This window comes from Martes martes, assembly GCF_963455335.1.
Source record: "Martes martes genome assembly, chromosome: 9".
Lineage (NCBI taxonomy): Eukaryota > Metazoa > Chordata > Mammalia > Carnivora > Mustelidae > Martes > Martes martes.
Genome location: NC_137896.1, coordinates 104,315,380 through 104,457,605, shown reverse-complemented (window position 1 = coordinate 104,457,605; position 142,226 = coordinate 104,315,380). Strand labels below are relative to the sequence as shown.

The window sequence follows — 142,226 nt, the reverse complement described above, 5'->3', positions numbered from 1 at the left end:
GCCGGGGATCCCGGTCCCTTCCTGACCTCAGTGAAGACCTGCAGGGAGGCTGAGACCCGGCCCACAACCCCAACGTACCTGGCCGCCGCGGCCGGTCTTGCCGGGTGCCCTGTGCTGTCGAGCTCGGGCTCACCGAGTTGGGGGCCAAGGTCAACAGGCGTCTAGACACCTGCACCGCGTTCTAGAAGCCACGCCTCGCCCGGGGATCAGCAGGAGTAGCGCGCCCAGCTGCTCCACTAGGACTTTCGCTCAGCTGGGCGCTCCTTGCTGACGCCAGAGAGCAGCAGCCAATAGAAGGGCGCCTCATTCTGTCCCGGAAGCAGGTCACGGAGGGGGCGGGCCTAGTGCCGGAGGGCAGGTGGCTTCTCTAGGGTTCCTTCAGGCGTCTTCTTGGCGGACGCAGGTGAGGCCAACCGTCGCCCGAGGCCAAATTCCCCGACACTCATAGTCCGGATTCCCTGCACCTGCAGGAATCTGACAGCAAGTGCTTCCTGCAAATCTGTGCCCTGGGTGCCTTGCTAGCCTCACCTACTTGGGGCCCTACTTAGGGCCAGGTGCCGTTTTGATTGTTGGGAAAAGGTGGTGGAGGAGGCCAAGTTATGGCGTCCTGGTTCGCAACGACGAGTACTTTTATCTTCTGATTCTGATATATCACTGAGAAGGGAAGGAATGATTGCACCCATTTTATATATGGGAACCCGAGGCAGAAGTGTTTTGCTCAAGGTGACACAATGTGAATAGTGGAACCAGCATTCTTGACCCCCAAGTGCAGCCCTTTACTCCCATTCTCAAGCAGCCTTGTCTTCACATGCACTGTTTTGGGCCTAGGGCAGGATAGTGGGAAGCAAAACCTCCAGCATCAAAGAACAGGCATTCTCATGCATAGGTGGTTTAATTAAGCAGGCAGTGACAATCCAGTAGGACTGTAGGCCTCCGGGACATGGAGACATGTAAAGGGCTCTGGGCAAGATGCCCAAGACTTAACCATAGACCAGATCATCCAGGGCTTTACTTGTCCCAAGAAAGAGTCTGGCCTTTTCTAAGCACACGGGAGACTTCACAAGGGGTGTGCCATGGTTAGACTTGCATTTGAGAACTTCTGCCCTAGCCACTCCTACAAGGCAAAGTGTCTAGATAAGAGTGGTGCAGGTGAGAGCAATGGTGTAGGTGGCTTGGTGTGTGGCAAATATGGGGAGAATCCAGAGATGTTTAGAAGGTAGAACTGACAGCCCTCAATGATGATGACAGGAGGTGGGAGTGAAAGGAGGTCCAAGGCCAACTCCTACATCTCTGGCCAATAAAGGGCACTGCCATTCATGAAGACGAGGGTTCTAGAGGAACATCAGGTCTGGGGAGAGGATGGTAAGCTCAGTTTTGGATGGGTTGTATTTAATGTCGCTGTGATACATTCAAGGAGGCACTGCAGGGTGAGCAGTTGGAGACACAGGTCTTGGAACTTAGGGAATTAGCTTGCAGGTAGAGGTCAGCATACAGATAGAAATGGAACTTGTGAGGGTAAGTATGATCAGGAGTGATGTGGCAAAGAGAGCTTAGCACAAACCCTAGTCAGGAGACCCATCATGTAAGGATCAGCCAGAAAGACTGAAGGGAAACAGGGAGACAGGGGAACACATAATTTAGGCAGAGATTTGGGAACTGCACTTTCCAAATTCCAAGGAGAGGACTTCTGCTCTTGGACAAGAATAAAACAGGTGATATCTTTAAAGGCCATGATCAAAAAAATAATAAGATACTACAAACAAATCTATACACATAAATTTGACAACTTCAATGAAATGGACCAATTCCTTAAAATAGAGCCTAAAACATTTCACCCAAAATGAAATAGATAATTTGGATAGCACTGTATCTATTAAGGAAATTGAATTTGTAAGTTAAAAACTCCTGAAAACCAGTCCCAGATGTTTTCACTGGAACAATCCTACCAAATGTTTAAAGAATGAACACCAATTCTACCTAATCTATTTCAGAAAATAGAATAGGAAGGAACATGTCTCAATTCATTTTATGAAGCTAGTATTACCCTGGTATCAGAAAACAAAAGACAGTACAAAAAAAAAGGAAACTATAAACCAGTAATTCCCATAAATACAGATGTAAAAGTCCTTAACAAAATATTAGCAAATATAATTCAGAAATACACAAAGAGAATTCTCTTCCATAACCAAACAGGGTTTCTTCCAGGAGTGCAAGGCATGTTCAATATCCAAAAATTACTCACTATAATCCACCATATTAATAAGCTAAAGAAAAAAAATCACAAAGTCATATTAATTTATTAAAAATGTGACAAAATTCAACACCCATTCATGACAAATACTCTCAGAGAACTCAGAAGGGAACTTCTTCAACTTGATAAAGAACATCTAACAGAAAGCCTACAGTTAACATCACAGTTAATGGTGAAAAGCTGAATGACTTCCCCCTGGAATTGGGAACAAAGAATGCTTGTTCTTAACTTTTTTTTTAAAGAATTGATTAATTGATTGCACAAGTGGGGAAAGGGGCAGAGGGAGAGAGAGAAACTCAAGCAGACTCCCTGCTGAGTACAGAGGCGGATTCCGGTCTTGATTTCAAGAGCCTGAGATCCTGACCTGAGCCGAAATCAAAAGTAAGACACTTGGGGCACCTGGGTGGCTCAGTGGGTTAAAGTCTCTGCCTTCGGCTCAGGTCATGATCTCAGGGTCCTGGGATTGAGCCCCACATCCAGCTCTTTGCTTGGCAGGGAGCCTGCTTCCTCCTCTCTCTGCCTGCCTCTCTGCCTACTGTGATCTCCATCTGTCAAATAAATAAATAAAATCTTTATAAAAAAAAAAAGTAAGACATTTAACCGACTGAGCCACCCAGGCACTCCGCTACCACTCTTAATCATCATAGTACTGGAAATTCTAACTAGTGCAATGAGATAATGAAAGGAAATAAAAGCATATAGATTGGAAAGGAAGAAATAAAACTATACCTTACTTGCAGATGAAATGGGTTTCTTCATAGAAAATCCATAGGTGGGAGCCTGGTGGTGGGTATTATGGAGGGCACGTATTGCATGGAGCACTGAGTGTGGTGCATAAACAATGAATTCTGGAACACTGGAAACACTGGAAAAGAAATAAAGTGAAAAAAAAAAGAAAATGATGTTAAAAAAGGAAAAAAAGAAATACAGATCTTTGCATCACAATATTTTAAAAAAGATTTTATTTATTTATTTGACAGAGAGAGATCACAAGTAGGCAGAGAGGCAGGCAGAGAGAGGGGGAAGCAAGCTTCCTGCTGAGCAGAGAGCCTGATGTGGGGCTCAATCCCAGGACCCTGAGATCATGACCTGTTAAGGCAGAGGCTTTAACCCACTGAGCCGCCCAGGTCCCCCTTTGCATCACAATATTAAAAAAAAAAAAAAGAAAATCCATAAGAGGGAAAACCTCTTGGGAATAATAAGTGAATTCAGCAAGGTCACAGAGTACAAGATCAATATAGAAAAATCAACTGTATTTCTATATACTAGCAATGAAAATGTGTATCCTGAAATTTAAAATATAATACTATTTCCTCAAATAAAAAGAAATACTTAGGCGCACATCTAACAAAACATGTGCAGGACCTGTATGCTAAAAATATAAAACACTGATAAAAGAAATCAGACATCAAAATAAATAATGAGACATACCATGTTCATAGATTGGAAGACATAGTGAAGATGTTAATTCTCCACAAACTAATATACAGGTTTAACACAATTCCTAGCAATATCCCATCAAGAATTTTTATACATACAGACAAGACTATTCTAAAATTTGCATTGAAAGGCAAAGGGACGAGAATAGCTAAAACAATTTTTTAAAAGAATAAAGTGATAATAATCAGCCAACCTGATTTCAAGACTTATTATGTAGTTACCATAATTAAGATCATGTGGTATTGGCAGAGGAATGGACAGATCAATGGAACAGAAAAGAGAACCCAGAAGTGAACCCACAGAAATATGCTCAGCTGGCATTTGAGAAAGATACAAAAGCAGTTCAGTGGAGGAAGGATAGTCCTTTCAACAAATGGTACTGGAGCAATTGGATAGCCATCTCTTTAAAAATGAACCTTGACCTAAACTTGATAGCCTATACAAAATTTAACTCAAAATGGATCATAGATTAAGATTTAAATGTAAAATGTAAAATTACCAAGTTTTTAGGAGAAAATCTTTGAGACATATGGCTTAGTGACTTAGTGAAATGTTCTTAGACATTACCCCAAAAAGCATGACACAGAGAGTAAAAACAAAACAAGTAGAGGACTTCATCATAAGTAAAAACTTTTGCTCTGCAAAAGAATGTTATAAGGATGAAAGAACAAACTACAGACAGGGAGAAAATATTTGCAAATTACATAGCTGACAAATAACTCATATCTAGGATATACAAAAAATCCACAGCATACAGACTTGTTGCATCACTACGTTGTATACCTGAAACTAATGTAAAATAGTGCCAACAACACTTCAGTTAAAAAAAAAAGACACAGACTTGTATCCCTGGAACAAATAATACATTATATATGTTAATTTTAAAAAATAAGAAAGAAAAACCCTGAAAAATCAACAGAGGAAAAAACCAATCTAATTAGAAAATGGATAAATGACATGAAGAGACACTTTACTGAAGAAACTATACAGATGGCAGATGGATATGATCACATGAAAAGATGTTCAACATCTCTATAGAGATTAGAGGGATGCAGATTAAGACCACAATGAGATATTACTGCATTATTAGAACAGTTAAAAAAACAAACAAACAAGCAGCGGCAATACCAAATGCTGGAGAGGATGCAGGTAACTGGATCTCACACGTTACTGATGGGAATGTCAAATGCATTAGCCACTCTAGAAAACAGTTTGGTTGTTTCTTAAAAAACTAAACATGCATTTACCATATGGCCCAGAAACTGTAATCCTGGGCATTTATCCCAGAGGAATGAAAACCTCCATACGATTGTTCAAAGCAGTTTTATTTTAATAGCTAAAGCCATGGAAACAACCAAAGTGTTTTACAATAGGTGACTGGTTAAACAAAATGTGGTACATCCATACCACAAAATACTACTTGTCAATAAAAAGGAACCAATTTTGAATATTCATAAAAACTTGGATGGATCTCAAGGGCATTATGCTGAGTGAAAAAGGCCAATCTCAAAAGGTCACATTCTGTATGATACCATTTATAGAACATCTCAAAATTACAGAGATGGAGAACAGATTAATGGTTGTTAGGGGTTACAGCTGGACGTTTTTGGTCTTTCACACAAACAAATGAAAAAATCTTTTTTTAAGCCACTGTTCTTTTGGATTACTGGTACTTGCAGCCAGACATGATCTGAACTGCTAAGTCTTCTCCCACACCACACTTTAATTTCCTTCTCCATCTCAGTCTCTTTTAAATTCACCTTCTTCAGTTGAGAGGCAACGTGAGGGGTTTGGGGGGTAGGAAATGAATAAATCAAACAAGATGGGATTGGGAGAGAGACAAACCATAAGGGACTCTTAATCTCACAAAACAAACTGAGGGTTGCCGGGGGTACGGGGGTAGGGAGAGGGTGGTGGGGTTATGGACATTGGGGAAGGTATATGCTATGGTGAGTGCTGTGAAGTGTGTAAACCTGGTGATTCACAGACCTGTACCCCTGGGGCTAATAATACATTATATGTTAATAAAGAAATAAAAATAAATAAACTCACCTTCCATCCAACCTACAGATGTTGCATCTCTCAAGGCATGCTCCTTACTGCTCTTCTCCCCACTCAGTAGGATCCCTAAGCAATCTTTTTCATGTGTGATGGTTTAATTATCACCATAGAATGAAGTCTCACATGAACCCAACTGACTATTGGACATCTCCACTTTGATGTCTCGAAAGGACCATAAACAACATGTCCAAGACTGAGCTTAAACGATTTTTCCACATCAAACACAGTCTTTGTCTCTCAGAGATGTCAGGAGCTTCTGCCCAGCTGGGCAATTCCCAAACCAGAATTCAGTCTTTGCCCTTCCCACACCCTCATTTCCATTTCCAACCCATCCTCGTGTCCTACCAACAGTACCTCCCCAAATCTGAATTGTTAGACTTCCCAGCATCCCAGGCCGAACCACTAATATACTTTCCTGGCTGCAGTCCTGCTGGGCCTCTGTGTGGGCCTCATGTCCACAAATTCTGACACTCCTTCCATCAATAAGAGGTATCTCATTTCCATCCCCCTTTCCGCGGGCTGGACTTAGTGACTCACTTCTACTCAATACAGTGTGGGGACGACCCCGCCTGAAGCCGAGGCTAGTCTGCCGGGGCGGCCATCAGAGCGGCTGGTTTAAAGAACAGACATTTGTTTTCTCAGTTTGTGGGGCTGGAAATCTGAGATCAAGGTGTTGGCAGGTTGGGGTCTTCGCAGGGCTCTCTCCTTGGCCTGCAGATGACCACCTTCTTACTGGCACTTCACATGGTCGCCCCTCTGTGCACGCACCCCTTGTGTCTGTGTGCCCAACCTTCCTCTTATGATGACACTAGTCACACCAGATTAGCGCCCACCCTAACAGCCTCATTTTAATTTAATTACCTCTTTAAAAGACTTATCTCCAAATACAGTTCTGAAGTACTAGGAGTTGGGACTTCAACACGCGAATTTTGGAAGGACCCAGTTCAGCCTCTAACAGCTAGGTAATAAAAGGTGGTACAGCCTCTTCTGGGCTCTCTCAGGACAGCATATCAGTCTGGGTCCAAACAGGAAAAAAAACACACAGTAATCTGAACAGATTTAAGTTTAACTTAAGGAAGTATTAACTATAACAGGGGATTGGAGTCATGAGGGGTTGCCCAGTAAGGCTCTAAAAAATATAAAAGCATCAGATAAAAGGAGAATTCAAACCCTTAAGACTCAAGGAAAACACTCAAGGAAGAAACCCTCCAGGGCTGAGATCCAGACCTTGTTGGAGATGACAGAGATGTTTAGTGCTGGGCTGGTGAAACCAACCAGAAATCTGGAGCTCAGGTGAAATCCACCCTCTAGGGTACCGGCAACATTTTGCTACAAGTGCTCTGTTACAAAGCCACTAAGGGAGGGGATGCCAAGGGAAGTTGTTGGCCACAGGTGCTGCTGGTACCATGTACTGCAGGAGCTGGGCCCTGGGGAATGCTGCAGGATCCTGGTGCTGGAGAAGCTGCCCATGCTGCAGGAGCCAGTCTAGTGAGAATCTGACACCAGGAAGCAAAACACTTTCCTCCTGGAATGTCACTTCAGTGCCCTCCGAAGACAATGCTTCAGTGTCAGCTGGCAAGGAGAGAATCTTTAAAGGGCCTGGGTCTGTTTTTACAGAGTAGGCAAGACAGGTAAATCTGGAGCTGACAAGCAATAAATAGGTAATTGTACAGCCCAACCTTTTGACTACTCTGCTTCCATATGCGCCCTTGACAAATATCTAAATTTTGTACATCAACAAAACAACTCTTGACTGCTATCTAATCTGAGGTTATGCTTCCTAGGAGGAAAGAAGTTCTCACCCTTTCCCCAAGAGTCATGGTATCCATCACAAATTTAGTACCAGCTCTGGATTAGAACATTCTGTTGCCTAAAATGTAAAATTAAGTTCTGATAACTTGTGTATAAAGGAAAATTGGGAAGGAGAGAGAAACAAATGGTTAGCATATCCAAATGTAATCAAATAGAAAAGAGACAAAACTTTTCACAGAACTAGAACAATCCTAAAATTTGTATGGAACCACATAAGATTTCGAACACCAAAGCAATTTTTAAAAAGATTTTATTTATTCAACACAGAGAGAGATCACAAGTAGGCAGAGAGGCAGGCAGAGAGAGAGGGGGAAGCAGGCTCCCTGCTGTGCAGAGAGCCCAATGCGGGGCTCGATCCCAGGACCCTGAGATCATGACCTGAGCTGAAGGCAGAGGCTTAACCCACTGAGCCACCCAGGCGCCCCATCAAAGCAATTTTGAAAAAGAAAAACAAATCTGAAAGTATCACAATTCCATATTTCAAGTTATATTACAAAGCTATAGTAATCAAAACAGAATTGGACTGGCATAAAAAAAGACACAAAGATCCATGGAATAGAATAGAAAAACCCAGAAATAAACCCACAATTATATGGCCAATTGATCTTTGGTAAAGGAAGAAAATACATACAACGGGAAAAAGTCTGTTCAACAAATGGGTGTTGGGAAAATTGGACAGCCACATGCAAAAGAATGAAACTGGGCCACTTTCTTTCACCATACACAAAAATAAACTCAAAATCGATTAAAGACCTTAATGTGAGACCTGAAGCCATAAAAATTCTAGAAGAGAGCACAGGCAGTAATCTCTCTGACATCAACCATAGCAACACTTTTCTAGATATGTCTCCTGAGGCAAAGGAAATAAAAGCAAAAACAAACTACTGGGACTACAGCAAAATACAAAGTTTCTGCACAGCAAAAGAAACTATCAATAAAGCTAAAAAGCAACATACTCAATGGGAGAAGACATTTGCAAATGACATATTTAATAAAGGCTTAGTATCCAAAATATACAAAGAACTGATACAATTCAATAACCAAAAAATAATTAATCCAATTTAAAAATGGGCAGAAGACATTAACAGACATTTCTCCAAAGAAGACATACAGATGGCCAACAGACACATCAAGAGATGCTCAACATCACTCATTATCAGGGAGATGCAAATCAAAACTACAGGGAGATACCACCTCACACCTGTCAGGATGGCTAAAATCAAAGACACAAGAAACAACAAGTGTTGGTGATGCTGTGGAGAAAAAGGAACCCTTGTGCACTGCTGGTAGGAATGCAAACTGGTGCGGCCACAGGGAAAACAGTATGGAGCTGGCTCAAACAATTAAATATAGAACTACCCTATGATCCAGTAATTACACCACTGGGTATTTACCCAAAAAATACAAAACCACAAATTATTTAAAAGTGTATATGCACCACTATGTTTACTGCAGCATTATTCACAATAGCCAAACTATGGAAACAGCCCAAATGTCCATCGACTAGTGAATGGACAAAGAAGTGGTGTACCTGTGTGTGTGTGTGTGTGTGTGTGTGGTGTGTTTTTGTGTAATAGAATATTATTCAGTCATAAAAGGAATGAAATCTTGCCATTTGCAGCAACATGGAAAGAGCTAAAAAGTCAGAAGTAAGTCAGAGAAAGACAAATATATGATCTCACTCATACGTGGAATTTAAGAAACAAACAAATGAGCAAGGGAAAAAAAAAAAAAAGACAAACCAACAAACACGCTCTTAACTATAGAGAACTGATGGTTACCAAAGAGGAGGTTAGGGAAAGGGTAGAGGGATGGGAAAAATAGGGGATGGGAATTAAAAAGTATACTTATTATGATGAAAAAAGTGATTTAAAAAATCAGTGACCCCCCCCCCAAAAGCAAAACTACAGTTCTCCTTTCTGTAGTTTGTCACAAGGCTGTTAAACTGATATTGCTAGCTTTCTTCTTTCACTGTACACTCTGTATTTCCGCTGCCCTCAACGAGAACCTCAGCTGGTGGGGTTCTTTACCTAAAGGAGTGGCCTAAACTCTCATTCCCAAAAAGTTTGAGCCCTCAGTTGTCCTGCCTTTTCTGGTTTCTGTAGTTTTCCATTAACCTTTGCTGTTGTTGCATTTTTCATTAAACTTTACTAATATGGGTCCTGTGAGGTCGAATCTCTGCCCCTTCCATGCTGGAGGCGATCCAATGTAATCCACCTCCAGCAGAGGACTAGCTGGTACCTGCCAGGAACGGTGCCGTATCAGGGATTAACATGGATCTCTGCGATTAGGCACTCAACAACAGTGTTAGATCAGTCTTGGTAAGAGGAAGTACACATTGCTGAGACCATGCATAGACCCTATGCCTTCCACCCTGGTCCCTCTGTTCATGGGCCCATTGAGCACCTGGTGGCTGTGGAGAGAGGCTGACTGACATCCAGAGTATGCCATTTTGTCCACCTATTGTTAAGTGTCTCCTTGGCAATGGGTGCCTTTTGGCAGGCATTCACACGTACACTACTATCTTCATAGTCTGTGTCCTTTCAGGGAGGACCATCGCATGCCTCTTCTCCAGACTTACTTGTCATCAACTGTGATGGTGGTAATTTTATGTGTCAACTTGGCTTGGCCACAAAATGCCCAGAAACTTAGTCAAACATTATTCTGTATATTTCTGTAAGAGTATTTTTTGGATGAAATTAAGATTTAAATCAGTGGAGTATGAGTAAAGGAGACTCCCCTCCATAGTCCAATTCATTGAAGGCCTTGATAGAACAAAGACTGATAACTACCCGCCCCCACTCCAAGCAAGAAGGAACTTTGCCAGCAGATGGCCTTTCAACTCAAACTACAGCTCCTCCCAGAGTCTCCAGCCTGCTGGCCTACCCCGTTAGATTTTGGACACAAAAAGCCTCCGCAATCATATGAGCCAATTCCTTAAAAATGTCTGTCTGTCTGGGCACCTGGGTCACACAGTAGGTTAAGCATCTGACTCTTGGTTTCAGCTCAGGTTGTGATCTCAGCATCACGAGATGAAGCCCCAAGTTGGGTTCCACACTCAGTACAGAGTCTGCTTAAGTTTCTCTCTGCGCCCCCCCACCTCTACCCCTCTCCTCTGCACACATGCATGCTCTGTCTCAAATAAATACTCTTTTTAAAAATCTATCTACCTACCTACCTATTCATCTACCTATCTATGTTGGTTCTGTCCTCTGGAGAACCATATTACTCCAGTCTTCCATTCCTGTTCCTTCCAAGTCCTTGCCCATATGGCCAAACCATTAACAACTGATCATGAATCAATAACCAGTAGATTCATACTTCTGGCCATCTCTCACTCCAGAAAAATCAAACACATTGCCGAAAGTTCTGGCCACAGGGAAGATTTTTTTCTTTACCACTGATCTTCAAGTTCATCCCCGAATGAGAGTCATGCTGCCTTGTAACTCTGGGGAAGAATCAGCATCCTCTCATGCAGACCCATCTATAAACCATGTTTGAGTTTTTCATCCTCAGTAAACTGATCCCAAAGACCATCCCAGGAAGCCCTGCACATGGGTTGAGAGAGAGGAGGCATTGCAACTGTAATTGGTATGAAAATTACACGAGTCACCTGCTTGTGCAGCTTAGTTGTATCTTCCACACTTGCCTGAGCTTGGACTCCTCTCTACCATTTCCATTTGATGACACATTGATGCTGCACGTATCCAACCTTACAACTCAGGCGGGGGTGTCCAACGACACCCAGGTTATTTGGGATCAGCAACTCGATCCCATACTTAGGTGCTAAGTTTCTACCAAAGCACAACAGCAAGTCAGAGCTGCTTCTTGAAGTGAGAGTAGGTATTTCAGAAGAGGGTATATGGACATGCTCCACAGTCGTAGAACCTGGACTGTGATGATTCCCCTATCAGTGCTTTCCAGAGGCTCCACAGAGCATCCCCATTTGCCATAAACTTCAATTATCAGATGACTCCTACCCCAGCCACTGTCTAACTGCAAGTGCATGAGAGACCCTGCACGATATCACTGTGAGATCCAATAATAATCAGGGACAGCTATGCTGCAAGAACGGACCACGACAGCCTCCTGTCTGGTTTCCCTGCATCTTCTCCGGCCCCCTCCAATTTGGAGTCCATGTTCCGGATGGAGGGGCATTTTCAAAACACAGACCTGACAGGACACTCATAAGTGGCTTCCTGCTGCTCTCAGGCTATGCCCAAGCCTTCAGAGGACCTCCCCATTTTACCTGCATCTGTGTTCAGGATTCTGGGCTCCAAACCCCATCAATCTAGCCCAGTTCTGGGCAGTGCTGTCTTTCTCCCACGCCACAGCCTTTTACCCGGCTCAGTGCTACTCATCCTTCAGGTTAGCTCAAACGCCACTTCCCTCAGGAAGCCTCCTGAGATCATGTGGCCTGTCCAAAGGTTCTCACAGAACAACAGACCTCAGTTTTGTGCCTGTAGTGCTGGCTGTAAATTTAAACTCTTTTGAGTGACTTACTTTATTAATGCCCTGTCTCCAAGAAATGATAGGCTCCATCAGGGAAGAGTTTGCAAATATTCTGTTATTTTAACCACAGACCCCAAGCAGAGGGCTCGGTGTACGAGGGTTGTTTGTGTTTTCCAATGATGAGAGAATGGTGAAGTAAGGGCCCAGGGCTGGGATGGATGGGAGCTGGAGTGACGATGCCTTACACCCAGTGTCTTGATGCCTGTCCCACATACACAAGGGACACAAGTCAGAGACCACGGTCTCCTTCCTTTGGGCCCCATTTGCTCTGCCCAGGACAAAAGCTCCACTTGGGACTGGGGAATTTCGTCAAAAAAGCAGAGAACTTGATTTCACAATACTGGTTGGGCTGGCAGTTGGCTGTGGGGGACTGACAGCCTGCTCTTTGGGGCTTTATTTTTAGTTTCTGGATGTTTTACTGTATTTGGTAATTTCTCAAAACTGGGAAAAAGCAATGCCTGGCTTCATTTACTCTGCTCCTGGGTCAGGACAGCCAGAACTGCTCAGGAAAGGAAAAGTGGAAGAAGGAGGGACTGAGCTGGGGCTGGTGTGAGTGCTCAGGCTGAGGCACCCTACAGAACTAGCCAGAGGAGATATTTCAAAGAGACTTTGATCCTGGTAACGTGGGAGAGCTGGGCCCATGACCCAGCAGACTCAGGGCATTGACACCTGGCCCCACCCTAGGCAGTCTGCCATGCCCTCCTTCCCTATAACCTTTAGTTCAGCAGCATTAACACTCCCTTCCCCCATGCCCGCCACAGTGCCAGTGCTGGGCCCTAAGAGGGAACACCTGCTTGCAAGTGTTTGCTTGCAAGATGCCCACAAGAGACGGCACCGGGCACACCCGCCGTAGACCCCCTTCCTTTAGGCCCTCCTGGAATCTAGAAAGCACGTTCACCACCCACAGCTGAGCTTAACATTATGAGCCACAGTCACTGAGAATTTTTCAGCTAAAGCGCCAATCAACCCAATTCTAACTGGCTTAAGGGGATGGTGGGTGAGGTGGGGGAATCCTATTAATGGCTCATAAGTGAAGAGTCCAAAGATTGGGAGGGGGCTTGCTTAAGGTACAGTTTGATTTTGAGCTGAAGGGCCACCCCCTGCTCCCACTTGCCTTCCTCGGACCTTGCTTTCTTTCTCCTCATCCCTCAGTCAGGCCATCTTCCACACGAACTTCATTCCCCCACTCCCCGCAGTGACAGAGCCGCAGGAACAGCTACGACACCCACACACCCCAGCTTTTCAAAGTAAGACAGCAAAGTCTTCCCAGCATGCCCAGCACATGTCTCCCTGGACCTCATTGGCTGTAACCGAGTCGGGTGCCCGCCCCTCAACCAATCACTGGCAGGGAAAGGCATGGCCTTGTTCGGCCTGGAGGTAACATGGCGGCCGAGGCTTCCCTGATGGGGAGTGGAGGAGGCCTCCCCGGGAGAGACTGCTAGAAGAGGGAGGATGCCCGCGAGGCGGGAGACTGGTGACCTTCCTCTCCCCATGGTGCCCAGGGACGTCAGCGAGAGTGAAGTTTCTGAATGCCTTTTGTTGCTAAGAGAATGGAGGGCCATCTTGGGCAAAGGGATGGGGTAGACCGAGATCCTGCACTCACGGGAGGGTTCGGTAATGTTCAAAGCCAGCTAGGAGAGCTGAACAGAGGGAGCCCTGTGTCCAGAATAAGGAGCAAGAGCAAAGACAGGTGAGTTAGAGGGAAGCTGGGGTTTCCTGCTGGAGGAATAGACAAAACAAAAAAGAACACAGCAGCTGGGAAATCCTGTTCTAAGGTCGATGGCACTCGGCAGTCAGGACAGCTGTCAGAGCGAGGTTTATGGGTTGGACGGACCCTTAACTGGTGCCACCAGCACCCAAGAGAAGGCTGCTTTCGGGCGCCTGTTCAGGAAGAGCCCGAATCCCTTCCAGGGCCACACCTGGACTTCCTGTCAGGCTGCTCTCATTACACTGCCTCTTCCCTGGGACCTCTCAGCTCCGGCCAAGGTCTCATTAAACCTGTATTTTCCTTTTCAAGATATGTGTGATTTCTTGCATGAATGGACAGGGGTACAATAAATAGAGGGTACAATAAATAGAGGATTTCTTACAGATCCCATCATCTTGGCCCTCCCTGTGTAGGAACGAGTTACTCCTGGCCATGCTGTCTCTGTAGGTCTCCCCTACAAGCATCATTCTCTGTGCAGATTGGACCCTACCTATATCCCACTCTCTTCTCTCATCTCTGAACCCTGCAGAACTCGCTTCGCAGGCAGCTAGATTCTGCACGTTCTCTTTACAAAAAGCTAGTTGAGACAAAGTCCATGTGATTATACCTGGCCCATGTGAAACCAGGGATGACTGGCCTCTGGTATTCCCCTAACCTGACAGATTAGGGCTCATGTGAGTGGGCAAGGGGGCAGGAAGGGGTGCCCAGTACTGGCTTTGGGCTGGCAGCGGTATCCATGGCCTTGGGGACTTGTCTGGGATGGAGAAGGTTAATGGGCAATGCAAAGAACAAGGAACCAGGTCCAGGATGATAGAAAACCTGGCTTGAGGAGGGCCTCACACTAGCTCTCAAAGCCTTACTGACTCTGCTGCACAGCTCCTGTCTGGAATGGGTCAGGGAAGACAGGACAGACCAGGGAAAAAAGGCTCCCACCATTCTAAATGGACGTCTCTTATACTGAGGAGGGTTCCTCAGTTCCTCACTTTGAGGAACCTCACTCTTTCCTCTTGTTTTACTCACAATTCTGTAGAAAGTCCAAGTCCTTCAGCAATTCTCACTGATGAGCTTTGTTCCCCTGAGATCACCCCCGCCCCTGGCCCCATGTGTGCCTCATGATAATTTCCCTCATGGTCTGAATCCCTGCCTTGGACTTTTGGCCTTCTGGATCCCCACAGTACTTGAATTTCCCAAAGACAGAGACTGTGGCTTATCCACGGTGGTCTCCTCACATTGAAGCCCACACCTGGTATGTGGGAAGGTATCTAATAAATGTAGAATTGTGCGTTCCTTAGTGAAGACCAGGGAATTTGGAACTCGGCAGGGGCAGGGAAGAGGACTACTGACTGGAGTGTTACCGCCTGGTGTGAAGGAGAAGGCAGAAAACCACCCAAAGCAGGCCCACGATGACTAGAAGCTCACAGAAGGCAAACAGCTCTGCAACTTCGGGAGCCTCTGAGGCAGCAGCCAACTTGAAGGACAGTGTTGCTGTTACCGAGGGCTCCAGGGCACTGAGCAAAGGTTATCGACAGAAGAGTGCGGAGAGATTGCAAAAAGGTCTCAGTCCCCACAAGTGGTTGCAGAGGGAAGGTGTGGTTGTTTCAAAGTTTGCTTCTGTCAGGATCACACTCTCAGCTGTCTGAAGCCTGCTCTACACACAGCTCCTTCCCATAAGGGTCTCCGACAGCCCAGATGTTTCTGTGACAAACTACTGTCTCCTGTCTGGCTTCTAGGCCCTAAAGGGTGTCATTGGGTTTTTCAAGCTTTTTTCAGGATTTTCAAAAGCCTCGTGGGCAAAGCTCACTGGGGAACCCTAATGTTAACATCCTTGCTATGGGCTGGAATTAAATCAGTTCTGTGTGGTAACAGTTATGCAGTCTGATGAGTAGTTATGTGTGTCCTGGTTCATAAAATAGGGACTGACAGCATGTCCTCTCTCCCAGCACCCAGATTGGTAGGCTCTTGTGGAATTACTAATCCTGATCAAGTCCATTTTCTGAAGAAAAACCACATGGAGAATGAGGCGGAAATATGAAAATGTCTTTGGACTGTGAGAGAAATGACACGTAACTTCCCTCCCAAATAGTTTACTCCGGGAACCTAAGGGGAGGAAATCCATGCAGAGGCCCATTTGTGGTACAGTCACCCCTGGGTGGTCAACGGGGAGCACAGCCCCTGTAACCACAAGCAAATGGCATCTCCAATAAAACCTCCATGTCGGGGAGGAAAAGAGAAGCCATGCATCTTCTAAATCCTAGGCTGGTCATTGCTCTGGAAAACTGTGCAGCAGAACACAGGGAAGGGGAAGGGCTAGGGGCTCCTTACCCAGTGTCTCACAGCCTCACTTTCCCCCTTCCCTGCAAAAAAGGTAACGAGGTGGGGCCTCCTGGGTAGGCCCATGAGAGTGAATGAAACAAACCTGGCCACAGGAACCTCTGTGTTTGCTCCGGATCCTTTCTCCTGTCTGGGGCATGTCAGTGTGGCCACGCAGTGAGTGGTGACAGGAGCATGGGGCACGTGGACAGCAGGTTGTTGGATGTGGCCTGACTGGCACGGATTGCTCCTCCTTAGCCACCTGGTCCCCAAATAGGCTTTGGAAGTTACCAGGGAAACTGGGAACCATCACAGGTTTATTTCCAACACCTGGAAACTCCTTTCAAAACATCTGTCCTTTTTCTGGTGGCTTATTGATATGAGCCACCCTTCTATAGAAAGGGAAAAATACATGAAAACTTCAGTGGGGTAAGGAGGAAGGATGTTCATATTTATCAAGAGGCTAGTAAATATTCATATTTAATCATCATAATGATTGTTTTTCTGCTTATTTTACAGTGTGGGAACTGAGGCTCAGCAAGGTAAACTGATGTGCTTAGGATGAAACAGAAAATTCCAGAACCAAAGCATGGGCTTTTTGCCTTAAATGTCATATGGCCTTGGAAGTATAGCATGTCCGGAGGCTATGGGGATGTGTAAGGACACAGGCAGGGTGGAGAGAAGGAGATTTCCGTGAGAAGCTTCCCTCAACTCCCAGCACCGCCCCCCTCAGCACGGCAGCTCCACCCCTTCTAGTCCAAACTTCTGTTGATTACTGGGGGGAGGGGGAGTCACTTCATCCTGGCCCACACAGCTGTCTGGACCAGCCCTGACACTGGTTGCATGGGAGCCGTAGGCTTCTGAGGGCTCTGCAGGTGCAAAGCCACACCCAGGAGAAAGGGCTGTCTTCAGACCATGTGATTCCTCTGGGAGCGGGGAGAGTGTGCTCTCCAGAGGGAAAGAGGTTTGGTAGCAGGAAGACAGACTGCACAGGCTAGGGAAGTAGAGGCAGCCAGCAGCCAAATTTCACAGAGTCAGTGCCTGGAGCTGAGGAATAGACTTAGTATTTACCACTCTCTGGGCTCTTCACACCTCTCGCACCTCAGACCTTGTAGCTGGGGGAGATGAAGTAAATCTCTCAGAATTTTCTTTAGTGTCTATTGATGGCAAACTCTCTCAAGTGATGTTTGTCTGAAAACATTTTCATGGTGCACAGTCTAAAATTCCAGGTTGGCAGTTCTTTTGAACAAACTTAAGACAATCCACTGTCTTTTAGCACCATTGTTACCAGTGAGATGTCGTCTGTCAATCTGTCGCGCTTTCCTCTCTGGCTGGCTTGGTGATCTTTGTCTTTGGTGTTCTGTGGTTTCAGTATACTGTCTTAGCTGACACTCTCCTTTTATTCAGCCTGCTTGGGGCTTGTTTGAATTTCTTAAATCAGTGTATTGGTTTCTGTAATGATTAATCTTCTGTGTCCAGGCAACCCTCAATTTTGTCTAAACTGTGGTGCATAACACTAGTCTAAATGTCACTGTGAAGGTTCTTGTGATGTGCTTACCATTACTAGTTAGAATCAGTAGACTTTAAGTAAAGCAGGTTACACACCAGAATGTGGGTGACCTATTCCATCAGTTGAAGCCCTTAAGAGCAAAAACTTAGGTCTCCTGGAAGGAGTCTACCTCAAGACTACCACAGAAATTTTGCCCCAGCTTCTACCCTGCTGATGCGCTCTGTGAATTTTGGACTCAAGATTGTAGCTTCATCTCTTGCCTGAGTTTCCAGCCTGCCGCCCTGCTCTGCATATTTCAGACTTGTCAGTCCCCACAATCATGTGAGCCAATTCCTTCACACCCATTGCCCTCTGCTGGGAGAACCATGATGAAAACAGTGTTGGTCAAGTCTGGAACTTCTTGGCCATCCCCTGTTCATTCGTTCATTCTTTCTTTCTTTATTTTAGGGATTCCATTGAGATTTAAGGTTTACTTTTCCTGCTCTATTTTCTATCTTTGTTTACCTCTATAATGTTTCTATTTATTTGTCAGAGTTACAATTTGAATAATTTCTATAGATTTAGATTTCCAAGTGGCTGATTCTTTTGTTACCTGAGTCTAATTTACTGCTAAACCCATTCCTTGAGTTTTAAATTTAGTATAAATATATATAAACACACACACATATATGTGTGTACATATATGTGTATGTACATGTACACACATATGTATATGCACGTATACATACACATATGTGTGCTGCATATATGCACATATGTGTGTGTGCGCACACACACACACACACACACAAACACATATCCCCCCAAGTTGATTCTTTTTTCAGATTTGCTTAGACATCCAATATAGTCTTTTCTACATACACACTTTTCAAGTGTGCCTTTTATTTCTATAAATATATTAAATAGAATCTTTTATAGTTGTGTCTGATAATTCCATTATTGGAAGCCCTCTGGGTCTGTTGATGCAGCCTGCTTTTTCTACTAAACCTCACTTATGGTGTCTTGTTTCTTTGAATACTCAGTTGTTGACTGAATCTGCTCATTTTCCTTTACACAGATCACTATGAATTAAATTTTCAATCATATTTTCTGTGTGAATTTGGGCTGCAAACTCACATAAAGTTTAGCTCATGCTTCCTAATATTTTTGAAGATTTATTTATTTTAGAGAGAGAGCACATGTACACACAGGGCAGGGGCAGAGGGAGAGAGAGAATCTCAAGCAGACTCCCTGCTGAGCTTGATCCCAGGACCCCAAGATCATGACCTGAGCCAAAATCAAGAGTCAGATGTTCAATTGACTGAGACACCCAGGAGCCCCTCATGTTTCCTAATTTTAGGGGTGAGTTTTCCCAGTTTTATTGGGGGGGGGTGGTTGAGATAGTCAAATTTTCTTGCAGCCTCCTGGGAAAGAAGGTGGGAACAGCTGAGTTTGCTTCTACTTCACGCTCATTAGCCCCAAGGGTGTAACTGGGGCCCCAGTTCTGTGGAGGATTTCGTGATAGATTTCTCACCTGGGTGGATCCTGGGCTTGATCTCTTATACCTTAGGCTTTGAAAGGATGTTAAACCAAACTCAGCCAAGCTCACCTGTTTCAAAGTCCTTTCAGGTCTCTGCTTACATCTCTGAATTTCCATATCCACTCAGTTCCTGGTCCAAGAATGCTTTACCTTTTGGTCAGTTCAATGATTTTTCTAAGAAGTTATTTTATCCTAGATTTTTAGTTGTTTTCAGTGGAAGGAATAATCCAGTTACCTAGACACTCCATGTTATTGGAAACTGAAGTGTCTATATTTTTAAATGGCAAACCTTGCACTTCTGGGATAAACCCAAATCTGTCATGATATATTACATACATTGTTGAAATGAGTTTACTGATATTCTGATTATTTACATCTTTGTTTTATAGTTGAGAATGTCCTCTAATTTTTCTTTCTTATCCTACCCATGACTGGTTTTTTAAAAATCCTGGTAATACCACTCTTTAAAAAATGAGTTGGAAAGTGTTCTCTCCCTCTCTTCTACACCAACACCCATGGAGCAAGAGAGGATGGGACTTGTCCAAGGTCACGTACGTTTTATGGCCCAGATCAGGACTGTCTCCTGTTCCTGAACCCACAGCTCCTTTGGACCCGTCAGTGCCACCAGCCACAAAGAAGTCATACCCTGGTCACCACCTCTGCACTGAGTATCCAGGTCAGGAAGGTTCTTAGTGAATGAATAGAAAACAGATGTATAAATGGATGGATGATGGATGCATGGATGGAGGATGGATGATGGGTGCATGGATGCAAGGATGGATGAAAGGAGGATGGATGATGGATGGATGATGGATGGAGGGAGGATGGAAGATGGATGCATGGATGGAGGACTGATGATGGATGGATGGAGGGAGGATGGATGATGGATGCATGGATGCATAGATGGATGTAAGGAGGATGGATGGAGGGAGGATGGAAGATGGATGCATGGATGGAGGACTGATGATGGACGGATGGAGGACTGATGATGGATGGATGGAGGGAGGATGGATGATGGATGCATGGATGCATAGATGGATGTAAGGAGGATGGATGGAAGGAAGATGGATGATGGATAGATGGAGGGAGGCTGGCTGGCTGGCTGGCTGGGCCTTCCCCACTCTTAGCTCAGTGGACCATCATGAAGTGAGTCAGTGCTTACACCCAGCCTCAAGCCACCTGCTTGGCTCCATTCTTCAATGACTGGGAGGTCCTAAGATCTTTTAACCCAGCGTCCCTTTAGGCTGTGACCGGAGTGAACATGCTCACCATGGTGGTCAGCCCATGGCAAATGCAGGATATCCCATCCTAGACAGCAAGGTCAGGGCTTCCTTACCTGGATTGCGCCAAGGCCCTGGGGCCTTTTGGTGTGTGTGGTGGTAGAAGTGGGTTCCTGTCACCTGTCCTCCCAACTACTGCTGAGATGCCCATCAGCCAAACCTGGTGACTCATGGAGGCTTGGGTCTGTGTTCACTGTGGAGGTGATGTCACATAGCACGGGGGCTGGTCCTTAAAGCACTGCAGATCCCCGAGAACCTCCCTCCTCCCCATCCTTGAGTTGGGGAAAGCCTTCTACTCCTCCATGCCAGGTTTTCATTTCTTACCCCTCCCCTGGCATCATTCTCACTGAGTTTACTCTTTTGAAAATAAAGCCAGGAGAGGAAGCTATCTTCAGGCAGATTCTGCTTCTGCTCTGTGACCTGCACCCTCCAGTCAAGGCGACATGGCAGAAATGACTTCTTGGAACTGGAAAAGAAAAAGGGTCTGGGAAGGAATACAAATGGCACCTCAAGAAGGCAGCCCGTCCCACGGGTTCTGCAGAGGTTCTGGGGGGCTGGAGCTTCTTGTACAGGCTTCCCAACAGTGGGCCTCCCTGCCCGGCTCTGCCCTAAGTGCCGGCACAGCGGGAGCCTGAAAGCTGGCGAGCCAGCGAGCGTGGACACTGGCAAGTGCTACACTTCAGGGAATGTCAAACATTTACCAGCACGACCCTGGGCAACAGCCATGGCTAATTAGCAGCAGGGATGGGAGGGGCTGGACTGAAATCCAGAGTTGGGATAAAGCCAACAAGAGTCCCTCTTCTTTGCCAAGTTTATTTTATTAAAATATACAGGACTGAATATTGGTGGATGCTGAGAACAGGAACCACCCTCCCAGGCTATACCCCAGGGAGACGCTTCTGCCATGCAGACATGCGGCTAGTCCGCATCCCAGCGTGGGAGACAGACCCCTCCTGCTGGGACGTACAGCCAGTCTGGCCCCAGGCCAAGAGGGGCAGGGGCATGGTGGTGACCCTCTCCTATGGCCTGGGCCCCTTAGAAGCACAGCTATGCCAGCTGGGAGGGCTGGAGGTGGGTGGAGGGGGAGAAGATCCCTGAGCCAGGGAAAGCTGATGCCCTCCTGGAGGAGGGAAGGAAGACCCCCCATTCCAGTCAGACTGGAGATGGGGTGTCAGTACAACTCCGAGGGAGAGGACCATCTGTGTGTGTAGGTGCCAAGGGGTCCCCGTGACCAGACCAGGCCAATCTCCATGGCGTCCACCATTCCACTTTCCTTTGAGGGTCCTGCTCACACCCCTGGGCCAGGCCTGAGCAGAGAGAGGGTGGCAGCCGGTGGAATGTATTGTATGGGAATGTTCCTCAGAAAGGGCTGGGTTCCTCCTTGGGGAGGCCTGGGTGGAGGCGAGCAGCCTCTCTCTTTCCTGGAAGTTTCTGTTGACCTCCCACTCGGCCTCAGGCCCCTCAGCCCTCACTCTTGGCTCTGCCTTCAGGCTGACAGGAGCCTCCATCCCCAGAGAAGAACGCAGACAAGGACAGTCCCTACGATTTGTGCTTTTGAATGTTGGTGAGCCGGGCTGGACTGGGGATGGGCTTTGAGGCCGCAGGGCTCTGAGGCACAGAATGGACCCCCATGCTTCTTCTCCAGAGCTACCTGATTGGGGCCACCGTGACCCTGGCCTCAGCCCACCAGGAGAGCCTGATCTTGGAAAACCAGAGTGTCCTTGGCTCCCTCTGTGGGCTGCAGCCTGAGCGGCTCTGGGTGCTTGTGCTTTCTGTATGGGCTTGGAGGAGCCTGTGTAGAGAGGGCTGGCCACATTGCATTAGGACCCTAACCAGGAAGTGGTAGTGGGGGGCTCATCCAAGCTGGGGGCCAAGGGACACAGGAACAGACAAGAAAGGAGGGAGAAGCCCCTTCTCAGGCCTGCTCTGCCACCTGTGCTCCTTGACTGCCAGTCCCTGATCCTTGTGACCTCTTCTTAGGACCTGTTTATGACCTTGGGGTTGAACACTCTAGTGCCAGAGGGGGATGGGTAACCCCACCCACTTCATTCCCACTGGGCTCGGACTGGGGCAAGGGAAGGCTTCCTCCATTGCAGTGGACTTAGCAGACAGTTCCCCTAAGATTCTCCACCAAGAAACCTAATCCCTGAGCTTGAGAGGCCCCCTTCCCAGGATGGAGATAAGACAGTCCAGTGGCCTCTTACCACTGGAGCTTGCCAGTGGAGTGACAGGCATCCTGGGACCCCAGGGAAGTGTTTCCAGGAAACAGCAGGCCGTCTCCATTCCTACCTCTTTCCCTGTCCCAACTCTCTTGACCCTACTGTCCGGCAAGTGTCCTGCGGTGACAAGCATTCTGGGAGTGTAGTCGGTGGGCAGGGGAGTGGCTGGGGGACAAGAAGGCCAGCGTAGCCCCCACAACCTGGCCCGTGTGGGGTGGGAAAGAAGGGTGATGGGAGGGAGGGGAGAGGAGACTCACAACAGAGGGGCCTTTTGGAGACTGGACCCTCTTCTGTAGGGGACCTTGAGCACTTTCCAGACAGTACCTCGCAGCCAGCAGCCTGCAGACATGGCTCGCTCAGTGCCCACTCCGGGGGCAGCCCCACTGCACTGGCCTGGACAGGGGCTGGACCCAGGTGGTACGGCTCTTATCACCTGGATCCGGCTCCCAGCCAGCCAGACTCAGCCCCTCCCTGACCTCTGCACCCCTCTCCCAGCCCAGAGGAATAGGCTCTATGTGTGTGTGTCTAGAGCAGACGGTTCACTTTTTGCAAATATATTAGAAAAAAAGTTTCTCATGGAAGCTGCTCCCGGCAGGACTGAGATTTCTTTGGGGGCAGAGGTGGCACTGGCCACTCAAGGACCCCTCCCCCCGCCACGGCCTAGATGACGTTCTCAAACAGCTGCATGGAGCTCATGATGTTCTCATCCTGTGTGGAGAGAGGAGGAGGAGGGGCCCGGTCAGACCCCGGGTGGGCGGCGCGGGCCATGTCCACACTGATCCTACCCCGAGCGGATTCCTTCCAGGGACTCGGAAGCCCGCAGTGACCGCTCTGTCTGTCTCCCTGGGGGCAGGGGCAGCTGGTTGGGCCCAGCCTCTCTTCTGCCCTGGAGCCCGACTACAAGCACCTCCGGGGGCTGCTGACCTGCGGACAGACAGACTTCCTTGGCTGCACTCAGGGGGAGGCCAGAGGCGCCTGAGAGGCCGCTCTGGGAGTGAGACAGGGGAGGCACACGTCATGGCCCCCAAGGGTGCTCTGAAGAGGAAGGTCAACAGCAAGGCCAGGGGAGGCTCCCCGCGCCTTTCTTACAGCGTGACCCCGTGCTGCAGGCCCAGGGGCCCAACCGTCCTCCTGATGGCCTGCGTCTGCCCCTCTGATGTGAGGCCCTACAGCGCAGTCTGAGGGATGGTGAGTCCGTGGGCTGTGGGCTGGCAGGAGCGGGTGGCCAAGGGATGGGCTCAGACCAAAGTGTCAACATGAAGTCTAGAGGTCGGGAGGGGCTCGGGCCGGCAGGGGCAGGACCCTGGGTGTCCTCGACCCCTGATGCCACCTACCTTCTGACAGGTCTCCAAGAACTCATCAATGGTCACTACCCCGTCCTGATTCCGGTCCATTTTCTGTAACCCAAGCCATGGCCTCAGTTAGTCTGTGGGTCCCCTCCATCCCAACCTGTCCCCTCTGTCTTCTATGTTGGATCTGGGCCACATGAAGGGCCCTCCCTGGCTACCTCCGTGGCATAGCTGACCTCTCCGGCACCTCCCCGGCCTGTTCCCCACACCCAGCCACTTCCCAGCAGCCTTCTCGGGCTTACCCTTCCCGCAGTGCATCCCCACACCCTTCTGACCCCCTCACCTCCCTGGCAGGCAGCCAGGCCGGACAAGAGCACAGCACGGGCCGCCAGCAAATGGGAGGTGGAAACTTCAGCCCCTTTCGTCCCCATGGACACGGAGCAAGGTCACCCCAACCCCACTCCTCCTGCATGGTTTTTCTGGAGGGGCTGGGAGAGCTCTTGGAAGGCACCAGAACAGTGGCCTGGGGTGTCAACTGCCCCGGAATCCACAGGCCCTGGCGTGCCCCAAGAGGAGGCTCGGTGGGTTGGGGAGTAGAGGTGATGTTTTTATTTGTTCCCAAGGATCCTGACAAGCCCGGTGGGGGATGCAAGGTTAACCTCCTCGTGGGGGGAGGTGGGCTCAGAGAGGGGGAGTGGCCTGCCCAGGGTTGTCCTAAGAGGAGGAGCCCGTCCCTCCCCCATCCGCCCTTCTTCTCAGGGTCCGGGGCTAGAGTTCTCACCTGGAAGAACCTCTCCACATGCTCCAGGGGCGCGTCCTCCCGCAGGACAGGGTACGTGTGGCGGCCCATCATGTCATAGATGGACTTCATAATGGCCAGCATCTCCTGGAGGGGGGCCGGGGCGGCTGGCATGAGCCCGGCTGCGAGGATCCCCAGGGCCCAAGGGGAGAGGATGCCTCTGAGGAGGGAGGGAGCAGGAGGGGAGCCCCAGCTGGACGGAGACGGGCTCACCCCCATCTAGTGTACCCAGCGCAAGCCTCTGACTGTCTAGAAGCTGGAGCTGGATTTTAATGCACCATCTCCAAAATCTGAAACTGTAGCGACTCTTTCATATACAAGAAAATGTTTGGGCTGAACAAAACCAGACTATACGCCAGTATGGCGAAGACCGCCACCTGCCTGAAAGAACCACACTGCCTCCCTGACTGGGGGGAGCCAAGACCAGCTCCTTCTACCCTCTGTCCCCAGCTTCTCCACTTGTGTCTCCCTCAGGACCTCCCTGTGAGGAAAGAATGAACTTAGACTCTTTGTCGAACTAGACCGAGCTGCGTGGGGAAGGGCACAGAACAAGCCCCATGCCCCCTGCACCCAGGCATCCAGGACCAAGAGCCTGGAGAGGAGGAGAATCCCCTGGCTGCTATCCCCACCAGGGCGGGGCTGAGAGCCACGTCTCTGAACAGGAAAGGGAGACAGGGCCAACAGGGCAGCAGGGAGTGGCGGAGAGAGACTGGGAGTGTGGTGCCAGCAGCAAGGGAGAGGGGCCCCCCACCGCCCTGTACCTCTTTGGTGATGTAGCCATCCTTGTTGATGTCGTAGAGGTTAAAGGCCCACTTGAGCTTCTCGTGGACTGTTCCTCGCAGGAGGATGGAGAGGCCAACCACAAAGTCCTACGGAGGGAAGGGAGGGTGCAGAGTGACAGCCCAATGCCCAGACTTCATTTCCACTTTGCTGTGTGGCCTCACACCACCCCCCCCCAGGTGAGGAGCCTTCCTTACAGCACAGGCAGGTGTCTGTTAGGTCAACACAGTATGAGTGTATGCATGAGTGTGTGCGCGCATGCGTGTTTGTGTGAGTGTGTGTGCTCGCATGCATGCATGTGTGAATGCGCACGCACATGCGTTTGCGTGAGTGTGTTTGCACAAGTGTGTGAGTGTGCATGTGTGTGTGTGAGGGTGCGCGTGTGCACGCATGAGTATTTGTGCACAAGCGTGTGTGTGGTGGGGATGGCATGGTGGCTGGTCCTGATCTTCTCAAGTACAGATATTCAAATACGTGGTGTCTTAGACCCATTTAATGCATGAGTACAGGCAGAGAAGTCCCACGGTGCTCTTTTAATAAAGGGGGTGTCCATAAAATCTTTAAAAAAAATAAAGGGGGTGCTCTACTTTTAGTTCACCAAGGATCTGCAGGTCAAGGTGCTGGAGAACTTACAGCTTAAAAGCTAAACTAACAGAGCTCAGCTCTGGGGTCACAGCATGCCCGTGTGGGACAATCATTTCTGAGGTGTGCAGATAATTTATTATACTGTTTCACGAATGTTCCAGCGGCTTTTGTGGGAAAACTCCAACTGCTCTCACAGTTGGTGGAAAGCAAGCCCTTTCTTCCAGTTCCTGGAAGGCTTGCAAGGTGAGCCGTCCTGCCCCATGGGGCCCTCCCAGATTCTTCTGAAAGAAGGGAGCAGAGCTGGGCTGTCCTGGAACAGTGGAGGATGACAGACAAACTGCAGGGGGCCGGGCTGTGCACTAAGGGGTTGGGCTGCCCCTCGAACATCAGATTTTCTGGATCTGAGGAGGCCTATACCTGGGAAAGGCTAAGGGAAACAGGAAAGCAACCTGGAAGAAACAAAACTTATTCCAGGAGGAAAAAAAACTTAAGAAAAATGACTAGAAGTAGAGATTAGACGTCTGTCACCCCCCCAAAATAAGAATAGGATGCTACAAAAGGGGAGTAATTGAGAAGAAGAAGGAGCTCTTGGGAATTAAAAATAAGAAAACAAAATGACAGACTCAGAAGAAGTTTGGAAGAGCACGTGGAACCTTCCATAAAGTTACATGAAAAGGAAAAATCTGGAAAAAAGAAAAGAGGGCAATGAGAGGTCCACTCCAGAGGAACCACCACTCGTGCACCAGGAATTCCTGGGAGAGTCGGAGGAGATGGAGGAAAGCAGGCCAGAGAAGCAAGGAAGGACTTCCCAGGATGGAAGGCTGGGAGCGTCCTGGTCCTGCCGAGGCCAAGCATAGTGCACAGAAATGGCCCACCGGGAAAGCCCCACCATGTGGCCTGCAGGCACCGGCTGCAAAAAGAGGGTCCTACAAGCTTCCAGAGAGAAAAACACAACCAAACAGAACAAACAAAATCAGGTCCCGTACACAGGGTTAGGATTCGGCACGCTTTGCCCCTGGTAAGAAGCCGTCGAAGTGTGGCCACCGCCATGGGGAGGGAGGGCAACTTCCCACTGCGGCTTTGGAATGCAATGAAGATGCTTCCAGACATCTAAAGCCTCAAAAGTTACCTCCCATGTTACTCTTTCATAGGAAGCTGCTCAGAGCTGTACCCCTGAAAAGGGAGAATAAAGCAAGGAAGAGGAAGATGAGGAATTCTGGAACCAGGGGACCCAACCCCAGGAGGAAAGAGGCTGGGCAGCGTCCCCAGGGAGGTGCCCATCCGGATGACTGGGGAAAGGCCTGAGGTTGAATTAATGATGAGATCACAGGCCCCGGGCAACTCAACAAACAGGACCACTGTTAACTGGCAGCAAAGTAAGAATGTGTGCAGGGAAGGAAAACGTAATCAGTTCACGCCATCAGAGCAAACCACAGTTCTTGTCTCACCTGAATCCTACCATTCTGGAAAGCCAGGGGATATGGGAAAGGTATGTGTGCCCGTGGGAGACCCAGCTCCTTGCCCCCCACAGTGGAGGGCCAGTAGTCTAGAACTGGACAGACACTGGGGACACAGGTGCTACCGGGGACACAGAGGCAAACGGTGGCAATGGGCTACAGTGGAAGGTGGCGGCCTCCTTGGGTGTGTGGGTGGGCGCCTCACGGCTGCTCTTTCAAAGCACACCCTGTCACTCTACTGGGCTCGTAAAGTCCACCGTGCGTGTGTCAGTGAAGAAAATGTTCAAGGAGAATCAGGTGATGGTTCCTACCTGCCTAAGTTTGGGGAATCATCACTGAAGCTCTTGCATGAGTTAATGAAGAGGTACCACGTCCCCAAAATCACGTCTCTGGGATCTGACAGGCTTCCCCAATGGGACGCAAAGGTGTGGAGTCCCATTTTGAGGATGCAGGGAATGGTGAGACCCACGTAGGGCCTCCCTTCTCATGTGAGCCACGGTGTGTGGGGGGTTGCCAGTACCACTACTCCTCCCCCCTAATGCTGCCAGCTTGTCTTCACAGACCCAGGCCTGCCTGCCGCCTCACAGCCCTCAGAGTCAGCCACAACCATCTGAGGAATGTCTCCATTCCGTGTCCTTAAGTGTGCAAGTAGATCAGTGGTGATGGTACTAAGCCAGAGACGAGTGGGAGTGTCCCTTGCGAGGCCACTTGGACTTTCCTCCAAAACTCACAGAGTACCCCATGTCCTGCCAGCAAACGTCGGAGGACTTGGTAGACCTAAACTTCCAGCCCCGCACAGCACAGTTTCATGTGGGACTGTCACGAGCTGTAACCCCCTGACCCCAAGGCAAATGAAGTCTCTCGCCTCCACAGCCGTTGCTCTGCTGTCGTGTCCCTGAGGCAGAGCCCAGGGAGCCATGGCACGGTGATACAGGCCTCCGCTCCCACACCGAGAAGCCCCCGAGTGCACACGAGGGGTCTCCGCGAGAGTACAGAGCAGGAGCTCAGCCAGAGCAGGGGGGCAGAGGGTGTGATTACGGCCTGCACGTTCTCTCTAGTTACTGCCCCCGCGTGGGGTTTGGCCAATGAACGACACAGGGAGGGGGTTCCTGCAGAGGGAGCTCAGGGAGAGGCGGCCGCCCCTTCCTCCAGACACACAACCAGCCCCAACTCCGAAAGAGCAGCAGCGTCCTGGCGAGACGAGTGGGTTGAATGAGAAAGGCCCTGGATGGCATGGAGGGTGCATCGATCTGCAGGCACATGGCCTGGGCCTGAGCTGGGGAGGCCAAGACAGGCTCCCTCCTGTGGGCAGATCCCAGAAGACCCAAGAGGAACCCCGCAGCAGGCCGACCCTGGGGGGGACGTGGGACCGCTGCTCCTGCTTGGCAAAGATGAGGCTGGCTTGGGTGCTGTTCTGTTTTCTGGTGCTCTTTTCGGTGAGGGTAGGGAAGTTACGATATTTTACCACATCGATACACTTTAATTAATATGTGTTTTGTCTCTCAAGAATATACAACAAGGACTGGGATCATTATAAATATCCAGAAGCAGACCTGACTTTCTGTTTTAGGGGCACAAGGGCACAAGGGGCACAGACTCAGGTGAGCCAAGAGCCACCCCCACTCCTCAGAGTCCTTCCTGCCATGGGGACCCCAACCCGTGGGGCACCCAAGATTGGGCCCTGCCGACTGGAAGATCCCCAAGGACACACATCCCCTCCTCTCTTTCTGAAAAGGCTTTCCTAGAGCAGAATGCTGAAATCAAGATGGTCCTCAAGATAAATATACACATTAGGGAACCAGAGGAGCTGACCTCACGGCAAAGAAGCCCACGAAAGCCCCTGGAAGGCCCCGGATGATGCCGGAGATGCCTGACCTTCTAAGAAGGCGCCTGGCAGAGGGCCTTTGGCACCAGTGCCCCCAACTCAGCCACTGACAGCACACCCCACAAAGACCCACCGCCTACTGCCTGAAAGGGCCCACCAGACCCCTCCCTCAGGGGAGGAGAGCAAAGACAACAGGGGGGGTGACTGAGACCTTCCTGACACCCACCGCGCACCAGGACCCTGGCGAGCTGTCAGCTGATTTCTGAACAAGGAAAACTCTCTCACAGAGCTCTGGTTGGGTCCATCACACGAGTCCTCCCCACCCTTCAGTTCTGGAAATCTTAGCTGCCCCCTCAAGGATACACAAGAGCCTGGTCACAGGGCAGGACAATCAGTTTTTCCTGTCAACCTTTGCGGTGCTTGGGTTTTTGCCACGTGCGGGTATCACTGAAGACAGGACAGATGACGACACTGGACTCACACAGGCGCTAGCCCTGAGCCCGCAGCCCGGGGGCGGGCGGGGCTCCTGCGGTCACAGGACAAGCCTGTGGCCTTGCCGCCCCCCCTCCCCCACGCCGTCGGTGTGCAGGCTGGCCTCGGCACAAAAATCAACCCAGCAGCATTACCGACAGGTTATTATTACACCCCGGTGCATCCAGGGGCTCCCTCCTCTGCTTTCCTGTCAGCTGCCCTTGGCCCTGGAAGCCGAGCAGGGTGGTTATCGATCAGGCCGGGCTCTCAGCAAGGTTCTCCTCTCCAAAGAGGTTTCAGCTTTTCGCCTGCGGCTATTTTTAGGGGCCTGGGCTCCACAGACGGGGCCTCTCTCAAGTGGTCCCATGTGGCCAGCCGAGGTGGAGCCCACAGCGGGGCCAGCCGGCTCGCGGGCCCTGCAGAGCCCAGGCAAGGCCCTGGATGGGGGGGGGGGGCAGGTGTTGGAGGCGGGCACACCACGCCTCACTCACAGCGCCCACTCAGGCTGCCTCACCTGCCTCGGGACAAAGGGCTAAATTCTGGAGCTGGGGGCCTGAAATCCTGCCAGAAGCACAGACCCTTGAGTGTGTGCCCCCTTTTCAAATGCAATTTCACACTAGGTTCCTATGGCCTCAGTGTGCCTTTGCAGGTCTCTTGGCTTGGTGGGAGAGAATGGAAGAAAAGGCTGAGTGAGAATGGGGGCGGGGGTCAGACGGCCACATCCCATTGCCCTAGCTTCACAGTTAGGCCCAGGGCCAGCCCAGCACAGTCTGCTCCTTCTCTGAAGGACATAGGGGACCATTCACACCCAGGATCGTGCCTGGCCACTGGAAGGCCTGAGAGAGGCCTCAGGGCAGGGAGATCCACCCCGGAGGGCTGCAGGGGCAGGGATGTGGGAGGTCGTCGGGGACCTACCTCAAAGCGGATGGCCCCATTCCCATCAGCGTCGAAGGCATTGAAGAGGAAGTGTGCGTAAGTGGTGGCATCTGGGGAGAGCAAGGGTGAGCGCTGGGGTGTGTCGAGGCTCCCACCCCAGGCAGCCCTGCTGGGGGTTCCAGCGGCCTCCAGAGCTGGAGTTCCCCACCCTTCCACCAGGACAGAGGCAGCACCAGGCCTCCGGCAGGCAAAGGGTGGAAGCAAGGATACCCTCCCCGTAAAAGTGACAGCCACTGTTTATAGAGCTGCCACAGGGGGGATGTGGGGATTTGGGGAAGAGCCAGGGGGCCTGGCCTCAGACTCACCTCCTTGAGGGAAGAACTGGGAGTAAATGAGTTTGAAGGTATCTTCATCCACCAGGCCTGTGGGACATTCCTGCAGCAGGAAGTCACCCTTTAGTGACCTCAGCCACCCCCAGCCCCACACCAGACTCCACAGGGCCAGGCTTCTCCCCTCCCTCCGGGGATACTGCTGCCTGAGATACTGCTGGGTGCTTCTAAGCCCCTGAGCTGGGGAAGGTCTGGCCGTGGGGCAGGGTAGTGCAGGAGCAGTAAGTGGTAAGTTTCACTGTACGCTCCTCCCCTGTGTCAGCATTGGGAACACACAGAAAAGAGGATGGTGCCTTCAGAATACTGATTTGGAGACCGGACCAACCCCAGACAGCTCTCCCACAAAACACAAGACCCATAAGGGCCCCTGGGATATTTGCTGAGCCATGGATAAGTTTCTAGAAGGTCTCCTTGGGTCAGGATCCCTCCTTCCTGGAGCCTGGGACAGGAGGACTAGGTGGGTCAGGGCCTGTCCCGGAGGGATGGGTAGCACTCACGTTCTTGAAGCCCCTGTAGAGGGACTGCAGCTCCTTCTTGGTGAACTTGGTCTGGGCCTGCAGCTGGTCCAATCCCTCCGGCTGGTGGCGCACTGTGGACAGCTCCAGCTCACTGTCGCTGCTATCTGGAAGGGGACACAGACCGAGGGAGGGTGGAACAAGTGCCCCTGCTCCTCCTCTTGCTCCAGTGTGGGAACTAGGCCATGTGCTAAAGTAGGGGTGGAGGGTTCTCCTTACATGACTACCATGTACGTCCCCACAGGCTGTGCACTGCACAAATGGAGTGGCTATGATGGAATGACACACACTCAGAGGAGTTGTGCCTTATGGCTGCTCTGCTGCTTTGCTCCTCATGCAGAGTAGGCCCCTTCCACTTGCCTCATCTAGAGTGTCTTACCCTCTCAGCCACATGTGGGATGGGGGCTGGGAGCTGGTCTTATCCTAGAGAGCCACTGGACAAAGGGAGGTGGGAGAAAAAAAGACAGCAAGAGAAGCTCAATGGACCTCAGCCTTCGAGATCCAATTCCTGGACCACCTCCTCCACGCTGCCCTCCCTGATTACCCCCAGGAATGGGCGGTCACTGCTCTTGGCCCAACCAGCCTAACATGCTGCTGCTTGGCTGCATTTGGTGTGAGGGTGTCAGTCACATTTGCATAGGAGGTCAGACCTCAAGGGCCCATAGGGCAGGGACAAGACAAGACCTTTCCTTTAATAATAACACATCTAAATGTTAATTAACCACGGTTATCTTTGCAGGGAGGGAGGAAGTCAATTTCAGGTAATCTTTACTTTCTTATTTGTGATTTTTTTTTTTTTTTACATTTTTCTCATTTCTTTTGGTACAGCGTGCATCACTTCTACAACACAAAATCGAGCTATCGACAAAACAGCACTGAGAGCTTTGCTGAACAGCAGGCTCACGTAATTACAGAACTTCCCACTGAAATGGGCACCACGATCCCCACTGCGCTGCCACCACCCCTAGCCTCCCCTGGCATCCCGCACAACAGTGACTGTGTGATTATCTCATGGCTGCTTGCTGGCTCCCACTGCACAGGAAGGGCTATGAGCTGCCCTGCACCAACCACCCCGTGCCCACAGAGGCAAGTGCAGCACCAAGGGGGCAGCGCTGCTCACCAGAACACACTGAGCCCTGTGCTGGGCTGCCCAGCACCCGGGCCTCTCCCACGAGTCCTGCTGGCTCTTGCTCAGGGCCACGTGCCCTGCAAAGGGTCTGGCAATCAGGCTCCATTGCCTTGGTCCACGCATGTTCCTGATCTCCAAGACAGCGCTTTCATACCTTTCTTCTCTTTAAATTCCCAGTGCCTCCTTCCCCATCCCTTCTCAGGTTGCTTCCTACATCACTGAGAAAACAGAAGCCCCGGAAGAAAACTTCTCCAAGCTCCCACCCCATGACTACCCATCTACCTTTATTGGCCCAAATATCACCTGCTTTCCTTCTTTCTCTGGGAATGAACTGTCCCGGTTCCTGGCCAAGGCAAACCCCTCCACCTGCATAGTGGGTCCCAACCCCACTGTCTCCAGCATGGGACTGCAGCAAGCCTTCCCACTCTTTCCGTTTTCCTCATCTTCTTTTTGCTCTCCCATCTGGGTCATTCCCACCACCATGAGGACATACTGTTAAATCTGGCAATCCTTCATCAAATGAAGTATAGGCAAACCTTGCAAGCCAGCCACTCTACTCTGGGTAAACATCTCAGACAGAATCTCAGCCAGCTAAGGGGACTGTACAAGGATGTTCATAGCAATAGTGTGTTTTTTTTTAAAGATTTTATTTATTTGACAGACAGAGATCACAAGTAGGCAGAGAGGCAGGCAGAGAGAGGGGAGGAAGCAGGCTCCCTGCTGAGCAGAGACCCCCCCGATGCGGGGTTCGATCCCAGGACCCCAGGATCATGACCTGAGCTGAAGGCAGAGGCTTTAACCCACTGAGCCACCCAGGTGCCCCAGCAATAGTGTTTTTGATGGGGGAGTTGGAGGCATCTCAGGCGTGCATCACAGGCAGGATGGGGGGGCACAACATGGAGGGTGCACGCCAGGGAGAACTGTGCAGTGGATTAAAGGGACACATAGCATCATAAATGGAGGTTAAAAATCAGTTGCCTACTTCAACTAAGAGGCAGACATTCCAGAGTGGATGAAAAAGCAAAAGACCCAACTATAGGCTACTTACAAAAGGATACCCTTAAATCACAGATTTAATGTAAAATGTGCGTGCAGATGTAAATTAGAAGAGTAGAATAGATAAGAAACCTGGTATGACTATATTACTAGTAGAAAAAGGAGACCTCAAGACAAAGGTTATGACTAGAGACAAAGAGGAATATTTTATAATGCTATAAGGATTAAATCATCAAGAAGACAGAGCAATATGAAACATATACATATACCTAATGACAACTTTAAAACAACTGAAGCAAAAAAAATTCAAAACTAAAGGGAGAAACAGATAAACCACAGTTACAGTTGAAGATCTTAACATGCTTTCTCAGTAAATGGTACAAGTAAAGAAACAAAAGATTTGAAAAACACTATCAACCAATTTGATCAAATTAATATTTATAGACCCCTACCCCCAACAACTATAGAATACACGTTTTGTGGTTCCCAACATGTATCAGATTTTGGACTATAGAGCAAAACTCTGACCACAATGGTATCAAAATCTCAAAAAACAAGATAGGTAAAAAAAATCCCAAATGCTTGGAAATAAAACACATACTTCTACCATACCCATAAGTCAGAGAAGGAAAGTCACAAGGACAGTCTTGAAATATTTTGCATTGAATGATAATAAAACCACAGCATACCAAAATTTTCTGGTTGCAGGCAAAGCTACATTTAGAGGGAAATTTACAGCTTTAAGTTACTTTATTAGAAAGGAAGATAGGTATAGAGTCAATGATATAAACTTCTAGAGATCTAAGCTTTTCAGAATCCAGAAAGAAAGCAAATTAAGTTCAAAGTTATTAGAAGAAAGGAGATAATATAAAAGTAAGAGTGAAAATCAGCAAAAAGAGAAAATAGACAAACATAGAGGAAAAACCAATAAAGTTATTAGGAAACCCAATAAGTGAGCCACAGATGAGGAACATATATGTGTTCCATGTATATATATGTTCCATGTATATATCCATGGTGCGTGAGCCTTACATCTTATACAAAAATTTACTCATATTGGAGCACAGATTTAAACATAAGGCATAAAAATACAAAACTTCTAGGAAAACACACACACACACACACACACACACACAGGAAGAAACTTATGGCTGGGTTTAAGCAAACAGTTCTTAGACACACCAAAAGCATGATCCATAAAAGAAAAATTGCTAAGTTGCACTTTTTATTTTATTTTTGGGTAAACTGTACTTTTTAATAACAATTAAAACTCTCTCTCTGCAAGAGATATGAGAGATAAAAAGGTAAACTACAGACCGGAAGGAAATATTTGCAAATCACATATCTGACAAAGGATATCCAGATATATGAAGAACTCTCAAAACTCAATAGTAAGAAAACAACTCAAATTAGTAAGTGGGCAAAAACTTGGTCAGACCCTTGACCTAGAGGACATACAGGTGGCAAATAAGCATATAAAAAATGTGTTCACCACCACTGCAATTGTGGAAATACAACCTAAACCCGCAAGGAAATGCTACTACACACCTCTCGGAATCACTTAACTAACAAATATTGACAATACCAAGGGCTGGTGAGGATCTGGAGTAACTGGAACCATTACACTTGGCTGGTGGGAAGGAAAATGGTACTGCCCATCTAGAAATCAGTTTGGCAATTTCTTATAAACATACACTTACCATGTGACCCAGAATTCCTACTCCTGGGTATTTACCCATATGAAATGAAACCCATTAGAGTTACACAATAACGTTTCTGCAAATATTTAGAGCAACTTCATTTACAATCACCCAAGGTAGGAAATAACCCGCATGTCCTTCAACCGGTGAATGGGCAAACAGGGAGCCAGCGGAATACCAGTCAGCGGTAAAAATGACCGAACTATTGATACACACAGCAACGGGGATGGACCTCAGATGCGCTAGCTAAGTGAACAAATCCAGACTATGCAATGGAGGACTCCACTTAAGACATTCTGGAAAAGACAGAATTGCAGAAATCATAGGGAAAGACAACGGTAGCTGCAAGGTGCTGTGACACAGGAGACATGTCGACAGAAAAGGCAGCAGGAAAGAATTTTTCATGTGCTGGAATTGTTCTCTACCTTCACTGTGGCGGTGCTAACATTACTATGCATTTACCCAAATTCATAGAGCTGGACACCGAAAGAGGGGAACTCTTTGTATGTAGATTAGAAACAAATGAAACAGAAACTAGAGTAATTGCCTATAGGAGTAGAAGGAAATGGAGGGATAAAAGGGAAAAAATAAAGTAAGAGAGGGGTTTAAACTGGTCAAGACTGATTAAAAAAAAATGTCCCATAAACTAAAGAAGATGCATAATCCTCTACCCCTAAGGGTCAAAAAATAAAACAAAAACCCCAAACCTGTTGCTATTCCTTCCTCGACTCTCCTCTCCCCTCCAGCTATTTCTTTCTTCTCCTCTTCTTTAACTCACTGTCTTTACTTCCTCTTCTATTCTCCCCTGAACTTACACCTATGGGACATTGACCTCACCAGTCCACACAAGCTGCTTTTCAAAGAATGACCAGTGATCACCATCTTGCTAGTCCAGTGATCAGTACAGTCATCTTGACTCCTAAACCATAAAAGGGCCATACAAGAATGAAATTTACAGTGACACCATGGATGGACCTTGAGGGCATTATGCTAAGTGAAATAAGTCAGGCATAGAAAGTTATGGTATGATCTCACTGGTATGATGTCACTTACGTGGGGAATCTAAAAAAAACCAAACTTACAGACACAGAGAGTAGACTGGTGGCTGCCAGGGCAGGAGGTGGGAGAAATGAGATGTTGGTCACAGGGTACAAACTTCCAGTTATAAAATGAGTAAATCATGGGGGTCTATGTACAGCAAGTTGACTATAGCTAGGAATACTGTGTTGTGTGTTGTATACTTGAAAGTTGCTAAGATAATGGATCTTAAATGCTCTCACTGACCACCCCCAACAAAAGGGTAATTATGTGAGATGATGGATGCATTAATTAACCTTATTATAGTAATCATTTCATACATTTATATAATTTTGGGGGGGGTTGGTTTTTTTTTTTTTAAGATTTTATTTATTTATTTATTTGAAAGAGAGAGAGAGAGTGCACGAGCAGGGGAGGAACAGAGGGAGAGAATGGTAAGCAGATTGCATGCTCAGTACAGAGCCTGATGTGAAGCTTATCTCAGGACCTGAGATCATGACCTAAGCTGAAATCAAGAGTTGGACGCTCAACAAACTGAGCCACTTCGTGCCCCACTGTTATACGTCAGTTATATCTCAGTAAAGCTGGAAAAGCAGAGAAAGAGAAAATTACGTGCCCATTTCACTCTTGAATGTAGATACAACCTTAAACAAAATGTTAGTCAACTGAATCCAACTGTACTTAAAAAAAAATACACCATGATCAAGGTTTTATCTGTAATATGGAAGGAAAATCATACGAAAACCTTAATACGGAAAAGGCATTTGATAAACATCCACATCTATTTATAATCCAACAAGAACTTGAAGCAAACTAGGATTGAAGGGAACTTTCTTAACTTGATGTAACTTATACTTGCAAGTTATGTATTTATTTACAGAAAATATTAGGTTGAATGGCAAGGGCTCAGACACATTCCCTTTAAGATTTGGGACAAGCCAAGGTTGGCCACAAGCACCACTAATTGATATCCTGCCGATGCTCTAAGGAAATTTCAAGAAAGAAAGAAAGAATACAGGAATTGGGAAGTATAGGATAAAACTAACATTCTTGTAGATATTTGGTCCCAACAGGGACCAAAAGAATCAATATACATGAGAGTTTAGTAAGGTTGCCAGATATAAGATTAATTTACAAAAATCAATAGCAATTTTCCACACCAGTAATAACCACCTAGAAAATATAATTAAAAATATAAAATTCATGATTGCAATAAAAACTCAGACTATTTAAGTATTAGCCAAAACTCAAAGGACTTCTATATAGCAAGGTAATCTGAATAAATGAGACATTCCATTTAAGATAGGACCACATAGGGGTGCCTGGGTGGCTCAGTGGGTTGAAGCCTCTGCCTTCAGCTCAGGTCATGATCCCAGGATCCTGGGATCGAGCCCCACATCAGGCTCTCCACTCAGCGAGGAGCCTGCTTCCTCCTCTCTCTCTCTGCCTGCCTCTCTGCCTACTTGTGATCTCTGTCTGTCAATTAAATTTAAAAAAAAAATCTTAAAAAAAAAAAGAGGACTACATAATATAAAGATGTCATCTCTTCCCAAAGTAACCCACAAACTCAACACAATCCCATTAAAAATCCAGTTGGGCTTTTTGAGGACCTTGATAAAATCACTCTGAAATGCATATGGAGGAACAAAAATCCACAAAAATCTAGAAAGAAGAGTACAGAGGGGATTTTTCCTATTAAATACTAATACATTTGCACAGTCACTGTAATAAAAGTGGTGTGGTTAGTCCAAGAACAGACAAACACACCAAAAGCACAAAAAGAGACTGAGGTAGAGCAGGAACGTCACAGAAGATTTGTGCAATGGTCAGATTGTTTAGTAGGTGGTTTTAGGAAAACTGGCTCAGCACGAAAATCTGGATCCCCTTTCCACACCACGTGCAAAAGTGGGTTCCAGATGAACTAAAGACCCAAGTATGAAAGGTAAGCTATAGAGTTAAAATATGAAAGAATCTTGCTAACCTAAGGGTGGGGAAAGATTTCTCAAAACTTCAAAAGTTCAAACCATAAAGGAAAAAAAATGGATGAATTTGATTATATCACACTTAAAGACTTCTGTTCAAAAAAAAAAAAAAGGGCACTGGGGTCAGTTCAGGACACTCAGCAGAAAGGGAGAAGACAGTGTTTAAAATGGTCGAAAGAAGAATATTTAGACGAGATAATCATCAAAAAAGGAAACTGTTAAGATGAATAAATATGGGAAAGATGGCTCAACCTCACTATTAAACAGGAAAAGGCAAATTACATTAAGAACACAACAGCCGGATGGGCAGGAAATAATAAAATGCAATCAGGTTGGGGCGCCCGGGTGGCTCAGTCGGTTAAGTGTCTGCCTTTGGCTCAGTCATGACCCTGGGGTCCTGGGACAGAGTCCTGTGTCAGGCTCCTTGCTCAGCAGGGAGCCTGCTTCTTCCTCTGCCTGCTGCTCCCCCTACTTGTGCTCTCTCTATATATATATCAAATAAATAAATAAAATCTTTTTTTTTTAAAGATTTTATTTATTTATTTATTTATTTGACAGACAGATCACAAATAGGCAGAGAGGCAGGCAGAGAGAGAGAGGAGGAAGCAGGCTCCCCGCCGAGCAGAGAGCCCGATGTGGGGCTCGATCCCAGGACCCTGAGATCATGACCTGAGCCGAAGGCAGAGGCTTTAACCCACTGAGCCACCCAGGCGCCCCAATAAATAAAATCTTAAAAGAAAAAAAAAAAAAAGAAGGTTGACCAAGGCTAAGTGCTGGCTAGGGAGAGAAGGGAGGTCAACAGTAATTTTTAAGCATCCTAGCGAGTGTGCATACTGGTACAGGCATGCACTGTGGGGAAGTATTTGCATTTCCATGCTAATGTTGCGCATATTTGCATACCCTAGAGCCTGGTAACCCTATCCTAGGAATTGTGTGCTAAAGAAACAATGGCCAGGACACAGGCAGGAGAGCAGACACCCCAACTCTCTACAATAACAGTAGCTTGAATCAACCACGAGCCTGAGAACAGAGCAGATAAACAGACTGTGGTGGGCCATCCACTGGATGAAACGTCCTACAGCAGCGAACGGACGGTAACACATATTTGTTATAAAATTCAAAACCAAGGATAACCAAACTATTTGTAGGGATACCCAAGAAATAAAATGGTAAATAAGAACAAAAATCCAGGAATGACAAGTGCAAACCTGGCTGGTGGTAAGTTCTGCAGCGTGGGAGAGGAGAAGCTCAGAGAGAGCCAGGCTAGTGATGTTCTAGTTCTGGGGGTGGGGAGAATCGGTTCACTGGCGTTTATTATTCGTTTTAATGCAGAGATCATATATATATTTGAATTTGCTAGAAGTTAATTAAAATGTTTAAAAGTAATTAGAGGGGTGCCTGGGTGGCTCAGTTAGTTGAGCATGAGACTCTTGATTTAGGCTTGGGTTGTGTCTCGGGATCCTGAGATCGAGCCCCAGGTGGGGCTCTGCACCTAGCACGGAGTCGAGCCCCACGTGGGGCTCTGCACCTAGCACGGAGTCGGCTAAGGTTCTCTCCCTCTGCCCCTGCTCGAGCTCTCTCTCTCAAATAAATAAATAAAATTGTTTAAATAAAATGTCTTTTTAAAAAAGTAATTAGAGTACCCAGATCAAGAGAAAAAGAGAGTGAGAACACACCTCTGGTCTGGACAAAATAGGACACTTGGAAGAAAGGGAAAGGACAGAAGTCCCCAAAGAAATGGCCAAAGGACATCCACGGGCAAGTCAGAGGTGAGCAAACTGAAAAAGCTGAGGGGTACACGAAGAGGTGTTCAAAATCATTAGTATGGAAAACGCACCTGAGAACAACAAGGAAAAATGTGACACTCATGAATTCGGCAAAGTCTGAAAGCTACTTTAAAAGTCAAGACTCAGTTGGGGACTGCGGGCTACCTTCTCCCGCCGCTCCAGACTCACTTGTCTGCTTGCCATCTGCACTCGGATGTCTAGGCGGTTCTCAAATGGAGCATTTCCAAACGGAGCTCCTGATCTCCCTCCCCAAACTGTTCTACCCACAGCCTTCCCCAGCTCCCGGGACGGCAACTCTGTCCTGTTGGGTGCTTCGGCCAAAACTCTGGGCATAGACCTTCCTCCCAGCGCTCAACCCACAGGCATGGCCGGCCAGCTCTAACCCTCAACTCCCGCCTCTGACACCTTCTCCCACTTCCACAACCCTCCTCGGGCCCAAGGCTCCAGCATCTCTCCTGGCCTGAAGCCTGGCTTCTGCCCTGGGTCCTGTAGGTCTAGATTTCAAACAGTGCTGGAGGAAGCTGCTGGAAACATATCCTGTGTATTCCTCTGTTCAACAACCTCTCCTAAGCTCTGAATATAAAAATAACCAGTAAATATAAATATAAAAATAACCAGTAAATCACCAATGAATGCACACCACCGCCACCCCTCCCCAGCTCGGCTCTGACCTCATCTCCCAGTCTCTCCCTTTGCTCCCACTGCTTCAGCCATTCTGGCCCCCCTGTGCCCCGCAAGCCCACCAGGCACACTCCCTCTACAGGACACTGCTTTTCCCTCGGAATTCACACCTCCTTTGTCTCCTTAAATGTCACCTTCTCACAGGTGCTGCCCCCACCATTCCTATGGATCCCTCATCTCTGTTCTACTTTCCTCCATTTGGCTATGACTCCCTGCCAGATGCATATTTCTGTTTACCGGTGCTATGGACCAGAGCTGGGTCTCCCCAAAATTCGTATGCTGAAGTCCTAAGCCAATGTGACTCTATTTGGAGATACAGCTTTGGACGTAATTAAGGTAAGATGGTATCTAGTAGGACAGGTGGCCTTGTAAGAAGAGGAAGAGAGATCTCACCCCCTATCTCCACTCCCACCCCACCCCCCACTTTCACCCCCTCTTCACACATATGCACCAAGGAACGGTCACAGAACTGTCTGGAAGTGTCTGGAGGGCAGGGGACCTGGCTTCACCTTGACTCCCACAGCGTCCGGCCAGATCCTGGGCACCCCACATGCTCTCAGGGGACACTGGAGACTTCTCCAGGCTCATCCACGAGAGAAATCCAAGGATTCATCCCTCCGGTTTGTTTCGGCGGAGACGCCGCCAGATCTCTTAGGAGCTGCCAGTGGCCTCACACCCACCTGCTGCAATTATAGGCAGGACTGGCAACTAATAGATCTAAATAGCCATTTGCTACAGCTTTCCTTAGAACACCGAGGAGCCGTGCTCCGCCAGACGGTGAAGTCAACCTGCTTCTGTTCTCTCCCTTCCACCTCTCTGTGGGCGCAGCCCTTCTCCCGGGCACCCCCCCCCCCAGGAGGCCAGTCCTGGACACTACTTACCCCTGCCCACTGATAACCAAGGGCTCAGCAACCAAGATTGAACCTCTCCATCAAACAAACATTTTGTGAAAGGAGGAAAAGCATGAGGCTTTAAAAAATTTGTTCTAGGGGCGTCTGGGTGGGTCAGTGGGTTAAAGCCTCTGTCTTCGGCTCAGGTCATGACCCCAGGATCCTGGGATGGAGCCCCACGCTGGGCTTTCTGCTCAGCAGGGGGCCTGCTCACCCCTCCCCGCACCCCCGCCGCTTTTCTGCCTACTTGTTATCTCTCTCTCTCAAATAAATAAATAAAATCTTTTTAAAAAAATTGTTCTAAAAAAAAGTTGTCATTGTTGTCATTCTAAAGCGGGAGGTCCCCACATTATACAGCAAGCTGACAAATCTCCAACGGGGCTCTCCCAGGGAGCAGGCCCCGTGCCACACAGCCCCCTCTGGGCAGGACCAACCTGCAGGGGCTCAGAAAAGGTGGCGGCAAATCTTTAATTCACTGAGCAAAGACGCACCAGGTCCTGGGTGAGGGCCATTTTTGGCCTACCGGCGAGGCAAGAGGGACTGGAGCCAGCCAGTGTGGACAGCCCCTGATGGTCAGGGGACTCCTAGACCTGGAGGTCCCTCCGAGGAGCCCCGGGGACCACTGTAGAGCAAGACTCCCCAGCAATGCATCTTCTGTCTGTTGGGGGGACTGGGCTTCCAAGACTCCATTGGAGATTCCATAGCTAAGACACTTTGAAACCACCAGCTATGCAACAAGTGAGGCACTGACTTGGGGAAGGAGGGGACTTGGCCCAAATCTCCCATTGCAGAGCAGCATCAGGCTTCAGGCTCTAGGCCACCTCCCTGCCTTACAGGAGCCACCTACCTGAGCCTCAGTTAGGTGACGTACCCTCCCCAAGCCTCAGCTTCCTCATCTCTAGGATGGGCCTGCTGCTGTGGAGGACAAAATCATGATATGCACAAAGAGAGGTGGGGCCACCTCAAGGAGGGAAGAGCAGGGGTGGTGGGTGAGGGCGTGCATACCTCCCTCTGGGCACTCCCCATTCTCCCCTTCACGCCTCTGTCTCTTCACCCACCTCTACCCCCACTGTCACAATTCAGCTTCCCTGTCCCCACTCCGGCCAGAGGGGTCCTCCCCTCAGAGGACATCTGCCCAGAGATGTCCTAAAAGGAGGGCCAAGACCCTGCATTACTTATGCTCCTGATGGCTTCCCATTACCTGGCATACATAGGGTGCCCAATAAATGTGTGCCAGTGATGGCATGTAATTTACACTTCCTCAACGCCTGCTGTTTGCCAGGCAGTGCTGGCTGGGCACACTCTGGGGCCACAAGTTTATAGACACAGTCCCTGACCTTCTTGGAAAGCCCGTATGGGGTAGGGATGGGGATCTTAGAATGGCATCATCTAACACAACCCAAAGGGGCGGGGAGCCAGAGGGGTCAGGGAAAGTTCCCAGGGGAGATGGGCCTCCAATCCAATACCCCAATACAGATGAGGAAACAGAGCTCAGGTAAGAGGACTGACTCGCTCAAGTTAATGACAGTATGTCAATGACTGAGTCAGGCCTGAAAAGCAGCTGTCCCAGCCCCTGGCCACCTCACCCCAAGTGCTCCTTCCAGAACCAGGTTTCTCAGCCTCCCTTCGGACATTTGGGCCTGATCATTCTTTCTTCTGGGGGCTGTCTGTCCCCGTTCATTGCCAGATGTTTGCCCTCTACCTGTGAGATGCCAGTAGCCCCCTCCCCCCAACTGTGATAGTCAAAAATATCCCCAGACATTACCAAATGTCCATGAGAGAGCAAAACTGCCCTCCGTTGAGAGTTACTCATCCAGAATCTAGGAAATCCAGGTAATCCGACTCAAGATAAAAGGCAGTGACCAAAGTCAAGTCCTGGGCCCAGATGTGGTGGACAAAAAGGTATGTGGTGTCAGGGCTTGCAAACCAAACACCAAGAATTTCTGGCCCATGGTCACTTTTTGCCGCTGTGTCCCATCCTGTGAACCCCTTAGCCTTGAGCTCTGCTTTTCACTTTTCCAAAGTGCTTTAGTTCACCACACCCCTGTGAAATGCATAGGGGAATATATGCTTTTATCCTCATTCTACAGATAAGGAGATTCAGGCTCAAGAATGTTGAATGCACCAAAGTCACCTGGTAAGCTAGTGGCGGAACCCGGCCAGGATTTCCGCACGGGGTCATCTGGAGGCAGAAAGGGACAGGAGACCCAGGGCAGACTCAGGGCTTTTTATGATCTGCATCTCCTTCTAGAAGGCTGCATCCCTAGAACCCAGATCCATTAGTTCCTGACAATCCCAGGGGCATCGTAACTCTGGCGGCTCACGGATGGGAACTACGGAGGCTCAGGGAAGACAAGAGACACACAAGCGGATGCATGCACGCTTGAGGGGAGCCAGGCGCCAGCCCTCTTCCCTCGGTGCCCGCTCCCATCCAGGCTGGGCTCCTGACAGCCCATCTGACAGTCCCTCAGACTCTTCCAGGCACTTAAAGGACAGCACCCCCAACAATAGGCAACATGTGGAACTTAGAAGTCCCTCCCTCTGAGGCAGGAGGGGAGGCCTGTTTGAGTGAGAGAATGTTTCCAACCATGAATCAGTCCTCTTACTACGAGTCATCCCTCCATTGCTAATTGTTGGTGATGTGAATGGTACACAAAATTTGCGCGTTTATTATATGCCAAGAACGGTGCCGGAGGCCTTAAAGCCCCAGTGGCTAGTTAGTTACATGTCTGCTACAGCCCACTTTACAGGTAACGAAACTGAGGCCAGGAAAGGTTAAGGGAGCTTTACGGCCAGCACGTGTGGGTGACAGGACCCCAGCGAAGACCTGGGTGACACAGGCTCCACACCTCTCCCACTGCTTCAACGCATCGTAACTCCTAAGGGGAATGAATGGGCAACTGTAGCAGGAAAGGGAAACTCACTAGAGCCTGAAGTGAGTTTTTTAGTAGATTGAAGAAAGCCTCTGTAGTCCAGTGCACACTATCCACCTTGTAAAGAAATCCCATTTCCTTAGAAGTCACAAAGACAAATTTCACAGGCCCAGATCTGGGAGGGGGTTGGGCTCAGTTTGGAAGGTTCTGCAGAACCAAGCAGAATGAGACCACTGGTGCTCCTGGCTCCTTGGTGGCCCAGGAGGGTCCTGGAAACAGGGAAGATCAATGTTGGGGGGGGGGGGCATGGTTTGCCTGAGCACCAACCCCTCCCACACCCTCCCCAGACTCCAGATGGCAAAGGACAGGGCAGGCGGGACAGCCCCGTGCCCTGCAGGAGGCAAAGGTCCTCAGGGCTACAGCAGTGCAGGATGCTCCCCTCCCCCTCATCCCAAGCAAATGCATTTCCCACTAAATCCCCTGTCATAGATTTCCTAACCGGGCTCAGCATCCAGACAAGTGCAGGCCCAGCTTGGGCAATTTTCCTCTTCACGTAAAATTTAAAGCTTATGGTGGCATCTCTCAGAACCACCTTGATCACATCTCTTCTCTCTGGGCCCCATGGACTTGCCTAGAAAAGGTGTGATGGAGCCTGATGGCTTCTTAGGGGCACATAGCCATGGACTTCAGGTAAAGAGTCAGCTCAAGGTTCTGAAGGCAAAATGGAGGAAGGGCCTTGCTTCCAGGCCCTGTGACCCTTCCTGTCCCTTTGTAGGGGTTTGAGGCACATCTTCAGGCTGGAGGGGCTGCCACGCAGTTCAGAGGCAAAGACAAAGTCTGCATTCCTTGCCTGTCTGGACCTCTGGGTTTCAGTTCCAGGAGCCGGAGCCTGGCAAGGTCAGCAGAGCGCTGCGGCAGGAAGATGTCCGTCCTCCCCCCAGAGGACAGCAAGGGAGCACAGGTAACAAGAACAGGACAGGCTGGCCCCCTTCCCTGCAGTACAGAGGCATGGGGCTGCAAATGCCTCTTCGAACAGGGAGGAGGGGAAGTTACAGCCCTGGGAGGTCAAGGTCCCCTTTAGAATGGGTGTGCCCTAGAGGGGCTCCTCCTCCTAACCTGCCCAGAAGTCTTAAGGAGGTATAGAAGGTTGGGGAGCAGCTCCGAGGACACCTCTCAGGGGTCCCAGGGAGGCTGTCCACTGTCTGATTGAAGGGTAGGTCTATCTCCTCCGTTAATATTGTACTGGGACAGAAATGTGGCGCCTGAGGATTTGGTTACTGATCCCGTGGACCTGAGCCTTGCCTAGGGATGGGGGTCGAGGCGAAAGGGGCAGCTCTAAGATGTGACTGAGGTCTCATTACTTGCCACCATCAAGTACCCTAGGCTGGGGATCCTTCCAGTCATCTTCACCCTGAGCCACCTCCCACCAACCGGAGGCCCGATCCGGCTGTGCTCACCCGGGGCAGTTCGGACCGGCAGGCCTAGGATGGCTCAGGGTGTCACCAGGCATCTTGCTCACGCCCACCCCAAGCACCGCAGCTCCAACCCCTCTGGGGCTCCTCGGAGCCCAAGGCCTCTCCATCCCCTCAGTCCCAGGCCAGCCCTCTGGAGTCCGGAGGGGGCGGCGGCTCAAGCGGCTAGTGCTGCTGAGCGCTGGGCGCCCAAGGGCCGCACTCGCCGGGCCCGCGGGCCCGCAGACCCGCGCTCCGGAGCACCACTGCTGCTCCCTCCCCAAACACTGCTGGCCCCGGCAGAGGAGCGGACGGCCACGCGTTACCTTCCATGGACATGGGCTCCAGGATGCCGAACTGCTTGAGGACGGCGATGAACAGCAGCACCACCACGGCCATGGCGCACAGCTCCATGCCCTGGATGCCCATGGCGACCCGAGCTGCCCGGGGCCGGGGCGTGCCCCTCGCCCGCGCGTGCCTCGGGAGGCGCCCGGGCCGGTGCAGCCCGCCCGGCCTCTTGGGGAGGCCGCGGCTCACATCCCCCGGCAGGCGGGGCTGCGGGTGTAGACCGGGTCCGGGCCCCGCGGAGGGCGGCTGCGGCGGCGAACTGGGCAGGCCCGGAGGTTGGACGCCGCGCGGCTGCAGAGCCCGAGCGCAACTTTCCGAGTCAGCCGGCAAACTTCGAGGCGCTGCGGCGGCGGCGGCGGCGCGGAGCGCTGCTCGGGCGGCCGGCGCGGGCCAGAGACGCCTCCATGGCCGGCGCGGGCGCCGCGCCTCTTTCGCCCCGTCTCCAGCCCCAGGGGCGCGGGGGCACGGGGGCGCGGCGGCGGCGGCGGCGGCGGCGGGGGTCCCGGGCGCTCCCTGCCGCCCCAGCCTTCATCGCGGCTCCCCGCACGCTCATTGGCCTAGGCGCGGCGACCACCCGGGGAGGCGGCCCCTGCGGCCGCCCCCCTCCCGCCCGCGCGAGCCCGGGAAGGGGCGGAGGGAGGTGGCCCCGCCCCGTGCGGCCCAGCCCTCATACGGAGCCTGGCGCACCGCCACCCACCCCCCCAGCCAGCCCCCCGGAGACCAAGCGGTCGGCGGTTTCACCCAACTGCCTGCGCAGGGTGGGGGCTGAGTGGCTGGGGAAGGGGCCGGGGACCGGAGGGGAAGGGAGCCGCAGCATCGCTCTCTGCGAGGAGTTGGGGTTCCATTCTGCTTGCTGAGGGGTGCGGAGCCTGCCACAGCCGCTCACTGCCCCGTCGGCCAAGGCAGAGTCGGCCTTAGGGGGATCGGGAAAGCCCTCTCACCCCGGGGTATTTCCCACACCACCAGGTCTCGGCTCGAGACTGAACTTGGCCTTGGTCTGGCCCCCCACTGGAAATGAAAAAGTTGGTATCCAAAGTTATCCAGTCCCGGAAACCCACGTGCGCTCCAGGTTTTTAGAGGGAGTGTGGGCTTTGGCATTAGAGACTACGGAACTGAGTTCCACTCCTGATTTTGCTGCGTGACCTTGGTCGAGTCACGGACTTGCGGAGTCCTCCTACATACAGAGGGGCTGGTGTCCGCCTGCCTTTCCGGCTGTGGGAAAGAGCTTAACGGATGCCAAGTCCAAGGCGCGGGCAGTGCACAGGAGCGCTAATTCGTTTGTGAATCACTCTCTTCCAGCCTGGGGGCACCGTGTAGGAAAGGACCGGGAGAGAAGGGGGCGTGGCAGGGCGGAGCCGGGGATCCTCCAAGTCCCGAAGTCCCGGACTTGAGGGCCAGAGCCGTGGCTCTCTGCTGCCCTCCCGCGGGCATTGCGCTCCGCGGGTGTCCGCCCCGGGCTTAGAGGGCGAGAAAACTCCCAAGTTCTTTAGAAGTTCTCCAGCTGCCTTAGTGGAGGGGAAATCCAGCTCCGTTCCACGCCTGTTTGGACGTAGGGTCTGAACAATAGTAGCTTCCATGTATGAGCCTCTGCTACCCACTCGGTCATTCGTTCAACAAATGCTGAACGTGTACTGCGCCCCAGGCACAGAACTTGGCGCCTGCGTGGGGCGAGAAACAGCAGCGTGCGTGGACCAGGGCCCTTCTGGAGCTGGTACGGGAACCGAGCCTTTAGGTTTACTCGTAATCCGTAAGGGCTGCCCCAGTGGGCATTTCTTGTCCCCATTTTACAGTTAAGGAAACCGAGGTTTCCTTAGAGGTTGGACTGGGGAAGGGACACAGGGGCAGCCCAGGCCTTCTGGATTCCAGAGCAGATGCTGGGCCAGCATACCGCGCTGTTTCCAGTGGAAACGGGTGGAAGAGAGGCTGCTGGGTTTCTTCTGGCCGGTGCAGTTCAACCTCAGTGTTTAACACACCTGGTTAAAAGTCTGAGTTGTTGGAGATATTTTTAAAAAACTGTAAATGCACAGCTTTCAATTGCATTTAGTGGGATGTGGTGAGTCTCCACTGACCAAGAACTCTAAGCAGAGACACTAATGATCGCCAGAGAACACAGCTCTGTTGGAGCACATGAGTTGCTAAAGTGTGTAAGTTTAGAAAGGCTCAAGACCCTCCTAATTTACACACTTACATGCTAAGTAGAATCTAGCCTGTGTCCCAGCTGGTTGCCACCAGTCCTCAGTCAATGGTCTGGTTAAGAATACATTAACCTCTCTAAGCCTGTTTCCTAAAATGGGGATGACAAGCCCACCTCTCCAGGGGCTTGTAAATGATCCAGGGAGACGAGGGTGTCACTGGCTCTGATGGCCTCTTATGATGTGTTCTTGGAGCTGGGTGTGTTCAGGGTGCCAGATGAGAGATAGATGGGGGGTGGGGGGCAGATAGAGAACTGAGCAAGCAAAAGAAGCCATATGGAGGGTCCTCCTGAAGCTTGTCCACCCCTGCTCTCCTGCCTCAGTTTCCCCTGGTGCTCCTGAGCATCATCCCTGGGAAAGCTTCAATGACTGCTCATAAACACTGAGCTATAAATGAGACATTGATCCCCTGGCTTTGCGGTGTAAAATATTAACGATGCCTAAGTGGATACCAGGGATGAGAGCAGAATGTCTGCTCGGCATTAGCCTCCTGGGCCAGGGGCCTAATGGATGGGAAGCTGACTCCCCCGCTCACTCACGAGCTTGGGGCCTGCCAGCCCTGGGGCCAACCAGGTCCACTGAGGCTGGGATGATGGCCCCATCACGCTCCCTGCTTCCATGGGACCTAGACAGGGAAGCTGGCAGACAAGCCCCCAGACCTTATACATCGTCCCCACACCCATGAAGTCGCAGGCCAGGCCTTTCCCAGCTGGTTGTAGTTCCCTTCTCTAGCTCCCAGCTGCGCTCTCCCCAACATCCCCCAAGTGCCTCCTGTGGCAGGGAGCATGCTGGCTGTTGACAGTGATCCCTGCCAGCTCCCTGTCTTGGGGTAGGGACACAGACAGAGAAATCCTTGCCCTTCAGGGTGCTGAAGACTGCCAAGGAAGTAGGGAAAGACAGGGCGCAATGTGGAGGGAGCAGCTCGCTCTACCCTGGGTGATAGTAGAGAGCTGGGGAGTCCCAAGCCCTCTCTTGGAAGACTTCAAGATGTCTGGGAGGGTCTCGGAGGCCTTGGTATCTTGGTTTAGAACATTTTTGAACCTCCGGCTGTTTTGGGGTGGTCTGGGGCATACCTCGAACCTAGCCTGGCATCCCACACCTGAGGTCATGGTCTTCCTATGCCTGGAATATTGCTACCACTCCAGTTCTGCCTCCAGGAAGCCTTCCCAGATTATGCCAGCCCTGTACCAACCCCCTTCTCCTCAGAACCGCCATGGCCTCAACTGCCGGGGCCGGGCCATTCTGCACCGTGTTTTGGCTGCCTGCCCAGACATCTCCCATGTCACCCTGTGCTTCTCCTCTCTCACCACAGCTGTGCTGTCAGCTCTTGTGGGTTGGGACCTGTCTGTTTGACCAAACATTAATTGGGTGCCCCAGCCTACTGACCACGTAGTTGCCCAAGGATTGTAAAAGGTCTTTTGACTTTTAAGGCAGGGACTGGGCTACACACATGCTGTTTGTGGGACCCACACCCAGCAAATAACTCAGCAAGTGGCTCCCATCTAAACTCTCCCAGAGGGCAGGCCCCCTTTGGTTCTAGTGCAATCTACTAGGCAAAACAGTCATTATTCAGTTTATTTCTCCTCCTCATATTTCCTAGGAACCAAACAAGAATGTCCACAAGTGGAATTCCACATCCCAAAGAAACACCTCTAGGACTCCTCCCCATGGATGTTCCAAGGCTCCTCACAGGTGGTGTATTCAGAGCTAGACTGTCAGGCTTCCCCCAAACTTGCCCCTCCTTCAAGCTCAATCTTAGCTGCTCAGACCAAAACCCTGGCTTAGCCTGGAATCTTCCTGTCCCACTCCTGCCCAATCTACCAACAAACTCCAGCACTGTGCCTCTTTTCTCATCAATCTTGGCTCCACTGCCATGAGCTTGGCCATGCCATTGTCCCTTTCTCCTGGACTCCTGCTGTCAGCTGCCAGCAACTCTCCCTATCTCCATTCCATCCTCCTCTTGTCTCTCTTTCAGCAACCAGAGTGGTCATCTCGAGATGGACATAAGGTCCTGTTTTTCCCTTGCTTAAAACGTCTAGTGGCTGTCTGACTCAACACTGGTTGTGTTTGCCTGCTTGACATTCTTCTCTCTGATTTGGTGACAGCTCTCCCAATTTCCTTTGTAGAACCCCCTGCCCCTGCCAGCCTTGTGATTTCGGAGCTTTGGCAATATAACTGGTCAACCAACACCAATTCCTTTTTTCCCACTGCATACCACCCCTCCACTGCCATGGTGATTTATTCAGGGGTGGGTACCAGCTGGGACTCAGTGAGAGACCTCCATGACTGGCCCTGGGACAAGCAGGAGGGGCACTCTTGTTCACTGTGGCAGCTAAATGGCCATTCTGCCACCATGTGGGAACAGGAAGCTAGAGAAGGAATTATTTCTTGGGAAAACAGAACAAAACAAAATAGCCCAATTGACAATGTTCTATGCCTTGATCCAGCTGTGCCTGATGGCACACCTAAACCTGTATCTTTCAGTTATGTGAGCCAATAAATCTCCCTATTGTTGCTTAAGCCAATGTGGGTTGGGTTGCTGCTCCTTGCAACCAAAAGGGTCTTAATCAATGCAACCCTCATTACTCATAGAACAAAGACCAAAATCCTTAATATGGCCCATCAGAGCAGCTGACATTTACTAAACACTCACCATGCACCAGGCACTTCAACACCACTCAGCTTCTTGATTTCTCATAGATCCCAATAGGGTAGGGACTTGATAAGAGGAAGAAGTTGAAGCACAGAGTGGTTAATTCTTTGATTAAGAGCACACAGCTGATAATACACAGCTCAGAATTTGAACCCAAACATTCCAGCTCCACAGCCTATGATTTTAATTCAATCCTTCCATGCCCCTCTACACCATCATGGTCAGACCCTTCCTCCTCTCCCTTGCTCAAATGACCCCAGCCACACCTGCAGCTACCTGAATGGGCCCAAGATTCTCCAGATCTCTGAGCATGCTCTTCTCTGAGCCATGAATGTTCTTCCTCCTCCTCCTCCTCTTCCATTTCACCTAACTAATTAGTGCCTACTTGTCTTTTGGGTCTCAACTTAAATGTCACTTCTGCAGAATATCTTCCCTGACCTGCTCCCCTTATTAGTCCCTGCTTTGCTATGCCCCCCATCCCCTTCCCTCTTTGCAATGTGAGTTTAGCTATTTATGTATTCATTGATTTGTTTCTGTTCTCCCACCAGATGGTAAGCTTCCTGAATGTATAATTCGTACCTGCCTCAGTGTATTTATAAAATAATTAATGGGATATCAGATGATGATTTTCCTCTAATTAGTTCAGCAGAGGCTGTTCTGGTACCACTAGCAAGAGCACCAGACTGGGAGTCCAAGAGAACCGGGGCCAAGTCCCTAGTTCCAACCCTAATCTATTGGCAGAGTTGGCCAAGGCACACCACCTCTCCGAGCTTCCCTTTCCTTTTTGTAAAATGGAGTCACTTGGTGACATGCCTGTTAAACAGTGAGCTATGAGAATCTGACAAGCTGATGGAAGTGAAAGCCTCCCAAGTCAGGCATGAGGGACCCTGTTCCTGGAGATGCCCACTTCCTCAGAGCCAGAAACACCAAGTGACACCAACGGGGTCTACTTTACCTTATGGTATTGCCCAAATCTTCCAATCAGACAGACCTCTGGGGACCACAGAGAACCCATCCACACAGTCTCTGCTCTGGCCCAACTTCAGATGAAATGTGGGAGGTTTGTGGCTACTGGTAACAGAAATCCTCCATTCCTTTAACTTAAACTTTTAGGAAATGCACCATGTCACACACACAAGTCCAGCAGGAGGGTGGCTCCAGGGATAATCAGCTCAGATCATTAAGGACCTGGGTTCATGTATCTACCTACATCTCCAGCCTCAAGGCATTAACCTTACCCACAGCCTGCTCCTCTCATGACCCAAGATGGATGCCTAGTTCCAGACATCACATCTTGATGTGACAGTGTCCTGGGAAAGATGGGATCATCTCTTTCTATGCCTTTTTTTAATAGTGAAAAAAATTTACCCATCAAGCTTCCCATGAACACTTCTTAGTGTTTCTTGACTGGAATTATTTCACATACCATGCCTAAATCTGTTGTTGGCAAGAGGAATGAGACCAGCACTATAGGAGAGACTCCGGGATCTACACCAAAACTCATTCTCCTCTCCTTTCTTCTAAAGTAAAAACCCTTAATTAGGCACATGGTTGCCCAGTGGTGACAGCATTTCCCAGACCCCTTTGCAATTAGTTGTGGCCATATGAGTAAGTTCATAACGGTAAAAGAGATGGGTGCTCCTTTGGGGATGGAGGCCTTAAGTCAACAAGTGAGTAGCCTCATCATTCTCTCTTCTCTTTTTCTTACTGGCAGGAACCCAGACATGTCAATGACCAGCCTCAGCCATACAGATCCTGACACGTCTGGAAGAGGAGGAGGGTGTGGAGCCACAAGATAGAAGGGACTTTGGTCCCTGAATGATCTGCATGGGACAGAACCGCCCACCAAGCTAGAACATTCACCCTGATATGTTAAAGGAGAAAGAAATAAACTTTTAAAAATCTCTTAAAGAAAAAGATATAATGAGGTGAGAGCTGACTATTTTGAAAATAGAGGAAGAAAGGAAGAGGGAGACACAAGGTACTAAAGGCTTCACAATGTCAGCAAAGCAAACACTTGGATCAAGCAATAGAAATAAGATTGTTGCAGAAAATGTTTTTCAAAGGTCTTTTCAGATTTATCAGCCAAACATTCAGCCAAACAAAGATGGCCTCAAGTGAGAGACAGAAATGGGTAGAAGAAGGAAGCCAAGAAATAAAGCAACTATGGGAGAACTACATTCAGAAAAGAACGTTGGTAGTGGTTACTGAACACAGAACTGACTGGAAGAAAATGGACCAGAAAATGACCAAGTCTTTGAGGGAATTATATTGTGGTAGAAGTCAGAAGTCTGGCCCCAAAAGCCTGTGAGTAATCAAGACCCACAACAACTCTTGGCCTTCCCAACTTGCACGAGCAGAAAACTTGGAAAGCTCTATGGCTCCAGAGGAGGACACACTTCCCAATGCCTACTTCAAATGTGGCCCAGAGGGAAATGGACAGGGAATGGAGGACAAGGCTGGAACTGTGGAGGACAAGGGGCAAGGTGGTGGATCCAGAGAACAGAACTAAGGTAGCTAGTTAAGCTTTCTCCTTCTGCTGCAGCGTGGGTAGCCCAAGAATCCTCACTATCCAAATCCATATGTTTTCTGAATTCAGATGTGAGAGTTATTTTGGTAAGTTCAGGTCATGAATAGTGTAATGTTACATTCAAATCTATCAGATTCCCGAGTTTTGGATAAGAAGTATGAGAACTCATGAGTGAAAGGTATCTTAGAAAATTACCTGAATTCAGTTCTAAAGTTTGGATAGGGAAGAGTTGGCAGAGCCACAAGGTGGAAATCACTGGGGCCCTGAAAGTCTGCATGGAGTGGAGCCCCTCACCAACCTGAGCACTCACTTCAGGATGGTCACAGGAGACAGAAATAAACTTTGTCCTTAGGCCACTGAGCTATGAGAGTCTCATTGCTGCAACAACTGATCTAACCTAATTAATGCAAACGTGATGGCTCAGATCAATCAGAACCACCCCCAGGGTGAGGGAGAAGACCCAGTTCTACTTGTAGCAGAAGGAGGAAGGGAGACACCTGATCCTGGGGCTAGAACCAGACCTCTCTAAAGAGAGATGAAGTAAGGAGTAGATTGGAGCAGACAAGCTACAGTTTTTGCATTCATACTCCTCTCTTAGAGTATCTAGGCCCAAGGACCAAAGTCTCATCACTCTACCCACCAAGTAAAGAGAGTCCACTTCCTCCAACGCAGGGCTTTAAAAGGGCTTCAGACTGTGTCTCACCAGCTTCTACTGATGCTCTCTTCTTAGGTGGGGCTTAGACAAGTCAATGCCTCAAATATTTAGTGAGCCCTAACTCTGTGGGTGGTCCTGGTGAGCGCTCTACAGAGTCAGTTTCTTGTGGAGATTTTCCTTAGATGGGCTTTTAGAAGAGCTCCCTGAGTTTGAGAACATACACTGCTATTGTCTGAGCCAGGTATCGGCTAGATGCTTTACAAAAATTACCTGGTTTCATCTTCATGTTGACCCTAATTATGGAGGAAATAACATCATTTACCCCTGTGGCAGAGATTTTTGGTTGCATAGACTTAGGATTTGTTCTTTCCTTCTTTCTCTCTAACAGAACCTTAATTTTGTTGGGGGCAACAATGTCCTCTGCAAAGAAACTACATTTCCCAGCTTTCTTTGTGGCTAGAGATGGCCGTGACACAGTTTAGGCCAATGAGATATAAGCAGAAGCCATTGGGTGGGGCTCCTTGGAAACCACCTTAAATGGAATGGGAGAGACTCAGTGGCATCTGTCTTTTTTTATCATTTCTCTCCAATCCTTTGTGGAATGGATTATGATGGTTATACCTGGAGCCATGAGAGAAGGACATAAGTTCCTGAATTATGACGGTTTGAGTTGCCGAACTAAACCTAACAACTACCTACCTCTGGATTTGTCATTGCTTGAGAAAACTAAACCCTGGTCTCATTTGTGTCACCATTACTTAGGTTGTTGTGCCATGAAGCTGAGGAGAAACTGAAGCTTAAGAGATGTACACCAAGTGCTCATGATGTAAGAGGCAAAGCTGTTGTTTGAATGTACTGTGAAGGCAGTGTCACAGCGAGATGGGTCATGTGCCTCACAACCTCTACCTACCCATCCACTTCCTGTGCTGACCACAGTGGCTCTTTGGGGCTCTTGTCTTGCCTGATATCTGCCTGCTCCTTGCCAGTTGTCAGTCTTTTGCCTGGGAGCTTTCTTCTAATTGTTCAAGCCCCAACTGAGGGCTCCAACTGTTTGTTCTGCGGCTCTCCTCACCACCTCTAGGTTCCTCCACCTTCCAGCTCAATGGTTGGGATGCTTTTCTTGGCCCCAGTCCTCACCAGCATTTCTCTGCTTAGTTTCCTGCCTTTCCTCTCTGGCCCTACTACTTCAAGAACAAGCCTGGAGGCAGAGAAGCCCATGATGAGGGCAGGGAAGAGTTTGGGTGAAAGGTGAAGGTTGTCTGCACCCAGATAGAGGCAGAAGGACTGAAAAGAGGGACCTCATTGAGAGAAATGAAGGAAGCTAACAGATTCTACATATTCCAAATGCAGATTCCTGGGAGGAAAAGCTATATTTAAGGCTCTGCTCCTACAGTGATTTTCTCATAACTTATAGCAAGAAATTTTTTTGACGATTTATTTTAGAAAAAGAGAGAGAGAGTGTGTGTGCATGAGCAGAAGGGATAGAGGGAGAGGGAGAGAGAATCTGAAGCAGACTCCATGCTGAGCATGAAGCCCAATATGGGGCTTGATCCCATAAGCCTGAGATCATGACCTGAGCCAAAACCAAGAGCTGGATGCTTAACTGACTGTGCCATACAAGTGCCTATATAACAAAACTTTTAAAAAAATATTATGATTGTTTTTAAATGACAGTGTGGGATGTTGGTTAATAGTGCAGTCTTTGAAGACAGAGTGCCTGGATTCAAATCCTGGCCTTTCTACTTATTAGCTATGTGACCCTGGGCCAGTAATTAGCCTCAACAAGACTTAGTTTCTGCAACTATAAATGGGAATAATAATACCTACTACAGAGTAAGTGTGAGAGTAAAATAAATTAGTACATGCAAAGCACTTAGAACAGTGACTTTCACCCATTTGAGGTATTCAACAGGGGCCAAATCTTCTGTTATTATTACAGAAAAGGGATTCATTGTATATCCTATTGACATGCAGAGACCAAGCAAGAACAAAGGTGAGTTTGAACACATCTGTGTTTTTAACTATACAAATGGCATTACTTCTTTCAGCCTTGCTGAGTGCAGAAAAGGAAGATTCTAATTTTGATGAAGTAGCTGACATCAAACTTACCTTACCAATGGAAATAACTATAAAATCTGGACAAAACATGTAAAGCAATTATATGTGGGCACTGGACATCAATTAATATAGGACAATGATCCATGAGAACCACATTAAATGATCCCCACATTCATTTCTTCTTTATTCCTGACCGTATTTTCAAAATGCTGGGCAGCAAAACCTCCTAGCACTGGTGGTCACACTGGATGGAGGAAATAGAGATCAGACTTCAGGATGGCTAAGGTGGCCCTGATTTGAGAGGGCAGGTGTTTGGAAATGAGGGAGGCACAGAGAAGGAAGAGCTCCCAAAATCTACAAAAATATCCCTTGGGTCCTTGGTCAATTGTCAGGTTGCAGAGAATAGTGGCTGAGGGAACTAAAAGCTGAACAGAGATTTCACAAGTCATACAACTCTGAGGAAATACTGAAGGTCGAGCCCAGCCAGTTCACTCAGGAACAACTTGGGCTTTCTGTTGAGGTCCCAGGAAGGCTACACTTTAGGATTAAGACAATGACTTAGGAGAAGAGCTACACTCTATACATAAGAAAAAAGCTGAAACAGATACACTTTCACAAGCCTAAATGCAAGCTTTCACAGGATGAGTGTGGTTTGCCAGAAGGTTAATTGCCTGACAAAACAAAATTCAAGGGAGGGGAGCTAATCCAGAACCCCTACAACATACCATTAATATGCATAACAAGCACATCAATCAGCATGAGGTAAAAACGTATTATACATGTGAAGAAGGAAAAGTGGCTGATCATGAACTTAATAGAAACATACAGATATGACGGAGATTTTGGAATTAACAGATAAGGACTTCAAAAAAACTATAATTAACATGTTTCCAAAAAATAAAAAAGGAAATGGACAAAACAAATGAAAAGATGAAGCTTAAATTTTCACAGAGAATTGGAAATTTGCATCACTAGGGTTGATCAGGGAAGCCGAACCACTGTGACTGATAGAGGATATAGCATAGAACAGAGAATGATAGAGAATAAAGGGTTTATTATAAGAATGAGACCTGACTCAATTGGGGGAGCTGAGTAAGAAGTCCATGGAAGGTTAGTGTCCCTACATATGCCTGAAGTTGCTGTATTTGGGTCAACAGGACCAGAATATAGAGGAAAAGGCTGGATACGAAGTGAGAAAAAGTGAGAACAAACTGGAACCCACATCTATTTCTCACTGCCTCCAACCCTGACAACACAGGTGACCCACAGAAGCAGCAGACACCATCTACCACATGAAGTTCCTCGTGTCCCTGACCCAGTGTTCAATTAAAAATTGCAGACATGCCAAGAAACATGAAAATGTGACTCATGCTTAGGAAAAAAAAAAAAAAAAGTTCAGTAGAAGCTGTGAGTATTGAAGATCTCAACACACAAGCAGGGGGAGCCATAAGCAGAGGGAGAGGGAGAGGTAGAAGCAGACTCCCACCACCAAGCAGGAGCCCAACGTGGGGCTCTATCCCAGGACCCTGGGATCATGACCTGAGCCAAAGGCAGACACTTAACCGACTGAGCCACCCAGGAGCCCTTATGTTGGTATATTTAATATTGTCCTACAGATATCTGAGAGTCATTTCATCTTTCTTCTATGTTTTTTCTCTTTGTTCTTCAGATTGGATAATTTCTACTAATCTATCTTCAAAGTTGCTGATTCTTTTTTCTGCTAGCTCACATCTGCTGTTGAGTCCTTCTAATGAATTTTAAAATTTCAGTAATTTTACTTTTCATCTTCAGAAATTTCATTTACTTCTTTTATGTTTTCTTTCAAGTAAATGAATAAAATCTTTTGTAAATAAATAAATAAACAAACAAACCAATATAAATGTGATGACAGTCCCAGAAGAACAGAGGAGAGTGAAAGGAAAGCAAAGAAAAGATTTGAAGAAATAATAGACAAAATCCCCAAACTTGATGAAAAACATTAATCTCTAGATCTAGGAAGCTCAAAAACCTCAAAAAATGATAAACATGAAGATATCCCCCCCCATACGCATCACAAACAGTTGAAATACAAAGAAAATCTTGAAAGCACCAAGAGAAAAATGACACATCACAAGCTGGGAATGGTATGATTAATAGCTGTCTTCTCAGAAATAATGGAAATAGCTGGAAAGCAGAAGAATATTGGAGGAAAGTTTTTATATTTTACTGTGTTAATATTATTCTGAAGTAAATTGTTATAATTAAAATGTACATTATAATCCCTAAAAGAAAGATTCACTAAGCAAGTAAGTCAAAATGATGCGGTGTTAAAAATAGAGGAATTAAAATGGTATAAAATGTAAGTTTAACACAATAAATGGCAGCAAAGGAGGAACAGAGAACAAAAAAGAGACAAATAGAAAAAAAAGTAGCAAAATGACAGATGGAAACCCAACCACATCATTAATTACAATAAATGTGAATGGACTACAAATGAATGTTAGAGAGGAAAAAAAAAAACAAAAACCAGAAAAGAATATGAGGAAAATGTGGGACAAAGTAAATAAGCCCAACAAATGTGTAATTGGAGTCCCAGAAGAAGCAGAGAGAGCAAGAGTCAGAATCAGAATTTGAAGACACAATGGCAGAAAAATTTCCAAAACAGATGAAAGATATCAAATCACATTTTCAATGAGCTCAACAAATCCAAGATAGGATAAATACAAAGAAAATCACAGCTAGGCATATCATGGTCAAACTGCTGAAAATTAAAGGTAAAGAGAAAATCTCAAAGACATCCAGAGTAAAAAGACATTCAGGGACATAATACAAATGATGGTAGACTTTGTGACAAAGACCACAGAAGCCAGAATACAGTGGAATAACATCTTTTCAAAGTGCTCAAAGAGAAATAACCAGCCAACCTGTATTCTATACCCAGCAAAAATGTCTTTCAAAAATGAAGGGCAAATTGAGACACTCTGAGTTAAACAAAAACTGAGAGAATTTGTCATCAGTAGACACATTCCACTAGAAGTATGAAAGAGATGGAGATTCTCATGTCAGAATCGGCCTCTGGGAATAAGTTTTTGCCCCTCACAGGAGCCATGGGATCTCTCAGCATCTTGAGAATCCCAGAAACAGGGCCAGTGGTCTCTGGAAGAAAAGGAACTTCATGTTCCTTAATTGAACAAACCTTTTCCATGGTTCTTATGGTCTGGACAGACTTGGAAGGCATGAGAGAACTGAACTGTTGACATGTGGACAGGTCTCCAGTTGTCACAAAATGGAGTCATAGTAGTCGTAGTCGTAGACCCCTTACTGCCTACTTATGGAAAACTCTCTTTTGATTGCCCAATGACCTTTGATTACACGTTGTCAGGAAGAGAGGTTCTCTCTTCATGTCTCTACCTGCACCCAGGGCATATCCAAATCCCCATGTATTGTCCCAAGGATTTACAGGAATCTAGGAGGACTGAACAGGTAACAGAAAGAGGGACACTTAAAGTCACCTTGTCCTCAGAGCCCCTCATCCTACTCCTTAGGTCCCTGTGATAGAAGATTCCCATTCCCTTTCTCATTTGGAGGACTTCCAATCTCTTCCTACATCTTTTCTTACCCTTATACAGGTCCAGTGTAGAGGAACCAACCAGCCCAGAATGACAGGACTGGATAAGGCCAAATATAGCTCTTCTCAGCAACTTCACTGCAGACACTTACAGTTTGCACAATGTCCACCATGTTTCTTTGGGTAAATTAATTTTTCTTGGCTGAACTTAGCTTTTCCACTTCTCTGTGTTGGCAAGAGGATTGGGTAATGGGGAGTCGGGAGATCGAAGGTTCTGTGACCTAAGATACGTTCCTTTTCTCATCTCCCTGGGCCTTGACTTCCTCATCTCCAAAGTGGGGTAAATATTCTTTAGCCTGTGGCCCACCCCCTTATACTGTCATGAAAATCAGGTATCCCCAAGCATGTGGGAGGGCTCTATGTGCATATGTTGACTAGTATCCTGTCATTTTAACATCCTGCTGAATCTAGTCTGGGGCCCTTTACACAAATTGTACACAAGAAGCATCGATGGCCAACTCCAAGTCTGCTTGTTCTCCTTGGCATTCGCCCCAGTCACACGGGGTCATCAATCCTCATGTTTTATGACACTGATGCTAAGTGCTCTGAAGTCACATCCTTGCTGCTGATCTGTGAAGAAGTCTGGACATAAGCATTTCTTTGTACTCAAGCTGAGGGCCCAAGGGTGTCTTGGGGAATTTCCACCCGAGATGCTTGGTGCCAGCATCTCAGCTCTAGTGGCCTCTGGCAGCTCAGGGATGTGTGTGCTGGTTCCTGATGCCCTGTGTCAGCCAGATGCAGACGAATGGCCTGGGAATCAAAACCTTGGGGTCTGAGATGGGAAGCAGCAGGGGAGAAGCCAGAGCCCTGGGCTGGGGGTTGAAAATCCCAGATCTAAGATTCACCCTTGCCTCCTTCCCACAGGCTGGGAAGTCTCAGCCAGTCCACACTTCTCTCTGAGCTCAGCAAGGGGAGGGAACGGGGACTAATAGTTATAGCAGCTACATTTACCAAGAGCTAACTATGGGCCAGGCCTTCTCCCAGTCTCTCCTGTGCATAACATTGTTTCATCCTGACACAGCGCCCCTCTTACTGCGCTCCAGAAGCACAGGCTTCTAACCCGAGCACTGGTCCCAAGGAGGTCCCTAGCAACACTCCAACATTCCCCCTCTCAGAGGGCTTGTGAGGCCATCGTGGGAGAGGGGTCGGGGCCAGAGAAGTCTGTTAGCTAGACCCAAAGGAGGTTTTTGAATGTTCCTTCAATCTAGCCAGATACAAGATTTCAGAGTTAGAAGGAGGCGGAGGCTCGTTCAACAAATATTTTACTGAGCATCTACTCTGTGCCTGGAAGATTCAGCATTAAACGTGTCACATGTGGCTTCTGGCTTCAAGGAGCATATGTTCCAGAGAGGGAGACAGACCATGAGACAGCTATAATGGGGCAGGCCACCAATGGCAGCAGGAGCCATACTGTGAAGAGCTCCATCCCAAACCCAAGGCCCAGAACAGGTTTCCCAGGGGGAGCTGGAACCCTTCCAAGCCCAGCTCAGAAGGCAAAGAGGAATGTGAAGAGGATTTGACTATGAAGCTCCAGGAAGGCAGAGTGTGACCAGGAGTGAGCAGGTGGTGACTGGGTGGGGACAAAAGGGGAGACAGTATAAGGGGCCGTAAGAGCAGGGGGCAGAAGCAGGGCCAGGCAGGAGCCAAGAAGTCAAGGTGAGGGTTCAGACTAGGCTTTATTCCAAGGGAAACAAGACATTTGTACCCTCTTCTCCCCTCCCTGTCCCCTGCCCTGCTCTTTTCCTTATAACGACCTCTCTAGCTGCTGCCTGATCTGGTTAGGGGTGGGTGGGAAAGCCTGCAGTGATTTCCTCCCACTTCGCAGATGAGACAAGTGAGGCCCAGCCAGGGGCTGTGAAGTCACACGGTCGCATAGTGGGGACAAGAGCCCAGGTCTCTCAGCTCCTTGGTCAAGGCTCCTTCCTCAGCCCTCATCCCCCCGGTGCTGAACATCTAAAAGACACGGGGCCGCAGCAGAGGGGTGGGAGGCCCACACGCAGCCCCACTCCTGCAGGCAGCATGATAGATGGAGCCCAGCCACCCTGGACTTGACCTGAGGGCCGGGGCTCGAGGACAGACACACGGGGCCCCTCTCAGCACAAACATTTTTACCAAAAGAGCAGACTCTGGGGAACAAATTTCCCAATGATGTATGAGAAGCTGGGTCTGTACAGCTGCCCATCACAGCCTGAAGCAGAAGGAGACAGGAGACTTAGTGAGGAGACTCACACGAGACAGGATATTCTGTATTCGCACAATCATACGTGCAACGTGACATGCCTTGTTTTCTTTGAGCCTCAAAACCTGAAAGACAGCTCGGGATGTCATTATGATTCCCACTGAACAGAGAGGAAAGTCGAGGCCCAGGGGGTGGTGGTGCAAAAAGTCTTCCCAAAGGTCACAAAGACAAAATTTGTTTAGCCCCATCTGACTAGCACTTCTCAAACGTAGTTGACCCCAGGATCTTGATCACGCAACATAGGCTACTGTCCCGCGGGCCACACTTGGAGAAACACTGTTCTAGCACGTCAGTCAGCATGTCTCCGTTAGTGTTGGCGTGGCCCTGGGCTCTGGGGTGAGGCTGAACCAGGAGCAGATCCTCCGAGTTGCTGCGAGGTCCCGGAGAAGTCACTTCACTCTCCCCAGGGCTCCTCGATGCACTGCTGGGAGAGGAAATGAAATGACTCCCACAGTGTTTCCACGAAGGTGCATTTCCTCCTCTCTGTTCTCTCCATACCTGCTTACTCCTTTTAGGGGCAAGTAGAAACTGAAAACCGCCCCATGACTCAATTCTTTGTCACATTTTCATCTCTTTCGGTATATATAATTTGATAGAAATTCTAGGTTACAGAGTCAAGCTCATTAATTTGTTTCTTAGGGCAATCATTCGGCTACTCCACCATCTGTGACCCACGGGCGATCGGCAATCCCGCCTTCCCTTCCGAGACTGCTGACTCTTCTGTAGGCAAATGATGTCCTCTCGGATCTCTGAGAGGATCTCTGATACTTATTCTGTTCTGCTTTTGTCTGTCTTAGTAACTCTGTCGATTTGGGGGTTGCTTTTTCATTTCACAGAGCTTAATGCTTCTCTTTGATGTGGTTGGTTTTCCTCAAATGTTGGGGGCTCTCAGGCAGCTGTCCTTGTCTGCATGTCAAGCGCCTGGGGCTCTGTCCCCACAGGGAGGTTGAGGCAGGGTGGGGTGGCCGGTGGTAGGGTGCATCCACCGCTCCTCTTCTGGGACCAAGTTCCCTGTGCTCCTTGGGTTCCCCCAGCACTGCTCAGCTTCTTAGGTCCTCATGCCCAACCTTAGTTCTGATCTCGGGGTGGGCACCTGTGTGCGAAGACGAGGGGTCGGCGGAGAGGGTGGGTGTCTCCGCCAGATGCTCCTTCTTCCGCACCCCTTCTGCCCTCTGTGGCCACCCACCCAGGTCTGAAAGCCGTGGTGTGTTCTCCGCACCTTTGCGCTCTGCTTCCCCCAATCTCCTCCTTCAGTGTGACCCCACCTGCCTTCTGCCTTTTGCGGACTCCTCACAATTTCTGGTTCACTGAAGGCAACCCCTTTCTTGTTCTTTTCTGGTTATCCCTTCTGTCCTTCCTGGGAGAGCTGGAAGCACATGTGTGCGCTGTGATCACATGGCCTTGTCTCGCTCGCCTGACGGAGGGAGAGCGCCTGTGGGAGCTCAATCCTCGTGGCTGCCTTCTCACTCAGGACGTGTGCGGTAAGTGGGAAGGTGACATTCGCCAAGCCCTGGGATGTGCCAGGCCCCGAGGGGTGATGCCCGCTGGACCCTGCTCCATAGTCGTGCCTGGTCTGGTTTATCCTCTGGTAAGGATGCTGCTGGGTACTAAACGGGGACCTCAGAGAGGCCTGTACCCAGAATACAATGGGAAGGGAGAGGCCCTGCACCCCAAACCCCAAACCAGCCACCTTGACCGCTGCATGAACCTCCTCCATATATCCATTGTTTCCCTGAGATTCTTAGTGGAAGAAATCAACAAACAAGGAAAGCAACAGCCAAACCTCTGTCGGGAACCCAAGTGAGCCAACACACGTCTTATCTGTCTGTTTAAACAACGGACTCAGTATCATCAGATCACCAACAGTACTGACCTCAGTCAGTACCGACCCCGCTCAGCGCCTCATCTGGCCCTGGCCTCAGGAACCACTTGTGTGTCCCGTGCCCCTCGTAGGCCTGATTTGGGGGAGCATTTCCAGGGCTTAGAGGAATCAGTGTTTCCCTTGAGTTCTGAACCTCCCCAGCACCCCTGTTCCAGCCTCTTCTCTCCATCTGATGACTGAGATTTGGGCTCCCTTGATTGAATTGGCTCAGGCAAAGGGATTTATCCGCCCTTAAACCAAACCACAGGAAGAGAAAGGGACAAGAAAGACCAGATCGGACAGCTCTCCACCTCTCACACCCAAATGGCTTCTTCTACATAGCTCTATTCTTGGCTACTAGAAGCTGCCAGGCCTCTGTGTCACTGTATCTCTGGACACAGGGCCATTCACTGTCAAAGGATCTGGAAAGGGCTCTCACTGGCCCAGATGGGGCAGGTGCCTGCCCTGGCCAGCGGGTGCTCCTGCTGTGGCTGGCCCAGCAATGTCCAGGGCCCATGTCTAGATCAAGAAGCATGGAGAACTGGGAGCCCTTATCCCAACCAATGGTTAGAACTAGATCAAGGTCAATTTCTTGGAACATGGATAAGTGCTTTTCTGAATAGAATAAACCATAGAGACCTTCTGCAGACACCAGGGCCAAGCTCAGGGGATGGGCATAGGAACCAGAGACCTTTCCATGTGTGTGTGCCTGGTTTGGCCCTATACCACTTCTGTCCAGTCCTTTGGCTTTCAATCCTGTGTATGTGTCAATGACTCCCAATTTTCTCCCTTCAGTCCCCAAATACCTCATATCCCATCTACCAACTGCTTCTTCAACACTTGCACTAGGATGTCCTTAGATGCCTCAAAATTACCATGCTACAGCTAAGGAACCCCCTCAACCACCCACCACCCTCGCCCCACACCAGGTCTGCTCCTCTGTTTCCCACCACTATGAACAATGGTTCAGAGGTCCCGATGCTCAGGACAAAAACCTTGACCTCACCATTACCTTCAGCCTCCTCTCTTTCTCTTACACCCTCCCACTCATCTGTCAGCAAATCCTTTCAGCTCCACCTTCAAATGCTTCCAGGACCAGTCTGCTTCTCACCGTCTGTGTCACCTGCACCTTGCCCCAGCGTGATGGCCACAGGGACCCTGCCACCGGCCTGGCCGCTGTGGCTTATTTTCCTTCTCACAGCAGCAGCAGCAGCAGGAGGGCTGGCTCAGACCAGGAGGCAGCTCCGAGGCTCCCCACACCTCTCTGTTCATGTCCCTGGGCTCCGCCTCACTCCTACCACCAGCTAAAGCCTCCCGCAGAGGGCTTCACACAGACCCTCTCCAGCTGCCGTGGCCGAGACCTCTCTGAGCATCTCCCAGTTCCCCAGACATGCCCGGCTCTGGCCTGTGCTGTCCCTCTGCCTGAAAAGTTTCCCTTCGGTTCTTCTCAAACCCCACCCCCATGTCTTTGTTCAAATGTCACACATTCCCTCCAAGCCCTTCCCTGGGTCCTTCACCCCACTTCCCAGTTCTGTGTAATTTCTGGAGCCCTATTACTTTCAAATATAAAATTTATATATCAATCTCATTTTATAGCCTATAAACTAGAGGGATTTGATCTTAGATCCTGGCTATGTCCCCAGGGCCCAGAACAGCACCTGGCAGACAAGATTGCTAGTTTGTTGAGTGAATGCACAGCTGGGTGGCCTTGGCCTGGACTGGGGCTGGAGGGCAGAGGAGTCCCCGAGGTTTACAGGGATCCCCCATGAGCCCAGGGACTTCACAGGGACTGGGAGCCACAGCCCTGGTGCTCTGTCCCAGAGTCCCTCTACAGGAGTGGCCTCTGGGCCAGATGGGGCCATCACAGCTTGGTCCCCTCCTTGCTGTACCTGCCGCAGTGTCTGCCTCATGGGGCCTGACCTTCATGGCCATGAGGATTTCACTGGGCAGACATTCTGTTTAGGGGGAGGGCTAGGCAACTCTTCCCTAGAACCCATGCCCCCTGACGGGGCCTGATGGAAGAAGGGAAGATAAGCTCAGAGTGGTGCTATTAGTATCGCCATCACCCTGCCAGGGGGACAGCTCCGGGACACTCCACTCCCCCAGACTCCCTGCATACCAGCCCAGAAGCCCAGCACTGGAGACGTGGCTCCCAGGACACACAAAACATTGGTCAGGCCCCACCCCCTCCCCCAGCCCAGGACAGGGGCCGTTTCTGGTCTCAAGTGTGTCCAGAGACCCATTCAGAATTGGCCTGTCCTGCCACCTCAAGCTGCCCCCAGGTCCCCACCCCTGCCTTCTCTATTCTTCAGCCTCCCAGGACTCCCTGGGGAGCAGTAGCCACACCTTCCCACTCCTGCCTCCTTCCTCCTCCCTCCTCCCCACTCAGCCCTGCAACTCAATTACTCCAAGGCTCTCTTGGTCGCTGCTGCTGCCAACAGCCGGAGGTGGGGCCTACCGGCACCCAGCAGGCCGGAGCCCCTCCCGGAAGTGGTCACAGGCACAGCCCGGAGGCCTGGGTCTGCTGCAGGAAAGGGGTGAGCCTCCCACCCCCCCACCCCCCGCCCCAGGCAGGGAGGAAGGGAGATGCACCAGCCCAGGGACAAAGGCCCTGAGTTGGCATTTTTGGACTTGCGTTTGGAGACAATTAGGAGCTGAATTATTAAAGACGTGTGAGAGAAGAGGCTGTTTTTAAGAAAGCATGAGTAAGCAGGGCTCTCACAGAGGCACACAGGATCGAAGGCAATCAATTGCCATAATGGCTGTAAATATTTACTCGGCTTAACTGTGAATATGGGCGCCAGCCACGCACTTAACACAGGGGTCCCTGCCCGGCAGACCCCCCCACAGGCCCACCAGAGGGCTGCAACTCCAAGCTCCTCCCCCAGTCCCCTGGGGCGGAGGCTCCCTAAGGGCATGGGTCCAGGAGTCGGACACAGCTGGGCTCTCCTGGCTTGGTCTCTCCTGGCTTTGTCTCTCCTGGCTTGGTCGCTCTGGGCAGGTGTCTTGACCTCCATGAACCACAGCACTCATCTGTAAAATGGGCTGCTGAAGCCCACCTCAGGGCACTCGAGTGCTCCCAATGTGACCGCAGGGGGGCTGACATGCAGCAGATGCCAGTCCTGCTGGCCCAGGACCACATGGGAGCAAATGCCAGGGGCCCCTGTCTTACCCTGGACTCTTAGTTACCATACAGGATGAGGTTAAGTCTCAGAAGTTGGGTGCTCTCAATGTCGGTCATCTGAGTATGACAGGGCTGTTGTGGAGCCACTCTGAGGCTCAGAGTGCATTTACTACATACTCATCATGTGCTGGGCATTCCCGGGTCACCTCTGTAGCTTACTCAATCCTTGCTGCAGCCCGGAGGGAAAATTCTATCGCCACTCCTCATTTTACAGATACGGAAATTGAGGCTCAGAGAGGTCAAGTGACTTGCCCTAGGTCACACAGCTGGTAAGTAGCAGAGCCAGGACTACAGTCCAGACCCCTCCTACCCTTTCTAGAAACCTCTGGGCTATGCTGAGACCCACTCTCTGCCCTTTCCTTCTCCTCTGTGGGACCCCCACTCCCAAGAGGTAGCTTGGCCCCCAGCCAGCATCCTACATGCCTGAGGACACATCTAAGTACTGGCCAAGACCACGGCCAAAAGAGAACGCTGCTTCTGTTTCGCTTCTGCCAACGGCCCCTCCGCCCTGAGATCCCGACTCTGAGGGCACCTGCACAGGCCAGGCTCTCCCAGGGGTCAGCTGGCCAGTCTCTAAGGATCTTCTTGTTTCTTTAAGAACAGTACCTGGTGTCTTCCCCAACGCACAGGCTAAGTCTCAAAGCTCCCCCTTGATCGTAGAGGACGTGTGGATGGCGAGCGTGTGCGCACACTCACACACACACAAGCACGTGCCAGCACACTGTGGCTTCCAGCCTCCCCACAGACTCAACTCAACCACTTCCCTTGTGCGTTCAGCACTTGGAAATGGCTCAGGTGTCCATGGCGTATTCTACCGCCCTTCTCCAAGTACTGGGACGGAGCCCTCAGCTTCTGTCTCTCTGGGCCCCTCATGCTTCTCAAGCTGGGACACTGAAGATACGGAAGCTGGGAGGAGAGAGAAAAGAGCACTGACCTGAGAGTTCCCAGATCTATGTGACCTTGGACAGCTCCCATTTCCCTCCCAGGCCTCAGTTTCCCCATTTGTGCCTTGAGTTCTCAGCAGGTTTAAGATGAAGGCCACTGGGGGTGGGGGTGGGGGCGCGTGGCATCTGCCATCGTATTTGATTCATTCTCCCAGGCTCAGGGATGATGGGGAGGTGGGTGACTTTGAAATCTCCATGGGGGCCAGGGAGCGCCAAGAATAAACCAGACCTAGAGCCTCGCTTCTGCTCCCATTCTTCCAGAAGGTGCAGGCCTCTTGGAGCGCCAGGTTTGTCCAGCACAGGCAAGCTGCAGGTCCCCCAAATACTGCCAGCTCAAGCCTGGTCCTGAAGTCCAACCATGGCGAGTTCCCAGGTGTGTTTGCGGGGAGGGCTGAGCCAGGGCATTGCAAGGGAGGGGAGGGCAGAAGGGAAGGTCTCCCAGCTCCTCCTCCCTCCCAGCCTGTGCCAGGCTCAGTAGGTGCTTTGTGGGTATGTATTGATTGGATGGATGGATGGATGGATGGACAGACAGATGGACAAGATTTTCCCTAAGCCTCAGGTCCTCCCAGGAGTTGGAGTTGATGGTGATGCCCACCTAGCAGGATCAGTGTAAGGATGGCTGAGGGCCCAGGGAGTATGCAGTTCCCTCTCCTCCCCTGCAGCCCCTTGCCCTGCCTGCAGCCAGTACTCAGAAGCCTCTTTGCAAACCGGCAACAAACAGAGACCATGCCCCTGCCTCCAGGCATCCTGGGTACAACCACATGGCTTTCTTCCGCCTGCATGTCACCTCAGAGCCATTGCATTGGGATCCCTAAATGCAAGGGGATCCTGCGATCCTGGGGTGGCCGGTAATGCTGGGAGAGCTGATCCCTAGACCTGAACTAAAATGGTCAGCCTCCCGGTCTTGCTGGCTCCATCCACACAGGGAAGCTCAAGGCCTGGTGGACAGTCTGGCTGAATCCCTAAAGCTGAGAGTGGTCTTTGCCAAATGCCATTTGGTCTGGCACCCAGTATGTACTGGCACTGTGATATGACAGCACCAGTCCTCTGAGGCGGTGACATTTGAACCAAGACCCGAAGAGAGAGAAAGGCCCCCAGTGCGATGCTCTGGGCAGAGCGGACGGCATGCGCTAACATCCTGCAGAGTAAGAAGAGGGCCCTGAATTTATTTAAGGTTCGAGGGAAACCACTGAAGGGTTTTGGCAGGAGAATGACTTACTTAAGTTCGCAAAGCCGCCTCTGGCTGCTTGCTGAGTGGAGCGCGCTCTGCAGGGGCCACCTCCCGGGAGAGACCTCGGGTGGTAGAGGCGGGCATGAGGAAAGGAATCGAGGAAGGAGCAGTAATGAGGACCACCCTCTGGCACTCTCTGCTGGGGTTACTGGCTCAGGGGGCTGGAGTCTGTCCTTCCCACTTCTGCACACTCCAGCCCAAGGCTCCCGGCCCTCTTCATCAGCCTGACCTGCACCCACCCCCAGGTTCCTTGCTCCCCACTTGGGACAGCCTCTCTGCTTGGGGGCCATGGCATGATGGTGACCTTGGCACCACAAGCCTCCTACCTGTCTGGGGACCCTCCACATGCAATCACCCGGCTTAGACCCCAGGCTGCTCACAACTTACTGGTTTCTGCTAACCCTTCCATTCACTGTTGCTTTGTTTTTGAAAACTTAGATGTGGTATGAGGCTTCTTCCCTCCTGCTGGACTATGTGGGTCTGTACTGAACAATTGTTTCCTTGGTTGCTCCTTTCTTCCTTCTGCTCACTCCCTCACTCATTCACCTGCTCCGGGTTGCGCTATTCTGAGGACTGTGTTGTCTAACACTCCCTGTTCTGTCACCAGGATTCAGGTCACCGCTCAGGCCCAATCTTCAGCTTGTCCCTCCCTCTAGGAGGGACAGCTCTTGGTCACCAGAGTGGGGGCCCCAGGCCTGTGAACTACATCAGGGCTGCACCTTGCTCTGAAGGGCGGTGGGGAGAATGTTCTCCGTAGGTCCCAGCCAAGACATCTGCCCTTGCTACCTTGTCCCTGGCCTCTGCCTACCAGTCCCACCACTGGAGCCCCCTTTCTACCAGCCAGCCTCAGTCAGGGTTTTATACACTTCTCATGTTTTCCCCCAAATTTGGAAGAGGGCATAAAAATTTCATCTTTTATTTTGCAGTGCAAGGGCATTAAAAAAAAAATTTAAAAATCCTAACTCCCATCTCTCTTCAGCATTCTTTCAGAAGGCAATGAAGATGTGAACCACTGAAAGGGAATACAGTTAGTTTACTGACGGTCAGCTTACCCCCGTCTTTCCTCGTTTCACTAGGGAAACCTGTACAGGCTACAGACTGGTGGTCGGGAGCCCCGTCTGTCTATCTTGGGAAGCATTTGTGTTGGATTGCTACAGATAGCCTGCTACCCCAGGTCGGGCACAAGCCCAGGGTGTGGACATGGTCCCCGTCTGCACCTGTCCCTTCATCCACACCCAGGAGGATGGCTAAAGAAGGCCCTCCTATGTAACAACTGGGATTCACCCCACATTCCTGAGGTCTCTGGGGGCGATCCAAGAAGGAACCATTGCCACCTGAAGGCACAGTGAGTCCTAGCCCCTGGGGCAGGCACATCATGGGTAGCGGAGGGGAGGGGAGACCTGTTGGAGAGAGGGTCCCAGCTTGTCCTGGGCTTAGCTCAGGACGTCAGGAGCCAGGATGTGTCATGGAAGGGAGATGGAAGCCCAGGAACTCCAGATCCCTGTGTCCCTCTCCTCCAAAGGTGAGAGGATGTGGAGGCAGTAGGGGATGCGGGAAGGGCTGGTGTCAGGAGAACTCAGAGCTGGTGATTTCCACTTAAAAAGGTTCAGTGTGGGGGCACCTGAGAGGCTCAGTGGGTTAAAGCCTCTGCCTTTGACTCAGGTCATGATCTCAGGGTCCTGGGATCGAGCCCCGCATCAGGCTCTCTGCTCAGCAGAGAGCCTGCTTCCCCCTCTCTCTCTGCCTGCCTCTCTGCCTACTTGTGGTCTGCCTGTCAAATAAATAAAATAAATAAGTAAAAATATCTTTAAAAAAAATTTCAGCTAGGCACTAAAAAGAAGCTAGACACAAAAGACCATATTAAAAAAAAAAAAAAAAAGTTCAGTGTGGCAGACGTGTTGGTTCCTGCTGCCCCCTGGTGGACTTATTGGGAAATACCTGCCAAGACAGACCCTTTGGCAGCAGGGCAAAGGAGGGAGGGGAAGGAAGGCGGGAAGGGGGTGGCCAGGCCAATCCACCAGGCTCTCCAGCTTGTGAGTGTCTGCTCAGGAGGCCCATTTGCTCAGTCCCCAAGGTTCTGTTTTCCCTGAGCAGCTCCAGGCCAGCACAAACATTATTTCCTCCCATCCTGGAGCATCTGGAAGCTATTCTTGTTTTTCCTCCCCACCATCCCAAATAATCCCCAAACCCCCTCCACCCAAGAGGACGGGGACTCGGGCCCCACAGCTTCAGGGGCACCACACACACACCATGCTGGGAAAGAGTTCTGGCACAGAAAGGTGATGATGGGGCCCATGGTGTCCCTGTATCTGGGCAGGTGACTACCAGTCAGCTTTCTGGGGGGCTCCCCTGGCCCACTTTCCAGTCAGCGCCCTTGCCACTGACCCTCCCTGTGCATCCCCAGCCACCCCTCTCCTACCCATTCTGATCTGACCATTTGGAGGCAGGCAATGGGGGAGGCCGGGCAGGCAGAGGCAGGGACTTTGGCAGGCCATTTTATCTGTCCAGAGACTCCTCCCCACACAAGCCTAAGAATGAGCATCACAGTTGGCTTTTAATGAACTTCACTTCCTTAGCAAGGCCCTGGGGAGAGGTTTGGGAGGCTCTCTGAGTGGTGGAAGGGCACAGAGTCTTTCAGGACTGGGAGAGGACATCCAGGGAAAAGCCGGGAAAAGGCAGGAGGGGGCAGTGGTTCTAAAGGCAGTCCTTGCCCAGAATCCAGGACCCAAAAATGCACCCCAAGCTCCCAGGTCCCTGTGTCTGGTTCAAGAATTGGGGGGAAATCACAAGGTTTAGAGTTGGTCCTTGCCCTTGCAAATTGCCCTCTCCAGCTCTTGCTTCCCAGATAAGGAAACCGAGACCCAGAAAGGGGGGGGAGGGTTTCCAGCCATGAGTCACATAGTAAGTCCCCATTATCTCAGCACTGCTACTGAAACTACAAGGGGTAGCCCTGTCATAGCCCTTTACAGGCTCTACCTGTTCAGTGGATGAGCAAATAGGTTCAAAGAGACCAAATAACTTGCCCAAAGTCACACACCAGTACACAGCCAACCAGTACTAGAGCCCATGTGGTAGCCAAATGGAGACGGTAAAAGCCCACCTCACAGGTGCGAGATTTTCATGTGCATTGGACAACCTTTTTCATGACCTCACTATTCTTACAATCCTTTTACAAATAAAGAGACAGAGAGGTTAGATGCAATTTGCTTCAAGTGAATCTACGTGAAAGTATTCAAACAAGAAGGCCCTTAGACTGGGATGGCTCCAAGGCCTTGGGAGCCGATGGAAGCAAACCCAAACGTAAGCCAGAGTCAAGGAACTTGAATCTGAGAAAACAAAACTTAAGAACAACCAATCACAAACAGCCAACGAGGCTTTCCCGAATAAGGCAATGGGTTAAGCTATGGTCAATCAAATCATGTCCTTCCCTTGCCTCCCCAGGTCCCATGGGTGCAGTTCTCCCAACCGTCTTCGGTTTGGCACTACCAGATTCGGATCGATGTATGCTCACATAAGCTTGACAACTGTAGTGTGCCTCAGTTTACCTTTTAACAGCTCTGGTGTCAGAAGTGGAATCCAAAGGAGACCTTGATGGGCCCTGGGAGCAGCAAGCAATGAGGCGTCGGTACCTGCTGAGCCCGTTGTGCTCTCTGCTTTCTCCCTGCGCCTGAATGAAGGTCAAGGGAAAGCCCCTTGCAGGTAACTGAGCATTGCAGCTTTTGCATTACAAGCTCTCCAACTTCATTTAAGCATTTACTTTACCAGACTGGGTCCAACCTAAACATTATGAGGTCTCCAGCTTAAACCAGACCAGGTCTGACTGAAACAGGACTGAGCCCAGGGTGAGGCCTCAGGGAAGTACAATTTTGTTTTAAGGGAAGGAGGGAGAAAACAGGTTGTTTCAAGTCCAGAAAGTCTAGGACTCCTCCATTTAGGACTCTATGCATGAAAATCATGGGGGCAGACCCAAATTTGTCTGAACAAGTGGGTTAAGCTTACCCAGAATGATCCTGAATCATGATGGCCACAGTGGGAACTTTTAACCTAAATAAACTTATCCATCTATAAATGCCCTAGAGAAAAAAGGGACCAAAATTTCCCCCCAAACAGTGGGATGCATATTTGATTGGTATGCAGAAGCTTCTAAGACTTCGTTAATCAAAAGAGTCCCTTTTAAAGACAACACTGCCAGGAGTATTGACTCTTTGTCCCAACTCGAACTTGATGGCAAGACATTTGAAAGGGTTTTTTAAGAGGACTTCCGACAGGAGTTGGTGAAATTGGAGACCTATATTCAGAACCTGACAGGAACTTTTTAAAGGCCTTCTAAGCTAAAAGGGAAGGACAACAACCTGAAGCCTTTGTGAAACAATGTATTAAAACATTCCAAAGACAGCTCTAAAACTAGAAAGTAGGAATCCTTTGAGTTCCGTCTTAGCTGGAAACCTTCTCCCTGATACAAAGAAGAGAACTGAACATAATGTGGCCAGCTGGCTGGGTCCAGCCCCTTGACAGCCTTCAGACCGCAATCCAGTTTGTCTTACAAATTTATAAGAACAGAAATGCAGCTCTCGAAGCAATTCAAAGCCCACCTACCCTTTTTACCACCCCCCCCCACAAGAGGAGGGCATAGAGCACCGGTTACCAGTCCCGCTTAGAGGGCTCTAAACCCTTCTGTCCACGGCATCGTAGCATCAGAGTTGCTGGTGAAAACAAACATCAGCCAAGCATTGGATGGAACAACACTTCACTTACATAGAGGAGAGACAGAACAAGATCGGCTTCCAGAGTGGGCTTCAGCCCCCGAGGCTAGCAGGTGTCTCCTGGTGGCTGACGCAGGGCACCTGACCTGGGACCACCCCTCTCCTGCTGCAGCGGACAAACCTTGCCCTTCCCTGCAGAGGACAGGTAGAACCCTGGCTTGTCCATGTACCCCATGCTGCACCCACTATAAACAGAAACAAAAGGATACTCAGAAAGGTAAACAAGGAGGGCTATGATCACAAAAGGGGATAAGCCCAATGAAGGCTGTGTGAGCTTTTTACCTCTTGGTAAGGAAGAAGGAAGTGTTCCGGGCCTGAGGCCCTCTCTTAGGGGGTAGAGTAGCCGTCTAAGACTGTGGAGCGTCAGACTGCCTTTCCCAACGGTTTCCAAATAAGATAAAATACTGAGCATTCATTACTGAACCTAGGTTTATCTATCTTAGCTGTTTTTGTGGTTTTTTTTAAGATTTTATTTATTTACTTGACACAGTGGGAAAGAAAGTAAGCATGAGCAGGGGGAGTGACAGTAGAGGGAGGGAGCAGGGAGCTCCTTGAGCTGGGAGCCTGATGAGAGGCTCGATCCCAGGACCCTGGGATCATGACCTGAGCCAAAGGCAGCTGTTTAACTGACTGAGCCACTCAGGCACCCCTGACTTTGGCTTCTTAATCCAGACCAACTAAAGAGACTTCTGTCGCTGAACATGTTTTATGCCATGTGGAAAAATTTCCTATGAGGAAGAGTATGCTCCTAGAAATTATGAAACATATTAATAAGTTTGCCAATCTGTAGAATGCTGGTGTAACAGTCCACAACTGCGCACTCCTTAGTGTCAGTAGAAATCAGGGTTTCCAAGGGTTAAAAAATCTAACTGATATATGTAATCAAAACTGCTAGAAATAATGAGAGAGACAACTCTGCATGCAAGGAGAGTAGGAGGTATTTTCGGTAAGAAAAGACATAAAATAAGGAAATGCATTTTTGTTAAGGGAAAATGGAGTTATTTTGCCCTACGGGACAGTACTGGTTGTTTCAGAATGAGAACGAGAATAAAGGGCAAAAACTAAATGGAATATGGAAAGTCAGAGGAGAGAGAGAGAATCTCATGTGGTCGAGCTGGCCAAGACTGAAGAATTTTTTAGAAGGGTTTTATTATTTTTTAAAAGATTTTATTTATGTATTTAACAGAAAGAGAGAGCGCATGCACAAGCAGGGGGAGTGGCCGAGAGAGAGGGAGAAGCAGGCCCCCCCGCCGAGCAGGGAGCCCAATGTGGGGGACCCTGAGATCAGGACCTGAGCCGAAGGCAGCCGCTTAACAGAATGAGCCACCCAGATGCCCCTAAGAAGGGTTTTAAAAAATAAGCTCTAATATCAATAGTATGCCTAGGCAAAAATAAAATGTAAGTCCCTTTCATTTGTTAAAAGAACAAAGTGTTCTTGGATGGTTGGGCTGCTCTTGATCAGAGACTATGAAAGGTTTTCCTTCATCTTTGGATGATCCACCTGGAAAGCAAAGATTGTGTTTTACTGAAGCAATTTCTTGTGCTTCATGTTTTTTTTTAACCAGGTTTTTGATTAATTGGGAGAAGGGAGTCTTTTCTATTAAAAGAGCTAAGGTTTATTGTTTCACTTATTTGTGGAACATAAGGAATAGCAGGGAGGACATTAGGTGAAAGGAAAAATGAAGGGGAAGGAATCGGAGCAGGAGACGAACCATGAGAGACTGTGGACTCCGGGAAACAAACTGGAGGGTTTTAGAAGGAAAGGGGGTGGGGGATGGGTGAGCCCGGTGCTGGGTATTAAGGAGGGTACGGACTGCATGGAGCACTGGGTGTTATATGAAAACAATGAATCATGGAACACTGCATCAAAAACTAATGATGTGCTGTATGGTGACTAACAACACAATTAAAAAGAAAAAAAAGCTAAGGTTGTGTGTGTGTGTGTGTGTGTGTGTGTGTGTGTGTGTGTGTTTTGTTTAAAACCTTGTTTGCCTTAGAAGTCTTTATCACTTTGGTTGACTAGATTATCAAGATCATATTTAATCAACTGTTCAAACCTTTTGATATTTTGTATAAACTTCCCATAATCAAATTCTAAGTGAAGTCTTTTTGGTCTTAAAATTCTCCTGAGGGCTCTGGAACATCTCAGCAGATTAGTTCTCGCTCCTTACAAAAGAGCCATAAAACTCACTAAAGCTTCTTTGACACATTAAATTACATGGAAAGAATGGTTAAATAAGAATGATGTTAACCCTTCTCTAAGTTATATTTGTACAGATATGTGTTATTGATGTTAAGTGTTCCAGAAATTCTATGAAATTCCTAGAGATCTCATATGTCCTGGTATCATGTTATCAATCATAATTCTGGTAATTATCTTAAAATGGATGTCGGGGCGCCTCGGTGGCTCAGAGGGTTAAGCCTTTGCCTTCAGCTCAGGTCATGGTCCCAGGGTCCTGGGATCGAACCCTGCATCGGGCTCTCTGCTCAGCAGGGAACCTGCTTTCCCCTCTCTCTCTGCCTGCCTCTCTGCCTACTTGTGATCTCTCTCTCTCTGTCAAATAAATAAATAAAATCTTTAAAAAAAAATGGATGTCACCGACATAATAAAAACCCTTTGTTAACTGTATGATGATGAACGCTCATCAGATCTTAATCCGTGGCCACTTTCACGTCTACTGATATTTATACACAGTTATTGTTTTCCTCTACTGCGTTTGCAGAAAGCCTTCCTCTTCAAAGAGATTCAGGGAAAGAATTCGGACAGGGAGAGATTTCTGATAACTGTAAGATGATACCATGAAACTCTATGGGAAACCTGAGGGTCAAGAACTCATGACACGAGGGGCACCCGGGTGGCTCAGTCATTAAGCATCCACCCAGACTCTCAGGTCATGGTCTCCGTCATAGAATCGAGCCCCCAGTCAGCCTCCGGGCTCAGCTTGGGGGCAGGCGGTGTCTGCTTGAGATTCTTTCCCTCTGCCCCTCCCCTGCTCTCTCTCTCTCTCTCTCTAAAGTAAATAAATAAGTCTCTAAAAAAATAATTAATGACATGGGACTGCATGGATTGGTGAGGATAATTATAAGTTTTATTACTCTGAAGCATGCTGGACCTTCAGCGTTTTGTTTTCTGGATTTAAAAAATGCTTCTTTGGGCCACCTGGGTGGCTCAGTGGGTTAAAGCCTCTGCCTTTGGCTCAGGTCATGATCCCAGGGTCCTGGGATCGAGCCCCGCATCGGGCTCTCCGTTCAGTGGGGAGCCTGCTTCCTCCTCTCTCTCTGCCTGCCTCTCTGCCTGCTTGTGATCTCTGTCTGTCAAATAAATAAATAAAATATTTTAAAAATAACAATGATTTTTTAAAAAATAAAAAAATAAAAAATGCTTCTTTTCCTTTATTTTTTTAAAGTTATCTATAACACAGCAATTTGGTTAAGTATTCTTTTGTAAACAAAAACAGAATATATATTATTATATGTGATATATAATAACATATAATAATAATAATAATAATAATACATTATCTTTTCTTCCTCTCTGCCTGATCCCTCCAAAATCCAGAAACCCTTATTGGTTAGTCTTATTTTTATTGACAATATAGGTTTTATGACAATGTAAGTTCAATAAGAATCTCTTCTCCTTGTAATAGGGCACAACTGGGCAAGTCTTTGGCTTGACTTCTTAGACTAAAGAAGCTTTAAAAAAAATCTAATGAACCAGGAATGACTTTATAGATCCACTAAAGCCCCTTAGATATGACCAAACTTTAACTGGAATATTATATTTAAAGATATACTTAAAATCACTGTTCTTGGCATTCTTATATAAATAATCAGGCCAAGTTTAATGAAACAACTTACTTTGCAAATACATTTATCTTATTATCTTTGCTAGAAATTGGGGTAATTGTAGAGAAAGAAATTATGTTTCTGCAAACTTAGTTTCTGTAAAATTATAATTTCTGTAGAAAACTATCACAAACCCTTGTGGCTATTAGATTCCAGTCCCATTCATTGTCTTTGAGGTTTGTTTTCTACCTGTAAACTGGCTTGGATCCTAAATTCATCCAGTTTTTCCCTGATATCTGGCTATGGCTTTCCAAACTAACGTTTCTAATTTTCTTCCTCTGACTTGGACTCATTAAGAACAAACACTTTCCTTTTCCCAAAGCCCTGCCAACTAATGTCTGACAACTAGATAATAAACTTTAGAGAAATCACCACAACAGCTCATGGGTGGATAAGCTTTGTGCCTGTCTCTCAGAAAGTTCTCCATAACACCCCTGACACCACCAGAGACATCCATACTATAAAAGTGGCTTTAAGCCCTCTAGGAGGCCAACATGGAGACATCTTCTTGACTGGCTTCCCTCTGGGCTCGGAAACCCATTTATAGTCTGCTCTAACCATTAACCTTGGCTTTCCTTTTGTTTTCATGGAAATGCTTTTATTAAATACCTGATTGCTTGCACCATCTAGGCCTAAGTTTGGGAACCCCCCTGGGTACCGCCACCTGAAAAAAAGCTGTTTTACTGAGCTGACCTATTCTCAGGACCAAGGGACATGTTCAGTGGGATGACACAACCTACCAGCTCAAATCCTAGATTGTGAAACTTCTTAGAGGGGTTTCAAAGGCAAGGCATAAAGGGTAGCGAAATATGCCACCCCAAAAAATGCCTCTTGGGCACAGCCATTATTTTAGGCTGATAAATTGGTTTTAGATAATAAAATTGCTCTGGATTACTTGTTGGCTGAGCAAGGAGGAGTCTGGCGTAGCATTTACCTCCTGCTGTACCTGCATAAGGCCACTGGTACAGCAGAAATACACATACGAGAAATTAACCAACAAGCCACTTAGCTAAATAGGTTGATGCCTCTTCAGACACGTTCTTTGATTTATTGGACACCAACTGGTTGGGCTCGTGGGTGCCCTGGTGAAGGAGCACACTTCAATCTCTTGTCATTATCATCCTCCTGAGAGTCATCGCGGTGATCTTCCTGGTGCACTGTGTTCTCTCCAGGGTCTGAAATAGATGCTCACAACCATCAGAAGTATATCAGATGGTCTCACTATGCTCGGACGAGCAGAAACAAGATGAACGATGAGATGAACAGCAAAAGCGAGTCTTCCGTAACCTGACGTCATAATCTATGTTTCCCGACAAGATCAGAACTTGACCCTGAGGGTGATGGAGAGTGGCCGTAATAACAAGTGGCCAGTTAATCCCTCACGTATGAAAGGATGACTGGAAGGGGTGGGGGGAATTGTTTAAGAGATTAAACAAGGAGCCCACTGGACTGTGATGGCTCTAATCCCTTGGTTCTATGCAACTGAGCCCAAACCCCAGGAAATTTAAGAACAACCCATCATGAGCAGCCAACCAGGCTTTCCCAAATAAGGCAACCACATCAGCCACCACCAACCAAATATTTCCTTGCTTTGCTTCGGCAGCTTCCTTATAAGACCCTTCCCCTAGCTCCTGTCTGTGGAGCGGTCCTCACCACTTTTGGGTGGGCACTTCCCTGTTTGAATTGATGTGTGCTTAAATAAACTTGAAATTCTTAACATGCCTCCGTTTACCTTTTACCAGCTGGGAGCGCCAGAGATGGTCTTCTGTTTAAAAAGTGTGGGAACAAAGCCAGCTGGGCATTGCCCAGCCTCTCAGTCCTGCTAAGGCATTGTCCAACGCCTGCCCAGAGCCTCGGACTCTCCAGGGGAGCAGAAGTGAATGGTACAGGGGATGAGGTCCCAGACATTTCACAAGCCTGTAAAACTGTTAAGAGGCCATGATTTCCTCTTTTCTTTGGCAGAGAAGATAGCCCTGCAGGTGGCTGTCTGACTGCCCTGGATCTTTCTTAGTTTCAATCTAACCGAGAGGTCATAGCTCCGTGTCCCTTTTATTTCCACCCGCTCTAAAAATCCCTGTGTTTCTTTCTCTTTTGAATCAGCTTTGTCATTCTGCTCGTTTCCTTATTAAGTACTTCAATAGAACCTTGACACACACTCACTGTCTATTTGTGGAAGAACGATATTTTTAACACACAGAGAATGATGCTTTGACAATGCAAGCCAGCTGTGCCCAGCTTTGTCTGGAACCTCCAGGCTTTGCGGCCTCAATCTCAATCTCCAGCCCTCTTCCCTGGCTCCTGGCCCTTCCCCACCTCTGCCTCAGGCGGTGTCCCTGGGAGCCCCGGGGGCCTGGGTGCCTGCTGCCTGCTGGGGCCAGGGGCTCAGAAGACAAGGCTCTCCCCCGTCTTGATACGGACGCCACGTCTCACATCCAGGTGTTAAATGTGGCTTTGGCCCAACAGCAGAGACCAGCTCCGGAGGTCATAGAAAGGGCCTAGGAAACCCGTCCTGTGACTCATCCTTCCTCACCCCGCCAGGGGGCAGAGAAGGAAAAGGTTGGTGAGGCAGAGAAAGGGAACATCTTTGGAAAGGTTGGTTGGTGCTCTGGGTGTCTTCCCTCCTCCTACACCAAAGAGCTCTAGTCCTCTGTCCAGCTGAGGTCCTTCTAGGAAGCCTTTGGGGTCTGGGCCTGTGTCTGGGGCCAGGTGGGTCTGATCCACAGTGGGAGGAGGTCAGGTGATGGCCATGGTTACAATGGCCAGAGACAGCCAGGGGGAGGGGTGGGAACTGGACACCCACCGGGTGATGGTCCTGGAGGCAGAGGGGGCATTTCCCCAGAGCCCCTCGGACCCTGTGGAAGAGAGCTGGGGGAATCCACCTTTATTGTTCCTCCTCATGCTGCCTGGAGAGGGGGAGTCTCAACAGTTGGGAGATGGGGTCAAGGGGCATCGTGAGCAAAGGAAGGGAGCTGGCATTGGCCTGACCACCAGAACCAGGTGGGAAGCAAGGTGAACAAGGGACAAGGCATGGAGACGCCTAGGACCCTGCCCACACTCCAGCCTGAGACAAGCCAGCAGGAGGGAGATCTTGAAGTGGATGAGGGTCTAGAACTCTGATCTGGGCCAGGCAGGATTCCCGGAGGGTGCACGAACTCCTGAAAGCCTCCCACAGGACCTGCAGAGAATTCCCCCAAGGACAGGGAAGAGCAATCCCGCAGGGAAGACAGAAAGTCAGAGGTGACGAGGAATTGCCCCTCCCCCGGCTTGTTCTGCATGTGGATGTCCAGCCATTGTGTTCAAGCATCATGTCAGCACTCACACCAGCCTGCTCTCGGGCTCCTTGCTCCCTGCACCCCCACTTACTGTGACTCCCAGAACCAGCATCCAGAGCTGGAAGGAGCTCAGAAGTAGGCCAGCAAGGTCAAGCCTTTGTCCTTTTTTTTTTTTTTTTTTTTTGGTTGGTTGGTTTTTTGGTTTGTTTTTTGCCAGATGAGGAAACTGAAGCCGAGGGAGGCAGGTTGCACCCTTAGGTGACACAGACCTACAGCCTCCTTCCTCCTTGCAAGACAGACGGAGACACAGAGACACACAGAGGGAGTGAGAAAAAGCTCCCATGAGTCTGCAAGCCCATCAAGCATGTAAAACGGCTTGAAAAAGGTTCATGAGATTACTGGATGATAAAGACTCCCATTCAGGGAAACTCAGTAAGCGAGGGGTCTTGCTGACTCTCTAGGCACCCCGTGGAGCAGGGACCATGACACATATCCATCCCCCTGGAACAGATGAAGAGCCCAGGGGGAGCAGGGGCAGGAGAGGCACTCCTGGTCACCAGCCAGCAGGAACAAGCAGGAGCAACTAGTAGAAGCAGCACGTGGGGACATGCCAGAGGCTTGGTAACTCCAGGCTCATCCCTCTGCCACTAAGCCTGACCCCCACGTGTCTCCCCTCCCTGAGGAGTGGCCCACGGTCTGCAAAGTTCCATCCCCCCCCCCCCCACACACACAATGGCTGTCTCAGGTGGGGAAGGTCAGCAGCTGGGAGGCAAGGGTAAGGGGCGTCACGAGCAGAGAGAGAGCTTCCACTGCCTTTGAAAAGCTGGCTTGTGACCCTGGGCCCCCACTTCCGGCAGCCGAAGGGTCCCCCTCCCTTAAAGGCCCCTGAGGTTGCCACCCCTGCTTTAGACTCAGACCTTCATCTGATCTCCCTGTGCAAACCTTCCTTATATCAGAATCCTGTCTTGTGATTAGAGATCTATTACTGCTTTTCAGTATTTGAAATCATTATTATCTGACCGATTCTGAGATGATTGATAGGATTGGTTACATGCTCAATTTTGTGTTTTTATTCTTCTTAAAATATTATTCATTAATTTGACAAGGATTTGGCGTACCAGGCTTTGTGCCCGGCTCTCGGGTCAGGGCAGGGGACAAGGCCCCCACCCCCCAGAGAGGGGACAAGAGGCCAGGCTTTTCAGCCCAGCCCCATCCAGTGTGGGCACATTGTCCTTCAGGGTCTATGAGCATCTTTGGGCAGCAGAAGCATTTTTTTATCTTTGGCTAAAAAACCAATACATCACATGTCTACACTGATTCATGTTTATGTGTCAGGAATTTCATTTGATATCTCTTTAGAGAACCATGTGATTACTTCAGCCAAATTCCCCTCATATCCGTCTAATAACAGGGAAAGACAAAAGGACCAGAAGCCCCGAGCTGTTGAGGGTCTCTCCTTTCAGTGTCTGGAGCTCCTGACACCACCCTTCCCAGCGCATCTTGCCGAGAAGACACCAGGCTCCACACACAGGAGGCCCTCTCCCTGTGCTGGCCTCCCGGTCCCCACGGCCGATGCCCGGTCTTGGTCCTGCTTGGCCGAGGAACACCCATCCCGGTGAGGGGCAGAGGGGACAGAGTAGAAGCGGGACCTGGCCTGTTCTGCTGTCACTCCCACATGGGCTCCTCCCCAGGCCTGAGCCTGACGGCTCCATGGTGTCCCTGCCTGAAATTCCAGGTTGGTCGGTTGTATAGATTTTAAAAAATGGCTGTTGCTGATCAAGCAATTTCTTTCATCCTCACAGCAGAAGTCACACATCTATTTGGGGGAACAGGAAAGGGACTCTGGGAAGGGGAGAGGCCGGGGCACTGGGGTCAGTATGGACAAGGCAGGTAGGCTGGCCCTGGGGCCTCCCGCTCCCTCCTGGCCCAGGCTGAGCCCGAGTCTGCGCTCTGGGAGAAGGAAGCCCCCTCCTACATCTGCTCCCTCCTCACGCCCAAGAGTACGGGAGCCCAGCTTGGCACTCACTGCCTGCGGTCGAAGGGCAGGGCCCTGAGCCAGGGGGGTCCTTCCAGTTCTGCTCTTGGGGTCCCCACCCCCTCTAATTGTCCCAACCCCCTACAAGGCAGGCTCAGTCCTGAGTCCCAAACTGGCTTCTTCTGCTCCCTGGACCGGTCCCGTCAAAGCAGCCCTCACCTCGAGCCAGGTTCCCAGAGATGAAGCGGAAGAAGAAGCTGATGATGTCTCCCAGGTGCTTCTTGCAGCCGTAGTGACATTCCTGAAGCCTCAGAGCAGGCCCCCGGGCTGGGCCTGGGGTCTCCCCACGCCCCGCCACCCCTGGGCCGGGCCCCATCCTGGGGTCCCTAGCTCCTGCCCTCAGCTCAGCCTGACCAGCCACAGTGCAGGCCACCCCCAGCCTGCTCCGTCCTTCCTCTGCCTGCCTCTCCCCAACCTGACACTCAGAGCCTTCCTTCTGGAATTCTCTCTCTCCCCTCTCTGGCCTGTCTCTCCTCTTGATCTCGACCCCGAGCCTCAGGGTCTCGGCCTCTCTGGCCTGCACTTCCCTCTTCCTTCCTCTGTCCTCCGTCTCTGCCTCCTGTTCTCTCAGCCTCCCCCAGGACCACCTGCCACCCAGCCCTCAGCCCAGAGCACCCAGGAGATGGCCAGCACCTTGCCAGGGTGGATGTCCTCAAGCAGCCCTTACTCCTACCCTCAGGCCAGCCCCTTCACCTTGTGCCTGCTCTGGCTCCCCAGGACCCCGGAGCTCACTCTTCCTGGAGGCAGAAGGGCTGCTGCAGCTTCCTGGCCTGGGAAGGGGGTGGGGGAGGTGGGCATTGCTCTGGAGCTCCCAGCAACAGTGGAGGAGGTGCCACTGGTGTGATATTCGGGTGAGAGTGTGATCTCACTGCAGTGGGCCTCACCCATGACCCAGGGCTTCTCCGTGGCCAGAAAAGGAGCAGCCTGCTCCCACCCAGCCTTTTGCCTGGAATGCTCAGGAGCAAGAGGCCCTGCACGGAGCTGGGGGATGGGTAGGGTCCTGACCTTTGGCTACTTCTTGACCTCTGGTCTCTGCTCAGTGACACCAAATCACAGCACTGTTGGTGTCTCTATAGAGCAGAGAATGGGGAGAGGAAAAGGGGTCCCTCTGATGAGGAGGGTAGAGGAAAGCGAGTGGATGACTGGAGCGGAAACTGCTGGCCATCCCCTCCACCCCCTACATTTACTGGGCACCTGGCATGGGCCAGGCAGTTGGCTAAGGTCCTTCTGGGCACCAGCACATTCTGTCATCAAAACAACCTCATAAAGTCCGTGTGGCCTAGAATGCCACATCAGTATTCATTCTCCTCTGCTTTTTCACCTACGGAATTCAGATTCTTTTGGGGGCAGAAACGTAACCAGCTTTTAAAAACCAACATTCCGGGGTGCCTGGGTGGCTCAGTGGGTTAAAGCCTCTGCCTTCAGCTCAGGTCATGATCTCAGGGTCCTGGGATCGAGCCCCGCATCGGGCTCTCCGCTCAACAGGGAGCCTGCTTCCCCCTCTCTCTCTCTGCCTCCCTCTCTGCCTACTTGTGATCTGTGTGTCAAATAAATAAATAAAATCTTAAAAAAAAAAAACAAAACCCCACAACACACCCCCACCTTCCTTGCCATCAAGGTGGCTCAGTTCTGGCCAGTGAAATACAGGAAGAAATCTTCCAGAGATTTCCAGGAGAGTGTTGCTTTCCTGATCAAGGCACTACCATTTCCTCCTTCCCTTTGCCTAGAATGAAGCCGTGATGGCTGGAACCAAAGCAACTACCTTGGGGCTGTGAGGAAAAGGGCAACCGCCCCCCACCCCCCCCCCAAAAAAACCCAAAACCCCAGAGACATTGATTCTGACATCCCCAAGCTGCTAACCTGGTGCCAGCCACTGCTTAGCCCAGATTTCTCATATCTTTGTCTAAATTAAGCTGCTGTTATTTGGGGTTTCTGTTATACACAAGTACAGCCAAGTCAAAATATTCCCTCCGAAGTGAAAGACGAACTGTTGCACCTTGCGCTCCCAGCTGCTGAAAGGATGTAAGCTTTGGCTGGGCCTTCCTGTGCACCGCCGTGAAGCGTGCTGCTCGAAACCGTTTGCTTTCCTGAGAGCGAGCGAGGGCTAGGCGGCACGTCAGGCCACAGACCAGCAGCTCTGCCCCTTGGACCTTGTGACCCTGCACACTCACGAGCACTCATTGCGCCCCAGGCAAGGCAGCGTGTCTACAGGCCAATGGCCGTCCCCAGGAGGAACATTCCATGGTCTCCCCGGGTTTGGAGTAAAGCCATCTTTCTTTGGCAAAGATCTTTTCTGTTGACATGGAGCTAGTGGCTCGCTACTGAGCTCTCATGGAGCCGACCTCTGCTGCCCGTCAGGCACTGAGTATCAGCCTCTCCCTCGGCTCTAAAGGCCTAGACGTGTGTGTGCAGCATTCTATCAGCATGTGCACAGGCGATGTCCGAGTGCAGGCACAGAGGGTCTGGAAGGCTCAGGTAAGAACGTAGCAAGAGACTCATGTCCCCACGGCAACTGCTGCACTGCCAGCTCCCCCTCAACCCATACCTGCGACCCCGTGGGGAGTCTCTAGGGCCATCTGAAGAGGAAGAGCGTTCCCATGTCATTTATAGACCGAGCGGCAAGAAACGCCAGCACAGACTCTAGGTTGACACGGTGGCCCCTTCAGCAGGGAAGGACGATGGAGAAGGGGAGCCTTCCTGGGGGACAGAGTGACAGATACATCTGCTCGCCCATACTTCCTGAAGAACAGATGGCCTGGGGTACGGATCTCCACTCACTCGTGGATGGTTGCGGACCATCTGTTCAAGGGTCAGGGAGGGGGAGGAGAAGAGAGAGGAGGAGGGGCGACTGCTGTCCAGAGGGCAGCAGGCCTGAGAAAGAGCCCACGGGTCAGGTAGACAAGATGGCCGGGCAGGCTGTACTCCTTGCTGCCTGGCACTGTTCCCCAGCAGAGTGCCACGTGGTCTAAGACAGCCTATGGGTTCCTATGGGAACTTCTCGCCCCCAGGCTGATGTTAAGTACACAGCTTGCTGGCAGGGTGACAAGCCAGCCACGAGTTGTCAGGTCAGCTCCATTGCACCCCTCATCCCGGCAGGGACCACTGCTTATCTTCCCCGGAACTGACTCTCAATCTGAGTATGGACTTCCTCCCTGCTCCCTGCTTCTGCCAACACCAGCTCCCACCACAGGGTCCCACACACCATTGCTGCTGCCTGAGCGACCCCTCTGACAACCAAGAAGTGTGGCCAAGGGCCAGCGTTGGCAAGGCCCGCTGACCTTACACTGTTGCCCACGCCCAGAAGCAGCTGGCCTTATGGGACAGTGGAAGAGCCTACTGCGGACCAGGCCCCAGCACAGGCCACGAGACAATGTAGCAGAGTGACGGACCCAAAACCCAAGGGACACCGTGACTTTCTTTCTTTCTTTCTCTTCTTTTTTAAGATTTTATTTATCTGACAGAGAGAGACACAGCGAGAGAGGGAACACAAGCTAGGGGAGTGGGAGAGGGAGAAGCAGGCTTCCCACTGAGCAGGGAGCCTGATGCGGGGGTTTGATCCCAGGACCCTGGGATCATGGCAGATGCTTAATGACTGAGCCACCCAGGCGCCCCTGATGACAGTTTTATAGTTGAAGAAACCCAGTCCCACTGTCCTCCTGGGGAGCCGGACTTGAGAAGCAGTCTACCCTCTTGGTAGCTTAGCCAGGCTCTTGGAGAGATGTTCTGGTATCCTGACAGGAAGGACTTTTGGAAGCTGGGGAGACATGCAGAGCAGGTCAGGGTCCCAGCCTCTGGGTCACTGAGGATAGGCCCCCCTGGGCTAGTGAGGGACACAGTCTCCTGCCAAGGCTGGGCGCTCCTCCTGGGTGGGGTGCTGGGGTTAGAGCGTTTGCCCTGGGCTCTGCTGTACTCCCCTGCTCTTGGGTCCATCTCAGTGGCCACTGCAGCCGGCCAGCTCCCAGTTCCATGTGGGGGCCTTCACAGCCCAGGAGGGACCCCCAGGCATAGCAGCAGCTGGTCCAGCCATCGCACCCTTGAATCCTGGCCCCTGATGACAAGGCCACCTCAGCCTCAGGGACATCCGTGTGCTTTCCTCGGCCTTGGCTTCTTCCCCCAAGCCGTCCCAGAAATCTGTCTTTCTGACCTGCTTCATCTGAGTGGAAAAACCCCTGACAACAAGGGTGTAGTGTCTCGGCCTTGCGCCCGCCTTCCACAGGCACCGGCACTCCAGACACCGCAGCGGGGCCTCGCTGAGCTCGGGGACTGAGCAACACTGAAGGCACTGATTGTTCTCTGCACCCAGAGCCCAGGAAGTTTCCTGAAGAAGCGCCTCATCTGGGCACACTAGCATTTCAGGCGCATGCCTAGCCCTCAGCGTGACCACACCCGCCGTGCCATCCCGGCGGGGCACAAGGAGGACATCTTTGGACTAAGGAGGCAGGGTCTGGGAGCTGGACCCTGTGGAGACCAGGGGTGCGCTTGGGTCTCAGCTCCTTAGTCTGTGAGAGTGGCTGCTGCCTCCAGAGATCCCGGAGGTTCCCCGAGAGAAAAGACATGGAAGACACACATCGGGGTGGGCGCCCCGCCTGGAACCCGTGGAAAAGCTCCCAGTCAGAGCCCTTACTCTGCCCCTAATACCCTGTGACCTGCTGTGTCATGTGACCTCCCTGAGCTTCTGTTGACTCTTTAATAAAACAGAGCGATCTGCAGGGCGTACCCCATACGATGAAATAGGATCTTGTTTTTCCACACGCCACATAGCCTCTCAGTGCCTGGCATGGCGTCTGGGGGACGTGTCTGTGCGGGGCAATGCCCTGGGCTGGGCCTGAGCCGTGGAAGGTGTCCTGGGCCCTGCTCCATCCGCCCCCACTCCTGCCCCCACGGCTCTGGGCTACGACAGGTCTCCGGCAAACACATCCTGACAGCTCAGCCTCGGTTCCTGACCTCCAGGAACCCCGCCCTGAGCTCAAGGTGGGATAGATGGGCCCCTCAGGGCCTCCTCCTTGTGACCCTGAATACAACAAGCCCGGCCCCCAACTTGCTTTCCTCGATGCCCACCCACACTCAGGAGTGCAAAAAGCCTCCGCCAGGAGGTAGTCTGTCACCCTGCAGCCGGGTCCTGAAGCAGCCAAAAGAATAGGAAGTTGGAGGCGGGGCCCAGCGGGAGAGAAGCCTGGGGGTGGGGGTGCTGGGCGGAGAGGATCAGGGAGGGTGAGACAGAGAGGGACACTGAGGTGATGGTCTTGGGCTGCTGCCCAGAAAAGCCCAGAGGTGGTGCCTGGCTGTCTCGGTCACCTGTGATTCTTGATCTTGGGGTCATGAGTTCAAGCCCCATGCTGGGTGAGGAGCCAGCTTTCAAAAATAAATAAATAAATAAAAGCCTGGGGGCCAAGACCAGTGGGGTATTGGAGCCCCAAGCAGCACAGGCAGCAGCAGACCGGACCCCATCACACACACCGCTGGGGCTCACCCCTGCTCTTGGTTTCTATCTTGACAGCAAATGGCATTGTGTTTACCCCGCTGCGGAACAAACAGCACTGTCAAGAGGCCAGCCTCCCAGGAAAGCTGTGTGCATGAACTTTTAGTGCCTTCGGATTTCCGCCACATGCAAAATCCATTCCCCCATCCTCACCCCGAGGAGCGCGCACAGACCCCATACAAGCATTCCCTCGCAGCAGTGTTTCTGCGAGAGGCCTTGGCACGGAAGGGAAGGGTCAGGAGCAAATGTCAGCCAACAGCACAGACGGTCAGGGGCTCTGGGGGATGGCAGAAGGGAGGGGCTGGAATGGCGCTGGGAGCACCCCGGAGGGGGTTTGACCACTCAACCACTCAACACAGGTGGCCACCAGCTGCTTTGCTGATGCAGGGCCCCTAGGGCCATCCCCTCTCCTCTCCCCTACATCAGGCCTGGGAGACCAGAGCCATGATTTATGCCCATTCTCCTGCCAGAGGGACCGAGACTCCCTGGAAATCGTGCAGAGAGTGTCTGAGACAACAAACAGGACAGGCTGTCAGGGCCCAGGTCTGCCCTTTTCCTTCAAGGCAAAGGGGCAGGCTCTCCTGTGCACTTTGTGTATGTGATCACACACACGTGGGTACACACGGTGCTGCCCAAGGTGAGCAGCCAGCACAGGCCCTGGGGTGCGCTGGGTAGAACTGAGGCGGGGCGAGGGCCAGGGCCGTCTCCTCTCTGGGCCTTGGCATGCACTGCTGCCCGTCCTTTTCACAGAGGACTTAGGAAGGACACGTGAACTGCCCCAGGTGACTCTCAGACGGTAGACAGAGCCAGCCGGGCCTGTCGGACTCGAACCCCTTGCTCTATCCAGCAACTGAGGTAGGACACCTCAGCATGGTTCCAATCCTCTGTCCCTACCCTCCGCGGGTCCTGCCTTGAGTGTAGTGGCCTTGCTTACATGAATGAATGAAAACATACTCTCCCAACAAAGCAGAGGTGGTTCGGCCTGGGCTGGGGTCCCCAGTGGGTCTCTGAGCCCTCAGAGAGAGGAGAGATCAGATCAGACGCCCCACACCCACCCCCGCCCTCAGCCCACCCCACCGCAGCCCCTACCTGAGCCCTGGGGGGCGGCACTGGACAGGATCCACTTGACCAGGCAGCACCGCATCAGGGCCTGGCGGGTGAGCCGTGGCCGCTGCCACTTGACGCCCTCCTTCTTGCTCAGCGGTGTGCGCCCGGGGTCTCCCAGGAGGCTGCCATCTGATACCTTCATCACTTCCTGCAGCAGGGACAGGCAGAGCAGCCCTGAGCCCCCATTCAGAGAGGACCTCCAGGCTGACCCCAATCTCCAGGGCAGGGTCACCCTCTACCCGCCCTCGAGTCTTGTCCCCAGGGTCCCTCTACCCAGGACACACAGCCTGAGCTCCAGTTGCAGGAGCAAGCACCCCCCTGCGTGGGCACCAGTTCTGAGAGGTCAGGTTGGTTGGCCAGGACAATGGCCACCAGGGTGGTGAGTTGGGGATATCCTTCCAGGGTCGTGAGGTTCCATATGTGCTAACTCTGTGTTGTCCCCAAAGCCAATGAATAGATGAGCAGTTGGGCAAGTGCTGCAGGGGCCCCAAACAGAGCCCCTACATCGGTCTGCTCTCGGGCGTGAGAAGCAGAGACTGACCTGGGCTGATGACAACAGGAAAGGAATCAGCCACAGGGGTCCCGGGCCAGCCACAGCCTCCCCAGACAGAGAGCCAGGCTGGGAGGATAAGCCGGAGCAAAGAGCGAGCCAGGGGACAGCCGGCCCTCAGTCACAGTCACCCCCCAGAAGAGGCCAGCGAGAGCCCCCTGCTGTGGCCAAGCACCCCAGCCCCTGCCTTTCCTGCTTCCCTCCTGGGGCACTGGGCCTGGTGTCCTCATGGCCCCGCTGTCCCCGGGACCTGGAGGCTGCTCTGGGGGTTTTTCTCAGTGGGGTCCCTAGCTCCAGGTCCCTGCCTGGGTCCTGTGCCTCCTCCCTGGCTACAGAAGGAGCCAGGAAGGAAGCGTCTGGACTTTCAGGCTCTCTCATGTCTTGGGTATAGGCTTTTCTGAGCACGAGGAGTAAGGAAAGCCCTACAAGGTCCCCTGAACCGAGGAGTTGGTACAAATGCTTGGGTGAGGGGAAGCTGGTCTGCTGTATCCCGAAGGCACCAATGAGGCGGGAGAACTTTCCAGGTCCTGGGTTGGCTCATGGCTCCCTGAGGCCCATTCCTGGTTAGGGCTGGACGGTCTGTTGCCTGCCTGGTCAGCTTTTGGTGAAGTGGCCGCCTAGACAGGGTGACATCCACACCCCTTACCCTGATTTCTGGGGCCTTCCCAGTTGGGCACGCCCTCTCTATAGCCATCACCCTCCAAGCTGCCTCCCCGACACACACGCTCAACAACACCCCCACATTCCTTCCCTCCTCCAAGGCTCGCCCTGGCAACAAGGCAGGTCAGCGGTGGCCAGAGCTTCAGCAAGAGCGAGCAACCCCCATCCTGGTGGGGCAGAAAGAAGGGGTGAGCAGGGGTGCCCAGGGGTCTCGGGGTACAGGGAGGCTGAGGGAGGGGCCCCGTATGCACAGACACACACGTACTTGCACATGCACACACACACACAGCCCCTGCTGGATCAGAGAGGCACCTTCTCCACTATTAATGATCTTATTCAGGACAGAAACGGCCTCAATGAGTAAGGTCTTTATTTCGGTCCAGGAAGTGAGCGGGGGACGGGTAGGGGGTTGATGGACAACTGGGGCTTCATCACTTCATGATTCTTTGCTGTAGGCCCTGCAGCTGGGGTTAGTGGAGAATGTCAGAAGGAAAAACTGCCGTGGGCCTCAGGAGCCATCCGTTGGGACCCTGTCTATCCCAGGACAGTGCTGGTGCTGGCTGGCAGAGACTGTCCTCGTGTGGAGCCCAAGGCTAGTCATGGGGATTCCGTCTTGCAGACTGGACTAAAGCGGGAGAGACCCGGCCAGGGAGCCAGGGTTCTGTCCTCCAGGGAGGGCTGGCAAGACCCACAGGCAGGGCGGAGAGCTCTGTGTGTGCTTTTTATCCTGGGCCTCAAGGTGGTCTCACTGTCAAGACAATCCCACAGGATCGGCAACACCACCCCCATTTTAAAGATGAGGAAACTAAGTCCAGGAGAAGTCTGGGGGCGGGGGGGCATGCCAGGGCCTCTCTGTCCTTGTGGTCTCCTGGTTCCAGAGTTCAGGAGGTGACAGAGTTTAGCTGGTCACAGGCTGTGCTGCTCAGCCTTCCTGGGGCGAGACCCCGGAGAGGCCTTGGAAGTTGGGGAGGGGTTCCTGAGCCCCCAACCATGTCAGAGTCAGTCTCTGAATGTCCTCCTATTCTCCCGAACTGACGAGACCCAGTGTGTGTGTGTTCTCCCTGATACAGGGAGTTGGGGGTACGAGGGGCAGGAGCCCCGGGAGCCCCACAGGTAGGGCCTAGGACGATGACCCCTGTGAGGTGGGTGAGGGGTCCTTACGGAGGAGAGGAGGGGCCCACAGTGGCTGAGACAGGGTAGGGCCACACAACTGCCAGGAGGGGAGTCAGGAGGGACAAGTGACCGCAGGTCATCCTCAGGAATGGTTGACACTGGTCTGTCTAGGGGAGGGTCTGCCTGGGCTGTCAGAAAATGTTAGTGGCCCACTCGGGGCACCCTGCTCCTGATTTGGAAGCTCTCAGGCATAGGAGGGAGGGAGCCCTGAGAGGTGACCAACCCCCTCACCCCAAAATGCCTCTTTTTTAAGGGGACAAAATTGAGGAGAGCTGCATCCGTGGGGAAACTCCAGCTCGAATGAAAGCCACCCCCTTCTTGGCTAAGCACCCTATGTCTTCCACCGCAGTCCAAGTAATACCCCAGTGCCTTTGTCCTGCCTACAAAGTCCCAGTCAGTGAAGCCCCGCTGGACAGGCAGCACTGCTCCCCCCCACCCCCCGCCCCCCGCCCCGGCCTGCGCCCAGCGCTCACCTTGTCACTCCTCACACACGCCAGGTGGGTTCTCGCACCTTCTCTCCACTGCCCACCCCCCAACACCGCCTGCAGCTTCCCTCCATGGTCTCTCTATATTACTTCTCACAGCCACACGTGATTCCACAATGATCTCAGTTAAGTCTCAAATAAAAATACTGTCGCACAAACAAAAAATGCTATTAGATATACACGCACACTCAAAAACCTCAAGAAATATTCACAAATGACTAGATCGAAGTCCCCTGATGTTCTTCATAATTCAGCTGAGAATTTCTCTCCTCCCATTCCTGCTTTATCCTGGCATCATTTCCACAGTGGCTGGAGCCCTCCCTCCATCCTCTGTGGGCCTCATGGGGTGGCCAGGGTTGGGTGCAGAGTCCTCTTTGGCACGTCTGGCACAGGTGGCCCTTTTAGGCCATGTCCCAGCAACGGCCCTTGGCTGGCCCTGGGGACCTAGAGCCTTCTCTGAGGCTCACAGGTTCCCCGAAGAGAAGGGGTTGTGGGTGGGCAGGGTTGTTCCCTGATAACCCAGAGCTCCTGTCTGGCTAGATGGGCTGGGGGGTAGTGGGGTGGGGGGGTCTTAGCTCACTTCCAAGTCCAAGTCTGTGGGGAGCAGGGGAGGGACAGAGAGGACACCAAGCTGGAGACCCATCTGCTATGGGCCAGTCACCGGGTGAGGCATGTGGAGATGCTGTCTTATTTGATGTTCACAACGACCTACTGAGGTTCCTCAGAACCTCCTCCAAATCAGCCAGCTGAGGCCCGAGTCCTGGAAAAGATTCTTCCTCACACCCTCTGACCAAGCTTGCCCAGTTCCCCTGTGCTGTGTGTTCTCTCGCACTCAGGGTCAAGGAAGAGTCTACCTTTAGGTGTGTCCTGGTGGTTTCTGCTTGCAAGGCATCCATACTGTTAACTGTCCCCTTCATCAACGCTCCCCTCTTTCCATTCACAATAATGATTTAAAGGTTCCCCTTTCAGTGCATTTATTAAAATTTAAAATATGAAATGGATAAAGAAGATGTGGTATATCTATACAGTGGAATACTATGCAGCCATCAAAATAAATGAAATCTTGCCATTTGCAACGATGTGGATGGACCTGGAGGGTATTATGCTGAGCTAAATAAGTCAATCAGAGAAAAACAATTATCATATGATCTCTCTGATATGAGGAATTTGAGAGGCGGGAGGGGGGGCTGTCAGGGGTAGGGAAGGAAAAAATGAAACAAGATGGGATCAGGAGGGAGATAAACCATAAGAGACTCTAAATCTCAGGAAACAAACTGAGGTTCACTTGGGGCAGGGTGGGGATGGGTAGGGATAGGTGGTTGGGTTATGGACATTGCGGAGGGTATGTGCTATGGAAAGTGTTGTGAAATGTGTAAGCCTGTTGATTCAGACCTGTACCTCTGGGGCAAATAATACATTATATGTTAATAAAAAAATTTTAATGTGAGTAAGTTTAAAGAAAAAATATAAAACAATCATACAGATTGTGCCAGATGAAGCAAAGTCAGCAAAGGCAGAGGACCAACAGACCTAGGGGCCCGCTCAATGCAGCTGCACTGAGCCCTTGGGTCTGCACTGTCCCAGACAGGGGCCCCTGGCTGCAGGTGACTATTGAGCACCTGAAATGGGGCTAGTCCAAACTGAGATGTGCCATCAGTGCAAATAGACATGGATTCAAAGCCTTACTTGGAAGAATGGAAAATAGCTTATTAATAACTATATTGCTTACATATTGAAATGATAATACTTACACTGTATTAAATAAAATATGTGATCAAAAAAACCCCCTCACTTTTAAAAAAGAAAACTTTCTTTAATGTGCCTCCCTGAACATTTAACGTGACACCTGTGCTCACACTACACTTCTATTGACTAACACTGTTCTAGATGGTTCTCAGACCAGCCAGGTGGATGGTTTGGGGCAGTCTCCTCCTGCCAGGGCATACACTGACCCCAATTCCTCTGTCCTTCTCAAGTCCCAGGTAGGGTCGGTCAGACTTGTTTCAGAAAGGTGGCCCAGTGGAGTGCAGAGGAAGGGTGGAGGACAAGGAGGAAGGAGACCAACTTGGGGGGCTGAGCAAATCCAGGGAAGGAAGTGGGGGTGCTGAGAGAGGCCCAGGCAATGGGAAGGATGGTGGAGATATTAGTGTGTGTGGGAGATCTGCTGTGGATGTGAGTAGTAGTGGGGGGGTCGAGGGGACTCCCCAGTAACTGTGACACCTGTCACCACAGAGACGGAGGGAGCAGGACAACCCCTCATGCCTTCCAGCTGCCCCAGGGCAAGGTCTGGACTCTCCACCAGGAACACCATCAGCCCAATCATCTCAAACAAACTCCCGGGACCTGGACCCAGACACCCCACCTCGTGAGTCCCCACCCCCTGAAGCCCCTTGAAAGGCCACCAGCTGCCCTGCTCACTGCCCATGCCCAGTAGGCAAAGCATCACCTGGTGAGGACTCATCAGGTCAAGCCATAAGGGTGCCCTGAGGCGAGACCTGCAGTCAGCCACTTCTGTCTCTGTGGTTCTCATCCTCTGGCCTCCAGAGAACCCCCACAGCGAAGCCCAGAGAAGGCTTGGCAGAGGTTACCTGTGGGTCTGTGGCAGCCTACTGGGGGTGGGGGTGCATGGCTGGAGGCCATGGAGGGTCCTGGCAAACCCAGGTTCAACACCCAGGCTCCCTTCCTCAGAGCAATGTCACTTGAGTAAATGCATATGCAAAAGCTAATTTTTCCCAAATATTTATATTTATGGATGAGAAATAGCGTGAATGGTTGCATAAGGACCACCAGGACCCACCAGGTGCGGCTCATGAGACACACTTAGCCAGGGAGGGGGCATTTCAGGCAGGTTAATGTTATTTCCCGCTACCAGGTACAGTGGGAAGAGGTCTGCAGTCAGCCAGACCGTCACCTCGGCTGGACAGCCCTGGACAGAGTACTCGACCACGCTTAGTCTTCATCTGTAAAAGAGGGAGACTAATATGCCTTTATAGGACCCTGGGGAAGGTTAAGTGCGGAGGCATACAAAGCCCCAGCAGGAGCCGGATTATCCCTAATCCCCATCCTTCTGATGGAGAGCAAATTCTGCCTAACCAGCGCAAGGGGCGGGGCCAAGCAAGGGGGCGGGGCCAAGCAAGGGGCAAGGCCAAGCGACTGTCCTGTGATTTCCAGAGAGCCAGCCAACTCGCTCTCGCTCTGCTCAGCTGCTGGGTATCAGAATCACCTGGGAGCTTCCCCCACATCTGGCTGCCTGCGGGGCCGCATTATCTGATTCAGTGGAGCCCGCTCTGCTCTATTTTTATAAAGCTGTCGGTAGATCTGAAAGTGCCGCTAAGGTTTGGAGGGCTCATGCCAACCAATGGGAAGTTCTAGGCCTTATCTGTGGGAGGAAGGGATCTCGGGTTCTCAGTCTCCCTCCTCGCCCGGCCCCTCCTAGGAGGGCTGCATCAGGGCCAGAGTCTGGGCCAGCTGGGAACACACAGAGCCAGAGCCGCTCAGATGTGGGGCTGCCTGCCTCCTGCCCCCCGCCCTGTCCTGGGGACTTTGGCAGTTCAGGCTGGCTCCCTGAGCAACCACTCCTCCTTGCTCGCTCTATTTCCATCAGTTGGGACAGATGGCAGGAAATGGCGGTGGGCGTCGTGTCGTGCAGGCCCCGAGGATTTGGGGTGGGGAGGCTTGGGGGAGCCTCGATTTTCCACCCACCCCTGGGCACCTACAGATGCAGGCCGGGCAGCTCGCCTGCTGAGGCAGGAGCTGAGCCTAAGTTCCTGCCAACGCTTGAGCGAGCACGCACGCGTTGGAGCAGGGGAGGGGAGGACTGGGTCATTGCTGCCCAGCCTCTGACAGCTGCCACCTGGGCTAGGACACAAGCTCCCTACCTGGCCCTTGCTGCCCAGGCAATGCAGGTGTCTCATTAACCTGGGGGAGGGGTGCTCAGCATGCTCGTTGAGGACATTCTCCTGTTGGCGTGCCCTTCCCAGGCTCTACTCAGTAATCAGAAAATAGTAACACTGGCCCTCCAACCATTTATGGAGCTCTTGCTCTATGCCCTGGCTGGGCTGAGCGGGCTGATATGGGACCTCATTTATCTAGGAGGAGGGTGATATTTCCCCCAGGAAAATGAGGAGACAGTGGCACAGAGGAGCTAACTAACCTGCCCAAGGACACACAGCTAAATGCATGAAGGAGGTGGGACTGAGCCTAGGTCCTCCTGATGCAGAGCCCGGCTGACAGCTGACAAGGTACAGCCATGTTACCCCCGACCCCAGGCCACTATCCTCTCGTGGCTGGAGCCCTCCGATATCAAACGTGCAGATGGGGCTCCGCGACAAGCCAGTGGGCATATATATGCCCATCGGATCTGCCTCCTGGCACTTTCGATAGTGTTCCCCACCTCTACTCCTGGCCCCCGCTGGTCAGCACAAGGCACAGGCCTCGGGTGAGGGCTCGACCCAGGCTATGAGCGTATCTAAGGCCCACATGGGGAGACTGAAGCTCAGAGAAGGGATGGACCTGCCCAAGCGCACAGGGTCAGCTGGGTGGAGCTGGGGGGTGAAGCTGGCTCTCTGGGGGTCACTGCTCAGAAAGTCCATCTTGAGAGGGGATCTTGAACCAGAGTCAGGGTAGGCTGGGCATAGGGGCATGGCACCCGCAGCAGGTGGCCTCGGGTTTACACCTTGCTTGGCCTGGAGGCATGTGTCAGAGATGGGGCTGGGTGGCGGTGGGCACAGAGCTGGAGATGTGGCCTGTGAAGACCGGCGCCTGCTTTGCCTAGCTGAGCACGGCATAGACCCGTGCCTGTGGGGCTCAGGGGCTGCTGGACAGAGACCTGAGGTGGGAGCCTGGACAGAGACGAGAAGCACCAGGCTGGGCCAAGTGGGAGGTGGGACAGACCCCCTCTGGGCTGTCCTGCCAAAGTTCAGCTTAGCTCCCCCTCTCCCACTCTGGTGCCTGCGAATCCCCTTGGTTCTGTCCCTGTCACGTGGCTGTTCTGTGGCATTCTAGGACGTAGGCTGATCACAGCTGACAGATGCACCTGTTCAAGGGAAACATCAGTCAGCTGGGAATAGGGAGCTGGGCTGAGGGCACAGCACACAGGGACTGACTGCCCACTGTGCCCTCCTTCCTGTCCCATTTCCTTCCTGCTCCCCCCGCCCCCTCGTCTGTGGACCAGCTAAGGAAGACTTGCCAAGTTCTCTCTCCTCTTCTTTCTTTGCCTTGGAAACCAAGGTTGCCCTTCTCCCTCACAGAGGCCACATTCAGGGCTCCGCAGCTGCTCCTGGGCGTCACCAGAGATGCCTCGGAGTGGGGCGGAGAGAGCAGATAGGCCCCAAGCCAGCTGGAATCAGCAGAGCACCTCCCACTCTCGGGAAGGATTTTGATAAGAAAAGGGATCCTGAATTCAGAAGATGGGGGTCCTTTCCTTGTGGCCCTGGATCTACTAACCAGAAAGGGATCCGTGGCTGGCTCGAGGTGATATGGCTAAACCAGGGGACATGGCCAGGGATGGGGTCTGGTCTGGTTCCCATACTCTCACTAAAGGTTTCAGGAGGAACAATGGGCCACAAACCCATGAAGCCAGCCTCCAGCTGGGATGGGGCACTTTCCCAACTGCCTGGTGACAAGCAAGCCATTCTCCCAGGAACTCCCCAGCCCCCCACCAAGCCCTAGGGAACTGGGCTTTGGAGTAAAATGGAACAGGGTTCAGATTCTATCTGTACTACTTCGTAGCTTGCAGTTTAAGGCAGACCTCTGTTTCCTCGTCTGTAGAGTGGGATACAGTACCAAAGGCTATCTCAGGGGCTGCCCTGGGGGTCCGGGGAGATAATGCAGGTACAGAGGTTCCCAGTTCATGCACTGGGCCATGAAGACCTCACTCCCCAAAGACCTAGGACAGTAGCTCGTGCCTGCCCCCAGGAGGCCGGTGATTCTGTGTGTTCCTTTCCCCTAGGAGCTCCCGGAGTTCAAGCTAAGTACACTGCTCCCTTCTCTGAGCCTCAGTGTCTGTAGAAGGGGAGGTGGTGTTCCCACCCTCCTGGGATGTCCCAAGGATCCATAAAGGACTGGGTAGTGCACGGAGAGGCCGAGGGACTGAACACCCATGGGGTGTCACTGGGGGCAGCTGCTGACCATGACCGACAGGCAGCTGAGCATGCATGAGTTGGGCCATCCTGTTTTCTCAACTGCAGTCCTTGCTGCCCCTAGAGAGGATTTTTTTCCCCAATCTCCCTGCTGACCTTGGTGAGGGACCCAGCGGCGGCTTCCTTAGGACCACTGTCCCTACCTGGCCCAGCACCAGAAGGTGTGAGACTTGCTCTAGTCTCTGGCCGGGCCAGCCCCAAGAAGGCCACCAGCAGGCTTAAAGCACAGTGAGATCCACTGGGGCCCAGGAGAAAGTCTTAGGGGTACGGAGGGCATGTATGGGATCACAGTGGCCAAGGAAAGAGCCAGATATACCTGCGGGACTCAAGCCACACACTCTGCTCATCAGGTGGGGGCAGGGAGTGACCTCCTGGCAGTTAGGGTCAGCGGGAGCAGAGAAAGGAGCCTTGTCTCCTGGTGGGTGGATAAATCGGGCTGTGTGCAGCCATGTGCAGCCCGGGTTTAGAAGCGCCTGCCTCTGTGTGTGTGCTGTCAGCTGTGGGCACAGTCACCGGGCAAGCTCGTGAAGGGCATGCCCACTCGGGTGTGCAGATGCCCAGGACCCATGCTGGCTGGGTGGGCGTGTGAAGTGAGCACATGCACGGACGTCTGGAACCAGGCACACGGTTTCTCTTTCTCTGCCCTGGAGGTTGCTGGGGAGACTGGAGGTGGCAGGAGAGAAAGCACCTTTCAGTGGGCCCCATCACCAGGCTGAAAGTGTTTCATGCCATCCCCTCTGCTAATCCTCCTGGCACCTCTGGGAGATGGACCAGACAGGGCAGGGGTCGCCCAGGCTCTGCCCAAGTGTGGCCTGGAACCACCTGACTCTGGAAGCAAGCTGACTCTGGGCTGCTTGTCCTTGAGCGTGAGAGAGAAGCAGGAATCCACCTTTGTGGGGGGGGTGGTTTGAAAGTAGGGGGAGCCTGAAGGATGACAGTCCTATATCTATTCTTCCTTACTCATGAGACCTTGATTTTATCTGAGGTTTGTTTTTGTTTTTTGCCCACTCCTCTTTCTACTTCCTGCTGCCTACACGTGCTGGCTGGAGCTCCAGCAGCCATGTTGGACTTTAAGGTAACCTCAAGAATGGGAGCCAATGAGACAGATGGAGCCTGAGCCCCTGCTGACCAAGGGGCCCCCGTGCCAGCCTTCTATGTCTTCCCTCCGGACTTCTGCATGAGACAGAAACGCAACCAACTCGTTCAAACCACTGTTAGCCGGGGCATTCTGTTATGAGCCGCCAGATCTAACCTGATGCTGCTTCTTCCTTCCCAAACAAGACTATCCCAAACACGTGAGAGGCTTGCAAGGCATCGGGACGTATTCCCTGAGTGCGAGCTGTAGTCTGGGAACCGGCTTATTTTCTTTCCGCTCCCTCGTTCTTCACTTAGTCTCCAGCCTTCCCAACAGCCTGTTACCATCTCATGAACCCCGTCCCGGCATTCTCCTTTGCCTTCTCTCTCTCCAACCTCCCAGCCACCCAGCGGAGTGGGAGCCCGGAGTATGCATCCTTGTTCAGGGGTTCAGAGCCCTTTGGGAAGTGGTGTGTGAATCTCCTGAATGATTAAAAGAAACACTCATTGCCCAGCTTTCAAGCCTAAGGCACCCGCTCCCAGCCAGCTCTCAGCCTTCCCACACCTCCAAGGGCTGAGGGTCCGGTCTCAGGGTCAGGGTCAGGGTCAGTTACTCTGGCACTTGACCCAGAGACGGGACAGAACTGCACCAGCCACCTGCCTGACTCCAAGCTCCTCCTCCGACCACCTTCTATCCCACAAACACCTAACGCCTCTCGGGTCCAGAGGGGGCCCCTGGATGTCCAGCCTCCCAGACAGGACACCCCAACACTTACTTTTTCAAAAGTGACCCTACAGGGGACGACAGTGCTTGAGCTCAAAGGAGGAAGCACAACAGGGCTCCCTGGTCCAGGGCCACCCTCAGAGGCCCTGGCTCCCCACCCCTGGGCGAGCCCCCAGCCCCGCTGGCGCCTACCTTCGCCCGATGCATCCTGGGCGCTGAAGAAAACTGTTGCCGGCCTCCCCTCTTTGCAGCTGAGAACAGGACTGCCTGGCCGGCTGGCAGCTGCCTCATGTTTGCTTGGACCCACACGTAATTGTTACACGGGCGGCTCCTCGCCCGCCCCCTGCCCACCCCTCCCGCCCCGCCTGCTTCTACCCGCTCCACCCCTTCTGCTCTGCCTCCTGCCTCTTTCAAGCCCTCTCCCTCCCTCCCTGTCTCTTTCCCTCTCTCCCTCCTCCTCCCTCCCTCTCTCCCTCCCCACGCCTCTCCAACAGATTCTCAGTCCCCTTCCCAGGCTCTCTGTCCCACTCTGGGTATTAAGGGTTCCTAATCCTTCCCTCTGAGCCTGTTGAAGCCCCTTTGCCCGGCTCTTGGCTCTGCCCTCTGCTCCCGCGGCTGAGCTGGCGGCTCTCTCTGCCTCCCCCGCTGTCTGTCTCTTCCTCTAACACACACACTCTCTGCTCCCCTACCTCGGTCACAGGAAGGTGGAGTGGTGGGTGCAGAGAGCTTCCACTGCGGGGAGGAGAGCTCCGCTCAATGAGGAATTCAGAGGGGTGGGTGGGGCGGGGGAGCCTGGAGAGCCTCCCTGGAGGCAGTTCCAGAACAGGCCAGCCCCTCCCCTCCCTGCTGCCCCCACAGACAGCCTCAGGCTGGCTCAGTCAAGATGGGCTGCAAAGAAGGATCTGGGCTCCTCCTAAGCCTGGGGTCTTCCTGGTGTCCTTCCGGCTGCCCTGCACACATCCTCTGGCCACCGCTGGTGCTGGGCATCCTTTCTGGGGACATCATTCTGGGTCTCTGGGTGGGAAATGGCCTCACTGATGGGAGCTCACCGCCGGAAAGGGTGAAGCTGCCTTGGCCACATTACTTGGGTCGCACACAGGGGTCCTTCCAACTGCTTCATCTGTCCCCCCACCCTCAACTGCCTCCCTCCCACATGGGGCCTTGTGGGGGGTGGGGACCCTCCTGCGCTCCTTATACCCCTAAGGCACCCTGTCCCTCTAAGGCCTGTTATCTGTCCCCACCTGGGTCTGAGGTTGGGACCACATTAGGGAGGCCGAGGGACCTTGCCAGATCTCCCGGTGGATGGTGGTGCTGGAGGAAAGGGGTGAGGGCCCCTGAGTTTGGGAGGGAGATCCTAACTGCCCCTTGGGAGGCCAGACTCCTAACCATTTGCTCAGTCCCGGGAAACCACCCAGGAGCCAGGTGCCCAAAGCCTCCGCCAAGTTTCCCTTTTCTGCACCCTGAAGAGCCAGCCTGTGCCAGTGGTTTCCATGGAAACAGAGCCTGAGACACCCCCCTCCTTTGCAGCATGCACGAGAGAATTTGCACCCCACCCTTCCTTTTTTTTGAGCCAGCCAATGAGCTCCAACTTTCAGATCCTCAGGGGAAGAAAATAGTCCGGAGTTGTGCACCCACCGAGGCAAGGAGAACTGTTTCCAGGGTAGGAGACAGCCCGGGAGGGTCCTATCCTGCTGGACAGGCTGGACCTCACGCTGGGAGCTCCGGAAGGAGGGTGAGAAGCTGTTGGTCAGAGGCCAAGCTCTCTGGGGCCAAGTCCTTGCACACTGGCCACCTTTGCTCTTAGCAAGCTCCCACAAGCAGGGACTCACTGAGCATTCTGTCTTCACAGCAGCCCTGGGAGGAAAGGGTCACGATCTCACTTTGCAGATGATGAAAGTGAGACCCAAAAAGGTTAAAGGATTTGCCCAGGGTCATGGTCCAGAAAGTGGCGAAGCCAATACACACAGCCTGGCCCTTTCATCCCAAAGCGACCATGCGAATAAGACTCCACCCTACCTCGCACGTTCCATACATCAGCTAGGAAACGCCCACCACACCTCCAGGATGGCCTGACTCAGGGTGTGGTGTGAGGAGGCTGCATCCCAAAGAAGCGACTCCCCAGACCAGCGCCACCCTCTGCAGAATCACCCCCCTGCTACTTGGGACACCCCCTGAACTTGCAGTACTCAGGATGCTTTCTTCCAAGCGGAGGAGTTTTGAGCTGTGACAAAATAGGACAGCTGCCCTTCCCTGCCAGGCCCCACGTCCCATGGGCCTTGGGGACCTGCCACCGCAGCTGCCACCAATGAGATGTCCCTCATATGACCCTCCTTTGGAATATGTGTTCCCCTGCCATGATCCTTGCCCCACTACAGACCCCTTCCTGCCTCCTTCTAGACCCCATACCCTCGGGGCTTTTCCAGAGCCCCAGTCACTCCCAGTCTGGCCCCCTCACTGGGCCCTTGGGGGATGCAGGAAGGAGAAAGGGCAGGAGGGAGTGGAGGGAAAGGAGGCCAGGAGCAGGACTCCTCACACGGGCCTCAGTGGGGCTGAGAGGCCCTGACAGTGGTGTGGGCCTGTGGGCATCGGCAAACTTTCCCCAAGAGGGAGTCTGGGAGTTTCCAGATACTCTTTGGCAGTGTATCAGACCCAAAACAGTTAGGAAAGGCTGCAGGAGAGCCTCACCTTGTGGGCTGCACACACTTCAGCCTGACAGGTTTCAGCTGCAGTTTTCCTCACACTGGGGGACAGGAGGGAGAGCCCCAGGATGGGGGAGTTTGGAAGGGGGAGAGGAAGGGATCCTTTCAAGCCTGAAAGAAGGCTGTTTCCTTGTATGAACAACATCTGAGAGGAGGCAGTGGTGAGCACATTCAGCTGCGTGGGAGCTGTCCTCTCATCCCTCCTTGGTGAGGGGCCCACACCACCCCACTCACAAGTCTTGGGTCTTCTGGACCTTCCGCCATTGTTGCTCACTATCCTCTCCACTCCAGGCCCAAGTTCTAATTCCTCATCCTCAGGTACTCCAAACCTGGCTCCATGGAGCCCCCAGTCTCTCTTTTTCCTGGGTCTTTTTTGGGGGCCCTAGCTCTGCTTGCCCCGTCCAAGTGGTATAGGGGGGAGAGAGAGAGAGAGAGGGAGGGAGAGAGAGAGAGAGAGAGATCCTCAATACGATTTCCAGGTTTGGGTCCTTGCCCCACCAAGAGCCTCTGCCTGTGAGGGAGGCCCCTCTGGGTGGAGAGGACATGTGGGGTCCCCTCCTCACAAGAGCTCAAGAAACCTCTGGGCCCCCAAACAGACTTCCTCTGCTTGCCATGGCCCTCGGGGGTGTCACCATGGTGCTGGGGCAGCACAGGTATGGGATTGGAAAGTCACTGTCACTTTGTGTCACCTACTGATGCTTGAATCTCCTCTTCTGCCCGCCCTCAGGTGGAGGGATAGACACGGGCAGGCCTGGGGAGCTGCTTGGTGAGGGCACACGACGGTTCTCCATGCCTTCACCTCGAACACAGGGTGCCTGGTGGGGTGCGGCCTGTAGGCCACCCGGACCGGAGCTGCCCTGCACCTTCGCTCTGGTGTGGGAGGCTTCAAGCTACACCTCTCGCTCCCACAGGCCCCTCCATGGGTCTCCAGGGCCTGCCTGGCCACCCCCCTGACTGGGCTGTTTCACGGGGGCCTCAGGGCACCCAGGAGCCTGGACTCTGTGGCAGCTCCAGCCTCTGTCGCTGGGGTCTGCTCGTGCTTCGGGGGACAGGTGGGAGAGCCCCAGGATGGGGGAGTTTGGAAGGGGGACACCCAGCCTGAGCCTCCTGGGACCCAGCCTCAGAGCCCACCTGACCCCCTCATACACTCCCTCGAGTGGGCCAGCAGCCCCTTCCTTGGCTCTGCCCGCACAGCAGCCGGCCTGTCCCCGGCTCTCTCAAGTGTGCAGGTAGAGGTGAGACATCAGTCCACCCCATTTCTCAAACTGCAGGGGACACCTTGAAGCTCTCTGAAGCCTCCTTCCTTCAGGGCTGGAAGGGTGGGCGTCCCAGCTCTCCCCTTGGGTTCCGCTCACCTCAGAATCTCCCTCCTCTAACTTCAACACCTGCCTCTTGGATATCCTCAGTGTGGTAAGGGTTCAAGCCACCTAAATCCTGCATCACTCGTGGGCGGAGGTCAGCTCTCAGCACACGGCCCCCCTTCCTTCCCCAGGGTGCTGCGGTGTCTGGGCAGCATCTGCAAGATGCGGGGGTGCTCACTGTTCCAGGAGTGGCCCATCCAGGAAGAGCAAGGAAGGACTGGGGGACCTCGGGGAAGAGGCTTCGATCCAACAGGACATGGCGGCGGGGGGGAGGGCAGTGTGAACCAGGCTGGCCACAGCTCCCAGTTCAAACCCTGGGGTTTAGGCCTGGGGAGATAGGGCACTAGGAGAGCAAAGTGGAGAGATCCTGACTCTAGGAGGCTGGAAAAGAGGGACACTGTCCATGACACCCAGAGCTGGAACACAGGCTGGCCCCAAAGGTACCACCGGAAATGCAACCATCATCGGTTAATGGTTCTGGGTACGCTGTGCCCCTTCTACTCAGCTCCCCTTCTACTCAGTTCGTATCCGGTCTCTGGGCCTTAGTTTTCTCAACCATAGATAGGGGAACAGTGCTTGCATCTGAGACAATTCACGGGAAGTGCTTAGCACACTTCCTGGTTCATTTCCAGAACTCAACAAATGTTAACTGTCTTTGTCCCCTCAGCTGGCCTGAGTGGGCCCCTTCCCATGCAGCCCTTCCTCTGCACCCTGAGGCCAGCTGGAACTGCCCTGGCCACCCACCTGGAACCTCAGACGGCCTGGCCCATGTGGCGTTTCTTTGGCGGAATCCGGCAATCATGGCCCACGGGGCCTTTGCTCGGGTTGGCCAGGCTGGAGCATCTGGCATGTCCCAGGGCCTTCAATCTGTCATCCCTGCTGCCACAGGGACAACAAGGACACTTGGATCAAATCTCCTTGGAGACAGGGCCTCCCTCCCACACAGCCCTGGGGAATGGAAACTGGCAGCGTGCCCAGAAGGAAACCTCCAGAGTCACCAGGACCTGGAGACCTGAATCCAAAGCCTGGCTGGGCTTCAGCTTGGGAGACCTTGACTCTGCCCCCAAAAGCTTCTTTGCTCAGGAGTCAAACAAGCATGAAAAGCCCCACCGCCTTCAGGGAATGTCATAACAGATGAGAATGTGACCACAAAGGGGCTTTGTTTCACACATTAAATTAGATGAGCATTTTAGGATTCCAGCATTTTATTTTATTTTATTTTATTTATTTATTTTTTTTTAGGATTCCAGCATTTTAAAACTGGAAAAATACATAATATACTTTTCTCTGTGGCTATTTTTATCTCTCTCCCACCTGCGGAATGCCACCCCCATCCCCAGATACCAGGGCCCGCAGTGATACTCTCCAAACCAAGCTCCTTTGAACAGTCAGTGTTCCTTTGGCCGGGTGAAGGTCTTGGATCTTAGATTCAATGAATGACAGCCTTTCCCACCCAAGTCAATGGATGGGTGGAGGGGTGGAATCAGTTAATTTTGCAGAACAGCTACTTCTGATCACGGTGAACTAGGTAATTCGGCCTAAATTCCCAACTAAGGACAAAATTAACTCCAAGAGGAGGGGCATCTTTCATGCTTTGGGTTGGGACCCTAGAGGAATTCACCCCCAGAATACAAATGAACTGGAAATAGACCAGCATTCCAAGGGACTGCAGATCATCTCAGTCCTGAAACTAGATTAAAACAATCCCAGTTTGCTGGATCCCAAGCCATCCACCAGATGTAAACATAACCCTCGAGATGGTAGATATCTTCATCCCAAGCCTCAGATTATTTCTACAGGTTTTCAGATGGACTGTGTGGCATTCAATCAAAAATCACACCAAGTACGTGAGGAGAAAAGGCAAAACCAAGAAAAACCAAAATAAACAACAGACACAAGAAATAGACTCAAAGAAGTTCCAAATAGGAGGTCATTAAATTTTAAAGTAACCATGTGTGGTATGTTCACATAGAGAAAGGATAAGGTGGAGAACTGGAAATTATTTCATAATGGTTTTCTCTACTATTATCCCATCAACTTCATTCTTAACATGCAGGCGCCACAGTTCCCCTGCATAGGGCAACAGATGAGAAACAAGCCAAAAAAGCTTTGGGAAAAGCAAAAAAAACCAAAAAAACAAAAACAAAAAACAGTTGTGCTTCATTCAAGGATGCCTGGTTGGAGTTCGCTTGGAACAGTGACAGTAGGTTGCGTACACACCATCCTAATTTCTAGTAGCAAATCTGTTGCTGGCTTGTAAAATGCAATGCAACATAGACACCCCCCCAAACTCAGCAGACTCTAATCTTAAAGGGCTTCACACCTTTGAACGGGGACCCATCTCCCTCCTCTCTTGTACCTGCCAAGACCCAGCTGAGCCCGTGGCCCAGAGTAGTTGTGGCAGAAAAAAAAAAAAAAAAAATAGCAGCCTTTGAGGATTTGTTTTGTGCCAGGCTTCTGCCAAGGGCTTTCCATGCAATGTCACATTTTTCATAGCCCTAGGAGGCGGTCATGAATATTCTCTCCAATGGAGACCTTAGTCTTAAGGTCTAGGGAACACACAGAACATGTCCAAGGTGTCCTAGCTTTCAAGCATTAAAGCCGGAATGTGCAGCCAGGCCTGCCTGCTCCCAGAGTGGGTCCCACTCCCCATCTGCTGATTGCTGCGGTAATCCTGGATGTCCACGGCCAGAGGAAGCCTTGGATTCTCCTCACCAAAAGAAACTCATTAAACACCAACTGCATATAGGGCCCTAGCCTGAGCTCATGTCAGAGATCCAAGGCCAAGGCTTAGGAAGTGAGAACACTTTAATGGATCTAAGGTTTTGCCCATTTCTTCTCTCTCCTCCTCCTTTTCCCTGTTTCTGGAACTCAGCATCCAGCATTCCGAGAGGGCACTGGATGGACTAGGCCTCATGCGTAAGCTAGAAGGAGGCAGGGGCACAGTACAGAATCCAGTTGTGGCCACCAGATCTCTCCTGGGAAAGCTGGGTGGGGGTTGTCAAAGAGGCTACCTCCCGGGGAGCCAGGGGTGACCACCCCCACTCTGGCCTTTGTCCCAGGCCCCTTCCTAGGAAGCCAGTGCTCAGAGAAGAGCTGCAGGACAAAGCACTATTTCCAACCCAGGATGCAGGCAAGGGGCTCAGCCTTCAGACAGGCCTCACTCACCCCACAAGGTGGCCAGAAATCCAGGCCAGGGCCTGTGGAGGGTCCAGGTGTCTGGGCAGTGGAGGCCTCGAGGGCCATGAGTCAGAGCCCTAGCAGCCCCTGGCCTGCTTGGCGGTTTTACCCGATTGGCTTAGTTGGGCAGGACAAGTCCCTAGGTACCAGCAAGGTAGTGGGATAAGGCAGAAAGGGGTCAAAGCAGGGAAAATAGTTTCCCTGTGGGGAGGACGTAAGGGCTGGGGCAGAGTGAAGCTAGAACAGGTGGGCAGGTCAGAGGATGAAAAGGGACAGCAGCTTGCAGGAGTGGGGGGTGATAGGCAGATAGTGACAGAATGGGGTTGGGCAGGGCCTCTGTCTCATCCAAGGGGCTGAGGAAGGGGTTCCAACAGGTGGAGAACAGGCTCCTCCTGGAGCTAACGTGTTTCAGCAAGGAGGATAAGGGATCGATACGTGCAAGAACCCATCGGCCCTTGTAGCTCAACCGAAGTCTAACGTGATTTTGAGAATGAAAAAAGGGGTTCATCATCAGAAGGGGGTGGAAAAGAGACAACATGGGGTCAGGGAAATGGAGCTGAAGGATAATCCAGGCCCGATGCCCGTCTGGGCTCTAGGCAAGAGCAACGGAAGTCCTCGGGTCCAGGGCAAGTCCAAGGAGGAGGAAGGCGGGCAGCCCCAGGCATCACCTAGCAGCCAGCAAATACCCCTGTTCTGGAGGAAGAACGGGGCAGGTGAGGGGAAGGCAGGGCTCAGGCTGGGTGGGCCAGACCCACCAATCCCAGAACCCTCCTGCCCTCTTGGGCCCTAGAGACCCCAGATCCCAAGGCCTTCCTTCCCTTCCTACTCTCCACTCCCGGCGCCGAGGAACGAAGTGGGTGGGGACACTCACCCACTGGGGTCCTACAGCTTCAGGGAGGTGACCCGGGGGATGTGGAAGAGCTGAGTCTCCTCTGAGCTGGTGGAGCTGGGGCGTCGCAAAAAGAAAGCCGGTGACCTCCCAGGCCTGGACCCTCGGCCCCGACACAGGGACGAGCCCAGAGCCCTGATCTTCCCAGCGCAGAAACTCTCCGGGGCTAGGAAGAGTTCCAAAAAGCTGTGCGTGGCGAGATGTGTTACAACAAGGCGGCTATGGGGCAGACATACAAAAGAACTTTCTGGCCCCAGAGTTGCTCAGAGGGTGTGACTCCTCAGAGCTAGGCCTGGGCATCCTCCACAAGGGAGGTCTCAGGAGGGGGTGTGGGAGGGAGTCAGTACCCAGCGACTAGACGGACTCCTTCCCGGACCCCTGCTGTCCCCCTCAGTCCTGGCCACCTCCTCACCTGAGGCGTTTCCAAATGGGATGGAAGTGTTTGGAGGTCTTGACAGCAAAGACGATGCTGGGGATCAGGAAGAAGGTGCACCATGCCAGGCAGAACCAGAAGGCGTTCTAGAACAGAGGATGTGTGGTCAGCTCGCTGTGGCAAGGCAGCGACTTCTTCCCATCCCGAGGCCTCCTGCTGACTCGGTGAGGGGCACGGGGATGTGTTCTCAGGGCTGACGGGAGGGTCCAGTGGGCAGGCCCGGAGGCAGGGCTCCTGCTTCCCCTCAGGCCCTGCTCATGCTGTCTTGGGGGCCTCCATGTCTGTGAGCCCTGAGGAGCTAGAGGCGCTCACCCAGGGGTCAGCTATCATGTCACACAGGATCACACGGCTGTTGTCCAGGGCTCCGGAGAGAGGCTGACAGGTGGCAATGCGCTGCGTCACCTGTGGTGTCAACAGGAAGCAGGCACATGGAGACACACTCAGATGCCCGGGCATACACCCCACAGTCAAAGAAGGAGGGTGACCGGACAGAGGTAAGTCCAGGGAACCTGTGAGCAGGAGCCTGTGCACAGCTGTGCACAGACACGTGGATGCAGGGACACAGAGAGGAGGACACACTGACCCAGGGTCATCACTCTGCTCCTGCTTTTTCCATCCCATTCATCAGCCTGTATTAAGCCCCTACTGTGTGCCCAGGACTTTTCTTTAGGTTCACACCCTCACTGGAGAGGCCCTGCTTGTGGTGGGCGTGCCCACACCCACGCACCACCGACATGTGCCCATACACACGCACACTTGGGGCTCAGCACAACCGCACCGGCCCTGTGTGGGTCCTGGACGGCTTACAGAGGCCACAGCCAGCACAGGCCTGCAGGAGGCGGGCCGAGTGGAGAGCTGGGCCAGGGGTCCACGTGAGGAAGGGCATGGGGGCAAGGTTCTAGAGAGCCACGGCTGGACCAGCTCACACTCAGGGCCCAGAGAAGGGCTGCAGCCAAGGCTGAGTAAGCAGAGCCCTGCCAGGAAGCAGGGGTGCAGAAGCCTGATGCAGAGTTTGGGTTCAATGCTGAAGGCCTAGGGCACCCCCAGGAGCTCTAGGGGACAGAGGAAGGATGCAACAGCATGAAGGTCTGGTGGCACCAGGAGCCTGCTTGAGACCAGGAGTGCCTGGCCCCCAACTCACCTCCTCTCTTACCCAGGCCATGTACTGGGAGAAATAATCCACTTCCCGAGTCAGGAAACACTCACTTTCCTGCAGGAGAGAGAGGAGCTCATGCTGGGAGGGGTCCCAGGAACCAGCCCCCACCACCACCCATGCCCGGCACCAGCAGGACAGGCTGAGCTGGCTTTCCTGGGAGCCATGGTGAGGGCACAGGGGAGAGAAGAAGCTCCATGTGCATTAGCAGCTCAGTCCATCTCTGACTATGGGGCAGCCCCCGGCCCCTGTGCCATGTCCCACTCACATTCCTCAAGATCCTGGTGACCCAGGTAGGCAGCTCTCCTTCCAGGTAACTGACCTTGTCCAAGACCCCAGAGGTTTCCATCTGGGGGAAAGAGAGAGACTTGACTCAGTGCCTGCTCAGTCAGGGAGCAGCCAAGCATTCATTCACCCATTCATTAATTCAACGTCTCACACACATATACTCACCTTGGGATGGGGGTGTTAGGCCCTAAGACACAGAGGCCAAAGATGGTGGTCTTTAAGGAAAGGATCTGTCCTTCCACCCCCATTTCTTCCCACCCCCTATCATCAACCTGCACGGAGACTCGGCAGAGTAGATGAGACCCCAAACCAGCAGGGCCCCTCTGCTGCCCACCTGCTCCACCCCACCCTCCCCACCCCCATCAGCCACCTGGAGATTCGGGGCTTTGGATGCCAGGGCCCTGACCGTGAGGTTGAGCTTGGCCTATGGAGGAGAGGGCAGGGCTGGTTAAGGGAAGGGATGCATAGAGAAGAAAGCTTCCTGCCCCTCCCTCCTCTTTTACCCCTCCCCGCCTCTCCCCTTCCCCAGGTTCCAGGCTCCCTGCGCCTCCAAACTTACCACGAGGCTCTCCTGGGGGAGGACCTTCTCCCAATAGAGGTTTTTGAGCTCTTGGGCCTCCTCCTGCAGCTGCTGTCCCAGCACAGAACTGCCCTGAGGGGAGACAGAGATGAGAATGGCACTCTGCCAGGGACACGCCAACTTCTGCCAACATATTCTTTACTCAGCTGTTCAGTCAGACATACTGAGAAGATGTGGAAGGTGCTGGGCTCGGGGCAGAAAACCGAGGCCTCTTTAAGCTCCTGGCCCCGATCCAGGTTTGGAGGCACTAAGCCCGAGTTCTAGGTCCACTGCTAGCTTACTAGGTGCCTCTAAGCCTGCCACACCGAGGTGGCCACACACACGGTGGTGGCATCTCCTAAAACAGGAAATACTCCTCACTCTACCCATCATGTGCACTAGATGTGGAGTCAATTAAAGCTCTAAATATTTATAAGTGCAAAATGTCATATTTTTTTCCAGTGGAGTTTAAGCTTCTCCAGCACAACTATCACGACCCCTAGTCCACAGCACTGTCCTCACGCCTGTCCCAGCAGGCTCCCTGAACAGTGTGCACTTAGAAACCCCTGCCGCACTGTGTGACATTAGACAGTTACATCATCTGGTCTGAGGTAGAGGAATGTCCACTTTACAGATGAAGAAACCGAGGCCTGAAGACGCTGAACGACCTGCCCTTGGCCACACAGCCCACTGGAGGTAGAGCTTGAGTCAGAACTGATACTGCAAAACTCTTAAGCCCATCCAGGGGACCCAGGGCCTCAGCGCTCCCTGGTGGGAACCCCCCGACCCCTGCCTTTGCCTTCATGCCCCTCCCCAGTCCAAGCCCACACAACCTCTCCCACCTCCCAGGCTTCTCTCTGACCCCTGCCTGCCCAGTGGGGCCCCTGGTCCCTTCTCACTTGGGTCCGGGCCAGTTCCTCCAGCTCCTGGGCCAGCGTCTCCATGTTGGTGTTCACCACGGGCTTCTGGATCTGGAGACAGACAGGAGAGGCCAAGAGGGAATGCACTGTGGCTCCCCCAGCCCTCAAATTCCCAGTCGATTTAGAAGTACCCCTCACCAGCTAAGTCTATTGTGACACATGGGTCACCGTGGGTTTGACCTGAAACTGTGAAATATATCAGGAATTTTCTGTTAGGATAGAAAAGCAAAACAAAACAAAACAAACCAATGAGGCGCCCTCTGGTGTAACCCAATGAAGAGGCCACTTCCCACCAGCATTCGCCACAGCAGTGGGTTCAGGACCAGGAACAGCGACAGCCCAGCCCAGACCAGGGCACCCGGACAGGCTGGAGGCACATGGTGTGCGGACAACCCCCCACAGGAAGAGACCCCCCAACCCTAACCCCTAGGGACATGTAGAAAATTGGAGGGAATGTAGAGGGCTGTGATGACACAAGACACCACCGTCAGCCCAGCTCCTCAGCAAGCCCCTCTGTCTGCCAGGGTCTGGCCTGAGGGGCTCCCTGCTGACCTGAACAAGGAAGCTGGAATAGTGGATTTTCTCGAGCCCACTGCTCTGCAGGGCTTCCAGGTCCCGGTGGGCGGCTGGGCTCAGCAGGTCCAGATTCTTCATGTCTACTTTGAGGTTCTGCAGCTCCTGCTGCAGCTTGGCAGTGTACTGAGGGGGGTGAGGGAAGGACAGCGTGAGAGTGTGCCCAGTTGCTGAGCCAGGACCCCAGAGCTGGGGAGGAGTTACCGGGCCCTCAGGGCTCTCCCCCTGGTTAACCGGGGCCCCCATCTTGGAGATGTCCAGCCCCAGACAGTTTCCCAGGAGGCCTCTGCTTCTCACCTGCCCCCACTCCAACCCACCCCCACCAAGACCTAGCTCTCTGCCCGCACATATCTGGCTAGTGGACAGCATGCAGACTTTCCCAGGCCACCACTATAAAACAGCTTTCCCTGGCTCACGTTTATGGCTGTGGGAGCTCCGCGGAAGGCCTCTGGTGAGACCTCCCCCAGGGACTCACAACTCGATCACCATCGTTTTCACTGTCACCCCCCAGCCCCAACTACCCTACTACCATGGCAGCATCCTAACCAATGCCTGTCCACAGTCAGGACACGCACACCTCAGCCCTGTCAGTCACTGTCACCAGCCCTTCCTGCTACAACCCCAGGTGTGTTCAGTTCTTTCTGGAGCACAGCACTTGGAGCTGTGCCTCCAGGCACTCACCCACCCTCCTACACACCCTAGAAACCATCCTGGGCTCTCGCCCTGGGCCAGGCCCTGAGCTCGGCCCAGGGGCCTCTGCCCCAAGGTGTCTCTAACACTCATGCAGACTTGCAGACTTCTCAGGTTCAGTAAGATTGTCCAACCACAGAGGCAAGGCCAGAGGAGGGAGGATTCTGCAGGAGGGATCCCCACAGCCTTCTAGAAGGTTCCCTCACCTGGCTGATATTCAGGTGTTTCTCCAGGTCATAGGAGTCATTGAGCTGCAGGACGCTCCAGAGTGCAGCCCCTTCCTTGCACTGACTGGGGAGGAATAATGGACACTGAAGATGGGAGAAAAGGACAGTAGGGAGGGGACCGACATCCTCTACCTCAGCTCCTTCCCACACCCTGTCCCCAGCCAAGGCTTCCCACTCACTGATAGGCCAGGAGGATACTGATGTTCTTCTTCAGGCCAAGAAGCTGAGACAAGTTCATGGACGGGGGCAAATTCCCCGGGGTGTCTGCAAACTGGAAACAGGGCAAAGAGAAAAGGGCCCTGAGCAGGCTGAGGGCAAGGCCACCTCAGCTTCCCTAGAGCCCAGTCCCCTCCACCTCCCTCAGGGCCCCGGAACAGGACAGGCAGGGTCACCTTGTAGAGCTCCTTGCTCTCCCAGCTCTGACACACCAGCGTCTGCACGTTGCCACCCACCAGGAAGGTGGCAAAGACAAGGAGGATGAGGGGAGCAGCGATGAGGAAGCTGAAGCCCACACCTCTGGGGAAGGCAGAGAGATGGGGCTGAGGTGGGAAAGAGGAGGCTGGCTACCCTCGACTGCACACCCTCTGTCCCACCACATGGCAGGGGCGGCCTGGGGTCTGTTGGCCCCAGGACAGAGCCCTTTGAAGACTCAGCTTCCTAGGGCCAGAGGGGAGAAGTCAGAACTGCTGGTTGTCCCCCTCCCCTGCCCCCCACTCCCACCTCTCACTGACACCCTGGCTGGCCCTGGCAGCCTAGCTGCTTTGCTCGAAGAGAAAGGATGGCCGGCCTCTGAGCCTAGGGCACATGCAGGTGACCGGCTCCAGAGCTCAGCCACCTGGCACAGTAGGGGCCACAACTTGAGGGGGGCTGAATGGGACCAGTGCTGCTGATCTGTAGGGCTTCTCTGTGGGATAGGCACAGCCCCAAGCCAGGGTCTGAGGCTCGGAGAATAGAACAAGGGCTAGATTTCAGCCTCCACTCACCCCTTTGGTCAGGCACCATGATGCAGTGGCCAGCCTGCACAACTGAATGAGGCAGCCCCAGACTTAACCATCTAGTGCAGAGAGGGCAAACAGAGTCTAGCTCTGCTGCTGCCTCCTACTGGAAGTGCTATCTAGATGCTGGGTTAAGAAGGACTCTGAGGCCACGTCTGGCTCAGTGGGAAAGAGTGCCCACTGATTACGATAATTGTCAATGGCATGGAAGGGGGAGGTGCTTCTTATCTGCCACTCTTGCTCTAGTCTAACCCTTTCACACAGATGAGGACGTGGGGGCCCAGATGGGTTAGTAATTGGCCCAGAGTCACCCAGTGAGTTTGTGCCAGAGCCGGAAGTAGAGCTCAGCATCTCAACTCCCAGGATGTTCTCCTGTAGTCACACTAGAAGCTGTCCATGGGCATGAGAGGAGTCCGGCTGGCCCAGTGGAAGAGACTCTTACCCTGCCCCCAACCCATCTTACATCAGGAGGAGGCGGGCTCCAGCCTCGCCCTTGGCTTCCGAGTGGCTGGGGTCCTCCCTGGTAGACAGCCCCCAGATGCCCAAGTTGAGGCCCAACAGGTTACAGACCACCACAAACAGGACTCCAGAGCATAACACATAGCCCCAAATCCACCTGCCACAGAGAGGATGGGGTGTCACTGAGAAGGGAGGCACCAGGATGGGGTGGCATAGGATCTAGTGGTGGGGAGGGGTGCCCACGGCTCCTGTGGGGTCCCCAGGCTCCATAGCCAAGGTGGAGACAGAGGCCCAAGGAGTAAGGGGTCTTGGCTGAAATGGGGGCAGATGCTCAGTATAGCCTGGGGTTAGTTGATGAGGGCTGGGAATCGGGCCCAGTGTGGCTGAGAGGCTGGGCTGCCTGTCCCACCCCCAAGCCCATGGGCTCCTGGGCACCTGTGTTTCTCGTATCTCTGCACTTCCTGCAGGTAGGGGTGGCTTCTCTGTTCCACCTCCTCCAAGGCCTGGCTCCAGCGAGCGGCTGCCTCCCACCCTGGGAACTCTTCGGCCAGCGTCTTCAGCCCTTCAGGCTTCTGGGCCACCACCTTCTTCAGCTCTGCCCCAAGCAGCAGAGACTTATGGGAGGGGGAAGGCACCCAGGAGCCCAGGGAGGAGACGGATGGGCCGGAAGAACATCTGAGACCCCCAGAGAGGGCCCACTCTCTGCCCAGGCCCAGATGGAGGATAGCCTTATGCCTCTACCCCTGCCCCCCCACCCCACCCCACCTCCTCTCCACGGGCGCCTCTGGTGGGAGCAGCAGGCCCCGGACTGGGCCTCACCTTTGACCACATCGGCCATCTGCAAGGCCACCAGGAGCGGGAGGGCATTGAATGTGCTGTTCTCCTGCCGGGACAAAAGGTGGCTGTGCCTCCTGCTGTCCACCCACAGTCCCAGCTTGAGGGACCCCTGACAGCACCAGGCCCGGGGGAGGGAACACCTTTCAGTGCTCACAGCTCAGGAAATCAGGAAACAGGCCCTTTGTTCTCTTGGTAGATGGCTTCTTCTCTGCTTTCTCAGCCTGCCTGACTCAGCTCCCCAAAACACCGCTCCTGGGGGACCCCTCCTGTCTCTCCCCGCTATCGTCTTCTCCTTCACCCATCCTGCACATGATGCCAGGCCTCGCTCCCTGAAGTCCAGCTCCAACCTTCCCCTCCCTCCTCAGCTCCCCTGTTCCCTTCTTCCCAGGACTTTCAGCTCCAGCAACCCAGCACAGGTGACTCACCATTTCCCCAACTCTGGCATTTTCCAGGCCCCGGGTCACAGGTGCTGATTCATGCCGCACCCTCCCCCACAGCCCATCTGCACCGAGCTGCACCTCCAGGACTCGGCTGGCATCCTCGCTCCCTGGCCACCCCAGCCCCCACTACCTCGAGGGGCCTAGCTCTTCCTTCTGGCTTCCAGGCCTGCCTCCTCCACCAGACTGCACACACTCGAGAACCCTCATCGTGAGCCTCTAGCCCAGGGAGCCCTGTGGTAGGGAAGGCCCTGGTTTGACCCAAGTCTTAGGTTCAACTGGGTTCCCACCCCCAAAGGGGGAAAATGAGGCCCCCTCACTTGTGAGCTACGAGGTGATGGGGAAGTCGGGTGGAATGGGCAGGCACTCACCTCCTGGACCATGCTGGAGAAGTTGGCCTCTGGGACACCCTTCAGCCGATGCAGGACATCATCCACGGGGGACACCTGGAATGGGGAGAGGGGGTGGTATGACAAAGTCCATGGAGAGGCCGAAGGGGGAACCCAGAGGGAGGATGAGAGGAACCCTCAATGTCCTCACACGCAAAACGGGGACCATCTCACTAGGGGGCAAGGAGAACTCAGGGAGCTAATATACAGGAAGCCCGCAGCATAGCACTAGGCCCAGGAAAGCTCTCTCGCCCCCACTGCCGGGATGACCACATCATGAACCCTCGTTGTGTGGGGAGGGGAAGAGCTGCCTGAGGAAGGGGATCCGGAGTCTGCCTCGGGAAACACCCAGGGATTCCTGGGGTAGCAGGCAGAGCAGGCCCCTTCCGTTCAGGAGGCCCTCACCTGGTGGAAGTCAGCTCCCAGCTCCAGGGCACGGGCTCGGCTCTGGGCCTCGGTGCAGCCCTGGCAGCTGGGCCCCTCCAGCAGGGTGAGGAGGCGCTTGCGGCGCTCCCGGACGGAGGGCTCCAGGTCCTGCTGTCCCTTCCGCAGCTCCACCAACGTGCTGTTCACGGCTTGGAGGTGATCCACAGAGACCTGCAGGGCTGAGGGACCCCCTTCTGGACCCCACGACCTCAGAGGCCTTGTGGGAGATAGAACCCCTCCCCCTTCCCCCATCCCCAGGGAGGTGGGTCAGGAACCTCTGAGATTAGAAGGGAGACAGCCCTAAGGGCACGGGAAGCTAGGCTAAGGATCCTAGATAAAGCCATGAGGAAGTCATGGGAGGGGCCTGCTGCGGAGGCAAATGGGATCCTGGCCTGGGTGAAGGTGGGGCCTGCCCTCAAGCGATGCCACCCCCACCCCCCGCCTCTGGTCCCACTCACCCTGGCCCAGGCTGCTCACTGAGGCCAGCATTTCATACACGGTGCTCTTGAGCTGGGTGTGGATTGTGCTCCCAATGCTCATGCCGACCCCTGGAGAGCACAGCCTGGTCTGCAGGGCTGGCCTCCAGGGGCCTAGGGGCCCTCTTCACCCATCAGTCCAGCCTCCCCAGGCCCCACACAGGGCTCTGCAGGGTCGCTGGCTTCTCAGTCCTGCAGCACAGCGATGACTGTGCTCCGTGGCCGGGCCCCAACCCTGCCTCTTCGAGGGTGTGGCCAGGTAGAGCCCAGGATGAGGGGATGAGAGGGGCCCCCCCAAGACAGGCACAGCAGGGGGATCCACAGGCTGGCCCATCTGACAGCAGGCTGTATCCCTCACCATCCAGTTCCTCCAAGACTTGCTTCTGGGGAAGGGAGAACTGCTGTGCCACGGCCTGCAGCTCCTAGGCAAACACAGGGTCCTGAGACTGCTCTCCCTCTGTCACCTGACAGCGCCCCACCCCCTCCCTTCCGCAGCTCTCTCCAGGGATGCCCCCACACGGCAGGCAGCCTGGTCATCCTGAAGATGCCCAGCGTGCATTCATGTATTACAGCCACTCTCCAGCAGGGGGCAGTCAGGGGGCTCATTGAATGGGGAGCCCTTTCGAATCCGCAGGTCCCCGCACTATTCTGTCTTGCCTGGGGCTGGTGCTCATGCGGGCTCGCCGGGGCGAGGGGTTACTCAGTACTTACCTGAGGGACATCGGAGACCAGGTCCCGGAGGCTGAGCAGAATCTCAGGCACAGCCTCAACGCTCGGGCTCATCTGCTCATGCATGTGCTGGTTGGTGACAAAGGCACAGACCACACCAGTCCTGCAGGGATGGGGAGGACACAGGGGCTTGCTGGATGCCCACAGGCACCCTGGGCCTCAGCCCACGCCTCCCGCCTGGCCCGAGCCCCCCTCACAGTAGCACGAGGGTGGTCAGCAGCAGGAAGGCCATGAGGGTGCCTCGCTCGCAGGCTGTGGCCTTGTGCTCCGTCTTCACTCGGCCCCCACAGCGCCGGCGGCAGCAGCAGAAACACAGGCCAGCAATGGGCACCGCGAGCAGGTAGAGGCTGGCGATCACCGCACACACCACATAGCCCACCTCATACCGCACCACCTGGGCCAGGCGGCAGGCATGAGGGGCTGTCCTGACCCCTCTTGCCCGATGCCATAGAACATCTCCAGAAGGGGAGGGGATGCACACACAGTGGGTACTTTGCACACATCTCCTAGAACCCATGCAAGGTGCACGGTGTCCTTGTGATTTACCAGCTTGTAAACCAGGAAACTGAAGTCCGTGTTTGCTCCCTGCAAAACCCAGGGCCCGTTAATGGCAGAGAGCTGTGGTTTGAAATTAGGTCTGCCAAGTGCAGTGCTAAAGGAAGGGGGGAGAGATGCCTGGGTCCCCACCCTGGGGGACACCCAGCAACATGGACTGAGCTGAGGAAGCCCCTTGTGCTCACCCCTGAACTTCCTCCCCCCGCCCCGCCCCCAGGGCTCACCTCATCCACCTTCACGGAGGCTGGCTCATTCAGCAAGGTCTTTACCAACTCTAAGGAAAGAGTCAAGCTGGGGAGGGGGGTTTTTGAGGACAGCCCCTGCCCACCCCTGTGCCCACGCCCACTGCCAGGGAGAGGTGGGATCTCTGGAAGGGCTCTTCCCACCACCATGGCACCCTAGGAGAAGCCCTGGGCCATCCCTCCCAGGCCTCAGTGCTGCCAGGGGAGGGAGTGGCTGAGGGGAGGCCTGGTGGACCCCTCCTTCCGGACCCTACAGCTAGGCCCTGCAGTGGAGAAGCTGCCAGTCTGGTGAAAAGCAGAGGGCCTCGTGGTCCTTCCCCTCAAGAGGCAGGGGACAGGCTGGGAGGGACAGGGCTGTAACCCCTCCTGGCCTTCCCACCCCTCAGCACCACCAGACCCAGACCCAGGGAAAATCTCAGCCAGGTCTTTGAGAACTTCTAATGCAAGTTTTTCCACTTGAGGGCAGACAAACTGAGGCTCAGAGAGGAAAAATGGCTTGCCCAAGGTCACGCAGGAAGGTCTCCATGGGATGCCCCTGGGCCCCGGGGTCTTCTGGGAAGGACGCCGGGGGTTGGGGAAGGCCAGGGACCCTGCGCTCCGGGTGCCTGCTGACAGGGCAGGCAGCCCCGCCGTGGAGTGGGGACCCACTAGCTGGGAGGCCCACCTGAGGGAGGGGCGCACTCACCGGCGGGGAAGGGGTTGAGCTGCACCACAGACAGGAAGCGGCGCACCGTGCCATACAGGGGGTTCAGGGCCCCCGGCGGGCGGACGCGAGGGGCCAGCCAGTGGACCCTGGCCGCCGGGGCGAACGCCAGGCGCTGTGCGCTGCCGAGGGACCCGCAGTCCGCGGCCCCCGCCCCCGGCGGGCTCAGCTCCAACCCCAGCCCCAGCCCCAGCAGGGTCGCCAGGAGGCCGGGCGCGCGCGTCATGGGGTCGTCCGGGGGTCTGCGGGGCAAGCAGGACAGGGCTCAGGCGGCCGGGCGTGCGGACAGAGCGCGGGGCAGGCCGTGCATCCTTCACCAGCCTGCGTCCCGGCGGCTCTCAAAACCGGCCCGACAGGTTTGGGCTCCTGAGCTACCTGGGCGCCCGCCCGCTGCGCTGGAAGGACTGGGGCGGAGGCCTGGGGTAGGGGGGCAGGGCCCGGCCTGGACCCGCCTTCCGCGGCCTGGGGTGGGAGCCCGGGCTCCCTCTCCCCTCCGCAGATCCTCCTGGCAGGGCCGCCTCCGAGCTGGGTAGGGAAGACACCTCAGTAGCTCTGGATTGCTTAGAGTGGCCTATCTTCAAATATTATATTCCATACCGAGACCCAACAGGCCAATCTGGGGCTGGGAAAACAGCCACCCAGTGCAGCCCTGGCCCAAGGGGTGGCAGGCAGCCCAGACCCAGGAACCGGGCTCCTCCCCCAGCTTCCTCTGGGGCCGGCTCTGTCCCTCGGGTCATGCCTGCACCTGCCGCGATCCAATCTGGAGCAGAGAGGCCACCAGGCTTCACCCAGAGGGGCTCTCCGAGGAGCCACTGGGACAGGTACAATCCTTCGAGAGGGTGAATTCTGGCAAAGGTGTGCGCTCTGGCCCAGCAGTGCCTCATCCCGTCATCAGCTGAAGGAACTCATCAAGGATAGGGCGGGAGATCTGTCTCCACAGGTCTCTGCTTTGTCAGTGGCTGTCCGCCCGACACCCAGAGGGTGCCCCGGGCTGAGCAGGTTGTGAGGAAGTATTGCTAAACGGTTGGGGGATGTTTCTGGCAGCATTATTCATGATACGGAAACTATCCCGATGGCCGCCACCACCACCAAGGAAATGGTGAAATGAGCATCCCGCCAAACACCCAGGGCAGTCTGTAGAGAAAATGATGTGGCAATTGCTCTCTTGACTTGAAAGATACTCAATGCTTTAAGGGCGAACAGCTGCTTACGGCACAGCACGTGGGCTGGAGGTATAAAATACTGACCGTCTCCAGGTAGAATCATGGCCTTCTTAAATTCTAACCTGCTCCTCTCTACTTGCTAGTCTCTGTGCAATAAAATGTGTTACTTGTGTTCACAGAAGGATCAGAAGTTTGTCAGTTTCCACAGCAGCCACATTTTCCACTGGGAGCCCTGGAGGGAGTGACCCCTAGGTCTGTGACCCTTAGGCTCTGCTGGCATTGGCAGGGGTGGGGAGGGGCACCGAGATTCCCAGCTGCTCGTGGCGGGTGGGGTGAGCCCTAAAGAAGTAACTTAAATTTGAGTCAGGGCTGAGCCTGCAACTGGATCCCTCCTATGGCTGCCCCCACTATATCCTCTGAGTCCGGACAGGAGTACAGTCAAAGAAGGAATAGTCCAGTTAATAACGGGGTGCAGACAGGAAACAGAACCTCATCAAAGGGTGACTCAGAGATGAGGTCAGGGCTGCAATAGGGAAGGGGCTGGGGGTGCTGGCTCCTGGGGTCAGGGAGGGTCCAGGCCCAGCACTGCCCCGGGAGGCCCAACTCCAGCCCGTGGAGGGGGCTCCTGACCACTCTGCCCCGAGAGGGGCTGTGCCCACCACCCCCATCCTGTTCACCTGGGCCCAGCACCTGCGCTGGGGCACCATGGGCCCCTGGAGCCTGCCAAGGGGAAGAGCTGGTCTGATCTCATCAGCTCTCTCCTCTCTCTCCTCCACTGTGAGCTGTTAGGAAGAACTACCAGCCCCCCACCCTCAACATGAGCCCTGCCCCCAGAAATCACCCTTTCCTAGCGGGCTATAATTCCTGTGGGGCAGTGAAGTCCATTTAGGGTTTTTTTGGTATTCCCTGACTCAGAGAGGTGGTGGGGGAGTGAAGGCCTCAGTTTCCCAGGAGATGGGAAGCACTTGGGTCTGTGGAAACGTCCAGCCCTGCCCCCACCCTGTGCAGCCTCCCACTCTTTGTCTCTTCCCAACTATTGTCATTAAGCCATGACTTGCTACTGCTATTGTTTTCATAAGTATCTATGATAAAAGCACTGTACTTTGAAGGTAAGATTTCCCCAAGAAGAAAAAAAACATACCAAGCTCTTTTTTTAGCCTAAGGGGCAGGAGGGGTCGATAAAGATACTGAATTTGCCAGTTTGACAGGTGGACAAAGTGAAGCTCTGAAGAAGGGATTTTCCGGAGTCAGTGAGGAGGCCAGGAATCTTCTCCTGAGCAGGATCCTGATGGAACAATCTATCATCAGACTGGCTGGTCAGCCTCAGGCTTGTCCCCTTCCCCCAGCCCCACCTGGCCAGCCTGGGCACAAGGCCGGGACCATGAACCTTCTGCTGTAATTGAATTTCTTCGGGCTGGGGTTGGGGGGGAAACAGAGCAAGGGGCTGTGTTGGGTCTGGGAGGGCTAGGCCACTTCGGCAGCAGGGATGCCGCTGCCTCGGCCTCCAAGGACGTGGGGCTGCTGGGCTGCTGGGCTTCTAGAAGGGTGGAAAGGGGTTCAAGCATGGTCCTGTCCCATTCCCTCCTTTTAGTCACACCTTTCTGGCACACCTGCCTGTCCCTTCTTACTGTGACCCCCTGGTACTCTCTGCCCTCTGTGGAATTTGGTTGATCTGGAAGACGCTGTCTCTGGTTACCTTGGGCATACTTCCTGGGGCCACTTTCCCATTCCCGACTCACAGTTTTCAGAAGTTTGATGGTCCCCAAACCCCACAGTCCTGAGGTCAGTGTGGGGAGTGTAGGGGGGAGACCCGGGTAAGGAGAGGGGCTCTGCCCTTCAGAAAACAGGTGGGAAGGACACCAGGTGTGGCCCACCAGCTGCCTCAGGCGCCACCTGCTGGAAATAGAGGGAAGGGCATGCCTCAACATTCTCAAGGAAACAGCTGGCATGCCCCATTCTTTCTGGCCTCAGGTGTCCATGCTGTGTTCCGGGAATGGGTTATAAACCAACCCAAGGGGACAGACGATTGAAGCTGGAGTACGACATTTGCTTAGTCAACATTCTTTTGATGGCAAGAATCAGAGACCCCGTTAAGCTGCTGAAGGATCTGAAAAGTGAGAATTTATTATAGAGAAACAAGACATTTGAGGACTCCACGCCCGGGAGATGGGGCTGGGCATTACGAGGGCTCAGAGCCTGGAACAGGAAGCCCATCGAGTGCCCGCTGCTCTGTCTTAGACGGTCTGTCAGGGCTGAGGCCTCTCCCTACTGTGCGTTGTCCAGAACCCTCTGCAGAGAGGGAAACTTGGAAATGTGGACCAGTCACACAGGGACAGACTTACATGGTACGGTGACAGGCTGGTGGCTGTGTGAAGACAGTCCTCTGAGCGAGAGGCAATATCCAGAAGATGGCGGCCACAGTCGTGGGAGCAGAACCTCATGGAAAGAAACCACCAAACACGTAAGCTTCCTTACGTGTATCATTCTGAAAAGCTTTTGGGTAAGAATTCCACAAGAATGGAAGAAGGTATAACTTTGTGGGAATATTCTGGAGAATTTCCACTACCACGTACCCCAAGCCACAAAACCACCCCTGACTCTTCGTCCCTCATTATTGCATCCAACCACTCAACTGTATCCTTCCAATGCCACCTCCTGAGCATTTCTCCAGAGTGGACCATTGAAAATGCAGACAGGGCCATGTGACTCTTCAGCTTCAAACCCTCCAGAGGCTCCTTCTCCAGTCTCAGGATGAAAGTGAATTCCTTAATTTGTCTTCCCAAGCACCACCAGAGCCCTCAACTCACCTGGCAGTTCCCACAGGGTTCTGCTCTCATCTTGTACCCACTCCATCCTGCCCCTGTCCACATGGTCCCCTGCTGTACCCCACCCTTTGCTTTCACCCCATTTCTGTTCATCCTTCAAGACTTGGCTCAAAGGTCATCCTCTCTGGGAGGCTCCCAGATCCCTCCCCCAGGCTCAGGTGGCAGTCCCTTGAGGCTGGTCCATATTTCTTGGTCATGAATCCTCCCCACATAGAGTATTTTATTCACCCTCCCATCTCTCCAGCCCCCAGCCCCAAGCACAGAATCTGGCACATAAAGCATTTTCCATAAAAGTCTCCCTAGACTAGAAAGCAGATTTCAAAACATTTAAAGAAAAAACATTCTCTCTCAGCCAGAGAGTCTGCAAGTGAATGTGATTCAAGAATAGATGCTTGATGGGGCGTCTGGCCAGCTCAGTTGGTAGAGCATGTGACTCTTGATCTCAGGGTCGTCAGTTCGAGCCCCACTTTGGGCATGGAGCTGACTCAAAATAAAAATTAAAAAAGAAAGGAAGGAAGAAAGAGAGAGAGAGAGAGAGAGAGAAAGAAAGAAAGGGAGGGATAGGAGACTTCCCCAAGCTGAAATTCTGTGCATGAGGTGGTGAGTGAAGCAGGCAAAGAAGGGGTGGGGTGGGATGGGAAAGGGAGGAAGCTGTTTGGTGAGTGGCATGTCCCTGGGAACTTCTTCATGAGACTTGCCAAGCATTAAGGATGGGGACAGCCCAAAGAGAGGCCACAGAAAGAACGTGGGGGCTTCAGCAAAGTGCTCTAGCATCCCTGTGGTAACTGCTGCAGGCCAGGGGCAGCTTCCAACATGGCTGCTTGGGCTCAGCCCCAGGAGCAGCGGGTATGTTGGGACAGACAGCCTTGTCAGGAGTAGACACAGTCAGGAAGACAGGGGCCCAGGCACATGGACATGGCTGCACTCTGGTCTGCTAAAGGAAGCAGCCCAATAGTGGATAGATCATCCAGAAGGATTTGCTGGAGGAAGGATTCAGGTCAGTTGAAGGCTTCAGTCTTTCCAGCCCAGGCCCTCTGAGTAGGCTGTACACTCATGGCCAGGTCTGTCCCCTTGAGACCAGAGGGTCATCCTGTTCCCAAAACTTCTTGGTCTCTGTGTCAGTTAGGAGGACAGCATCTTCTGACTTGAGCCGAACTCCTCAAGGCTCCCCGGCATCCTCTTCTTCATTACCCACAGCCTCCTGGGCTACGCCTGCTCTCCAAGGTCAAGGCCTAGGCCACATGGGACATGGACATCTGCTCCCTTCTCTACATGGGGACACTTATAGCCATGGCCCTTTGAGGAGAAGACTGTCTGGTTTGCAGAACCTTGGGGCAATGGTCGTATGGTCCAGGAGCATCAGAGGGGCAGGCCATGCCCCCTGTAGAGCCCGACTTAGAAAGCAAACAGACACATGTTGGGGATGAGCTGCTGGCGCTACTGTAAGATCTTCTGTGGCACCGGCTCTTCCTGTCACCACATTCGCTGTGAGGGGAGGTTACTGACGTTCCCTCTTCGGAGGCGCCATGTGTCCATTTCCTCCTCCTGGGTGCTCATGACAGCACCATCGGCCCGACTCTCAGGAGCTCTGTCTGGGCCCTGAGTCTCCTCATGGACACGTCCTGCCCAGAGGCCCAGGAGCTCAATGGCAAAGGCCTGAAGTAGAGAGAGTTACATTACAGCTTGGAAAAAATGGCTCTACCCATAGTCCCCTTGAGATAGCTCTGGAAGGACACAAGACGGGGCAGCAGAGGGTCCTGACGACTGCAGGTCTGGAAGAGGGGAGCTAGGCCGGAAAGACAAGCCCACCCACCCACAACCAGGAGACTGAGGTGCGTGGGATCACAGAGGGTCAATACACAAAGTCAAGTCTCCGGGAGGGGTTTCAGGTGGTGTGTTGGCTGCTCTGGGTCACAACCTGTCCCTCTTGCTCAACGTCGTCTATGCAAAACCAGGAGGCAAGGTGCACCATCCCAATGATGGAATGAGGATTCGAAAGAATCTTGAGCCACTGGAATGGTGACTTTAAGCTTGCAGCATGAAATGGAAGCAGGAGAAATGCTATGTCCAATTCACAAACAGATTCCTAGATTCATAACAGTTTGTGGAGACAAAAAGACCATCATGGAGCTGCTGACCACAAGTTAGCAGGAGTCAATAATGAGGCCAGATACCTAAGCTGCCTTTGTAATGCTAGGCAGCCTGAGAGGTCAGAGGTCCCCCTGCAGAGGCCCAGTGATATTCCTAGGCTGCTTGGCCCTGCTGTGGAACTTGAAGGCCCTCCCTGGACAGCCATGACCAGGTGAGGCAGGGCCAGAGCACCAAGCCCCAAGAACCCACCTGAGTCCAGGACAGGACCACCCAATGGTCAAGAAGTGGGACAGGAATGGCAGGAAAAAGCCCCCATCGTCTTCTGGTCTTTCATACTAAAAGCTGCCAAGGGACCTGGCCTGCCTTTCTCCTCCCACCACTTCCCCCCACCCCTCCCCACATTCCCTGAACCTCCACAGACCTGGCCACCAAGACTGGGTCACAGTCACTGAAGGATGAGATGAGCCCAGACCAGCCTTCTCGGGGCTCTGCCCCCAACAGAGGGGCTCTGTTTCCCTTTCTCACATAGCTGGTGCATTCCCTAGAATGAGGATGGGGCTGTATGTGTCCGGGGTCCCCTTAGGTCAGGAGAGACATAGGAACACATTGACACTCAGGATGTCACAGGCACCCCTGCACCCCACAGCAGGCCCCTCAGTAATCCCCTCAGTGGCATTTCCCCAGGAGGCAGGACACCAGACACAGGAAGGAACCGGACAGTCGCTTTTCTGGGCTTCTTTGGAAGGGAAGGTCTCTGCTCTCTGGGTGACCTGTAATAAGAAAGCCACCCTTAACTCCACCTCATTAGAGAAGTTGAATCTCAGTGCGAGACGTCACATAGTGCATTTATCCAATGCACAAATACTGCTATTGAAACACAGGTAGCCCAAAACATTAAATGTAGGCATGCTCCCCTAGGCGGGACGCCCCCAGGGGTGTGAGTTACACACCAGTCTCTGTCCCTAAGACACAGGGAAGCATCATAAAACTGTGGGAGGGGCTTCTGAAGTACCTATCCTGACCCAAAGAAAAGCCAGCTTTCAAGGAATGGGGACCATGGCAAAACCACTCGTTCCCACAGGAGACCTTCTGTTCTGTTAAACCTTCAGTTTGGAGAACAGGTCTTTAGGGGACTGTAGGGGAACTGTCGTTTGAGACAAAATTTGCTGCTCAGCCAGTAAGGACAACAGGGCAAGAGCAGAGATGACGGCCTCCCACACCACTGGAAGTTGGGGGAGTCCTAATTCAGCTGCCCACAAAACCACCCACAGATGCCCGGGCTGCTCCCCACTCAGTGTGACTCTCCAGGGGCAGGTTTCTGGTATTGGCAGGTTTTGTGAGCTCTGATGGGCCAGGCAGACCGAAAGCCAATGCCATGGGCAGACCCAGCCCCCCTCCAAGAAAGCAGACATTATCCCAAAGGGGAGGGGTACCCCCACCTCACACACTCCTCAAGTTTCCTGCAGGGGCATGGAATAGGGTGTCAGGATTCCCTTCCTGCCTGTGGCCATCCCCACCCCCTCCTTTCCCACCCACAATAGGCAGGTGCCTCTGTTCCAGGCTTTGGGGGACCAGACCAATATAGGTCTGGGGGCTGCTGTGCGTGAGAAGGAGGTGTAGGGAGAGAGCTGGGTCCCTCGGCTATTCTCAGGGTATAAGGGGCAGGAAGCAGTGGGTCACAGGGAGAGAGCGGGGTCCCAGAAAATCCCCAGAGGCACCTTTTGGGAAGCCTTCGGTTAGTTGTGAGTAGCTGGGCTTGGGGGACTCACACCTGTTCCCAGAATGTTTGAAGATGTTGAAAACTCCCTGACTGGGTCTGGGCAGCCTCTGGGGTTCCGTGGGTCCCTAATGAGGCCACAAGGGAGCACTCAGGGACGGGTACACGAGTTGGCAGGAAAACAGAGGAAGTCAATGACCAGAACAGTGAAGTTCCCACCTTGCTCCTATTCTTCCAATGCAGCAGTGAAGGAAGAACTTCGAAATCAAGAAGATGATGGGGGCAGAGCTGTGCCACTGAAATTCAGAGGGAGTAGAGCCGTGCCACCAAACGGAGAGGACATTGCAGCTGTGCCTTCAAAATGCACTGGCAAGGGGAGGAGGAAGTCCCGGTGAAGCAAGGAAAGAGCCGCAGTGATGTGCAAATATTGGGTAGAAGAGCGTTGCCTCCAGCCGCGTCCCAGGGAGGCTCAGTGCAGTGAACACGGGGAGACCGCCTCCGGGTACACAGCACATCAGAGCAGTGATGTCTGAAATGGTTGACAATGGAACGGTGCCTTTGAAAGACTGTGAACGTCAGCAGCTGTGCCTTTTCATTGCAAATGACAGGGGAACATGGACTTCTAACCAGAGCAGATAGCGAGCAGTGCTATCCAGGTTCTCGTTTCCTTGTTGGCTGTCAGCTAGCTGGGGGCCGCCCTCGGCTCTTAGAAGCGGCTCTCAGCTCCCTGGAATGGGACCCTCCACCCCTCGGCCAGCAATGGTGCATCCTGTCCTTCTCACACTTGGAATCCCTCTGACGCCCCTCTGTGTTGCTTTCCTCTGGTCTCTTCCACCTCGTCTCTCTGCTCTTTTGCTGCCTCTTCTGCTCCCTAACCTGTGATTAGGGACTCACAGCAGGCCCACCTGGAGGTTCCCGGATTGACTATCTATCTGAAAGCCAGCTGATGAATAACCTTAATTACAAATGCAAAGTCCCATCACAGCGACTCCTAGAATACCGTTTGACTGAACAGCCAAGGGACAAGAATCTTCAGGGGACATCCTGGGAATTCTGCCTGTAAGAGCTGTCTTCTCAGTAGAACTTCCCACTGTCTTTAATTTGCTAGTTAATTTTTTTTCCTATGTCAGGTGTATCTGTTAGGATTAGATTCAGCTGAGTAGGTCAGAAAATCCAACCTAACCGTGGGCGTTCTTTCATGAAATGAGACTGGAGGCTGGCCGTTCGGGGCTAACCTGGCAGATCCATGAAGCAACAATAACAATCTCCTTCTCTGTTTCTAACCTTGTGATTGCTTCATGGAACAGATGGCGGCTGGAGATCCAGCCATCACGTTCACATTCCAGGCTGGAGATGGCCAGGAAGGGTTGATAATCCTTCCGGCTGGGGCACCTTTCTCTAAGCAACCTTCCCAGAAGTCACTCCCAGACCAATGAAATGTACATTTCATTGGCCAGAGATTGATCATAAAGCCACACGGAACTCCAGGGAGGCTGGGAAGCATGCTCTCTGGGCTGGGGGCTCTGCTGCCTGGAATAAGGCCAGTGTTCTGTGGCTTAGGAAGAAGAGGAGTGGGACATTGGATGGATCCAGCTGTCACTGCCACCCTTGGCTATCCCAAGTGCATTTGACTACAGATGCCTTTTTTCTCAGAGCACAGTTCAGGAGGGGCGGCTGTTTACCTTTAACCTACAGGAAAATGTGTTACCTCTCACAGCCCGATACATGTGTGTTCTACTCTCCTAGCCCCAAAGGAGCGGAAGTATTCTAAGACCAAATTACAGAGGACTGAAGAAATTATCCACAGAGGGTCAGAGGATGAAACCCAAGAGACTGAAAACATCAAGGCTTTGATGGAGGGGGGCAATGAGGGTGCATCCCATTGCCCAGCGGGGAGACCCATAGGATAAATTCCTGCCATCTAGAAAGCAGAGTCCCTTCACTGGCCAGGCCAGGCCAGGCGTACACTGGGGTGACGAAGGCACCAGGCCCAAATGCAGGCTTGTCCCTTCAGAAGGAAGCGTGCCTACACGGGGTGGGGGGGTGGGATGGGGGGCTATGGGCGTCAGTAGGATGGAGCAGGAGGGGAAGGCGAAGGGAAGAAGCTGGAACCAAGGGCCTAGACCAAATCGGGGACCAGGCAGGGAGCACGGAGTCTGGGTACAGACTTACTTCAAAGTCAGCAGGAGGCAGTGAGGTGGCAAACGGGTGGGTGCAGTTCGGCCGTGGGCTGAGCACAGCAGGAATGAGAGTCACAGGGGAGACCCAGGTGAGTGCAGATACCGAGGCCTGAGGCAGGTGAACACAAGCAAGTCTGGGCAGGCAAGCCCAGGACTCCACCTCTCTCCGAACTGAAGTTCTGACAAGAAGGCTCAAGTAGCTCTTGTTGTCCAGATGTCAGGCAGCCCAGAGCACCCTGGAAACTTGCAGAGGGAAGTGGTTTCTGCTCTGGGTCCAGCATAGCCGGAATCCCCTCTTCTTACTCTCTCTGGCAGAGAATCCTTGAGATCCTGCAGCAGCCCCGGGCCTGCCCGCAGCTCCACAGCAGCCGAAGGCAGTGGACAGCCGGTCCCCTGTGAATGTGGTAGCCCCCAGATGAACCCCCCTGGTCATCACACTCCCCTACTTAAAACACATCAGGGCTATCCCTGCCCCCTAATGAAGTTCTGTCGCCAGCGTGGGCTGCCTGCGAGGGCAAAGGCAGTGTTTGGTGTTCACCCCAGCCCAAGGAAGACTGTCTTTCCGGCCTCCCTTGCAGCGGGGTTAGGATGAATCCTGCTGAACAGGCTGTCAGTGGAGGGAAAGTGGGTTGCTCCCCAAGGTCCCCCCAATAAAGCAGAGCAAAAGCCAGTGTGGGGTCCCAGGACTCTGCTCCCAGCGTGGGGCAGCTGAAGCTGCACAGTGGGGTGGGGACCTTACAGGATGGTGATGCCTCCCTCAGCCTGGATCCCTGCATGTTGGCAGAGCTGCCAAGCCCAGCACCCCTCCTTCTCCCCACCCCACATACACGCGAACCCCGGCCAGCACCGCACATGGACCTGAGGGAAAAAGAACTCCTTGTTGGATTAGGCCCCGAGATCTGTAGTTACTCAGTTCCTGAAACCTAGCCTAAACCCTCCTAACTAAATACAGCCACCACGTGGACCAGGCCCCTTCCAGAGTCTTCATGTGGGGCCAACCCTCCCACAGCCACCTGTTCTCGCCAGCGACATCTGCCACACCCCTCCATCCCCAAGCACAGCCACCGCGAAGGCCGCTCTGCCCCAACAGGCCAGTCTGTCGTGCTTCTGTCTCTCTGCCACTGAATGTCCTATGTCTGGACCCCAGTGTCCTCCTGTGGCTCGCTGCAGGTAAGCCTCCCCCTGCACCACCCAGCGGGGCCTTCCTGAGAGCCCTCAGGCCGGGCGGGAGTTGGAGGCCTGAGGAGCTCTCCACAGCCACACCTCTCTTCTGGGAGTGTAATTGTTTCTGTTCGCTTCTTGGCTAGACTTAGGTTTCTGAGAAGTAGGACTATATCCCTGAAAGAGCTCAGGGCAGGCTCTTTTTTGGGGGTCCCAAAGACTCCCTCGGCACCTCCCCCAGGGCACCTTCTTCCCATCTGATAAGCCAGAATCAGAGCCATCTCCCCACCGAAGATCATGATCTGCTTCCCCATCCTGAGGCCTCTGGCCATTTCTGTGGCCACAGCTTTCTAGGTCTGGAAAGACTGGGAGACAAGCCAGTGTGTGGGCTCCCCATCCTGTCCAGGTGTCGGCTACAGCAGCCTGTCGGAGCTGAGGAAATGTGTTTATTGAAAGGGAAAGGAAATATTAAAACCCTGTGTGTGTGTGTGTGTGTGTGTGTGTAAAGCTGAAACAAAGATTTATAATTTGGAGTCCTTATTAGAAACCCTGGACAAAGGAGTACTTCCGGAAACAGAAAAGGTCTGAATGTGACTTGAAGTTGTCCTTGGGCAAAGTGCATCTTTCCAAAACAATTAGTCCAGCAGAGAATAGGACATCCCGCCTAATGAGGCAAACTAAAATTAGAGGTAAAAATAATTTCAGGTGAATTTTGCCAAGAATTCAAAAGACCATTCAATCCGCAAACCTTCCCGGAGAGCCCATGATGTAGCCACTACCGTGTTGGAACCACGGGTGAATGGAAGACTATTTCTCTGACTCTTTGCTTAAAAGGAGCAAGCCTAAATCAGTAGGAGCTATTGAAAGGACCAGGCTACAAGATGTGCTAAGCGATGACAAGAAAATAAATCCTTTTTCTTGTTGTTTCTCCACAGACAAGGCTTCTAACGAGACCAGCCTCTCTTTTGAAGCAGACCGGCTGAAGGTTCTGGACCAAATGTCAGCAAACCCATGGGATCTACTGAGACCCACAAGGCTAAGGAAAGAAGCTGGAACCAAGGACCTAGACCAAACTGGGGACCAGGCAGGGAGCACGGAGTCCAAATGCTCCCAGAGTGAAGTCATTCCAGAGTTTTGAAGAGAAGAAAAGCAAAATACCATCCTGGAAAATACCATCCTGGAAATGTCAGCCAAAACCTATCTCCTATGGTTTTACTCAGCCACTAGACCAGATGAGTCTGAATCAAGTTAACGCCCTGGCGTCCCCTACCAGAGTCATGCCCAGCGCCATTCTCACTAGCCCTGGGACATCAGAGAACACCTTTTTATCTGTTTTGTTTGTTTTTAAAGATTTTATTCATTTATTTGACACAGAGAGAGAAAGCACAAGCAGGGGGAGCAGCAGGCAGAGGGAGAGGGAGAAGCAGACTTCCTGCTGAGCAGGGAGCCCACTGTGGGGCTTGATCCTAAGATCCTGAGATCATGACCAGAGCCAAAGGCAGACGCCCAACCAACTGAGCCACCTAGGTGTCCCAAGAGCACCTTTTAATCTGTTTCTTCACTTGGAAATCGGTTTGTTAATAATCCCTACTTCCCACAGCGGAAATGATATGATGAACATTCAGCACTTAGAATAGCTCCTGCCGCATGGCAAAGGCTCAACAAATGGTAGTAATTATCAGTGGAACCTGGGGCTCATTCATACATTGAGAATCATGGTGGCAGGGCCCCATGAAGGAGGAAGCTTTGGAGGGAAATCATGCAGACTTTTCAGACTCCTCGAAGGGGACTACATCACAAGTCAGCCAGTCCGGGAGATGGCATCTCAATGTCGGGGGGAGCTCTTCTTCACCCCAGCTTTCAACAGGTCTTAAGTATGTTCTCTCCAATACCTGCGGTAGGGGCACGTTTGCGCCCTAGGCACTAGTTTTTGGAAAAGGATAAAACTCATTTTCAGCCGAGGCTGGTGAATTAAATAGGTAATCGAGATGAGTAATATCATCTGTTTAAAAGTGGATTATGATGATGACATAAGGAAATGGGTTCTCTTTAGAAGCTGGGGAAAGAGCGGGGGTGTCTCTAGCGTTCAGACTCCTCCTAGGCACCTGGCGGCTGGTGCAACACTGCCACCTGGTGAAGACAAAGAGAACTGCAGGGCAGTTCTTTTTTCTTTTTTCTTTTAAGATTTTATTTATTTGAGAGAGAGAGAGAGTGAGAGAGAGCATCAGAGGGGAGATCAGACAGAGAAGCAGACTCCCCACGGAGCTGGAAGCCTGATACGGGACTCCAGGATCACGACCTGAGCCGAAGGCAGTCGCTTAACCAACTGAGCCACCCAGGCACTTGGCAGGGCAGTTCTTTTTTTTTTTTAAAGCAGTTTTTTTTTTTTTTTTAAGATTTTATTTATTTGTCAGAGAGAGAGAGAGTGAGCACTGGCAGACGGAGGCAGAGGGAGGCAGAGGGAGAAGCAGGCTCCCTGCCGAGCAAGGAGCCCGATGTGGGACTCGATCCCAGGACGCTGGGATCATGACCTGAACCGAAGGCAGCTGCTTAACCAACTGAGCCACCCAGGTGTCCCTGCAGGGCAGTTCTTGAAAGACCAATAAATCTCTCCAAGCACTGAGCAGAAGGCGGAGCTCCAGGACAGCTCTAACAACTCAGCCCAGCTTTCCTGCTCCCCGCTTTCACCGAGTGTTCCTCTGAAGTTTAATTAATGCGATCTGCTCAGCTAACTCTAAGTCTTTGCCAGGCAGTTAGTATTTCCTTCCATTCCTTTTCCTTTTTAAATCCAGAGACATGAGTCACACATTTGAGACAATTTTATATGCGTTGCACACATATGTCTTAACCGTACCATTTTAACAGACAGATAACACTTGTGTAATCTGTACCATAAGGAGCATTGTCGTCACCCTAGAACATATCCCTGTATCCCTCCCCAGGCAGTGCCTCTTCTAATTTCTGTCACTTGAGATCAGTTTTATCTTTTTTAGAGTTTCATGTAAACAGAATCATGTAGTGTGTACTGTAGTGTTCTGACTTCTTTCACTCCACTTGTTGTTTTTGAAATTCATCCGTGTATCAGGAGCTCCTTCTGTTTATTGTGGAGTGATAGTCCATTGTGTGAATATGCCATAATTTGTCTTTCTGCTAAGCTGCTGAGGGACATCTGGGCTGTGTCCAAGAGTAGTACTATGTAACTGGAACATTCTGTGTGACTTTTTTCGTAAACAAAGTTACCTCTTGGGCAGATATTCAAGAGTCAGGTTTCTGGGTCAATGGGTAGGTATATGTTTACCTTTATAAGAAACTGCCAAATCGTTTTCCAATACGGTGGTAGAACTTTTGCCTTCCTGCCTGCAGTATTCCTTTTATTTCTAAAGTTTGGAGAAGTCCAGTTCTACCTGAGCAGCAAAACAAGGAGAAGAAGCCTTCATATGAACTATTATGTCAGCATTAGGTAAGCCAGGGGCACCTGGGTGGCTCGGTCCATTAAGAATCCAGCTCTTGGGGCGCCTGGGTGGCTCAGTGGGTTAAAGCCTCTGCCTTCGGCTCAGGTCATGATCTCAGGGTCCTGGGATCGAGCCCCACATCGGGCTCTCTGCTCAGCAGGGAGCCTGCTTCCTACTCTCTCTCTCTGCCTGCCTCTCTGCCTACTTGTGATTTCTCTCTGTCGAATAAATAAATAAAATCTTTAAAAAAAAAAAAAAAAAAAGAATCCAGCTCTTGATTTCAGCTCATGTCATGGCCTTGGGGCTGTGGGATGGAGGCCCTTGTCTGGCTCAGCACCCAGCCTGCTTAGGATTCTCTCTCTCCCTGTTCTTCTGCCCCTCCCTCCCACCACGTGTGTACAAGTGCTCTCTCTTTCTCTTAAAAAAAAAAAAAAAGATGGGGTGTATACCCAAAGGATAGAGGGGCCAGAATAAAGGCTCCCACTGTCTCCATTTTGTGCTAACAAAATAATGGGAGATAAGACTCAGCATAGATATCTAACAAAGGACTTGTGTCAAGAACATATCAAGAGGGGCGCCTGGGTGGCTCAGTGGGCTAAAGCCTCTGCCTTCGGCTCAGGTCATGATCTCAGGGTTCTGGGATCGAGCCCCGCATTGGGCTCTCTGCTCAGCAGGGAGCCTGCTTCCCTTCCTCTCCCTCTGCCTGCCTCTCTGCCTACTTGTGATCTCTGTCTTTCAAATAAATAAATAAAATCTTAAAAAAAAAAAAAGAACATAACAAGAATTCCCACATATGAATCAAAAAATTCTTTTAAATGGACAAAAGACTTGCCTAGCCATTTTAAAAAAGTAGATATCGGGGCACCTGAGTGGCTCAGTGGGTTAAGCCTCTGCCTTCGGCTCGGGTCATGACCTCAGGGTCCTGGGATTGAGCCCCCGCATTGGGCTCTCCGCTCAGCAGGGAGCCTGCTTCCCCCCTCTCTCTGCCTGCCTCTCTGCCTACTTGTGATCTCTCTGTCAAATAAATAAATAAATAAAATCTTTTTTAAAAAACAGTAGATATCCAAATGTCCTATTAGCATTCAAAAGAGTGATCAATAGCATTAGTTATCAGAAAAATGAAAATTAAAACCACTGTGAGAGATGACTAACCAGGCAGTTAAAATCTAAAGTTACAACGTGTTGAAAAACCGGAACTCTCATACTTTGCTGATAGGGGTATTGTTAATTGCTAAAATCTTTTGGAAACCATTTGACATTATCTTCTAAAATTAAACATTTCCGGGTTGCATGACCCAGGAATTTTACTCCTAAACATATATATCCAAGAGAAAAACATATGTCTACCAGGAATGTGTGTAACAGTTATACTCATAATAGCCCCAAACTGGAAACAACTCAAATATCCATCAACGGTAGGATGGATAAACAAACGGCCACATAGTCATACAATGGAATACTACACCATCAGTGAAAAAGAACAAAACACATGCAAGATGGCTGAATTACACAAAATGTGGAGTGAGGAAGCCAAATACCAAAAAAGTACATACTATATGATTTTTTTTTTTAAGATTTATGTGTTTATTGCAGTGAGAGAGCAAGAGCAAGCATATGCAAAGGTGGGGAAGGGCAGAGGAAGAGGGAGAGAGACACTCAAGCAGACTCCACGCTGAGCAGGAAACCCAACGTGGGGCTTGATCTCATGACCCTGAGATCATGCCTGAGCCAAAACCAAGAGTCAGACACTTAACTAACTGAACCACCGAGGTGGCCTAACACTATATGATTTTTTTAATGGTGATCAAAAATAGGTAAAACTAGTCCAGGATAGTAGAAACCAAAACAGTAATTACCTTGGGGGACAGGAAGGTGAGAGGCTGGGAAGAGGAGGTGGGGAGGGGTGGATTGACTGGAAAAAGGCAAGGGGGAGCCTTCAGTAATAATGGAAATGTTCTGTATCCTGACCTAAAATTTGTTGGTGGTTACATGGGTTGATGCTTACGTAAAAGTTTATCAAGCTGCATACTGAAGATTTATACACATTAGGAATGTTTAACCTCAATTAAAATAAAATTTGAAAAAGAAATTAATGAACCCACAGTATGGGAGGTGGTGATGGAAAGCTGTTTCTTTTTGTAAGGATGCCAGCTACTCAATGTAAAAGGAATGATAGAGTTAGAAAAATACGATGCTCTGAAAACTAGTCATTGATTCAGGCAGGGATTGTCAATGAGTCCAAAAACATTGGGGGAAGGTTGTTGCTGGGAAACAAAGTATCCATAGGGACTTACTTATTAAGTCCCAAGGGAGAGATTATTAATTACAATGAAGGAATTTGGACCACACCTAAACAAAGTAATCAGATTTAGCACTAGGAATAACAGAAGGAACAGGCATCTTGAGTCTCTCGATGTGACTTGAGGATACACAACATCTATGTAGATTTCTTGCCAAAAATGCTTAATCTGAATCTAATCATGAGAAAGTAATCCAAAACTACGGACTGTGGGACATTTCACAAAACAACTGACCCGGACTTCTCGAAATGTTAATGGCATGAAAGACTAGAGAGGTAGAAAGACCATTCTAGACTGAAGAAGACTAAAGAGGCAGGACAAACACTGTAACGTGCCGTCATTGATTGGAAACTGGGCAATGGGGCTGTAAATGACATTTTGGGATAAGCATGGATAAATCAAAACTGGCTCTCTGTTAGATAACAGTGTTGAATAAACATTACATTTCTTGAGTTGGATGATGGCTTTGTGCTTCTGTTGGAGAATGTACTTGCTCATACAAAATGCAAACTGATACAAATTATTACAGAACATATGACGTCAGGACGAAATGCCACAGTGTAGGCAATTTAGTTTCAAACAGTTCAGAGAGGAAAACATATAGGCAAAGCAAATGTGGTAGAAGGAAAAGAAAGAGGAGGAGAAGGAAGGGAGGAAAGGAGGGAAGATCTTCAGCTTCCTTCCTGCTGTTGTTTCATTGTGAAATTCATTAGGTTAATAAAATACTGCCATTTCTTTTCTTTTCACATTTATTTATTTATTTATTTATTTATTTATTTATTTGAGAGAGAGTGAGAGGTGCAGGAAGAGAGGGAGAGAATCCTCAGGCTGACTCTGGGCTGAATGCGGGGTCCAATCTCATCACCCTGAGATCAGGACCTGAACTGAAACCAAGAGTTGGACGCTTGACTGAGCCACCAAGCACCCCTAAAATACAACCATTTCTAAGGAGAAAAGAAACCAGAAATTTACTGCCTTGCATGCTAATCTCAACAACCTGGAATTTGGGGGTTCAAGACCCACTGGAGGCTGGGAGACAAGGACTTGGCCCAGAGCAGGGTGGTGAGTTAGATCTAGGACACCACATGTGACTGAGACACTTTGTGTAAAGGAGGCAGAAAATAAATCCAACCACCAAAAAGGGGAGTTCACAGGGACATTTACGCGAGCACCCCCCAAACTTGGTAATGGAAGTTGGGGTTGGGTGATCTTCCTCTAGGAAATCATAATCACAGACCTATACCAGGAGGGCTTAGCATTTGAGCTAATATTTTCTGCATGGTCCAGGAAATCTCAGTCGACAAAATGGATTTATTCAATTCTCTGGAGAAACACCCCACCACACATTTTTCAGTATTCCCACAGAGGAAGGTCAGTAACATTTAAGCTCATAACTCATGATTATGAAACCATGAGAAGCCAAGCCAGATTAGAGTAGAAACCAGGCCAGATTAGAATAGAACAGTATCTTTACAGTTCTGAAAGAAAAACAAGAGCCAGTCTAGGATTCTTTACCCCGTGAAAATAGACATCAAAAATAGACATCAGTCAACAAACTGACATTTTACTATCAGCAGATTCTTACCAGAGTAACCTCTTAAAGATCTCATTCAGAAAGAAAGGATAGGTCTCCAGAAGGAAGTTCTTCTGCAAAGCAAGAAGGAAGAGTTGTGTGGGTGAATCTCAACGATGACAATGTTAGCGCTTACACTACTTAAGATGGTGGGAGGGGGAGCAGCGGTCTGTTGGAAACACTGACCCAGTTCTTCTTCCCTCCCTGGGTCCACACTCTCGGTGCTGTGATTGTACAGCTCCTTTAGTACTCAGGTGGAGTCTCTTTCCCACCTCGTGAATAGGGGCTGGCCTTGTGACTTGCGTTGGCCAGTGGAATGTGATGAAAGTTTGCTAGATTAGAGCTGAGACTTCAAATGACCTTGGATGCTTCTTTCTATTCTCTTGGGCCACTGCCGCCGGGGAAGCATGTCTGAGCTAGCCCACTGGAATAGCAGGGAGGAGAACAGAGCCATTCCATCCAAACGCCATCCTCTGCCAGCCTGCCTCAGCCGACCCACCCCGACTAGAGACACAAGACCCATCTCAGCTGAGAACACATCAGTAGCACCATCCAGCTGACCTGCAGGTTCATGAGGAATCACACATAGCTGTTGTTTAAAACCACTCAGTTTTAGGGGTGCCTCAGACGGTTAAGTGTCTGACTTGGGCTCAGGTCGTGATGTCAAGGTCCTGGGGTCCTGAATCCCACATGGAGGGCGTCGTCTTCTCCCTCTGCCCCTCCCCTTCACTTGCATGCCCTCTCTCTCTCTCAAATAAATAAAATCTTTTTTAAAAAAGCCACTAAATTTTTAGCCTGGTTTGCTACACCACAATAACTGATACAGTAGTGATTGAAGTTAAAACATTCTAAGGTCCTTAATGTTTTTGTAGGAACAATAATGATATTAATTTTAGAGTTTCAGTTAAACATGCTTTAATATAATTTAGCTTGTTAAAAATGTTAACAATAACCATTAAATAGAAACAGAGTATATACATTTCAAACCTGTAAAGTAAAAAATAAAACTTAATCAATCTGAAAGAAAACAAAAAAGAAGAGGGGAAAGGCAAATAGAAGAACAAGACTAGAGGCACCTGGGTGGCTCAGTGGGTTAAGCCTCTGCCTTTGGCTCTAGTCCTGATCTCAGGGTCCTGGGATCGAGCCCCACATCAGGCTCTCTGCTCAGCGGGGAACCTGCTTCCCCCTCTCTCTCTGCCTGCCTCTCTGCCTACTTGTGATCTCTGTCTGTCAAATAAATAAATAAAACATTAAAAAAAAAAAAGGAAGAACAAGACTAACTGGTAAAAACACATTAGTGTGATGGTTAATTTTATGTATCAGTTTGACAGGCGGGGATGCCCAAATATCTGGTTAAATATTATTTCTGGGTGTGTCTGTGAAGGTGTTCCCAGAAAAGATTAGCATTTGAATTGGGGGCTGAGAAAATCAGAGTGCCTCCCCAGTGTGAGTGGGCAACATCCAATATGTTATGGGCCTCAACAGAACAAAAAGGCCAGGGTTGAATCAGCTCTCCCTGCCTGACTGTTGAGCTGAGATGTTGGGTCTTCTGCCCTCAGTGCTCTTGGTTCTCTGGCTTTGGACTTGGGCTGGAATGACACTACCGGCTTTCCTGGGTCCCCAGCTTGTAGAAAACAGGTCACATAAGTGCATGAGTCAATTCCTTATAATATATATCACTACTTATCCAATAGAATCTTTATATATATATGTATATATAATAAGTAGTGATAAGTAGTGATATATATATAAATATATGTATATATAAATATAAAATATTATTATATATATTATATATAATATATATAAAATATTATTGGTTGCGTGTTTCTGGAAAACCCTCACAAACTCTTCCAGAAGTGGGAAAAATCATTAAGCTGGATAATCCCAAGAATGCAAGTATTCTTTGACATTAGAAAATCTATCATTAAAAAAAAAACTATCATTATAATTTACCATCTCAAAAGATGCACATTTTACTTCTGTCCAAGAAAACTTATTTTTAAAAAAATATAAAAGGATTCCATTATACTCATCATTTTTATTGGACTACACCATCATAAAACATACATGATTAACAGGTCATAAATGACTATATCAACGATACCTAAGAGTCACATAGCACTTGATAGCTTGCAAATCACTTTCCATCCATTATCTACATAATCTAGCCACTCTGAAGGAGGTATTACATTTTTAAAAAATATATAAATGAGGAAACAGATCTAAAAGGATGAAGTGATTTGTCCCAAATCCCAGTTATTTTCATTTATTAGTTGGTTCTCTAGGATATTCTGTGTTGTATATCAAATTTAAATAAACAGATATCTATATACATGTAATATATAGTAGAAAAAAAACCCCCAAAATTCTGAATTCAATTCTCCAGTGGTTTTTACATGCTCTTGGAACAAAGCTATAAATAAAAAAGACTAACACAATAGTTCGTATGTTTATGTACTTAATCAAACCTACCTTTCCTTCTGAAATTTGTAATCTACAATTAAATACTGGTTGTTTCCTCAACTTAAACACTATAGTTCCTCGAAAGCTAGATGAAGCTTGCAGCCTGGTAGTTTCTACCTACCAACTTGGCAATTTATATTGGAGGGACAAGTGAGCCCTCCTCTTGGTACTTAATCCTAGTTGCATATACCTCTGTATGCCACAAAACTTTGACAACTTGACCTATTTTGGAGTCAAATGAAAGGATGTCATGGGAAATATGTAGGAGTGCTTTTCCCTATTTCTCAAAGTATAACTAAAAACCATGGACATTCTATATAAAACAACGTAAGATTCTGAAAGGTGGGGAGAATACAGACTGGCTGGGGACCTCAGGGCCTGAAGAACAACACAGACTGAGTCCCTTGGGTTTTCCTTTGTCCTCATCTATCCCCGACTGGATTCTGAAGAAGCTGGCAACCAAGAAATGCCAAGGGGCACAGACAAAAAACAAAACAAAACAAACAAAAACGGCTCAAGAAAAAGTCTGTTCTTTCTTAACAGAGGATGAGGAAAGAAGTGGGCTAGCAAGACAGAAAACTTGTAGACAATACCCATCCTACTACAGCCAAAGGGCCCAGACCAAATGGGGAGCCTACACTTCTACCTCCCCAGTCTGTAACAAGGTTCCTCAATGCTCCACTCCCGCATCACAGTGGTATCAGAGAAGGTCAAGTCAGGACAGAATTTTCCAAATCAACTCTCCCCATCCCACCCTGGCAGTGCCCATGGAGACCATGGGGGAGGTTTCCAATGCTACCCAGAGACAAGTCGTCTCTCCCCTGCCTCGCTGGTATGGGGTCAGTAGAGGCCTGGTAGGGAGTTTTAACTCCCACCCCTACCTGGCAGTAGTGAGGACGCCTATCCTGGTGTCAGTAGAGGCCAATGATGAGCCTGCACTTCCAACACCAACTTACAGTAATAAGCAGTAACCCCTCAACTCTTTCGCCAAAGAGGCCTGCCCAAATAGAAGCTTTAAATAGGAAACGGAGTCTCATAACATAAAACCCAAAATGCCCAGATTTCAACTAAAAATTGCCGGCGCACACAGAAGGAAAATCTCAACTCAAATAAGGCAGCCCACAGATGCCAAC

General features: G+C 51.5%; 3 protein-coding genes across 4 annotated transcripts in view; all 3 read right to left on the bottom strand.

Moving 5' to 3' along the window:
- LOC308349214 (oxaloacetate tautomerase FAHD2A, mitochondrial) overlaps positions 1-261 on the bottom strand; it is an 8,707-nt gene extending 8,446 nt beyond the window's left edge. Inside the window, exon 1 of the mRNA XM_080813740.1 lies at positions 79-261. The gene's annotated coding sequence lies outside the window, so the exon portion shown is untranslated. The remainder of the gene's footprint in view (positions 1-78) is intronic.
- Positions 262-23,108: 22,847 nt separating this feature from the next.
- Positions 23,109-101,236, bottom strand: KCNIP3 (potassium voltage-gated channel interacting protein 3; the record flags this gene model as incomplete). 2 transcript variants are annotated; one of them, XM_080812678.1, is made up of 9 exons in its annotated part: positions 23,109-23,330; positions 23,957-24,019; positions 24,693-24,797; positions 25,472-25,579; positions 30,744-30,814; positions 31,070-31,139; positions 31,591-31,715; positions 90,122-90,287; positions 101,138-101,236. In XM_080812678.1, the coding sequence occupies 9 exons, from the start codon at positions 101,234-101,236 to the stop codon at positions 23,283-23,285; spliced, it is 855 nt and encodes a 284-aa protein (XP_080668804.1). In that variant the 3' UTR covers positions 23,109-23,282. The 2 variants fall into 2 exon arrangements, with proteins under 2 accessions (XP_080668804.1, XP_080668805.1); XM_080812679.1 differs by lacking the exons at positions 90,122-90,287; positions 101,138-101,236 and adding an exon at positions 46,462-46,953.
- A 5,009-nt stretch (positions 101,237-106,245) lies between these two features.
- PROM2 (prominin 2) lies at positions 106,246-120,611 on the bottom strand. The gene is made up of 24 exons (XM_080814516.1): positions 120,148-120,611; positions 119,445-119,494; positions 118,863-119,059; positions 118,648-118,768; positions 118,295-118,358; positions 117,919-118,008; positions 117,440-117,639; positions 117,017-117,091; positions 116,191-116,254; positions 115,807-115,966; positions 115,376-115,528; positions 114,310-114,433; positions 114,097-114,188; positions 113,897-113,981; positions 112,980-113,126; positions 112,407-112,478; positions 111,508-111,600; positions 111,319-111,372; positions 110,929-111,009; positions 110,649-110,717; positions 109,820-109,909; positions 109,487-109,593; positions 109,057-109,131; positions 106,246-108,878 (listed from the first exon to the last, which is right to left on the bottom strand). The coding sequence occupies exons 1-23, from the start codon at positions 120,389-120,391 to the stop codon at positions 109,068-109,070; spliced, it is 2,496 nt and encodes an 831-aa protein (XP_080670642.1). The 5' UTR covers positions 120,392-120,611; the 3' UTR covers positions 106,246-108,878; positions 109,057-109,067.
- Positions 120,612-142,226: the final 21,615 nt, after the last annotated feature.

Excerpts from the sequence above, each read along its gene's own strand:
- PROM2 (XM_080814516.1), bottom strand. The coding sequence starts at position 120,391 with ATGACGCGCGCGCCCGGCCTCCTGGCGACCCTGCTGGGGCTGGGGCTG. Across the intron at positions 118,769-118,862 it reads CTGACCACCCTCGTGCTACT|GACTGGTGTGGTCTGTGCCT; the intron begins GTGAGGGGGGCT and ends CCATCCCTGCAG. Across the intron at positions 113,982-114,096 it reads AGTATCCTCCTGGCCTATCA|TCAGTGCAAGGAAGGGGCTG; the intron begins GTGAGTGGGAAG and ends ATTCCTCCCCAG.